General features: G+C 48.2%; 4 protein-coding genes and 1 long non-coding RNA gene across 10 annotated transcripts; 2 read left to right on the top strand and 3 right to left on the bottom strand.

Moving 5' to 3' along the window:
- Positions 1-13,353: 13,353 nt before the first annotated feature.
- Positions 13,354-15,030, bottom strand: LOC144180697 (uncharacterized). Its single transcript, XR_013324513.1, has 2 exons — positions 14,749-15,030; positions 13,354-13,794 (listed from the first exon to the last, which is right to left on the bottom strand). It is a non-coding gene; the product is annotated as an uncharacterized LOC144180697 (long non-coding RNA).
- A 6,917-nt stretch (positions 15,031-21,947) lies between these two features.
- On the top strand, positions 21,948-43,596 carry LOC144179560 (uncharacterized). Of its 2 annotated transcripts, XM_077707963.1 has the most exons (8): positions 21,948-22,356; positions 23,167-23,253; positions 23,582-23,786; positions 29,629-30,119; positions 31,350-31,642; positions 39,145-39,330; positions 40,503-41,333; positions 42,314-43,596. In XM_077707963.1, exons 3-8 carry the CDS (start codon positions 23,605-23,607, stop codon positions 42,695-42,697), a joined length of 2,367 nt encoding a protein of 788 aa, XP_077564089.1. In that variant the 5' UTR covers positions 21,948-22,356; positions 23,167-23,253; positions 23,582-23,604; the 3' UTR covers positions 42,698-43,596. The 2 variants fall into 2 exon arrangements, with proteins under 2 accessions (XP_077564089.1, XP_077564090.1); XM_077707964.1 differs by lacking the exon at positions 21,948-22,356 and having other exon boundaries at positions 23,117-23,253.
- Positions 31,614-53,963, bottom strand: LOC144179561 (uncharacterized). 2 transcript variants are annotated; one of them, XM_077707965.1, is made up of 5 exons: positions 53,763-53,963; positions 37,740-37,850; positions 36,781-36,814; positions 34,023-34,185; positions 31,614-33,029 (listed from the first exon to the last, which is right to left on the bottom strand). In XM_077707965.1, the coding sequence occupies exons 1-5, from the start codon at positions 53,799-53,801 to the stop codon at positions 32,981-32,983; spliced, it is 396 nt and encodes a 131-aa protein (XP_077564091.1). In that variant the 5' UTR covers positions 53,802-53,963; the 3' UTR covers positions 31,614-32,980. The 2 variants fall into 2 exon arrangements, 1 of the variants encoding a protein (XP_077564091.1); XR_013324283.1 differs by lacking the exons at positions 36,781-36,814; positions 53,763-53,963 and having other exon boundaries at positions 31,614-34,185; positions 37,740-38,179.
- A 26,981-nt stretch (positions 53,964-80,944) lies between these two features.
- LOC144179559 (testicular acid phosphatase homolog) lies at positions 80,945-97,175 on the bottom strand. 4 transcript variants are annotated; one of them, XM_077707961.1, is made up of 5 exons: positions 97,031-97,175; positions 96,043-96,147; positions 94,785-94,965; positions 89,037-89,372; positions 80,945-82,427 (listed from the first exon to the last, which is right to left on the bottom strand). In XM_077707961.1, the coding sequence occupies exons 4-5, from the start codon at positions 89,349-89,351 to the stop codon at positions 81,507-81,509; spliced, it is 1,236 nt and encodes a 411-aa protein (XP_077564087.1). In that variant the 5' UTR covers positions 89,352-89,372; positions 94,785-94,965; positions 96,043-96,147; positions 97,031-97,175; the 3' UTR covers positions 80,945-81,506. The 4 variants fall into 4 exon arrangements, with proteins under 4 accessions (XP_077564087.1, XP_077564088.1, XP_077564084.1 ...); XM_077707962.1 differs by lacking the exon at positions 94,785-94,965 and having other exon boundaries at positions 89,037-89,394; XM_077707958.1 differs by lacking the exon at positions 94,785-94,965.
- A 195-nt stretch (positions 97,176-97,370) lies between these two features.
- LOC144179558 (putative cyclin-dependent kinases regulatory subunit) lies at positions 97,371-115,279 on the top strand. The gene is made up of 4 exons (XM_077707957.1): positions 97,371-97,498; positions 97,767-97,893; positions 107,741-107,868; positions 115,035-115,279. Exons 2-4 carry the CDS (start codon positions 97,835-97,837, stop codon positions 115,073-115,075), a joined length of 228 nt encoding a protein of 75 aa, XP_077564083.1. The 5' UTR covers positions 97,371-97,498; positions 97,767-97,834; the 3' UTR covers positions 115,076-115,279.
- Positions 115,280-124,191: the final 8,912 nt, after the last annotated feature.

Genomic DNA, 124,191 nt, shown 5'->3' with positions numbered 1-124,191 from the left:
TTTGATCTACTGGTGACTGTCGGGTGTGCATAATTTTTACCTTGCATTCCCGTGTTACCCGGAAATCAATTCTCGGGCTAGGTTCGTGGCCAGGAGGTCCCGCGTGAGCAAATGTCCACAGTATTTTAATGTTTCTTTATGAAGGCCGTTGTCGTATGATGTTCATGTTCTGGGCGGAGGTTCTTCCTCTCATTATCTATGGCAGGCCTGTGTGAGTCAGTGATTACTGTGCCGTTACGGTTGTTTGAGACCTCTGAGTGATGCCTAATGCAATAGCCATTTCTCCGCTTGTGTAGAGTGCGGGAGTGTCACGCTCGTTGTGGAACTACAAATCGTTGCCTTTTTCCTCGCTTAATCTGCAGTGTCAGTGTACGTTGTCCCCTCTCGCCCTCAGCATTGCTGCTACAGCACCCGCGCTTTTGCTTCTTGCCGTGCTACATGCTGAATCGGATTCCCACTGTCTGAAAGGGGGGCGACATTTACCTCAAGTCTTATGGCTGGTGGGATCTTTTCACGATTGCAGCCAAAATCCGGAGTGTACAATCCAAGATGTGCAAGAGGGTTTGTTCTTGCAGCCACAGTGCCTTGCCGGAGACATTGACTGAACAGTAAGTTTCCACGAGTTCTGAAGCCGCATTGTGGATTCCTAGCTGACAAGATTTTCGGTGGACGTGAGAAACGCAATCGGAGGTTCCGCTTGTACGCCTGCCTTATCAGGGCGTCAACTTTATCTATTTCCCTTTAAGTGAGTGGTACGCATGGAATAGCGTACATAATACGATATCCCGAAGGCTACCACAAGCCTTAGCGTATCGGCTCTTTTGTTCCTCTGTTATTGGTAGCTTCACTTCGTATACTTTCCCTGTGATTTGACGTATAATGTGGGGATTAGAAATTTGTTCGATCCGTCGGTTGATAGGTCATGCCGAGTATTTTAATCTGTGGCGAGAGAATGATTCTGTCACCTTATATATGCATTTGTATGCTGCGGGATCAGGTGGAGATGTTCTTTAGCCAGGAAACACGGAGCAGTTCAGACTTCTGCGGCGCGCAAGAGAGGGCGCACCGTTAGCCGACGTGCAGACCGCATCTGCTGCTTGTAGTAGTCCCGTCTTGATTTCTCGTAACGAGGCTTTCCTGTCCATAACGTGATATCATATACAGAAAAGCCGTGACAACAAACTTCTATATATAATTTTCCGAGCTGATGGTAGGTCTGGTAGCGCAACATGAAAGGCAATCTTTCAGTACACGCCTCTGGAGGCCTCCCTGCACGATATCATTGCCCTCCAGGAAACCAATGCACCATTCTCTTACCTGGATACATTGCGTATACCCACAGAGGTGAAAACAGGAACCGATTTTCACACGCTCATCAGGAAATAACCACCGGGATACAGCATCCGCTTATCAACGGGAACAGATGGTAATTCTAAAAGCTCATCCCACGTAAAACCAAATCCACACCAGCCTATCTGTCCTCAACGTACAGTAATCCCTCGTTATAGCGAAGTTAGCGGGACGGCGAAAATTTCGTTATAAGCGGTATTTCGATATAAGCGACCCCTCGAGAAAAGCTAAAGTAGCTGAACTTTAATTGCGCCAGAACTACGCGGAATCAAGACACGATGTGTTCAGTGAAGCAAAGATTATTCAGGTGCAAAAAAGTCAGTGAGCTTTGGTTGTTTCATGTTCCGGCTGGACGCGAGCAATCCCTTCTCTATATTGACCAAGCAGTGACTGGCGTCCGAACGCCTCGCAGACTGCAGAGCGAATGAAGAGGAGAAGGCAGTGGCCACTTTTATAGGAAGGGGCGGAGGTTGTTGCGGGCGTCACGGAACGCTACGAGTTTTCGCTGGCAAGCGTCGCAAACTCTGTGGCTCGAGTCAGAGGTTCTTTTGTTGAGCTCAAAAGCGATTAACCGCTCACGAAAACTGACCGGTTTTGGGCAATTTTTTCCCGAAGTATGCAGCCGTGGAGTTGCAAAACAAGAGCTCTTGGGGCCCCCGCTGTCGACGACACTGCTAATTCTGTGCTTCGCGGGTCAGTGTTCGCGCCCGTCGCGTCCACGCCATTGACTAATGCCCATAAAAAATGTCTTAGAACAAAATTCAATCACCCTACCGCGCATTTGGACCGTTTGTCTAAAGTCAGATGGCGCGAATCGAGCATTACCGGCTCTAGAAAATCGCAAGGGAAACACCAGCTTGTTAACTCGCCATGTTGACCGCCTGACCCTCCGCTGGGTCGTGGCTTATTTAGCGGCTCTAGTCGCAGCCGCTCGGCGACGCCTCCGCTCGCCACTTTGCTCTAAGCGGGTCCAGCCCTGCGTGGGCTTCGATTAATGCGGCCTAAAATGCATGGGTTTCGGTTGGGACCAGAGGAAATTTCGAATAAAGCGATATTTCGAGTAAAGCGATTTCGTTATAGCGAGGGATTACTGTATGTTGTAGGCCAAATGCAGAAACCCTGCAATGAAGCATTTGATGCCACAAGAAATGTGTGCAGCAGACTGAGATTTTAACGCAGCACATTCGTTTTCGGTGTACAACAAGCACGGCACCAAACTCCACTTGGCAGTAGAAGAGGGGGGTGGAGCAACGAAAGGCCACGATTTCAAAAGCCCCATCACAGTTGACCTGTGCCTGAAGCCCCGCTTTTTTTGCCCCGTACTCATAAGCCCCTGAGACATTTGCCCCGTGCCGATTTCCCCGAGCCGAAAGACCCGCCCTTTAAGCGGCGCGCTGGTAACCTAAACCCACGGTATTACACGTTTTTTTTTCTTTGAAAATTTTCTGTGTGGCATATGAAATGATGTGTAAAGACGCAAGAAGAAAATTGAAGAAATGAGGGCTATGACCGAGGTTGCTGGCTCGTCTAGTGGTAAACATTTTTACCCTTTATGAGTTCGTACTTGAAACCATGTATGAAGAGCGCATCCTGTCTTTGTTGGGTCTGAATAACCTACATGACAACGCAGTTCGTTTGGTGCTGAATGCCGCGCTCACTCGACGAGGATGTAGCCCGGCCTATAGGCGGGCACCCCGCAAGACCTCGGAGTGTCGCTGTGCTTCGCCACGAACGCAGGAAAGACGAAGTTCACTGCACGGTTATCAGTGTCACTCCCCAGCAGCGGGCTAATCCACCACACTACGCATCCAAACAAGCGCTGCTAAGGGTTGACGGCAAGCTATCCCAGCGCTACAGCTCCCTTCCTTCTAAGCTCGGTTCGCTCACTCTACCTCTTTCTTGAGATTGTCGTCGAAAATTATCTTGCTATTTCTAAAGCGTTTAGGAATCAAAAAACGGCGTTTCCTCGTATCACCACGGTGAATGGTTCGGGGCAATAGGTGACCGTTAAAAAGCGAAAAGGCTCATGGGTACGTCGTCTGCTCCGGCACTTCCGTTTCGAGCTCTCGCCTGGCTTCCCGTACACCGGCGGCTTTCACGCGCGTGTGTGCGTGGTGTTTATTTGTCACAGAGTGCTTACCTTTCAGATGAGCCTCTAGAAGGATTCATCGTTGTTATTCATTGAATGTGCGATGCGTAAGCGTATTTTTTTTTTTTTCGGTGGAAACAGATAAACAACAAGCACACACGCGCGTGAAAGCCGCCGGCCTACGGGAGGCCAGGAGAGCTCTCCAACCGAAAGTGGCGGGGCTCCGCGGGAGCAGACAATGTACCCATGCATGAGCCTATGCGATTCCTACCGGTCGCCTATTGGCATCGGGCTTTCGGCTCGCGGGGATTATGGCACAGGGCTATTGCTCACGGGGCATTTGAGACACGGCAGCTAACGTCACGGGGCTTTTGCGAGTGGGCTTCCGTACGCGGAGCAATTGTTATACACCCAAAGAGGCGACCAGGATTGTTTTCTTTGTGTACTTTAGGTAGGAGATAGAAACGCACTGGCTTAGAATTTCAGGGTAGCATCGCTGCATGCATCGAATCGGTTATTTTTCCATCGCACAGCAAGGACTTTAGTGCATCCACAATTTTTAGCTTCAAAGCACAATGTTGGGTCGTCTGTGAGCTTGCGATAGAATGTCTCGTCAGCTAGCTGTCGCTGTACGTCGTTTAGATAGTCATTCTTGTTCATAATCACTACAGCACCACCTCTGTCTGCAGGTTTTATCACATGGGCAGTATCCTCACTCGGGCTCTTCAGCGCTTCACGCTCGCCCTTGGCGAGGTTGCCGCGGATGAGCAACGGTTTCTCGCGCTCTCTGACTATGTCTTTTTGCACGGCCGAAATGTAAAGATCCAAGTGCTTAGCCCGTTGCTCGTTCGGTGTCCACATTTTGTATGAAGGGGCAGGAAGTAATTTTTTGCTTTCAGTGGGACGCCCGCGAAAGTATTCCCGTAGGCGCAAGTTTCTCGCAGAGTTGTCGAGGTCCTGATATAGTTAGAATTCATTAACGTTTCCCGAGGAAGGACAGAAGTTTAGGCCCTTTGACAGTAATTTGATTTTCGCTGGAGACAGCTCCCCACTTCAGATGTTCACAACATTAGAACGCGGGTGTTTCCGCTCAGCGAAAGAGGCCTGCTAATTTGGGGCGTTTAACAATTTATAGCACTGAAGGCTGTTTTTTGAGTCGAATATAGTCTCCAGTCCCCTCCGGCCCTCCACCTCGGAAACCGCCGTCGGAGCTCTGACGTTCCTCTGTCTGTCTGTCTGTCTGTCTGTCTGTCTGTCTGTCTGTCTATCTGTGTGTGTGCGTGCGTGCGTGTGTGCGTGCGTGTGTGTGTGTGTGTGTGTGTGTGTGTGTGTGTGTGTGTGTGTGTGTGTGTGTGTGTGTGAGAGAGAGAGAGAGAGAGAGAGAGAACTTTTATTAAAGTACCTGCAGCTCGGTTCGATCCCCCTCGCACGGGGGGGGGGCGCTCTTTTCGCGACGCGGCCTTGACGTCTTCTCGACTTCTTGCACATTTCCCTCCACTTCAGCTCCGACCTCGCTACTTCCTTCGACCGGCCTCGCCTGCCCCTTCTTTGGGGCGGTAACCTCCCGTCGGTTTCACTCTGTCGTTGCCTTTCGAGGGCCGCCGAGATCTGCTGGACGGCCTTGGTCTGTTCTTCCTGGTTGTAGCTTCCCGCTGCGGCTTGGAGATGCAGAAGGACAATGGTCTCTGTCGACGCTTCGCGCGGGTTTTTGACACGGTCCCGGAGGATGTGAGCCACGGTGGCTCTGTCCTCCTGGCGCACTCGGCACAAGTCACTTTCGTACACGCTCGGACACACCTGCCTCATCAGCACCGGGGTGAGGAGCGACCCCGTCTGCAGTCGCCGGTATATCGCCGCTTCCTCCCGGGTCAGGCCCGGGTAGGGTGGCGGTACCTTTCGTCTACACAATCTGTACCACCTTACAATCTCGTTGTAGGTAGTCATGCTGTCCTTGGTCTCCAGATCCACCACCGCGACGGGCACTCCGCCACTTTACTGGTACTCCGCCGCGTCCACGTAAACTGCTCCTTTGTCTCTGGCGTGGAGGTAAACAAGCGCCTTGGCCCTCACCGTCCTTCGTTCCTTGTTGAACTCGGGGTTCATGTTTCTCGGTACCAGGCATCCCCGTAACCGTCTGTCTGTGGTATCCGGCAGGGGAACCTGTTCGTTCTCGGCTCACTCATCTCTCGGTGTCAGACCCAGGTCGTGCAGTATCTGTCCGCCCGTTCTCGTTTCCGATAGCCTTGAGATCTGGGCGGTCCTCTGCGCCTCCGCGATCTCTTCCAAAGTGTTGCGCCCCCCCCCCCCCCCCCTCCAGGCCAAGGAACTTCTCTCTGCTCGTGCAGTCAAGGAGTCCGAGCGCCTTGCGTATGAGCGCGTTGATCTTGTTTCGCTCGCGCTGCCTCCAAGTTGCGGAACGCCGCGACATAGGTCTCTTCCTTCATGCATGCCTTTCGGTTGACACTCTCCTGATGAGTCGTGTGGCCGCGGTGACATTAGCCGCGAGGCGGTTCACCGTCTCGCCGTTCATGCGCTTGCGCTCTATCAACATGCCGAGCACTCGGATCCTCTCGACCTCCGGGATCGTGCGGCCACCGCTCGTTCTGACCTTGATCTTCCCCTGTCAGCGTGTCTTCGTCCTTCCTCCTTTTTCCTGGTCATTTTCTTCAGTTAGATCGCCAGGAGTTCGTACTTGCTCGGGCAGCATACGAGTCCGGACCCGTCCAGTTGCTCGACGATGGCGTCCACTGCTTCTTGCAGCGTGCTCTCTAGATGGTGTGTCGGACCCCTGCCACTCGCGAGAGTCGCTCGGCCACCTCGATCATCACCAGGTTGAAGAACAGCGGCGAGATGACCGAGCCCCCGGAGGAGCTTCAGGTCACCGCGGGGTTGATCTCGGTGGTCCGCTCCGTCAGGAATTCTATGATTTACTCTTACGTTCTCTTCCCCATGTTCAATCGCGACACCTGGGCCAGGATCGCCGAGTGCCTCACTTTGTCGAAGGCGCTTTGCAGGTCCAGGTCCAGGATCCCCCGGTTTCCTCTCGTGTTGGCGTCGTGGTCCAGGATCTCGTTCTTCAGCCGTATCATGGCGTCCTGCGTCCCGAGCTTGTCCCGAAACCCGATAACGGTGTTCGGGTACAGCTCCGCTTCCTCAAGGTACCTCTTCCACCTGTTCATTAGCACGTGCTCTAGCGCCTTGCCCACGGACGACGTGAGCGAAATCGGTCGGAAATTCTCGATGTTGGGTCCCTGCCCGAAAAAAACCATTGGCGGACCTATTGGAATACCAACTGGTCGTCCAATTGTATTAGGCGCCCATTGGCGTTCCCATTGGCCGGTCAACTGGGCGACCTTTTGGACAGCCCATTAGAACGCCAATGGGTCTTCCCATTGGAGGCCCCATTGGACTTCCGATTGGCCGCCAACTTGTTGCACTTTTAGTTGGTTATATCCCATTGCCGCAGCTACTCCATCTGAGTTGCCGCTGCAGTGCGTTGGTTACCTGTATCACAAATAGAAAAACTCTTGGAATAGGTGAATACCTTTATTGCTCTGTTTGTACACAAGGCATGCAGACAGTTCGTCGTTTAAGCAATTTTTCACTGGCCATTGTCTATGCCGTGCTCCGCTCGCCGCAGGCTGGCTGGACCTTCACAAAGTGAGCGGCAAAAGAGAACAATAGGTTAAGTTTATAATAAACCACAGTTTCGCGCATTAAAACAGCAAGACACTGAAATGTTGAGTGGCGTGGGCTCACCTCTTCAACAACGTCCCATGCATGGCGAACTGCGCTGCGCGGCGATGTCGTGAACTCGTCAGTCGAAACATGAACAGCCCTGAAATATATTTAGGCAGACAAATAATTCATAATAATACCGCTCACGCTACGAGGAGTGAAAATGGCAAGGAAAAATGAACCAGCTAGGTTACTCACACAAACAGGGACTCTCTTCCTTCGGTGCGATGATTAGCGGCGCTCAAAGTGAAGATGCATCTTGAAAAACACTGCTATGGGTGTACGGCATCATCGTCGCCACGTCTCGCGCTCTTGCAGACCACCTTACATTTCCAATTCAATGTACAGTCAGAGAAGACTGCGTGTGCAATCGACCAACACGCCTACACCGCCAACACCACGTTGAATACCACATATCCACTGTACGTCTATGGACTGGATCGTGGTTGTAATTCGAAACAATTTGCTACTTGTGTCAGAAAGTTTTCTTTATTGTTTGCTTGTTATCATGTTTTTTGATAACTGTATTTTGAATTGCTGATTGTAATATTCAAAGTTAACTGCTTCATAAATATTGTCACGTAGCCAAAGACGCCGCAGGTGTCTTGATGGCAAAACAAGTTTATTGGAGCGAACTTGTGCTCCCCAAACAACTCAAAGAATACACAGGCGGCGAAATGGCAGTCAACAAAGTGACGCGCGCAGACTGGTGCCGGCTCCGCGGGAGTTTATCTTTGGGCGCGAGTGTTTCTGGAACCGTCGAGAGAGAGAAAGAGAAACTTTATTGCGTGTCCGGCAGAGTGAATTAGGCCGTGGGGGTCGGCCCCGGTCCCGGACGGGTCGAGCCCGTAATGGCTTGCCCCACCGCAGGTCCTACCCGTTGTCGGGTCAGGGCTTCCTCCACCTGCCGGACGGCCTGGAGTTGTGTGTTGTATCTGAGAAGGTGATGGCTTCTCACACTTTTGGTGGCAATTCTTGTGCTTCAGAGTGTGTTTGTAGGTGAGTGCAATCGTTGAGGATGTGCGCTGTCGTAGTGGGGGCAGTCTTGTAGATGATGCAACGGTCGGTGTTGTATAGCGTTGGGCAGATGTATCTGGCGAGCACGGGTGTCAGGATCGAGTCCGTCTGTAGCTGGCGGTATAGCACGCCTTCGCGGCGCGTTAGTTGCGGGTGTGGGGCAGGGAGTCGCTGCCTGTTGTGGCGGTACCGTCGATTTACATCCAGAACAATGAAGATTATTCTAGGCTGTTCACGCCACTCGGAACGCTCTCCCTATCAGAAGAGATAACACATGCGGCACAGAAAGAAAGAATGGAAGACGCGCTTCCCTTGGCGCAGAGATAATACAGACCGGCGCAGCCGGGCGGTAAAAGCAAAACATAAATAAACAAACCCAATGCATGTTTCGCGGCATTACCCCCCTCTGAGTGCATCGACCCGGTGCTAACATAAGCGACAGTCCGAACAAATAAAATAGAGCGCACAAAAGAAAGATAGCGAGAGAAAGAGAAAGGCGAATGCCGGTCATAAAAGATCAGATTCTCTTAACCGCCGCGATTCGCGATTGCTGCAGTTTGCCAGCACTCACACACTTTGTAAGTGCCCTTCGCTGCATTTGGATGAAGCTCGCAAACATCCCCCTCGCGAGGAGCACGATCAAATGCAGAGCATTTCCGGGGGCCACGACGTTAAGTAGTCTGCGTTACGTTAATTTTGTTGCACCTGTGGCAACTGCTGACGAGAGAGAGCGGCGATGAGTGCGTTCCAGCCTCGCCGACACCCGCCTTTATCACGCCACGATCGCGCCACGCGCGCGCGATGCTGACGTCACGATCACGCCACAGATGTTGTTGATCCCGCGACGCGCGCGCCCCCACCTGTTGGGCGCGAACCGACCGCGGAGAGAGCGCGCGATGCGAGCGGAGAGTAGGCGAGGAGGAGCGGGGCTGACGAGAGAGCGCGGCGATGAGTGCGTTCCAGCCTCGCCGACACCCGCCTTTATCACGCCACGATCGCGCCGAGAGGGCGCACCTGCGAGCGATGCGGACTACTACGGACGCCTAGAACGGGTGACATCGTGAGTTAAAGAAATGCTCTGCATTTAAAATAAAAGTCCGTCATCGTGCGCAGAAAGGCTTTAAGCGAACCACGTGGACGACTCCGGGCCGCGTGCGTTGTCGTGATGTCCCGGAATCACCATCGTCACCTCGTAGGTAAGTTGGCCAACACGTTGTAGAATCCGGCAGGGTCCGAAATACCGTCGTAGAAGCTCTCACTGAGTCCACATCGTCGGATGGGACTCCAAACCTACACACGATCCCCTGGACGGTATACTCGGCGTCTCGGCGTCGGAGTTTGTAGCGTCCGGCATCCAGCAGCTGCTGGTCGTTTGTGCGAATTCAAGCGAGCTGGCGGGCCTCCTCGAGCGGACGCATGGCGTCAAGCATAGTAGTCGGCCGTCTTCCATAGACAAGCTCGAACGGAGTAATTTTTGTAGTTTCCTGGATAGCCGTGTTGTACGCAAACATGACATACGGGAGGACTTCATCCGAAGTGTTATGTTCAGCGTTGACGTACATAGACGGCATTCCGTTAGTCCGTTCGTTTGGGGGGTGGTATACGCCGTCGTTCTTTTGTGATCCGTGTTTGTGTAGCGTAAGATTCCTTGCATAAGCTCCGCAGTGAAGGCCGTTGCGCTGTCCGTGATGAGGACTTCAGGGGCTCCATGTCGCAGCACAACTTGGTTTATGAAGAACTTGGCGACTTCTTGTGCAGTCCCCCTAGGAAGAGCGGCGGTCTCTGCGTAGCGCGTCATGTATTCTGTCGCCACGACAATCCACTTGTTCTGGGATCGTGACGTAGGGAACGGGCCCAGAAGGTCCATTCCGATCTGTTGGAAGGGTCTCGGTGGGACGGCGATCGGTTGCAGAAGTCCGGCGGGTCTCGTCGGCGGCGTTTTTTGTCGCTTGCATTCACGGCAGCTCCGGACGTAGTGGGACACATCGGTTGTAAGGAGGGGCCAGTAGTACTTCGCCTTGATTTTTTCCAATAGTGCGTGCTGTGCCGAGATGTCCGGACGACGGGTGGTCGTGGCACGCTTCCAAAATTTCGTCACGAAGGTCTGCAGGGATTACAAGAAGATAATTCGTTCTCGTTCCGGCGTTGAAATTTTTCTTCACGAGGACGGAGTTTTAGAGGCTGAATGCTGGTAAGTTTCGTTTGAAGGACCTAGGCACGGCGACATTGCGTCCTTCAGTAGTCGATCATGACGCGTAACGCGGGGTCGGCACGCTGCTGGGCGGCTAGGTCGCTCTCAGTCACGACTCCGAAGAATGCGCTGTCTGCATCGGAGTCTTGAGATGGTGGGTCGACGGGGGCGCGGGACAGGCATTCGGCGTCGGAGTGTTTCCTGCCGGATTTATAGACGATTGTAACGTCAAATCCCTGTATGTGCAAGCTCCATCGCCCAAGGCGGCCAGAGGGGTCCTTCAAATTGGCGAGCCAACACAGCGCATGATGGTCTGTCACAACCTTGAATGGTCTACCATACACGTGTGGGCGAAATTTTGATATGGCCCATATGATAGCCAGGCACTCTTTCTCGGAGGCAGAGTATTTTTTCTCCTCCTTCGACAGACCATGGCTGGCATAGGCGATTACCTTTTCGCAACCACTTTGCTTTTGGACGTGGACGGCACCCAAACCTATATCACTGGCGCCCGTGTGCATTTCCGTTTCGGCGTTTTCGTCGAAATGAGCGAGCACGGGCGGGCTTTGCAGGCGTTGTTGCAGCTCGCAGAAGGCTTCCTCTTCGGCACTTCCCCAGCTGAAAGGTGTGCTATCTTTCGTCAAGCGTGTGAGTGGTTTTGCATTGCGTGCGAAGGTTGCGACGAAGCGGCGGTAGTATGCGCACAGTCCGAGAAATCTTCGCACGCCCTTCTTGTCCTTCGGTCTTGGGAAGTTGGCTATGGCTGAAGTTTTCGCCGGGTCAGGCCGGACTCCCGCGGCGTTGACGACGTGGCCCAAAAACGTGAGTTCCTCGTACGCGAAGCGGCACTTTTCAGGCTTCAGCGCTAACCCCGACGTACGGATGGCCTCGAGTACAGACTCCAACCTTGCAAGGTGTTCGTCGAAAGTCCGGGCGAATATTGTCGAGGTATACGAGGCAGATGTGCCACGTCAGGCCAGCTAGCAGTGTCCATGACTCTTTGAAACGTTGCTGGCGCCGTGCATAGCCCACACGGCATCACAAGCTTGAACTCGGGCCGTCCGGGGTTATCAGTCTTCTCTCGATCTCTCCCGTCCACTTCAATTTGCCAGTAGCCTGTCTTCAGATCCATCGATGAGAAGTACTTCGCGTGGCACTGAGGTGGTCGAGGGCGTCGTCGATTCGTGGCAAGGGGTAAACATCAATTTTTGTGATCTTGTTCAATCGCCGGTAGTCAACGCGCAGAACCTCAGTGTGCCGTCTTTTTTCTTCACGAGTACGACCGGAGCAGCCCAGGGGCTTTTCCATGGCTGTGTAATGTCGTCGCAGAGCATGTCTTCGATTTGGGTCCGGATGGCTTCCCGCTCGTGTGAAGATACGCGGTACGGTGACTGTCGGGTAGGTCGGGCCGCATCTTCGGTAATAATTCGGTGCTTCGTTAGGGGTGTCCGACGTAATTTTGAGTTCTACGAAAAACACTCGCTGTAGCGTAGTAGCAAATCCAATAATCTGTCCCGGTTTTCTTGCGGCATCGCCGTGTTCACGTCGAAAGGATGAGGCAGCTTGAAAGCGTCTGTGCGTGCGCGTTCAAAGTTGGGGACCGCGATCACTTGACTTGTTTCTTGCGTTTCTTCGAGGAACGCAATAGACCCTATGCAAAATGCGCCCCGCCATCTCACGTCGACTCCGGTAACTAGGTCCGCCATTTTGGTACGGTCGTTTGAAACCGAAACCAATTAGCAAAACATAGAAGGCGGGCATTGACCGCTCTTGGTGATGGACTACAATGCCGGAGCATTGCTTCGTGCCGCAGAGCACGCAATGCAGAATTACCGGTTCAAATGGAGAAAAGCTACGTGAAGTTCCACGCTTTTGAACGAACTTTGTGACGCGAACTGTGTCGGCGCGAGCAACCTTTGTGACACGCTGGGCGCGGTGCGCTTGGAGCGAATATTTGTCGTTGGTTCGCTAAGCGCGGGGTTCCGTAGTCGCTGTCCGTATGAAAAATACAGCTGCGTTGGAGTTCTCTTGTCCAGCCTTTGTATTCTAAATGAAGCCTGAGCGTGCGCCGCTTATTCACGCGACTGACAGCGGCGCTCGACCGGGAAAACAGTACCAACCACACGTTGCCAAAATTAGGCTGTTTCTTTAGTCGTCCCTGTGGCTCTGCGCCCGCTTCATTTCATTGTTAAATGGTACCGCTTAGCCCCTACACGAGCCTTTATCTTACCTAGGGCTGTAAACAAACTTTTCTTGCCGCACTACGCCGTCGAAAATTTCCTCTGTGGTGGGCGCGCACGGTATGGGAGTGTGTTGTTGGTTTCTTTACGTTGCATTTAGCCGCGTGTCGTTTCAAAAGTGGCGAACGCTGTTTTATGATGATCTAACGGTGGAAAATTCGAGCTTTTGCACTTGGTTCCCGATTTTTCGGGCTGAAAGGTTTGTTGTTACGTCAAGTTAACTTGGTGCCCATTGTCATTCCAGCAACGATGTATTTACTGTCGAATATTTTGCGACTAAAATACACACTCAATCCTCTAGTTTGTCACATGCTGGATGCATGCCTCCGACGTAATGATAGTGGCCATTGGTGTAGGTAGCTGAGACAATTTTCAAGTTTTATTCAAAAAGAAAACGGCCACAGTTGCATCAGGCTGCCGCGCATCAGCTTGAGAGCTTTTGCGTTTTTTGTATCCACAGTGAAAAATCCCAGTAAATTAAACTACTTCGCTGATTTGTAGCGCGTGCAGTATAGCAAACTGTGGATATAAATGGAACAAAAAGAAGCATTCGCGCACCCCTGCATGTCGCGGTCTAGTAAACACGACGTTGCCCAGCCTCTGCGTGCTCCTAAATGCTTGCTGGTAGCTCATAGGTGACCCTTCAGGTGCCATGCCAGTCCTTGTTTCTGTCACTGGCGGGGGGGGGGGGGGGAGGAGGAGGAGGCCAGCACAACTGGGGCAAAAAACTCATTCCCAAGGCTACCAAGTTTTCTCCCAAGCGCCTGCACGGCACTTTGTTGCTGCTCGCGTTGCTCCTGTACTCGACGTGCATCGAACAGACGCATTGGCGAGGGAAGGGAGGGGCCATTTTATCGCGGGCTTCTCCAGTCAATGTTTTGGACACTCGCTGGCTTGATGCCCTGCTGTCTCGGACGTCCCCACTGTTGTGGCAGCTCAGTGCACGCAAGCTTTGGTGGCGCCTCTTAAAACCTTCGGCTTGCAAGAGGGCGAGTAGGTGCACAGCAGCCAGGATGTGACTCCATGCTCCACTGCAACCCGCCGGGCACTCGCACGATGCCTCCCCAATCGCCCCACTGTCCGTCTCAAAGGTGAGGCACACAACTTAGGGCCGGCCACTTTTCTTCTGGGAGCGAAAGCAGCTGCTGAGCACATGGATGAGGCCCAACCTGCAAGAACAGAGAGAGTATCAGTAAATAACACTCAGTGAAGAACAGGACTAGTCCGCTACAGTTTATGGTAAAGGGACAGAGCAAAAAGAAGTGGCCGCAAGGAACAGACTCAAAATGACCAGATTTTGTGTCTTCCTTAACACTGTTGCAAGGGCAATAATCTACACCTCAAACAGCAATGATGTCAAAATTGTTTGTCAAGTTCCAGCGTGCAAGTATCATGCATGCTTTGTTAATGCATTTTTCAAGAGAAGGAAGTTTAACATTTAAAAACCTCAGCGTGGGTAATGATACCAGTACCCACATAATCGTGTTCGTCATAACTTAAGCAAGCAATAATATGATTATCTGGAACTCACTTCCAGAATCTTTCGAGATAAACAGGTAAACATTCGGGCTATACCGATGACCCATCGAATTAAAAAAAAATCTTCTAGTTCAGTGAGTTCGAGCTAACGAGGTTTTACTGCATTATCTATTCGTGCACACCAAAAACATGCGCTTTAGAAACAAACACAACCACCCCACCGCCAAAAAAGGAGAAGAAAGACACACACACAGATTTTTGCGCAGAACATGCGCAGTAAATAATGAAAACACACAAAAAAAGAAAATTCAAGGCGTATGTGCGCTTTTGTAGTTGACTTCGCCGCAAAGCACGGTTGCTTTGCGGCAAACGGGCGGGCGGACGACCGTCACGGAAAACGGCCGCAACCTTTCCGTAAACATCTTCGCCAAAAATCATCCCGTAAATTCGATGTACAGCATTTGAAAATACCTAATCCACCCACTAGCGGTATGGTCTGGCGATTGTCGCTTTCCTCTTTCAGAGTTACTGCAACAGGGTCGCCGCTGCACCTTTGCATGGTAAACAACGGTGAACGAAGTGCCATACAAATGCTCATGCCGGTTAGCGCGCGTCAAGTAAAAAACAAAGAAGGATTTACTTACTGCGAGTCGCACGTGTTTGTCCGCACCGATGAAGGCGAGCAATGCGCCTCGGTGGCTAGGCGGCATGCCCTGCTCCGGTGCCGCTCGAATGGGTCTTTGGCGCGGCACCCCGAGTGGTATGAGTCTTCGGACACAGTCGGCAGCGCAGACAAGTCCTTCGTCCACAATCCGCGGTCGGGAGCCGGAAAACGCCGTCCAGTTTGAGCCATACCGCGTTACCGTCACCTGCTCTTCCACAGTAAACAATACGAGACTTCCCGATCGGCGCCCGTACCAATATGGCCGACGGTTTCGTTTACATCAGTGTTGCTAGATCACCAAGCAATTTCGCATAGGGTCTATTGCAGCGCCTTTGTTTAGATGCTGGTACTCCTCGGTGAACTTAGTGACCAAAACGTGGAATTTGCGTTGCTTAAAGCGCGCAATGCCTTTTGCGACGGAGACACCGCGGCTGAGAAGCAAACTTCGGTCCCTCTCTTCAATAGCGTCGATGCCAGGAGCAGCACCCTCACAGTAGGCGGTGATCATCAAGCTTGCGCGGAGTGGCAGGGTGACGTGATCGTCGGCGATCCCTTCAGCAGCATGGTGTTCGGGGCTCGGCTGCGGCGTCGTGGAGTGATCGGAGGAAAAAGTTATCGACTTGGTCTGCAGATCAATCATTGCGCCATTGTCCGTCAAAAAGTCCATTCCGAGAAATTACGTCGCGGGAGCAGTTAGGCAAAATGACGAACGCAGCAGGGTACGTGGGGAGAGAGAGAGAGAGAGAGAGAGAGAGAGAGAGAGAGAGAGAACCACTTTATTTTACGGCTGGGTCAGGGGGAGGAGGTGGCGGTGGCCCAGAGGGTCTCCGCGACCTGTTGGGCCCTGGAGACGAGGGTGGTCTGGGTCTCCAGGGTCGAGCTCCACAGGGCCTGCTCCCAGTGGGTGGGTGTGGGGAAAGGGGGAAAAGGGGAGCGCGGGCAGTCACAGAGAGAGTGTAGTTCAGAGTCCCGGGCGCCGCAGAGTAGGCAGAGTGGGGAGGGGAACAGGGAAGGGTGTGAGTGGGAGAGGGAGGCTCTGCAGGGGAAGGAGTGCGTTTGGAGGAGGCGCCAGGTTCTGGCCTCCTCCTGTGTGAGGCTGGGGTGCGGGGGGGGGGGGGGTGGGGATAGAGGCGACGGAGGAGGCGGTAATGTGTGATTTCCCGGTACGAGATGAGAATGTCCCGGGAGCTGGGAAGGCCGTGGTTGGTCTCCAACGAAGGGCCTGCTCGGGTGGTCATAGCTCGAGCTTCTCGGTTGGCCGCCTCGTTGGCACCTATTCCCGTATGGGCGGGGACCCACAACAAGACCACGAGGTGAGGAGGGGGTTTTCGGGGTAGAATTTGGAGGGCAATTTTAGATATCCGACCAGCTTGGAAATTTCTGATTGCGGATTGTGAATCTGACAGGATGGTGTCTGGACAGGGGTCTTGGGCTAGGGCGAGGGATATGGCCGCCTCCTCCGCCGCTGTGGCTGAACTCGTGAGGACAGTGAGGGAGTCCTGAGGTGTGCTATCCTCGGAGAGCGTTACTATGGAGAATGCAGCTCGGGAGGGGTAGCTAGCAGCGTCTACGTAGATGGTATGGGGTGAGGGGGGGTGCAGGCGTTGCAGGTTCACTGCGCGTGCAGCACGTCTGGCTGCATGTAATGTGGGGTGACAGTTGCGAGGTAGTGGCTTAATTCTTATGAGTTGGCGAAATTCTCTAGGGATGGGGACGGAGGATGGGGGGAGGATAGGGGTTGAGATGGAGAGTCGAGCGAGTATGGAACGCCCAGAGTGGGTGCGGGCCAGTCGTTGGATTTGGGCCGTGCGGTGGGCTTCGATGAGTTCAGACGTGGTGTTATGTACGCCAAGCTGAAGGAGGCCGTCGGTAGGGGCATTTGGTGGAAGCAAAAGAGCAGCCCTATAGACTTTGCAGAGAAGGCAGTCCGATTTGGCTTTCTCTGATACGGTGAGCCTGCAGTATGGGAGATGATACGTGAACCTGCTAATTACGAAAGCATGGAGCAGCCGAAGTCGCTCGGGCTCCGTGAGGCCGTGGTGCCGAGATGTAATACGTGTGAGGAGTCCTATGGTGTGAAGTGTGTGTGAGCGGAGTCGTTGAAAGGTGAGCCTATTGCCGCGGTTCCCTTGTATAGTGATGTGAAATATACGTATGGAGGAGACGATAGGCACTCGTGTGTTGTCAATCCAGACGGTGATGGGGGGCGCAGTGGGTGGGCGTGGGCGGGTGGGATGTAGGATGAGAAGTTCTGATTTGTGCGGTGAACATGATAGACCGATTGTGCGGGCGACTGTACTCACAGTTTCTGCTCCTAGCTGCAGCGTCTCTTCGATGTGAGCATCACTGCCACTGGTCATCCAGAGGGTGATGTCATCGGCGTATACAGAAGTGTGTAGGTTGGGGATAGTTAGTAGAGCGGTGGCCACAGGGATCATAGCGAGGTTAAACAGAAGGGGGGATATAACCGAACCCTGAGGTGTGCCGACTGGTGGTAGGGGGGAAGAGGTCTGAGGTAAGGGGCCCTAAACGAAGGGTTGCTGTGCGGTTACTGAGAAAGGAGGCGACATAGTAGTAAGTGCGAGATCCCAGGTTGAGGGAATTTAGAGACCGTAGGATGGGTGCGTGAGAGACGCTGTCGAATGCTTTGTGCAAGTCGAGGGCTAGAATAGCCGCACTGTCGCTCTTGGATGGGGAAAGAAGTAGGTCATCGTGCAGTTGAAGGTGGGTGTCCTGAGTGGAGAGGCCGGGGCGGAAGCCGGTGAAGTTGTGTGGGAGAAGGTCGTGATCTTCTAGGTAGGTTGTGAGGCGGCTTGTGATAACGTATTCAAGGAGTTTTCCTAGACACGAGGTGAGGGATATCGGACTGAGGTGTTCGATTTCGACGGGTTTATTGGGTTTCGGTATCAGGGAGATGTCGGCATGGCGCCAGGAATTGGGGAGGGTGCCAGATCGCCAGTGGTGGTTGAACAGGTTCAAGATGGTGTCGAGGGTGCATCCGTCTAGGTTACGTAGGAGTTTATTAGTTATGTTATCTGCTCCGGGGGCTGTTTGGCGCCGAAGTTCTGTGATTGCATGTTCGATCTCTGCGATGGTGATGTCGGCGTCGAGGGTGGTGTTAGGCAAGCCCGCGTATGTACCCGTAGGAGTACAGGTGGTTCTGAGGGGAGGGGGATGTATTGGGACCGGAGTTCGGAGATCAGCTGGGCTGCGGTACCAGGGTATGTGTGGATAAGGGAATGAATGCGGGATGATGTGTATTCTTTGGTAGTGGTGGGGTCGAGTAAATGTCGTAGTAGCGCTCACGTGCGTTTCATGGAGAGCCCACCGCGCATATCGTCGCATATTTTGTACCAGTGAGCTGGGGTGAGTGCTGCTGCGTGTTCTTGAATTTGTGTTTGGAGGTACGCAAGCTTGCGGCGCAGGACACGTCTGTGTTTGCGGGTGTGCCACCTACGCTCGATGCTACGATATGCTTCCAAAAGGTGCGTCATTCGGATGTCGGCAAGGGCAGGGGGTATTTCGGGGTCGACGGGGGTGTCATAAGAAGTCTTGACGCGGATTATTTTCGCGAGCCAACCGTTTAAGTCCGATTCAGAAAAGGTTTCGGGAGGTGGCAGTTCGGCGCATTCGGCGCGAAAGGCGTCCCAGTCCGTGACGTGGTGAGAGGTGATCGGAGATGATAGCCGATGAGAAAGCTGAAGTGTCGTTTGGATGATGTTGTGGTCGCTTCCCAAGTTGTTGGGGGTGGGTAGCCAGGTGGTGTGTGGGAGGTGGCTGGTGAGTGATAGGTCTGGGGTCGTGTCTCGTTGGGCGCTGTTGCCGATGCGGGTGGGGGTGGGGGGGTCGGTTTCGAGGGTGAGGCGGAGGGATTGGATTGCTTCCCAAAGTAGGCGCCCTTTGCGGGTGGTGTGGCTATATCCCCAGGCGGGGTGCGGTGCATTAAAGTCGCCTAGTATGAGGAGGGGGTTTTTGTTGGCGACGTGGAGGGCTGCTTTGAATAGGGGATGGAAGTTGTGCGAGTGTTCTTTGGGGGCGCTATAAATATTGAGGATGTACAGAATGGGCTGTGGGGGTTTGGGTGGATAAACGGCGATTAGCACATGTGGAATAGGAGACGTGGGAAGGGTGATGATAGCTGTGTGGAGGTTGCGGTGAACCAGAGTGGAGATAGATGGGAAATCGGGTGATTGAAATGATTGAAACCCAGGGAGTTTGACTTTAGTAGAAGGGCCTGTTTCTTGGAGCGCGATGACTACCGGAGGCGTGGGCAGGGTGGATAAGAGGGTCTGTAGGACTGCTCTTTTGTGGGCGAAGCCCCTGCAATTCCATTGCCAAATTTGGCAGGCTTCATATATCTTCTTCCAAGTCATCGTCGTCAGGGAGAGGGGCAAAGTGGGTGGGGTCAGAGATTGACGGGGCGAATTTGGAAGGTAGTAGTTCCTTCATGCATGTAAGGAGTTCCGTATGGAGGGAAGTAATTGAGTCTTGCATTTCTGTCTGGGTTGCTACGATGGTTTGGTGGAGGTTTAAGTACTCTTGTCGTTGTGTCTCAAAAGCTTGTGCTAGGTGGGGGGGATTTTGTCTGACTTGTCGTAACCCTCTTCTGGTGAAGGGGCTTTGCGTTTGACAGGTGGCGTTTGGGTGGGGACGGTGGTTGGGTCGAGGTTGGGCTCGTGGGGGTGGGGGGAGTGGAGGGGGTTGGGGTTGGCTGTGTTGCTGCTGGCGGAGTAGTGCGTTTTCTTGTCGAAGGCGACCTCTGCTCGAAGTGATTGGATTTCCTTGATGAGTGCTTCATATTGTGAGGGGATGGTGGGTGTGGTAGTTGTGTTTGCGAGAGGGAGGGTTGAGAGAGGGAGCAGACCCCGGGAGCTCACCTGAGTTGATGAGCAGCTGATGGTGGGTCCTGCTGTTGACGTGAGGACTTGGCTGTAGGTCTTCGACGAGTAGGAAGAAGCGAGAGGTGCCGTGCCGGATGCAGTTGGGGAGTTTTTGGCTCGGTCCGACTGGGAATTCCGGTATGGGGATGGTTTCTGGGTGCACCGCGGCTGGAACCTTTTGGCGCAGCCTGCTGTTCCTGTGCTGTGGCCTTCTCCGCAGAGAATGCATGACGGCTTGCAGGGGTGCTGTTCGGCCGGGTTGGTGGTGCCGCAAGTGGTGCAGCGTGGGGTAGGTGGCAGGTTTGGGCAAACGTCTCTCCTGTGTCCGGGGGTCCAGCAGTTAAAACATGCTTCAGACTTGCGTTTGAAGGGGTAGCAGCGGAGGAGGGCGGCTCTGTAGCGTACCCAGTAAGGAACCAGGGTGCCGTTGAAAAGTATTTGAACAAGGTGAGTGTTGTGCAGGCGTTTGACGTCGAGAATTTGCAGAGCCGGGTTGTAGTCCACAAGACTGCGTAGGATGGTGTCCGAGTCGTCAGAGGGCGGTACGTCAAAGAGCACGCCGACGGTGGTGTTGGCGGGGGGAGGTATATGGTTGGCCAGGGGATACGTGGCGTCTTGATAGCGCAGGGAGGAGAGGGCAAGGTATTTATGGGCTCTTTCTTCCGAAGGAGTGCTGAGTATGATGAAGTTGGAACGGTGGTGTATTCGCAGTTGGTCTTCCGGCGTACGGGGTACCTGCGCCTGTTCTTGGATTATATCAGCGAGGTATGGTGTAGATATGGTGTGGAGCGCCAGGCCTCCTTGAGGGCGGAGTATGATCTTGATGTCGTCTGCAGGAAGGGGCTCAGCTGGCTGCGGGGGCTTTGGGGTGGGTCGGCGTTTGCGGCGATGTGGCGGCGGTGCACCGCCGCTGGTGACGTTGGGGCTTTGCGTGGTGGGGGAGTTAGGGGTGGGGTGGCCTTGGTGCGCGAGCTGTTTCGGCGGATGCGTACCCAGCCCGGCTCGTCGAGGACGGCCGGGTCGATGGGCTGGCCTTCTACGACGCATTCCATAGCGGACGCCATCGCTGCGCTTGTCGGAGAGGCGAGCGAGCGCGCCAGGCAACGCGGGGCGATGCGGTGTTAGGCGAGCGCAGCTGACGTGGCAGACGCCGCCGCTGCTGGCGAGTCGGGGTCTTTCCAGGTAGCGTTAGGCTTAGCGTCCGGCGAAAACGTGGTCCCACAAGAATCGGGTCGAATCTTGGGCTTGGGTGATAGGGGCTCACCTTGAATGGTATGAGGCGAAAGCGGGCGTCTAGAAGAAGGTCGTGGGGCAGGATTTGGGCGGCTGGCACGCTGCGGTAGGCTCATAGAGCTTCCGAAGCAGGAGCGTAGCGAACCTGAGTCCACACAGGTCGGCCACCAGGGTACGTGGTGCCGTCTATGGTGACGCGCGATGTGTACGTTCCACTTGGCGTTACGAGATGAACTCCTGCTGTGCGTATGTGCGGACAGTCCCATCTTGTCGGAACTTTCCTTAGCTTAGACGCGAATGACCCGCTCATTACCGAGTCGATGAGGGCTCCCGTGTCGATGAGGGCGACGACGTCAAAGTTGTCGATTGACAACTGAACGTCGGACGCCGCTTTCCTCGAGTTTGGCGTGCGTCGGGGCGTCGTATTTGGATTGGTTGGTTGGTTGGAACCAAAAATCAGTGGCGCGTACCCACTCTGGGGGATTGGCCAAGTCAGATTGGGGAAACTGGTCAAGAATTCAAACTAAGGGTAAAATAGAGCTGTGGAGTGTGAGGGAAGTGATGTTCGCAATTTCGAGGGGAGAAAAACTATAACATACTGAAGTAAAAACAGATACTACACGTACCAGAGAAAGAAAGTACGAAGTGTCTTTTGTGCGTGTTGGCGGTCGGGAACTATGCGTCGTCATTGTTGTCGTCTTCTCAGCGGCAGGCTTGGTCATGTCGGGTACGCGTTCCTCCGTGCTCGTCCTGTGCCGTTTGCACTTAAAGGAGTACTGACACGAAATTTCAAAGCTGAGATAACTATGTAAAACGCTTCCTTTTTATCAGGAGATATCTCCCAGCAAGTTTCAACAGCAACCGTTCAGCGAAACATATTTAAAATCCATTTTAATCTTCGCCCGCACGAGAAAGCCCAGAGCGGGCCGACGTGACATCATCTGCTACGTGCCCCAAACTGCTGACGTCGGGGCTCCCGTGACGAAGCCGACGCGCTGGCTGTGGTTGGCGCGCGCTGCTCGGGCGTGTGTACACGTCATGGTTTTGGGACTGACGTCATGCTGCCCGGGCCGCTTATTTCTAAAATGCAGGGAGCCCAGCGCATAGCAACCATACCGACACAGGATTGGCTGGTTTCAGAGGAGCGACGCCGAAACGTCACACATAGCAACGCCGGCAGGTACCGTACTCTCGGCGTCAGGGACGTTGGAGCGGCCGCGGCTGCCCGATTCCGGAACTAAGCGAAAAGTGACTATTCGGGGAGCGAACCTGCCGCTGCGATATTTCTACTACTTCGCGGAAGCGGTGGAGCGCCGAGCGACGGCATCCTTTGAGTTTGCATGAGCGCGCGATTTAGACCGCACGTGAGCGTTCGAGTATCGAGGAGCGATATCGCCGCTAGTTACGTCTGGGGAAGTCATCGGAGTAGAGCCGTAGAGCCACCGTCGGAGTAGCGCCCAGTGCTGCAACGAAGGGTGAGTGCGCTCTCCTCACACTGCCATTTTGGCTTGCTGCTGAACTGTTATAATCACAGTGTGCTGATGAATTGTTTTCGTGAAATTTCTCTCGTCCTTGCGCGCACGGAAGGGGGCAGCGTAGTGTGGATGTCTGTAATGTAGATCAGATATTGCACGGCGTAAAACACTGGTTTCTTTGCGCGTGGTTACGAAGATGATCTCGAGTCAGCGCGAACGGATTATTAAGCTGAAATGCGATCTCAGCTTGTTCTGCTGTTTTCTGTACACGCACTCGTGAACTGGAGCTGTGCAGTGCCGGTGTCTTAATTAAAAAAAAAAAACGTGCATCGAGTTTTACAAGCCGGCTAATTTTTGGCACTAAGAAAGGCGGCTAATTTTAGGCACTAAGAAAACTCATTAAGAGGATCCTCTAATTTTGTTAGCTATGATGCCAACGTGACTACCCTGGAAGTCACTTTCAGCACAGCTTCCGACGTTGCAAGTCAGGCATCCTGCCAAGGAGACTTAAATTTTTCAATACATGAAACCACTTCATCTCATTTAATGCACCCTCCCGGCCCCTTTCTTAATTGAATTTGAGCCGCTGTGGTTCAATTGAAGCTTCAAGCTTGGCCTAAATAATGGCAAACCTGCAGGGAAGTTCTTGTTTTGATATTTGTTACACTTTTGAACGATCCAAGCAGTGCAATGTTTCTGCTCGACAAACATGCACTGTATAGGCGTGAATCTACATGTAACTTGTATTTTGGCGAGGTGATGCTTGCATTTTTCATGATGGATGCATTTTTTTGAACTCCTCTCCTGCAGGTGGTGCCCGTATCGGTGGGCAGAGAGAGGCCCTACGGATGATGAGCACCTAGTGCACGTGGTTCCTCAGGGCCCAGCTGGCACGAGGTGTGTGCGACTGGTTCCTGCGCTCCTTTTATGGGGCGTCCCTGTTTTGGCAGTACTTGTCAATGCCATCAAGCAACACAAAATATAGTGCCTTTGCAGACATAAGAGCATTGGATAAAAGTGCAGCCTCTCGCTGTGCTTGTGAATCACAAACATGGCAGCTATGCCGACGTCAGGGCAAGCTATCTGTGGTTCCTTGTGTTGTCCTATCTATACACATTTGAGCAGACATTTTAAACAAAGTTCTACCTGCCGGTATCACTGATAGTTGGGCGCTTTGTAATAAATATCTGTGCCTCAAAGCTGTTATGCTTGCATTCTTTTGCAGGCTTGCCACCATTTGCTGGCATAATGTCTACAGCGGAGCCACCAGAGTGCATCAGAGATGACGCAGCTTCATCCAGTGAGCTCGAAGTTTTGCGCGCCAACCTGCAAGATGAAGGCTCAGCTTGCCACTGGGTGGAGGAGTATGGCCTCCGGACAAACACATCATGGATTGTGGAGTCTGTGCAGTCAACAGCAAGGTGTCAAAAGTGAGAATTGTAATAACTAGCGGGATCACAATTCTGCTTCTTTGAAAGACCATAGTGCACATGCAGATGGGTGCCCCACATTTTTTGAGGAGTGTTGTGGTAATCGTCCAACTTGAAAACACCGCAGCTCTACATTTTGTGTTCCACCCCATTCCTCTCGAAAACACCATGACAAACAAAGTATATGTGCGGGTGATTGGGTCAGAATAACAGTGTTATCACGTTAGTGCACACTTCAAAACCAAGCTACACGTTGTTACATTGCGGTAGGACAAGTTCCCCAAACCAAGGTTAAAGGTGAAAAGATGTATTCACCTGTCAGCCATCAAAGAACTGAAGCAAAGCTACGTGCCACACACAGCTTTGTGTATGTGGCGGAGGAGGGTTGCACATACATTCGCAGGAGGAGGCTAGCTCAGTGCTATGCCTCACTGCCCTAGTGTCATCTTCTCATGACATGAGAGCCCCTTAAGAAAGAGAACTGCCAAACTTGTAAGAGCACCATAACCTGCAAGTTTGTTAGTTCCTTTAATTTGATATTGTTAGTCTTACAGCAAATATTTACACGAAGCAAATTTTCACACAAGCTTCTGCATTTGATGCTCATGGACAAGATCCAAGGAAAGGACGGAGGGTAGCTGTAGTCATACACCCAAACCTCCATATTAGCTCCTGTGGCTCGCTATGTCATCGTACCGTGACAGATGCCAAGGAGCTAGCTGTCGCTTTAGAAGCAGCAGAACATTTCTGGACGGGCCATTCACACCAATTTCCCATTTGCAAAAAAACTTGTAGACACTTTCTGACCAGACAAGTAAGCCACCACACACTTTGTGTACAGCCTCCCAAATTTTTAACAATATAGCGGGAGCGACGATCGATCGGCATGTTAGCGCCTTATCAGCAGCGAAATAGGCAAGAGTACGCACATGCGCATAGGGCTATTGGCTGTACGAGTACCGTCTGCTATGCTGTCTCCTTGAGAGTGGTACACTCCCTGCCACTGCATGTGAATAACTGTTCATGAGAAACCGTGGTTATTGGATGCACATGGGCATATCAAATGCGCGTGTGATTTTTTTTTTCCGGGTCATTTGCCCCCTCCTAGCGTGAGGAATGTCATGGAAAAGATAAATAAAAGTAGAACAGGACCAGTGTTATGGCTGGAATAGCCATAGGCTGCTTTGCAATATAATGTGATGAATAAGAAATCTGATAACAATAAAACACAGTGCTTAGCTACTTTTTGCGGTACCGAAACGACCTTGCAAGATAAGAAAAATCAGGGGGTGTGTTGTCTTGAGGAGAACAGCATAGCAGATGACACTCCCACAACAGATAGTTTTAGGCGCATGCGCGTACTCTCGCCTGTTTGGCCAGGGAACACCGTGATAAGGTGCTGACATGCCGATCAGTTGTCGCTCCTGCTATATTATTAAAAATTTGTGAGGCTGTACTCTTCCAGACTAAAGGCGGTGTACCCCAACAACCTCAGCATCCACCTAAGATACAACACAGGAGCCTGTGGGGCCCAGCACACTCGGGAATATACTGCAAACCAAGCACCTGATGATTAGGACCTTGAAGAACCCATGCCACTCCCCAGGGCAGCATATTACCGTGGTATCAGGAAAAGATACCCTGTGCCACACGAATCCCTCACGAGGGCAGAATCCACCAACTGGAGACAGCCGCAGACAAGTACGTTCTCAAACTTAAAGGAGCCATGAAGAGAAAATACAATTTCGTTTAATTTGAAAGAACTAGGATTCAGTATCTCACTCAGCTCCATTACAGCCTCGAAAGATGTTTTTTAACCAAAAAAAAAAAAGCAAGAAGTATTTAAAAACTTTCAAATTTGGCGCCACATTGACGTGTTATGAGCAAGAATGATGTCATGCGGGCCAACAATAAAACACAATTTTCAGTGTGTTAACTGCACTTTAGCATTCAAGTGATGCGGTCAAATGGAACTAGAGGCCCCATTACAGACGTCCAGTCATGTGTCATCACGACGGCTCAGTTAGGCGGCCGCCAATCGCACAAACAAGGTTCCGTGACGTCATAGAAAATTGGCTTGGGAAATTGGCTAGGGGGCCGCGACTGCTTCACACGTTTTCTTTCATATCTCCGTTATTCGTTCAAAGATTGCGATGATATTGGTATCATTGTTATTGGAACTAAGCAGTCTTTCTAATAAACCCAGCTTGTATTTTGTCTTCATGGCTCCTTTAAACACGCTGAGTACAATTTACCCTACACTATATGCCCACTGGGCCATCAGGAAAAATCCACACCGCATGGGAATGCCAAAGCACAATGGCTGTCCCCAAAATCGGAAACCCTAATGCGGAGCAATGGGTGGCACTGCTGGCCAGCAACTGCTGTGATGACCAGATCGGTCTGACCCAGCGGGCACATAAAGCAGTAGAGGCCGTTGGAGCCCTGAACCAGTTGTAAATGCCCGTGCTGACCCCATCGTGAGCTGCAGCACGTGGCACAGGAACCCAAGTGGGGTGCCACCCAACGACTAACAAAATATAAATAAACATTTTCCTAGTCCAGTCTGTTCAAATCAACTTTTTAACTGCAAAGCTGTAGTTACTGGCCTTAATTCCCATGTTGCAAAAAACTCCCAGAGTGCATACCCACTGAGAGAGATTGGCTGAAAGAGAGGGCCAAAAAAAAAAAAAAAAAATCTCCAGTGTTCATTCTATTTGTGGCAACACTTGCTCGAAATGACAGACACGTCATAGCGTACACCCCTCGTTCATTTGTCCTCGTGTTGTTGTGCACACAAGCTCAGTAAAAAGAGCCCTTGCACGTAGCAGTGTTTAAAAGACATGCGGCTTGGGAGAGACCACTGTGGCCACCGCATTTTGTAGAAGCCATTATGGATCACGAGAGACATTGCTACAAGTGTGCCCAGTCCTTCCCGAGACGACTTACAGATCCAACCGCTGACTCGAGTCGATGACAAAGAGCTGATGAAAGTCTACGATGCTGAGAATGACTTTTCATCCACCACTCGCCGCAAAGACAACAAAAACCTGTTCAATGCACATGGCGACAATTGCTAGCACCACGCCTATGCAAATAAGCAACAATACTGAAACTTAACCATGTGCCCGGCAATGCTCACCTAAAACAGCCTCGCCCTCCCAGTCTTGTGCATGAGTGCAAGCTTCCCTGGATTTATTTTTTTGTTTGTTTCCAGTCGTTTACTGAACTATAAAAACCAATCTGTGCCCTGTTACCCAACATTGTCGGCTGAAAGTGGTAGACCAGGGACACAAGACAAAATTTCTTAAGGCATTTAAAGGGGCCATGACGACAAAATTCAACTTTATTGAATTTGAAAAAGGGACCTTTAGTAACACAGCTCTATTCCAGCCATAAAAGATGCTTTTTAACATAAAAAAGGCGAGAAATATTGGAAAACTTTCAAATTTTGCACTAAAGTGACATAATATGAGTCATGTTGCCTGCACATTAGCATTCACATGGTACAACCAAACAGAACAACACGACCCACTACAAGCGGCCAGTCACATTTCTTGCCAGTGGCTGTGGTCGCTACCCACCGATCGCACAAACAAGATTCCACGATGTCGTAGAGACATGTCAGAAAGTTGCTCGGAAGTCGCCACTTCCTCGTCTTTTTTAACAGCGGAGCTGCTTAAGCTCGAGTTACCTCTGTGCCTGGTGGGGTTCGAAACTTGCCGCAGCAAAATGGAGAGAAGGAAAGTGCTACAGCCAGATGTGTGAGGGAAAGTGGCCAGGAGGCAAGGAGCCCGCGAGCAGGGGTTGGGAGTGCATGCCTCAATGCTTTTCGTCTTCTGAATCAAACCTGGGTCCCTCGTGCAATGAAATTGGAGCAGTGGGAGATACTGCTGTCTAGCTCCCTACCTTGTGATCAACTTCAGATGGCTGTGACGGCACACAGTTACCTGAAATAAGGAACCACCCCCCGTCAAACCTCGCTCAATAAAGAAGTCTTGTCTTTCTCTCTCTATCCGATTGCGCGCTATCATCACGTTCGTTTCGGGCACTTAGCATTTTCTTTGGGTTCAAGCACGGGCGTTGCCTGGCGTTTCACAATAATTAGTGCAGCAAAGTGGAGAGGAGGAAAATACTAAGCCAACAAGTGTGAGGGGAAGTGACGTGGAAGAAAGGAGCTGGCAAGCAGGTGCGGGGAATGCGTGTCACGGCACAGATGTTCGGGTGGGGGAGGCGTGCATCAGGATTGGCTGTGCCTAGCGACGACATAAGATCCCACATGCAGGTGCTCTCCAAGCTGAGGGATGCGGCATGCACTCAACGGCATCAGTGACCGTTACGATAAGCATACCTGTGAAAAGCCAAGTTAGAGCTAGTGAAGACTGCCAGCTCCACTGTTTCCTCAGCGTTTACATCTCAACTGCAAAGGTGGCACTAGCATTACTTTCAGACAAAGCAGTAGTTTTAATGAACAGAACTTGCTTTTTGTCTTCATGGCCCATTTATAATACCTTTTGTAAACTACCAGGAGAGCCCTTGTTAACAGCACATATTTCATAATAAACATTCACTGCACAAAAAGATGACAAGGAAGAAAGTAATCGACATGATACACCCACTTCGCCCAAACCTATACCTTATTAATACATTTTATGTCTGACACTGCAAGCAAAAAAAAGATTTTAAATGGGGTTACACCAGACACAACGTGATGAGCATTTTTTTTTATTCTGCAAAAGGCGAACTTTATTAAATTATCAGTAAGCCAAGAGATTTTGTAAAAATTGTTCGATATTTTAAAGGAGTAGACACTATTTTACGAGTCCGTCTTAACCCATAAAACTATATTTAATTAGTTAAGACGTGTTGCCACTGATGATCTACAGCTTCATTCATGGTATCAGTTTCTGCTTTGGCCGCTAAAAGCCCAGGAGCAGGATGCTGGGTGCTGTCGGGCACACCTAACTTCTTTGCGTCTTTGTCACTATTTTGATGCCTTGTCGTGTGCTTCAAAGGAATGAAGAGGCCACCTTTTGAGACCAGCTATACCTGTTTCCCCTTTATTTCAATTAAAAACTAGTCTCTGAATTGAGGCACTCTGAAACTGCCCAAAGGTGGGGGTGGTAAGGCTGAAGGGACCAAAAGATGCCACAAGCCCCCCTGAAATGTTGACTGTGTGGCTATTTTTGCAGTGAATGTGCTTGTTGGTTTCCTTCTTGACTAATATACATGCTGCTGAGAGGGAAAGGGGCAGACCGCTTTGAGTCTGACAAGCTGGAAGTTTTTTGCAAAATGCCTCTCTAAGCTAGTTTTATGTCACAGAACAGCTGGCCCAAGCTGTTTTCTGGCTGCTCAAAGCTGAGGCAATGATACTGCTTTAAATTGTTCCAAGCAACTTCTATGCCCATCACCGCAGGAAGGCATCTTGACATCTTCATAAAGTGCACCGCATTAATTTTTAGAAGTCATACTGCAGTGTCAGTACTGTACTGCTTTAATTTGTAGTGGTGCATCATCATCTGCTTGCAGCGCCACTATCCTCATCATGAACAGGACTGTGCTCCAGGGCCGGTCGCATGTCTACGCCGCTATCTAAGTTCCGGCCGGGCCTTACGCACCTGAATAAATGTAGGAGAGCCACACAGCGTAACCGAGTCCATGGCTCCCTTTCCTACAACACCGTTTCAAGCACAGGGGCACGCAGCTCAGAAATGACCCAGACACTCAAGGAACACACGCTACCAAAAGCTTTTCACTGGTGCAGTGGAGGCATGATTTGCCCCACATGCCTCCTCAGTTACACATGCTGCTGTAATCTTTTCTTCATTTTTTTTCTTTTCAGGATGGTGCTCCATAAAACATGGCGTTGTAAACAGAACGCACGAAAGAAGCCATCTGGCAGCAGCGGTGCCTCTTGCCCGGCTAAGATAGATATAAAAATAAAAAAAACGAACAGGCACACAAAAAAGAACGATGCTTTCTTGAGAAGGCCGAGCCCCCTGCCTGCAGTGATTAGGCTGTGGCACCAAGAGGGCCACAGCCATAGCACCACATCTGCCGATGCCCTGCGGCGTCTGGGTCCCGCCACCACGACCAAGGAGACATTCGTGGGCTACTTCGAAGACGCCATGTCCCCTGCGGAAGCCATCCGGCTCCACGAGAGCAAGCTCCTTGTGCAAGAGGGAGGCTTCACCCTGCTGGCCAATGCTGCTCTCAACCCCCTGCCAGCCGCAGTCTACTACTGGCACAGACTCTGGCGGCAGGAGAATTTTGGCAAGCAGGTGGACCCCCTGGACAAGCTGGCAGAGAAGATGCCAACATACGAAGAGCAAGGTGAGCATGCTGTGTTAACTTGTGCCACAGCTACGGAATGTGGCACTGGAGGAAAAAAAAAGAAGTTTTGTTCAACTCTGCTCAGCATAGCACATGTAGTTCCTGCTCGTGTTAACGGCAGCCATAGGCAGGCTGTGAGAACGCAGCCAAGGAGATTAGAGAACTTCGTTGCAAATGCAACATGGTATGTTACCACTATATTCAGAATTGCTTGGGTTTGGGCGAGTTGGTTTTCCATATCGACTTGAAATTTCAGCTTGAACAAAAAACGATAGGACTTAGGAAGGACTGTGTCCGTGTTTCCTTCCTAAGTCCTATCGTTTTTTGTTCAAGCTGAAATTTCAAGTCGACCACTATATTGTTTGTCAATGTGTTGAATCATAACCTGTTCGCTAATGTGCGCATAATTTGAACCGCCATTGCATTACTGCCTCCAGCATAACAAATGACTGAGGGGGAGAGATACAAACATGCACTTTCTTTATATGAAATAGCTGTACATACTAAGAAATAGCTCAACATACTAATCACATCGACAAAAATGATGCGGGAGAGTACTAACTGTCCCTATGCAACCCTGTTTGCTCCATAGCATTGGCAAAGGGTACACCAGGTCCCTCTAGGCCGATTCCAATTGCTGCATGGTCTAGCATGGTTTCTCAAAGTCGGTTCCGCAGGCTCCTCCTCGGGGTTCTGTGAGCCACCGATAAATTTTTCCTTGTTCCACGCTCGCCAAGTAACTTATATGGCGAACCCGAGGTGCAGTTGATCTAAGCAACCTCCATTACTCATGCCCAATTGTCAGTAAGCGCATCTCGGTGCATAACACAAATGTGCGAGCTGCGCAATAAATACCGCCAGCAGCTTGTAGGCAGCCAGACTCCGAAAGCGGGCCGCGTGGTTAAACTATTGCACTTCAATCTTGGCCTTATATTACCCCGATGCGGATTTCTCCTGTTTGGAGATAGGTGCAGCAAGCTTATGTGGTCGTGTAAAGTCAACATTCAAGAGCAATAAATTGGCGAGGGGGGGTGTTCCTTGGCACTTAGTGGAGCTTTGCAGGGTTCCCTCGGACCAACATGCCTGAGAACCCCTAGTCTACTGTATCTGTAGCAGGACTCCTTGGCAAGGGATTCATGCTTTTGGTGACTCCTATAACTGCATAAATCTTATTATTTAAAACTGCACGGTGTTATTACCTGCTCGTCATCTACTCTTATCTTTATGCAGGGATTGATGTCCGGCTGAACCGCACCAAGGATGGCGCCTCCTGGGCAGTCCTTGTTGCCACGCCAATTATGAGGCGGGCCCAGCAACTCCACGCAGCACGCGAACTGATTTTTGTTGACTCGACGTCATCCTGTGATGCGACACATGCCACAGTCACAGTTCTGCTGGCTGCAACGAGTGCTGGGGCAGTCCCCATAGCTGTCTTGCTCCACAACGCCCAGACAGCCGAGGCCTACGCCACAGCATTTGCACTCCTCAAGGAGGCCTACCCACTGTGCTTCGGCGGACTCAGCGTAAGTGACATGCACGTGTGGTGCTTTCACTGACAATGTCTTGTCATTTTCTTTTTGAAAGGGTTGTCAAATCTATGTCACAAGTCAATAAGCATGTGTTGCTGAACCTAATGGAAAGATTATAAAAACAATGCACAGGGAAAAGGACCAGTACAATCATGAGGGCATGGTGCAAAATTCTTTTCTTATTTTTTGAGCTTTCAACCAAAGCAGACATTTACTGCCAAGTTTGGTCAAAGGGCAACATTATTGGTCAGCCATTTTCTTCAAGTGCAAAAGACGATAAATTGAAATTGTTATTAAGGGAAAGAACCACCTGGAGGGACAGAAGTACATGTAATTTAAGTATGTGTCTTGACTGATATCTTGACACTGGAGGGTGCATAATTCTAACTTGACCAGGTGGCACGTGCTGGTAGGTCCAATTTTCTGCACAATATAGCAGTGACTCGCAAAGAAAAGCCAGTGCCAACATCTGTAATAAATGGGCGTCTGCCCTTATGTCTCCACTCGGGCACGACATGCAGCTTGACAGGCAAACACTAAGAAAACATGGACATGTAGGAGCACCACCTCACAACGGCTAGACAAACCCTGCGAATTGTTTCTTATAGTTTCCACGAAGTGGCGCTGCCAATCGGGTGACTGCCCAAGCCGGGAGCACATGCAAAATCTAGGAACAGGAGAGAGCAACAGGGATGTGGCTCTTTCGCCATTTTCGGCTTACACACGACAGGGAATGTTGGCCTGAGAGCATTCATATTTTTGCCGTCAAGAGCAGTGCCATGGTTACCAATGGTGCCACTTTCTGTAGCAGAGGTGGTGCTGAAATCGAGTGCATATTCTGACATGCCTGCATGCATGAAGCAGCGATGACTGCTTGATGCGCCCCAATTTGCAAAGATGTTCCTCACAGTAGTCTAGAAAGAGACTTGTTTTTTATTGCGCCATTTTGCCACAGGGCATGAAAGTAACGGAAGGTTAAAAAAAATTGGAAAGAAACTGGAGGCAAGTGGTTTTATGCACCACAGAATGCTGTATAGGCCAGTCGCAGCAAGATAGTCATACAGCAGCTTGTAAAGCTGACCATGCGTCCACTAATGAATATCGGGTGGACGGCCTGGGCGATTTCCTAGGGCTACCAAGTGCTGGGTTCGGGCTGATTGGAGTCCTGGGCATGTCCCCAGGGGGTGGTCCAATGTCGCTTCCGCAGCAGAAGTAGGGCGGTAGGGGCAAGTTGAATTAGTCACCACAAGGCTAGAAGTCCACGTTGCATGAACACCCAAGCAAATTCTCCAGAGCGTGACCACCTCACGGTGGGTTCAACCGCCAGGAAAGTCAGCCCCATGCAGAGGAAGACGGCCACACGTGGAGTGCCGAAGAGAGGCTGTTTTAAAGGGACAGACAACCAATTTTTGTAGAGTATATATTCTCTATCCCAAATGAAAGTGCATCACTTAAAGCACCTTAACGATAAACGGTTTTGCCGATAACGCCCTAGAACTTTTCAAATCGGAATTTTTTAGATCTACGAACCGTATGTGTCCTCCCAAAAATAATGCTGGCAACCATGACACACAGTAGCGTGGCAACATACTTTTGTCTGTATGCCAGATGAAAAGCGATATTTAAAAATTCGTCCCCAGTTAAAGAAAAGTGTGAATCGCAGGCTTCCTTATTCCTTTATGTGCTTTTTTTAATTCACCAGTCTATTTTGCACGAAGGTGCCATCTGCTGGGATGGACAATAGGTAGAATCTGGCTTCACGTTGTGGGGGTCAGAAGTTCGCTTCTCCCCAGGCTTGTCTTTTCTTTTTTTCTTCCGTTGGATTATTTGAAAACTGAAATTGAATACTTTGGCAGAAGAAAGTCCCTGACTCAGGCAGAATCATCAAAGCTTCTTCACTGGGTCTGTTTACTGAACGCTGCCATTGATTCTGAGCATGGATGCTCAGTTATCCACACTGAGAGGAACCCAGCGGCGGCGGGTAGCGTGTCTCAAAAATTTACAAAATAGTGTTTAAAAATACATATACAATTTTAACTATTACAAATACTTGTGTGAAAAGGTTTTCAATAAGTGAATAAACGTTTCAGCAGTTACAGTAGCAGCTAGGTTTTCAGGTCACGTGACGGGGACACATATTGTAGTGTCAAGTTTCGAGAACCGCCACCCTTCCGATTTCAGGAAGTTTGCTGCCAAATTAAAATTATTTCCGCCAATTTGTTTAGAAATTTCTTGTGGTTACCGGGCTATATCAAATGCTGGCTTTTATACGAGCTAGAGAGCATATGCACGACAAAAATCGGTTGTCCGCCCTTTAAGTAGAAGAGCATCCTGCAGTGACAGCTGCAGAAGCGGGAGCGGGTCCGTAGCTTACGGATTATGAGCAGCCAAGTTGGCCTCCAAGTGGGCAGGTGTGCTGCAACATGTCCAGAGGATGCAAACAGGGCACGGGAACGATTTCAGCATCCGGTGCACGTCGAATGTAATGCTCAATGTGCTGTGTACACGCCGCATCTCTCGAGTAGCCTGTGTTGAGTCTGTGTAGATGATCAGGCAAGACGGTGGGGCAACACAAAGACAAGGGCCTAGGGCTGAGCTCTCCTAAAACAAATGGAAGAGGTGCCTCCGTAACATAAGTGCATGTCTGGTTTACAGATGGCATAGCACGGCAAACTAGGCTCGTGTGGATGATACCATTGCCTTCACATGGGCCTAGAGGCCATGATGTGTCAATAGGGAGGGGTGGGTAGGTCTGATGCACTGGGCAAATACTTTTTATATGCCAGAAAGGCCGGTTGTGAGGGAATACAGTAGAACCCCGCTGTTACATTCCTCACTGTTGCATTTTCCTGGCTGTTACGTTGTGTGCCATCGGTCCCGGCATAGCTCCCATAGGATATAACATATTGCGAACCCCGCTGTAACGTCGCAACTGTGGGCCTGTTACCGTATAATGCGTCGCAACCTGACACTCCAAAGCGGCTTGGGCACCGCCATTTTGGCTTTTGATGAGTCTTGGCCAGGATTTGTTACTAAACAACCTACAAGAAGCTGCAAGCGAGTTGGAGAGGCAGTCACTAGATGGCCATCTGTCGAAAGTGCTATTATGATCATCACTGAGCTTACAACAGAAGTTTTACTTCGGAACGCCGGAAGTGCGTGATGTTAACGCCGCCGCACTGTTGTAATGGTGCCGTGCAGCGTTTTTAGATTGGGTCAGTTGGCAAAGAGCTTGGCCTTCCAGTACCGCGGCACGGGCCGATGCTGCTGCCGGTGCGGTACCGTTGAGATCGGTCTCGATGCATCGTCTGCTGCTCCTTCCTTGCCACTCTCGGCACTTTCTACACCACCCATACCGTCACTTGTGCCAGTCCTTCTACACCGCCTTTCTGCAAACTGCACTTTCTACACCACCCATACAGGCGGTCGGAACGGCTAGCACGTGGTACGGGGATTTCACGACGCTCGATTTTGTTGTCGACCTTCATGAGTAAGGTGACGACGAGCGAGTAGTACAATGATTTTGCGACGACTATCATGACTTGACGCCCGTCTTAATTGCTCTTGGCAACACTGAATGTGCACATGAAAAATGCAAAAAAACACCCCTACATTTGGTGGAACGGGCAGAAATGAAGTGGGCAACAATGGAGTTCCAGATAGGGGGTCATTTAAAGGAGTACTGGCACGAAATTTCAAAGCTGAGATAACTATGTAGAATGCTTCCTTTTTATCAGGAGATATCTCCCAGCAAGTTTCAACAGCAACCGTTCAGTGAAGCGTATTTAAAATCCATTTTAATCTTCGCCCGCACGAGAAAGCCCAGAGCGGACCGACATGACATCATCTGCTACTTGCCCCAAACTGCCGACGTTGGGGCTCCCGTGACGAAGCCGACGCACTGGCTGTGGTTGGCGCACGCTGCTCGGGCGTGTGTACACGTCATGATTTTGGTACTGACGTCATGCTGCCCGGGCCTGTGGGGACGGTGAAGACCTCGGCCGGTCTGAGTGCGCGCACACTACCAGAGCGGCAGTGATACGGCAAGAATGGTGACGTCACGTGATACCTCCTGTCATGGCGGCCGCTCGGCGTTCGTTTTGTCGAAACCGAAACTGACACGAATAAACGATGCCGTAAATGAATGTTTACACTGCGCTCGACCGTCTAATCTGTCATTCTATGATTAGTGGGCTGGTAGGCATGCATAGCAGCGAAAAAAACAACACAACAAAATTTCGTCTCAGTACTCCTTTAATGACGCCAGTAAGACGCCGACCCATTTTCGTGGCTTTCCTCACTCTTTCGTTTTCCCAGCTGTGACGTTTTCTTTTCCCGGTCCGGTGGAAAACGTAGTAATGGGGTTCCACTGTATTATGGTCAGGCTGAGGGCTCTATGTGGACAACCTAAGGTCACCAACTGCTGTTGTTTCAATACGCATGAACATTATGAACTAGGGCCTAACACTGAAAAGAGAGCTTTTGGCATTCTTTGAGGTGGAAAGCATCACGCAAAAATTGTGAGGAAGAAGTGGAAAGAAAGGAGTTCGCTTGATCACTAGCTTTAACAGAAAGGGTGAATGAGGTGAAAATGCCCTTAATATCATTTGGAAGGTGACAGCTGCAGCAAAAAAAGTGCCTAAACTAATTGGTGCGCCAACGAGCACCGACAACGAATGCTAGCACAGTATGATAAAACAACGTACAACTACGCTGACGAAAGCTATTTGGCATCAGCTGAAAGGCCCTTGGCAAATGGTTCAGCCACCACCTAATACCGGACAGGCATCCCAATGTGCCGTCGGCACAACAGTCAAGCTTCTATAGGTTCAAAGGCAACAAAAAGCTCCTGCAACTGAATGAGGACACCTGCACTATTCAGACCTTCCCAAGTAGACATTATACCGGGTCATGCTGCCAATATCCAGTATTTTACAATTCCACCTCATTGACTGCACCAACTGTTGTTGCCCACAAGGTGTCCCAATGGACGGACTAAACACTTTGCTGCACAGAGTGCAGCAAGGCTTAATGAAGGCACATGGCTAAGGCACAAGGCTGCTGCGTAACCGGGATTGCACTTGCATTGAACCAAACATTAAATACAAGGCACAGTGTTCACACTGGCTTACCTGGCTGTTGTAATAACCCCACAGGCATCATAGGCTGTAGGGGAACAATGTATGCGCATTCAGAAGGCAGTGTTGAAGATCACAAAGCAGAGACAGAGATTTTCATCCTTAAGTCACGTAGTGTGGGATCCACTATCCTAGCAGAAGGCTTCCCTCTTTAGTTGGCTGTACATGCTAGAGCAATCAAAGCAGCATTAGTGTGAAGAAACAAACACATGGCAGCATGGAAGCAACCGTTATCGAACGAAGGCAGCAGTTCCTTAGTCTCGAGCACTATCCGTGCTTTGCTCCTGTGTAAATGATGTCGCCATGAGTACTTAATCTTTTTTGAACTCACAAGCTAGAAATAACAGCGCTTTATCTTCTAAATACCAAACCCAGTCCACCAGCATTATTTCTTATCAAGAACACCCAACATAAGCTCAGCGTCCTCCTTTGGGCAGTATTTACACGTCTCAAACACGTCTATGGGCAGATATTGCGTGGCACCCTACCTTTGACTTCACTAAAAGAAAGCCTGGAAGCTTGGGTTATTCATGAATGCACTAATAACTCTACAAATAACCCACGCATGAATGCTTGGGTTATTCGTAGTAACAATGTGTCTCATTAGCGGCATGTTTGTCTGCTAGGTGATGAGGAAATTGCTTTTGAACTACTTGTTCTGAACAACACAATTACCCTTTTCGACCACTTGTTCTGAATAACGTTTTTGCATTTGTCGTAATAAAGTCTAGCGATGGAGCACTTGAGGGCTGCTAAACTGATGCCAGGCACGACCATAACTGAGATGATAACGTCACCTTAGGGAAAGAAATCAAGCACTACGCAATCACACCTCGCCACTGCTCTGCGTGCACTACAGCGATACTGCGGCAGGGTTATTACAAGCGTGCCACAGTATACCGTGGAGATAATCTTGACAAAATATAGTTCACAAGTTCATAATTAGTCCTTACCGACCGTCTGTCGCCGGCGTTCGCCGTGATATAATTGCCTGTGTGACCGTCCGTAAGGGCGCCGCCATCTTGGAACGCTTGACCTGGCTTGGCTGAAGCTCGTCTAGCGCACTGCGTTCCCACAACACGTTCACAGAAAATTTCTTTACATGTCTTTGCACGTGACGCCGGTTGTTTCCCCTAAAATAAACTTACATGGTTATTTTTGAATTAATGAAAAAACTGCCGTCGCAGGAGTTCTATTTGCAATGGCGGCGCCATCTATCCAGTGCTAGACCAAACAGTGCTGGTTACGTGTTTTGTTTTCGTGTGGATAGGTGGCGCCGCTTCCAGATGCGCGCACAGATTTATATGCTTAGCTTTTTTTTTATTACTGTGTTGTCTTGCAGAAGATATCAGCTCAAACGTTGCCGTTTTGTCTGAAAAATGCTTTCATATTTGAACGAGCCGACAACCCCCGAGGTGGGGGGAAGGAGGTTGAACGTCGGTCTGATTTCTGGAAGAACAAAGAAACTAATGGAAAACTAACCTCCATTCTACAAATTCCTGTGATTTATCCTTTGGTCACAGGGCGTTGTGGGAAGCTATGGTGGGAAGGGTAGAGGTGAAGGGCAGGAGATTGGAAAGGGGAAGTGAAGAGTAGGATAGGGAGTGGAAATGAGGAAGGGAAGTGGGAGGAGCAGGATGAAGTGGGAATAAGAGGGAAGGGGGGGGGGGGGCTTATTTGTTCGACAGGCAAGACTGAAATGCTGAGATACATGGCCAGTTTTTCTAATAACCTTTTGAGCTTGCAATTTTGGGAAATACGTTCGTGTACTGCAGCCTGACTGGCACCTCAGTAGCTGATATATTAATCTGTACTAAAACGTAAATGTTTGTAACTCTCCATGAGTTCTGTAAATGAATGGTGGTTTTCGAAAAGCTAATGGGAGCAGCACACTCTCCTGCTGTTTGGCACACAACTGCCTTTTGGACAAATTACCATAAAAATTTTAAGGAACATAACAAAAACCTATTTAGAGCAAATGAAATTGACCTAAGAAGGGAGCTTGAATTGCATTTTCATAAGCACATCATCATCATCATCACCATCATCACCAGCCTATCTACGCCCACTGCAGGGATAAAGGCCTCTCCCATTATTCTCCAATTACCTCGGTCCTGTGCCAACTGTGACCAATTTATCCCCGCAAACTTCTTGATTCATCTGCCCATCTAACTTTCTGCCGCCCCCTGCAGCGCTTGCCTTCTCATAAGCACAGGCACACCTTAAATGATAAGCGCACCACAAATGTTACGCTTGATTTTAAAATTTTACGCTTCGACAGCTGCACACGTAATCATGTGCATACAGTACATCACTTCATTTATATTATCATTGCTATTTTTGTTGCCCCATTTATAGGCCCCTGGAGCATTCATGACAGACAATTCTGCTGCTGAAAAAGCAGCTCTGAGGACCACCTGGCCCGAAGGAAGGCAGCTTCTGTGCCATTTTCATGTGGCACAGGCAGAATGGCGGTGGTTGACGGCTGCTCGAAACAATGTTGAGAAAGACCAAAGGAGAGCTTTGATGACGAAATTTCAGCAGGTTCGTGTTTCCCATGTATTTTCGTGGCAGTACCAATGCATGAGTGGCAATGACATGGCCATGTTACGGTCTTCCAGGTAACTAGGCACATTTATACAAATGACGAAAGCAGTGTACATTTTCATTGTACTACGGACTGGCTGTTAACATGCTGCTAAAATTTAGTCCGGGCAAGAACACTGATTTCATTACACTTTATGCATTTAAAATGACAAATTTTAAGTTTTTAAATTTACTTTGTAGATGTTAATGTTTGCATGTTTTTATGTATAAATGTTTATATTTGAAAGGACCTGAAAAAAGCTATAATGAGTATGCAGATGTTACACAAGAAAGAAGTCTGGCAGGAAATGAACATGGAACCATTGCCGTTGAACCTAGCCAAATTCATGAGAGTAGTATCAGCGTAATGGTTTAGATACAGGTCTTTGGCTTGCCTCAAAGGTTGAGTGCGAAACTTAGTTTTATGATTAGTAATCTTTTGCCCACTTGAGCCTACATGAACTCTCAATGTCCTAATGACACTACAGGCAATGGTTTTTAACATTTCGATTCAGACAGCATAGCATTTTTATCAAATTACCTAACAATGTAGGCGTAAATTTTATGGCGTCCACACATGCAGGAAAAAATGCAATGTGGAAAAAACCAGTTTATAAGGACAAAGCTTTTTGCGAAATCAAACATATATCACCACTTGCACCAAACCACAAATTCCTGCCTGGAAAGTTAGGGTTAAAGAGGTCAGAACAAACGCAAATATGTATCACCAAAGCAAGTGCATATTGCCACTTGTGTCAAAGCTATGTGTATCTGTGAATGTATGATGTAGTGCATGATTTAATGTGCGCTTGATAAGGCAAACAAGCACGTGGGGTTCGAAAACAAACGCCCTGATGTGCATGCTATTAGCAGGCCTGCCGTTCAAAATATGACTTACAGTAGAAGCTTAGACATCCCGTCGCTTAGATTTGTGTATTATGAATAGATTAGTTATCAATAAGCACCATCTTCAAAATCAGTATGGTCAAGATAAAGGTGTGTGTGTGTGTGTGCAGTCAATGCTCAAGGAACGTGAAATCCCTAGAAAATTTTCACCTAAATTCCGTTACGTCTGTGTGATGTGCTAGAATGCTTTGTGTTCTAATTTTTTATGCATTGACTTCTCTCAGATCATGTGTGCCACCAGCGTGGAGGGCCTCAACAAAGCCATCGAGGGCCTTCGGGGCAGCAGCCACGAGGGCTACAAGGCGCGTGTCGAGGCCTTCTTGCAGCAGCAGCAGGGGGAGTGGTTGTTGCTGTGCCGTGCAGACCTAACTACACGAGGCCACAACACCAACAACTTCGCAGAAGCCTCCATCAGGATTCTGAAAGACATCGTGTTGTCGCGGACGAAGGCGTTCAATGCTGTGGCACTTGTGGAGTCGGTTGGCCAAGTGATGGAGGAGTACTTCAAGAGCCGCATCCTGAAGCACGCCAACAACCGGGTCTCCACGCACCACCTGCTCTACCACAGCCTGCTGAAGAGGATGCCTGAAGAGGCTGCAGCGGACATTCGAGTGCTCGGAGACGGCTGCTTCTCCGTACCCAGCTCCAGTGGCAACGGCGAGTGGTACGAGGTGTGGGGCCACACAGGCCTGTGCACGTGCCCAGCTGGCAACTCAGGGGCATTCTGCAAGCACCAGGCCCTGGTGCACAAGCACTATGGAGGGCTTTTCCCGAATTGCCCTGCACTGACGGCCGAGGACAGACATGAGCTGGGGTGGCTTGCACTTGGCAGTGAGTGCCCGAGCATTGACTATTTCATGGCATCGGGTGACGAAGTGACGCCAAGCCAACGTGCTTCCTTGGCGAGGTGTCAGAATGGTGAGCCCGTGGCCTGTAGCAGCCAGGACTTTCCGCCAGAACCGGCGGCCAGTCCGTGCCAGGAGGAGCAACCGGAACAGGATGCTTTGTGTGATGCGCTGCCATCCACATCAGGTTCGCAGCAGCAAGACAGGAAGGTATGTGCGCCATTCCACAAACCAGTCTCATTTCACTAGGCATATTAAATTGTCCCCGCAATAAATAGCCTAAATTAATACACCAAAAAGGTAACTGCCACAAAATTTCCTAGCTCGAAAAACGCACTGAAGCGCAACAAAAGAACACAAACAAGACAAGCACTATCCCATATGTGCTGTTATGCTCTCAAGTATTTTCTATCAGTTATCAGGAAACCTATGTCCAATGTTGCGCTAGGTTGTGATACCACCCACGCACTCCTTGGTCTTTTTTTCGCGCTGTGTTGCTAATGGATTACCAACTAGCCGGAACCCTCGCACTTTTATTTATATTGAACACCATTCTGCTGAATTTGCCCCAAGTTCTTTTCATTTGCATGCAAATGTGAAACAAGTATGAATGAATTGCTAGGCAAACTGCAGCTTTCAAACCACTTGTTAATCTTTGAACGCACGTGCGTGCAGCTCTGGGCAGAATGTACATTTGTGAAAGGCTGTTGTGCAGTGTCATACTTTCAGAGCACAGTCAATAAAAATATGATGCAATGTAATAAATTTTTCTGCAGTCAAAAGCCACTGGCGCTATGCATTTATTGCATACCAGCCCAAAAACTAGATGGGACAACGAAAAAGAAGTCAAGAAGCCTGCTAAGTTGTATTGTGTCTTTGTGGTCCCGTCAAATCTTCCGGTGTTATGGAATGAAGGGTCCACTACTCGCATACCGATACCCCATTCCTCAATACAATGAATACGTATAGCAAGTGTCTATTAAATCCGAACACTATTGACGTGTGCTGTGATAGCATTTTTTGTACTGTAGCAAAATATTTATTTCTCCGATAAAATTAGTGTCCTGGTTATAAATTGCTGTCTTTGGAAGCAAGTATTGCTTTAAAACCCATCTAATTTTACTCAAGATCAGGTAATCCTCTCCCTTTTGCCACTTTTGTGAAAGTTTCTTATGAAACTGTTTGTGCAGGATGCAGATGACAACCTGGAAGCCCTCATTGCCGAGATGAGAAAAATTCACGAGGCTGAATGGCACAAAGACTCGTACAGAAAGCACCTGACAAGTGCAAGCATGCGCTTGCAAAGATTGTGTAAGCAGCAGCGTGGTGTAGGGGCCATCATGGCGATGAATTCGGCACTTGGCCTCGAATTGAGGCGTGGCCGTACTATAAAAGTGCAGCCCACAGCCCTGTCGAGGCGCCGTCCAGGGCTTACCAAGGGGTCCAAGAGAGTGCCGGCTGGGCGACCACCAAACAATGCAGCATTGAAGGCAGCCCGAAAGCGCCCTCATGTTCTTTGCCGCAGTGTTGGCGCAAATGTTCCCCATGCGAAGATGCACGGCCAGGGACATTAACTGTTTCCTTACTTCGTCTCCTCTCTGAAAACACAAGCCCCTTGACCACGCCTTCTCACCCCCCAGCATTTTCTGTTGTTTGTTTTGAGGTACTACTTCCTGTTTGTTGTTTGTTTGCGGGTGTGTGGTGCCGTGTTTTTTCGTTTTGCTGTGACAGTGCTTCAGTGCAGCGGGCAGACAGTCACGTAGACGTAGCCCTGTGTGAAGTCCCCCTTCCCAGATTTTTTCTGTTGTTCATTCTGGGGCGTGCGGTGCCGTGTTTTTTCGTTTTGCTGTGAAGTGCTTCAGTGCAGCAGGCAGACAGTCACGTAGACGTAGCCTTGTGTGAAGTTCTCCTCCCCAACTTCTTTCTGTTGTTCATTCTGGGGCGTGCGGTGCCGTGTTTTTTCGTTTTGCTGTGAAGTGCTTCAGTGCAGCAGGCAGACAGTCACGTAGACGTAGCCTTGTGTGAAGTTCTCCTCCCCAACTTCTTTCTGTTGTTCATTCTGGGGCGTGCGGTGCCGTGTTTTTTCATTTTGCTGTGAAGTGCTGCTTCAGTGCAGCAGGCAGACAGTCACGTAGACGTAGCCTTGTGTGAAGTTCTCCTCCCCAACTTCTTTCTGTTGTTCATTCTGTGGCGTGCGGTGCCGTGTTTTTTCGTTTTGCTGTGAAGTGCTTCAGTGCAGCAGGCAGACAGTCACGTAGACGTAGCCTTGTGTGAAGTTCTCCTCCCCAACTTCTTTCTGTTGTTCATTCTGGGGCGTGCGGTGCCGTGTTTTTTCGTTTTGCTGTGAAGTGCTTCAGTGCAGCGGGCAGACAGTCACGTAGACGTAGCCCTGTGTGAAGTTCTCCTCCCCAACTTCTTTCTGTTGTTCATTCTGGGGCGTGCGGTGCCGTGTTTTTTCGTTTTGCTGTGAAGTGCTTCAGTGCAGCGGGCAGACAGTCACGTAGACGTAGCCCTGTGTGAAGTCCCCTTCCCAGATTTTTTCTGTTGTTCATTCTGGGGCGTGCGGTGCCGTGTTTTTTCATTTTGCTGTGACAGTGCTTCAGTGCAGCGGGAAGACAGTCACGTAGACGTAGCCCTGTGTGAAGTTCTCCTCCCCAACTTCTTTCTGTTGTTCATTCTGGGGCGTGCGGTGCCGTGTTTTTTCGTTTTGCTGTGACAGTGCTTCAGTGCAGCGGGAAGACAGTCACGTAGACGTAGCCCTGTGTGAAGTCCCCTTCCCAGATTTTTTCTGTTGTTCATTCTGGGGCGTGCGGTGCCGTGTTTTTTCATTTTGCTGTGACAGTGCTTCAGTGCAGCGGGAAGACAGTCACGTAGACGTAGCCCTGTGTGAAGTTCTCCTCCCCAACTTCTTTCTGTTGTTCATTCTGGGGCGTGCGGTGCCGTGTTTTTTCGTTTTGCTGTGACAGTGCTTCAGTGCAGCGGGAAGACAGTCACGTAGACGTAGCCCTGTGTGAAGTTCTCCTCCCCAACTTCTTTCTGTTGTTCATTCTGGGGCGTGCGGTGCCGTGTTTTTTCGTTTTGCTGTGACAGTGCTTCAGTGCAGCGGGAAGACAGTCACGTAGACGTAGCCCTGTGTGAAGTCCCCTTCCCAGATTTTTTCTGTTGTTCATTCTGGGGCGTGCGGTGCCGTGTTTTTTCATTTTGCTGTGACAGTGCTTCAGTGCAGCGGGAAGACAGTCACGTAGACGTAGCCCTGTGTGAAGTTCTCCTCCCCAACTTCTTTCTGTTGTTCATTCTGGGGCGTGCGGTGCCGTGTTTTTTCGTTTTGCTGTGACAGTGCTTCAGTGCAGCGGGAAGACAGTCACGTAGACGTAGCCCTGTGTGAAGTTCTCCTCCCCAACTTCTTTCTGTTGTTCATTCTGGGGCGTGCGGTGCCGTGTTTTTTCGTTTTGCTGTGACAGTGCTTCAGTGCAGCGGGCAGACAGTCACGTAGACGTAGCCCTGTGTGAAGTCCCTTCCCAGATTTTTTCTGTTGTTCATTCTGGGGCGTGCGGTGCCGTGTTTTTTCGTTTTGCTGTGAAGTGCTTCAGTGCAGCGGGCAGACAGTCACGTAGACGTAGCCCTGTGTGAAGTCCCCTTCCCAGATTTTTTCTGTTGTTCATTCTGGGGCGTGCGGTGCCGTGTTTTTTCGTTTTGCTGTGAAGTGCTTCAGTGCAGCGGGCAGACAGTCACGTAGACGTAGCCCTGTGTGAAGTCCCCTTCCCAGATTTTTTCTGTTGTTCATTCTGGGGCGTGCGGTGCCGTGTTTTTTCGTTTTGCTGTGACAGTGCTTCAGTGCAGCGGGCAGACAGTCACGTAGACGTAGCCCTGTGTGAAGTTCTCCTCCCCAACTTCTTTCTGTTGTTCATTCTGGGGCGTGCGGTGCCGTGTTTTTTTGTTTTGCTGTGAAGTGCTGCTTCAGTGCAGCAGGCAGACAGTCACGTAGACGTAGCCTTGTGTGAAGTTCTCCTCCCCAACTTCTTTCTGTTGTTCATTCTGGGGCGTGCGGTGCCGTGTTTTTTCGTTTTGCTGTGACAGTGCTTCAGTGCAGCGGGAAGACAGTCACGTAGACGTAGCCCTGTGTGAAGTCCCCTTCCCAGATTTTTTCTGTTGTTCATTCTGGGGCGTGCGGTGCCGTGTTTTTTCATTTTGCTGTGACAGTGCTTCAGTGCAGCGGGAAGACAGTCACGTAGACGTAGCCCTGTGTGAAGTTCTCCTCCCCAACTTCTTTCTGTTGTTCATTCTGGGGCGTGCGGTGCCGTGTTTTTTCGTTTTGCTGTGACAGTGCTTCAGTGCAGCGGGAAGACAGTCACGTAGACGTAGCCCTGTGTGAAGTTCTCCTCCCCAACTTCTTTCTGTTGTTCATTCTGGGGCGTGCGGTGCCGTGTTTTTTCGTTTTGCTGTGAAGTGCTTCAGTGCAGCGGGCAGACAGTCACGTAGACGTAGCCCTGTGTGAAGTCCCCTTCCCAGATTTTTTCTGTTGTTCATTCTGGGGCGTGCGGTGCCGTGTTTTTTCATTTTGCTGTGACAGTGCTTCAGTGCAGCGGGAAGACAGTCACGTAGACGTAGCCCTGTGTGAAGTTCTCCTCCCCAACTTCTTTCTGTTGTTCATTCTGGGGCGTGCGGTGCCGTGTTTTTTCGTTTTGCTGTGAAGTGCTTCAGTGCAGCGGGCAGACAGTCACGTAGACGTAGCCCTGTGTGAAGTCCCCTTCCCAGATTTTTTCTGTTGTTCATTCTGGGGCGTGCGGTGCCGTGTTTTTTCATTTTGCTGTGACAGTGCTTCAGTGCAGCGGGAAGACAGTCACGTAGACGTAGCCCTGTGTGAAGTTCTCCTCCCCAACTTCTTTCTGTTGTTCATTCTGGGGCGTGCGGTGCCGTGTTTTTTCGTTTTGCTGTGACAGTGCTTCAGTGCAGCGGGAAGACAGTCACGTAGACGTAGCCCTGTGTGAAGTTCTCCTCCCCAACTTCTTTCTGTTGTTCATTCTGGGGCGTGCGGTGCCGTGTTTTTTCGTTTTGCTGTGACAGTGCTTCAGTGCAGCGGGCAGACAGTCACGTAGACGTAGCCCTGTGTGAAGTCCCCTTCCCAGATTTTTTCTGTTGTTCATTCTGGGGCGTGCGGTGCCGTGTTTTTTCATTTTGCTGTGAAGTGCTTCAGTGCAGCGGGCAGACAGTCACGTAGACGTAGCCCTGTGTGAAGTCCCCTTCCCAGATTTTTTCTGTTGTTCATTCTGGGGCGTGCGGTGCCGTGTTTTTTCATTTTGCTGTGACAGTGCTTCAGTGCAGCGGGAAGACAGTCACGTAGACGTAGCCCTGTGTGAAGTTCTCCTCCCCAACTTCTTTCTGTTGTTCATTCTGGGGCGTGCGGTGCCGTGTTTTTTCGTTTTGCTGTGACAGTGCTTCAGTGCAGCGGGCAGACAGTCACGTAGACGTAGCCCTGTGTGAAGTCCCCTTCCCAGATTTTTTCTGTTGTTCATTCTGGGGCGTGCGGTGCCGTGTTTTTTCATTTTGCTGTGAAGTGCTTCAGTGCAGCGGGCAGACAGTCACGTAGACGTAGCCCTGTGTGAAGTCCCCTTCCCAGATTTTTTCTGTTGTTCATTCTGGGGCGTGCGGTGCCGTGTTTTTTCATTTTGCTGTGACAGTGCTTCAGTGCAGCGGGAAGACAGTCACGTAGACGTAGCCCTGTGTGAAGTCCCCTTCCCAGATTTTTTCTGTTGTTCATTCTGGGGCGTGCGGTGCCGTGTTTTTTCATTTTGCTGTGACAGTGCTTCAGTGCAGCGGGCAGACAGTCACGTAGACGTAGCCCTGTGTGAAGTTCTCCTCCCCAACTTCTTTCTGTTGTTCATTCTGGGGCGTGCGGTGCCGTGTTTTTTCGTTTTGCTGTGACAGTGCTTCAGTGCAGCGGGCAGACAGTCACGTAGACGTAGCCCTGTGTGAAGTCCCCTTCCCAGATTTTTTCTGTTGTTCATTCTGGGGCGTGCGGTGCCGTGTTTTTTCATTTTGCTGTGACAGTGCTTCAGTGCAGCGGGAAGACAGTCACGTAGACGTAGCCCTGTGTGAAGTTCTCCTCCCCAACTTCTTTCTGTTGTTCATTCTGGGGCGTGCGGTGCCGTGTTTTTTCGTTTTGCTGTGACAGTGCTTCAGTGCAGCGGGCAGACAGTCACGTAGACGTAGCCCTGTGTGAAGTCCCCTTCCCAGATTTTTTCTGTTGTTCATTCTGGGGCGTGCGGTGCCGTGTTTTTTCGTTTTGCTGTGAAGTGCTTCAGTGCAGCGGGCAGACAGTCACGTAGACGTAGCCCTGTGTGAAGTCCCCTTCCCAGATTTTTTCTGTTGTTCATTCTGGGGCGTGCGGTGCCGTGTTTTTTCGTTTTGCTGTGACAGTGCTTCAGTGCAGCGGGCAGACAGTCACGTAGACGTAGCCCTGTGTGAAGTTCTCCTCCCCAACTTCTTTCTGTTGTTCATTCTGGGGCGTGCGGTGCCGTGTTTTTTCGTTTTGCTGTGAAGTGCTTCAGTGCAGCGGGCAGACAGTCACGTAGACGTAGCCCTGTGTGAAGTCCCTTCCCAGATTTTTTCTGTTGTTCATTCTGGGGCGTGCGGTGCCGTGTTTTTTTGTTTTGCTGTGAAGTGCTTCAGTGCAGCGGGCAGACAGTCACGTAGACGTAGCCCTGTGTGAAGTCCCCTTCCCAGATTTTTTCTGTTGTTCATTCTGGGGCGTGCGGTGCCGTGTTTTTTTGTTTTGCTGTGAAGTGCTGCTTCAGTGCAGCAGGCAGACAGTCACGTAGACGTAGCCTTGTGTGAAGTTCTCCTCCCCAACTTCTTTCTGTTGTTCATTCTGGGGCGTGCGGTGCCGTGTTTTTTCGTTTTGCAGTGACAGTGCTTCAGTGCAGCGGGCAGACAGTCACGTAGACGTAGCCCTGTGTGAAGTCCCTTCCCAGATTTTTTCTGTTGTTCATTCTGGGGCGTGCGGTGCCGTGTTTTTTCGTTTTGCTGTGAAGTGCTTCAGTGCAGCGGGCAGACAGTCACGTAGACGTAGCCCTGTGTGAAGTCCCCTTCCCAGATTTTTTCTGTTGTTCATTCTGGGGCGTGCGGTGCCGTGTTTTTTCGTTTTGCTGTGACAGTGCTTCAGTGCAGCGGGCAGACAGTCACGTAGACGTAGCCCTGTGTGAAGTTCTCCTCCCCAACTTCTTTCTGTTGTTCATTCTGGGGCGTGCGGTGCCGTGTTTTTTCGTTTTGCTGTGAAGTGCTTCAGTGCAGCGGGCAGACAGTCACGTAGACGTAGCCCTGTGTGAAGTCCCTTCCCAGATTTTTTCTGTTGTTCATTCTGGGGCGTGCGGTGCCGTGTTTTTTTGTTTTGCTGTGAAGTGCTTCAGTGCAGCGGGCAGACAGTCACGTAGACGTAGCCCTGTGTGAAGTCCCCTTCCCAGATTTTTTCTGTTGTTCATTCTGGGGCGTGCGGTGCCGTGTTTTTTTGTTTTGCTGTGAAGTGCTGCTTCAGTGCAGCAGGCAGACAGTCACGTAGACGTAGCCTTGTGTGAAGTTCTCCTCCCCAACTTCTTTCTGTTGTTCATTCTGGGGCGTGCGGTGCCGTGTTTTTTCGTTTTGCTGTGACAGTGCTTCAGTGCAGCGGGCAGACAGTCACGTAGACGTAGCCCTGTGTGAAGTCCCCTTCCCAGATTTTTTCTGTTGTTCATTCTGGGGCGTGCGGTGCCGTGTTTTTTCATTTTGCTGTGAAGTGCTGCTTCAGTGCAGCAGGCAGACAGTCACGTAGACGTAGCCTTGTGTGAAGTTCTCCTCCCCAACTTTTTTGTATTGTTCATTCTGGGCCGTGCAGTGCTGTGTTTTTTCGTTTTGCTGTGAAGTGCTGCTTCAGAGCAGCGGGCAGACAGTCATGTATATGTAGCTCTGTGCAAATTCCTCACCCTCAACTTTTTTCTGTTGTTCATTCTGGGACGTGTGGTGCTGTGTGTTTTTGTTTTGCTGTGGAGTGTTTCAGTGCAGTGGGCAGACAGTCACGTGGATGTATCCCTGAAAGTCAACCCCCTCCTTGTCTTTTTTCATAGTTGAAGGGAAGATTTATTCTTGGACTGAGAGGACTAGTCCCAAAACGTTACGATGGCCAAGAGTTGGTGTCCTTTTGTTGTAGGAGTGCGGATAGTGGCTCTTGTGTTGCGCATGGCCATTCATGGCGAATGCCCGACGCTGGTTATGTCTGTCAATTGTTTAAGTGGACATGGTGTTGGTGACAGTCTTTCTTGCAGTTGCCCACAAGAAAAAAAAAGCCATCCTCTAGCAACATGGCAGATGAGATGATAAAAGGGTCTATTTAAGGCTTCAGGTGATGGAAATAGACGTCATGGATGTTTTGGTGCTGGAGAGGTGGAGTAAAAGCCGAACCACATATTTGCGGGATATGTACATTTGACGACGCGGTAGAGGCCATGGTAATGCGAAAGCAGTTTACTGCTCAAGCCAGGAGAACTTGGTGGCAACCACAGCCTGATGAGTGAGCTTGGTAAATAGGTAAAATGAGGCGTGCTGCCATCGTGGTGTGGCTTCTGACACTCTTGATCTTGCTATCTTTGTTAATGATCAGGCCAGTTGATGAAATTGTCCTGAGTGCTTAGCAACATCAACAATAAGCGTTCACTTTGAGTGATCAGGGCAATGGTGTGCGGGGGCTTGCGTTTACACGAAGAAAAAAATGGAGATAGGCTGGTTGTAGCATGTGTGGCAGTGTCAGGATGGTATGCATTGGTGCTGTAAATGGTACAGCAAGCTTTGAAGAGAGCCTTGATAACTTTGAATGAAAAAACCCATTTTAGGTTACTAGGCTTTTTACGGGATGCTCTTTGTTGCACAGTTAATTGCCACGGAACAAAGGAGGCAGCTTTGCGCACAGTAGCAGCAGGCAGTCTCTGCATACCACATCAAGTAGTCGACAGCACACTGAAAATAGTAAAGGCTGCATAAGGCCAGTTCCGTCAAGGAGTAGAGATTTTTTGGCATCGGCATGGAACACAGAATGAACGTATTGACAAATTGAAATGTACGTGCCTCACCAGTAGAACTGCAAGTGTTGATATATTTTGTATGCCCCAGCATGGGCACAGTGCAGTTCTTTATGAAAATAGGCACATATTTGTGAGTCTAGATGCCACGGAATTAGACAAGCCATTTCCTGCCTTTGGTTCAATGCTTGTACTGGAGCAGCATTTCATCATGAATGGCGAAGTGTGATGATTTCTGGCATAGTGTCTAAGGTGCACCATATGCAAATAAGCTACACAGGAAGCTCAAGATGGAAGAAATCCATGAATCTTTCTTTTGCTCTGATAACATTTAGTATACAGTAATCCCTCAATAACACAATCTCAGCTATCTTGAAATATTGGTTAAGTCGAAACTTTTTCTCATCATAGGCGCTATGTATTTGCACCCCTTTATCTCAAAACTTTTTTTTGCAAGACCATGGATATCTCAAAATGTTGGCAGAGAGGACATGCAGCAAAGCCCACTACAGGCAGCTGATAAGGTCTCTGTTCGAACGCTTAGTTCCCCACTATGTGCCAAACAGTCGGGAATGGCGAATTCACAAGGAGGACGAGTTGTAGGAGGCCGATGTCCCCATGACCGGAATGCTGACAAATGCCTGCATCGTTGACGTAGCTGTGGCCAATGCAGCTTATCGTATGGATGATAAGGAGCCTCGAGAAGTGCCTATTATGGCACAAACAAAAAACATGCTGCACCTGCTTCGCATCAAGGTAGAATGTAGCGGTGGCAACCTTTGATTTATGCGCTGCATCGAACAGTTGAAGAACACCTTTCTAAGACCAGATGCGAAGGCGAAATGGGCGAGCATCACGCCATTCTTATGAAATCATAAAAATTTGTTTCCCTGCAAATTATTTTGCCTTTGTTAGCAGCACTAGCTCTTATATCAGTGACCTGGCCAGAAGTTTTCTGCATTTCGGTAACTCGAAACAAAATTTTCAGCGGATTTTATGACTTTCAGTTGACGAGTGATTACTGTATCTCGAGTGACGACATGTAGCAATCGGTGCTTGAGACTTCCTCATTGTCATGCAGCAGCAGAGAACGGTAAAGAGCGTCAGCATCATGGTGCCTACAGCCCGAGCAATAAATGGCTTGTATGTCATAGTCCTGTAGTTCTCAAAGCCTAACTTGCTAGGCAATCAAATGGATCTTTTAGCGGGGACAGCCAGAAAAGCACATGGTGGTCCATAACTACTTTGACAGAGCAGCTGTAACGGTATGGGCAGCAATTCGCACTCAACCAACCATGACCAGGCGTTCCCTTGTCATCATTTTGATATTAACCAAGTACAACTTGCATATGTGACTACATGCCCATTATATACTGCCTTGCGTACAACGAGAACTGCCCCCAAACCAACACCACTTGCACTGGAGTGAATTCCGGTTGGAGCACTATGGTTTAAATAGTGCAGGATTGGCAGGGATGAGAGGAGATGGCACAGTTTAGTAAATGCATCCTCACTAGCTGTTGACTACTTAGAGGGGCCGCTATCCTTGCTGAGGAGCTGGGTCAGAGACCCAATGAGATTCGTAGTTGATTACAGGGTGGGTGTCTTAAGTACGAGCAAATGTCAGTAAAGCTGCAAAAGGTAATCAACATTTTCTGCTTCTGGAATTCCATTACAACAGGCAATTTGGCAGGATCTGGTAAAACACCATATTTGGGGACAATGTGGTCAGCTTCTGGGCAGCAAAACAGCACTCTCTGAGATTTAGCTGGAGTCCTAAGGCCATCAGGCCTTTGTTTCCTCAGTCTTTTGAGTGAGCTATTAAAGATATCTCACTGTTATTAAGCTAATAATAGCATAGGCTTCTCATTTCTCATTGTGGCTTCAGGCCATCCCTTAATAAAGATTCTTCGTTACTTACTCATTCAGCTAATGTTATGCTTCTCACATGATGTTATTAAGCCTTCTCATTTCCCACCAGCTCTACCACCATAAGCCGTCACTGTCGAAATGTCACCTGCTCACAGAAATATTCCTACGATCTGTGCAGATGTCTTGGTAGCTTCGTAGAACACTTAGCAGAAAACCATGACAATATCTAATTGTCACCGAGTACACGGAGTGCCAGGGGCACTTGGTGTAAATTGAATACAAGGGTGCTGATTAAAATGAGATCGCCTTCACTTGATACGTATGTGTACAGCAGCTAATGCCACAACGAGGGTGTTTATCCCATGTTGCAAATATTCCAGCTTTAGTCATAATGGAAGAGGAGGAAGGGCTTTAGTCCTGATTGGAGGGAGAACAAGAGGGTTATCACAATATCTTCACATAAATGAAATCATTCTAACTTGCTCACTAACTCTTCGAGAAAATGTGCACATTTCTGTTCCGTGTGCTAAATGAAGTTGTCTCTGGCAGCAGTGCACTTCAAAATTATTTCCCCTCTAGCAGCATATCTTTGCTTGCGGGTGGTTGTATTACACTGCAGTTTGCAGTAATACAACCACCCTGTAGTGTGGTTGTATTACTGCAAATAAATCCCTGTAGCATGGTGTTTGGTACACATTTGTTTACTTAACTGATGCGGTTTGTTCTCTGTGTACTGTATTTTATGTGGCTCTGGCACATGAATAAAGAAAGTGCAACATTGATGCCGTACCAGTTTCTGTTCCTATCGTCGCCTACCAGCTGCTGTACCCTCACATTTTGAACATGTTGTACTCAGCTGCCAGCAAATCAAAAGGTATGTAAACTAAGGCGTTAATAATAAACAAAGTTGAACTTCTTCAAAGCACCCTATACGGCAAAATAACGGGCCATTTTGAGGTGGAGAAAATGGCTGAGGCCGCCGATTACTTTTCAACAGAGCTCCTGGAGAATCTTTACACGCCGAAAATTGAAGCTATCTGCCACAGTTCGTCTTTTCAAGTCATATATAAAAGTAGATCGTCCAGTATAAGAGCGAAGTTAGCTGCTGTAAAAATACCATTCCAAATTAATAGCTGTCAAGCCGTATAATTTAACAAATTTGCTTGCTGACCTTACGAAAAAAAAAAAAAAGACGAATACGCAGCAGCAACAAAACAACAGGATGCGGTCAACGGAGGGACCTGACCTCGTTGGGAGTTCCAAATTACAACCCGCCGCGGAGGCTCAGTGGCTAAGGCATTGCGCTGCTGAGCACGAGGTCGCGGGTTCGATTTCCGGCCGCGGAAAAAAAACGCCCATATGTACGAGATTTCGGCGCAAAAGATCCCCAGGTGGTCAAAATTAATCCGGAGCCCTCCACTACGGCGCGCCTCATCGCCTGCGTTGCGTTGGGGCGTCAAACCCTACAGCCAAATCAAATCAGTTCCAAATTACAGCTCCTTGCTGCATTCGCACGTCCATTGGGGCACCAACAAAATAAAGGAAATTATGTGCCGCACACCTGATGTACATACATAATGTGGAGATTTTATTTACGAAGTACGCCGACCCTTGGCCAGGAGAGTGCAGACATTGAAATGGTAATTATTAGTAACGTATGAACAAAAGTACAAGAAAGCCACTGAAGGGTCGCGAACGCGTCCGTGGTGCGGTAAAAACTCACTTTTCGGCGGTAAGGCATCGCGCACTTGCTCCTTAGCATTCACAGGCCCGCTCACCGCTGGCATATAAAGATTATTATTATTGTTATTTGCTCCTAGCATTGCCCGCACACACTCGTTTCCTTGGCGCTTACCTTACCCAAGCGCCCCTCTGGATTTGAACTCTTTTACCACGGTAGCTGGATGAGAGGCGCACCAGCGGCCGTGCTTTCACCTTCCCAAGCGTGCCCAAAGCGCTTGTGGCCCGCTCAGTGGTTCGAACTTCGCACAGGCGCTGCGCCGGTTGCGCCCATCTAGGGTAGCTGGTAACGAGAGTGTTCTCCTCATCGTTGCTACGTGTGACGACATGGCGTCGCTCCTGCTCACCAGCCAATCCTGTGTCGGTATGGTTGCTATGCGCTGGGCTCCCTGCATTTTAGAAATGGGTAAGTCTCGTGCCCCGCGCGGGGTACGAGATCTAGCCCCCTCGCGGTGGCTCCTGCCCCGCAGAAGTGACGTCAAACTAAACTAGTCACGTGACTTCCTGTGGCGTCACTTTTTTTTTTTTGCACATTTGAAGGAACGGTGTGTGTGTGCGCCATGCGGGATTCCGGCCTTGGCTCCAACCGCAAGCCTGCGCAACGTTACATCCTTATCGCCTAGCACAGCGGCTGCCTCGCGGCGCTTTTTTCTTGTTGGGAGGATTGTTTGCAGTTATTTATTGAGTATTTCTCGTGAACTTGCTGCTGCTAGTCTTGGTAAGCCTAACGCATCCTATTTTGGCAAGCTGCTTCGCCCCGCTTTTTTCCGTGCTCCTTTTGTTGCTGTTAAATATGTTGCTAGCTTCATATTGTCTTGCAGTTCGCGTGCCATCGGCTTTATGCTCCTGCATTCGTTGTCTACTTGTTCCGATCGCTGCTTGCATTCCGAGCCTTGTATTTTGATTCTGGCGTGAAACGTGTTACGTGCGGATCAGTTTTCCAGCGCTTTGCGCCGTGGCTAACGAGGTAGCTGACTGATGACGTGATAACGCGAGCGACGCAGTGTCAGCGGCGTCAGTGTGCACGAATCAAGTATGGTCAGGTAGCGCAGGGCATCGTCGAACGAAATCCGTCCTCGCATGTAGCCTGTTCTGCAATTTTTCTCGCGGGGCACTGCAAGAAACGTTACTACCCCGCGAAACGATCCGTGCACGCTGCATGCAGGGAGCGCAGCTCCACTTTAGTGGGTGGCCTGGTGAATGGGAGAGCCCAGCAGCCGCCCGTCCATGGGCAACATAGGTACTTAGCTATCGCTGAAACCAGCCGCTCACTGGCTGGCTTCCTGTGCAAGGAGGCTCAAGCTCCAAATGTGCAAGTTCGGGAGAAGTCAAGCCGATAAGATCGCCGTTTGTGCCAAGCTTGACACTTGTGTTAAATAGTGCTTTCAAGTTTGGTGTGCTCGAGGTAAACAAGTGGCTCTTGTTGTTCATCTATGTTTTTCGAATTTGTTGCTTCGAATAATACTATTGTGCTTTCATGATATGCAAGACTTCAAATGAGCTGCGAATTCTAAGCAATCTGTAGGCAGCCATTATTGAATGCACAGGAAACAACGTTTTGTCTACCTTAAAATTTTCTACATAGGGTATGTGGAACTGCCAGCTAGCAAGTTTAATGAAAGGTTGCTATCTGCTCAATTATAGTAAAGAGGTAGCAAGGGATAGATAGGATAGCCCTCCCTCCTCACCAGCTGATCGTCTGCCAGCGTCTCATAACTTCCTTCACAATTACCGCATGGATTTTATTTCCCTAACCTTTGCCCCACTGCCTTCTACCTTCTTCAACCCGGTTAGTCAACAAAACTTCATCCTGCATCTGTTCTGTTTATGTATTTTGGTACGCTAGTTTTTTGTTTACTCGTGTTTGGCTTGGAAGTCAACATAACCAACAACAATACTTTCATGCCCACTCAGTTGGATGGCCAGTAATGGTGAGAGCTTCTCTCGCAGGCTTACGGAGAATTCACGAATTCTGATTGACTGTGACATCAATGTACCCATCCGGAGCACCCTGTGGAATTCAACTCGACGTTAATACTTGTGTTCACAGCTGGTAATTGTCTGCTCTGTGTTTGGGGAAGGGGGGTGAACAGTAAAAGTTTCTAATTGCAAAGAGATATTTCATGTTATTTTGCTTTTTAACTCTGTGCTGTGTAAAAAACTGTTTCGTCAGGAGTAAAGGAGTAAAAGTTTATTGGCATAACTTCCATACAGCTGAGAGCCAGAGACAGCCAAAAGGCAGGAGCCCATACACCAGAGTGCTGGCCACCTCCTCAGCTGTACGTTAACAATATGAAGGACATGTGAAAACGATTATGGTAATCTATATACAGATGAGGGGAGTTATAGTTATATATACAGTAGTATATACATAGTTTACATAATATATACATAATATACAGTAGTAGTATATACGAGTAAGGGGAGGTGAAGTGGCCGCGCATCTCTGTACCGCACCAAGTCTTTGAATTCCCCGACACTTTGGGCCCTCCTAGCGTCGACTGGCTAATTGCTTAAGTGACTACACTTAGTCGTAAGGGCCATAATGCAGTGTCCCATATTTTGTTTGCAACGATGCATACCCAGCAGAGCCCAACTGCTAGAAAGCACATTCTCTGGTGGTGGTAATTAGCTTGAAGAAAAACAGGGCACTGAAACTATTTTTTAAGCTAGCCAGCCTAAAAAACAGGTTATGGAGCACATCTACGAGGGAATGGTTCTTGTACAGCTTGACATTATCCTCTCCCGAGAGTACTTAATACCTTGTGCAGGAACTGGAGCCGAGGACACCTATGTGGACGTGAATGTCTTTATTGGTGTTTGTGAATATTGCAGTACAGCTGAAAGCTGTATGTATTCTGGAAGGCTTCAACAATAAAACGACTCCAGTGAACGTACTTTTGCTTTGGTGTCAATGGGCAGCATGTGAGCATTGATAAGTGCTTCGCTGTTGACATTTTTGTTAGACAAAAACAGGCTTGATCAGGCACTGTAGCAAGTCTTCATGAAAAAACACAGGAAAGGAACTGGACAAAAAAAAGCTGCGAACACATGGACACTGTTCATCACAGCACCTTTCCTTGTACTTAAGTACTGTTATTGTCGCTGTATTTTTCCCCAAAATATAAACCAACTCGCCCAGATTCACACCTTCAGACAGAAAGCAAACATGGTGTTTGTCAATGACAAGTGATTCTATCAAAATTCCCTGGCTGTGAAAAAAGTCAGTGAGTAGCTCTACTTTCTCTGCACAGTCTGTGGTGTGAAGTTCCTTTTCCAAACAAAACGCAAGGGTTTCTTGGCACAATACACAGAAAAAATGCCAAATAAGCAAGTGATGCCTTCTAGCACTACACTGCAGTCCGGCAGGAAAGCCAAACAACCAAGTGATCTTTTTGCTTGAGTGCAAAGCTCTGCAGAGAAGCCAAGAAAGATTCCTTTTTTGTTGACACCAAAGCTCTGCTGGAAAGCCAAAACGTGTGGCTTCTGTCACTGCTGATTTGCTGTAAGACGGGCATGTGAATGTATTGCAGTAAGGCATTTGTTGTGTACATGTCCTTCACACCTAGATAAATATGAACCAGGCTGGCTGTGTAACAAAAAACGTCAAGTGAGGAACAACCAAATGTTTTATGTAAAATGTTAGAATACTGTTTGTTATAAATAGCAATTAATGTTCTAACATGGTTTTGACAGTAGTTAAGTGACCTGTTGGAAATCATAGGCTAAAACTAAACAGAAGCAATGTTTCATACAGCTGCAATCGTGTGAAATAGCAAAATAATGGTTTGGGCCCTAAATTCAGCAGGCATGTTCCAGGTGGGAATGTGTTTCTAGAGCACAACAATAATAAAGAGATGGGAAAAAAGGGTGAGCTGCGTTGAGTTACCCCCAAAGTATTGGTAGACAGTTAGAATGCTTACAAAAATTTATAAATAGTTTGGATACCCTGAAAGAATAGGGGAAACTTCACTTGCCCTGGTTTTAAGTTTATTAGTATTGAGCTTAATGTACCCCACACAACACCATTGAAGAATGTTACGCCTGCATGGACACAGCAGCGTTTAAGGTATAACACAGTTTTATTTGAGCAGAGGTAAATAAGAGAATATTCCATATTCAATCCATTTATACGTAAATTAGAAAAAGTATGGTTTTTGAAGTGAAGCTCGGAAGCATGCTAAATGAAAGGGACGAATGGCGAGTTGATGTTGTTACTAATCACAAATTTCAACTCAACCACCTTGCCGGAAACAAACCCCTTCCATGGAGGGAGTGTGTGTAATCGCAAGATTTTTAAAGAAAAGTTTGTGAATGCACTGTACACGTAGGCCAGAAGGTATTTCGACACCCCAGCCGAGGACTCGGAGTAATCAGCGGTCTTTTCTGCTGTTTTGATGATCAAGGGCTGTTTGTTCAGGAACCACCACCTTTTCTCCCTTTGGCCACCATCTTTTTCAGTCACTGCATTCATTTGCTTGCTGTGGGAGCTAGCAAACATGAGGATCACCTATAGGCAGGATTACCTCAGGCTCGCACAATTGCTGGAGAGGCTAAACAATGTTTTCAAGATCCCCAACTGTGAGCTTGCACTTTTTTTTTTTTGCGAAAAAAAACAAAGACATCTAGATAGGCCTTTGAGAGCTGTCTGAAATCACAAAAGTGAGTATTTTGTGCCCAAACTGGCCAGCTAACCTCACTAGTCAACCCACTCGTTGAATGCCTCGCATAAAAATCAAGAGACTCACTGCATGGGTTTATTGCATGGCATTGTGTGGGTGAGCTTCTGGTTTCCACCTATGAAGCCTGTTGGTTGTGTTAGTGTCCAGTCCTGCTGTCAAACTTCTTTTGAGACTTGCACTGCCCTGGAGTGTACCACCGTGGATTCCTTGGAATTTATGTTGGCCATGAAAAATCCTAGTAAATCGTTACAAGCCCCTGAAGCTGGCTGGCAAGTGGGCATTTGTTTAGGGGCACAGTAGGCAGGCTGTTACAGAGGCTACGAAGAAAAAATACAAGGTTCGTTCATTAAAAAGACTTCTTTGCTCAAAAAACAAATTACATCAATTTTATTGTAAACTTCAAATAAATAAGATAGTACAGAAAATGTGTAGAGCAGTGGAAGTTCCATACACACTCTCCAGCTATTTCTCTATGACATCACAGAATCTTGTTTGTGCAATTTACAGCCACCAACCTAACCCACCGCAAAAAAAGCATAACTGGGCAATTTCAGTGGGGCCTCCATTCCGTTTGATTGTATCACTTGAGTGCTAACGTACAGTTAACACACAGATAACTGCATTTACAGTGCACGTCCTAATGACGTCACTCGTGCCCATATTACATCAATGCAGTTTGAAATTGGGATGTTTTTCACCATTTCTTTTGGTTAAACTCGCACCATTACAGCCTTGACCTTTGCCTATCAATTACATTTGCAGTGTGCTCGCTGCTCATACCCATGGACACAAACCATCCGCTGAGGCTTTCACGTCCCAGGCACATCTTCAGATTCTCTTTGACGTTGACTATTGTGCCTGCGTAGAACCCATGGGTTTTCATATGCTGGAGACATGATGGTCGGCCAAGTGTTATACCCTTCCTGTTACCGTCTGTACAGCTTCTTCTCTGACCCTATCGGCTGGGTGTCCTGAATTAAGTCCCTTTGCATGAGGGGAATCAGTAAAATCTGGCCAACATAGCCACATATACAGAGACGTGAAGGTTATGCCAATGCAGCAGCTATGGCATGAAGCGCCTAGCTAGTGTACCTTTTGGAGGACCCAGTTCCTAATTTGTCATAGCATCATGTGTGTGCCAATGTGAGGAGCTGAATGCATGATGGAAACTACCCAGCCACAATCTGGGCCACGGGATACGAGACTGCCAATGTTCTCACTCTTTCACATCCTTTGTATCGCAGATGTATTTCTGCCACATTTTACTGTAGTGAAATGGCTCACCACTACAGCTACAATAATTTCTTCTGAAAAAATCTTTTCAAGCGCTGAATACCATGCATTTATGATGCAAGAAGCTCATGATCACCAGACTTTTTCGCGCACAAAACGTATTTCGGGTAAACAATTTTAAGCCACAATTCAATCCACTCGAAAATATATACAAAAAACGCGACAAACTGCCGATTTTCGGGTCTTTTTTGCTAATCTCCTTAAAGGGGAAACTACTGTGCTGGGTTGTACGCGGTACATGTGTGGGAACACCAATGATTACCTTTTCTAGCTATCCGTGGTTTGCACTTGTAATGCGCACATGCGACCAGTAAAATATCAGTGGCCGCGTCTAGCCTACGTCCTGAGCACTGTTCCGCGCTGCTGTCATTTTGAAAACACACCGCGATTTCAGGCCACCCATTTAAGCATTCTGAACTTGCCGTGGTGCAAACTGTTGATAGCAGATGCCGCCGCGCGGACATGCCGCAGCAGGCTGACATAATCACGCTCGGACGGTGTCTTCTTATGTGGGTTGTTCAAACGGGGCCACTCGGCTGCGCGATGTCGTAGATCTAACGCAGGTACCATCGGCATAGAGGCAGGTACCATCGGCAAAGGCTGGCTTGGTCCCCGCATACGGCAACGTTCTCGCACATTCTGATAGTGCTTCTAACTCTATCAACTCTGCTTCATCTACGTTGTCGACCCAAGAAATTCAGGCATTCAGGGCTTTCGGCACTTTCGGATACGCCATACCGCCAGCAGCGGCAGCATCGGCGGCTATATGACGTCACTATAACGTATTTATGACGTCACGCGGGGCAGGAGCCGTTGCGAGGGGGCTAAATCTCGTGCCCCGCGCGGGGTTCCAGACGCTGCCTTTAGAAATAAGCGCCCGGGCCTGTGGGGACGGCGAAGACCTCGGCCGGTCTGGGGGCGCGCGTGCGCTCGCTCGCGCGCGCTTCCAGAGAGGCAGCGATACGGCAAGAATGCAGGCGGGTAAAGCTGGCTCAAAAATGTGTCTAAACACGAATGACGCCATGATGCCACGCTGTAGTTGCCAGATCAGTAGTTCAAGATATGGCTTACAATTTTTCTTAAAAATGAAGCAGAAATTTAGGACCCTAAGCTAAAATTAGGCAACTTTTATGGCAATAACTGAGTTTCTTTACGAGTTTGTATGCTTTTTGTTAGTTTTCTTGGAGTATTTATGCTTGACGAACAAAAATAAATTAAATTATAAGCAAAAAGAAGACGTCGGGCTGAGGCGCCAAATTCAGTTTCGGTATATTGTGAGGAGCGTCAGTCGTGTGAGGCTAATTTACAAAGGTTCACTCTAACACGCCTTAGTGTCTGCTGTGTCACTTCGTTGCTTGCGAAGACACGCTTGCGAAGACTCCCGACGATACGGAATAAAGCCGCCGCCGCCTATCTTCAAGGACACCTTCTCTACATGCCCGTAGTGGCTGCTGCCGATTTGAACTCGCCGTCAGCCGGTCATATCAGGTTACGCGAAACATGTCTGGGCAGATCGGCTCCTTTTAATCGTATATGATTCGTAAATTAAAAACAAACAAATGTACGAACCATTTTACCATGCCTAGCGTATAACTAGGCTCTTGTTTACGGGTGCTGTTATACTTTCACTGAACGGTGTTTTACTTGAGTCAGAGATAAAACAACTGCCAACTAATAATAATAATGGTAACTTTATTTGCACGATAAGGTGGTTTTCTAGAGGAGGACAAGGCGAAGCCGAAAGGTAATCCCGAATGTAGGTGCAGAAATCTCCTGTATGGGTGTGTGCGATTGGTGCATGCTCCTTCGATCGCTGAAACACGCAATCTGAAATTTTCGAGAATATATTTGATGCTTTGCATGACACACTTCTTAAATTCGGCGGATCAGCGACGTTGTTTAATTACGTATACTTGCACCTCTGCTCTCATACGGCCCATGTATATACCTGCACAGAGGAGGTGGGGGAGGAGTAAACTTCGTTCATGTGAGATGGGCACCCGTGTGGTGGGGCGTTAAGAAAAATTATTCTGTCCTTCCCTGGGTGCCTTCGCCAATGAACGGAAACGGCCACTTCTGTTCACGCCCAATTATCAGGGCCACCCCGCCTGCAGGCGGTTTTGCCTGAAATGCCTGCGGGTTCGGCCGGAAATTTGTCTGTCAACAGAGACCGCCTAGGAAGCATGTTGAGGTAACACACATATGCGCTTTCTTGGGTCACGATGGGACCGTCATGTATTTTGTGCAAGGCGAAGTCGACGAAGGATATACGTCTCCCTTGAAAAGTAAATTAATTTGAGTGCACCTATAAATTGTTATTGCCGCTCATTAGTTCAATCACAGTGGTTAATTTTGAAACAGCTGCCAAACATAACTATAGCAGGTGAATCAGACTGCCTAGCATGAGACTATCAATCGCTAATATAGTGTATTCAGACACTTAACGTGCATTGCATATGGCAGTCATTAAGAAAGCCGACAATAAATTGAACTCTCAATTTTATTATTTGCGACGGTTACATCTGCACGTATCGGTTCAGCCAGGGCCATCTGGAGACGTTCTTCTGCTGTATACACTAGATAAAAGGAAGGAATGCGATATGCGAATGCGATACGCGATAGAACGAAGGAATTCGATATGTGTAGCACAGCCTTCTCATTTATGCCAACATCAAACCGGTGGCCACAAAGGTGCCACACCAGACCTTGCCGAATTTCCACGCTTCCATTCCAGCGTGCTCACAGCAACAAGGATGATGACGAAGTTGCATTACCGAAGCTGGGTTCCAGTAATGCTGTAGCTGATTATGAATGTTCTGGCTAATGCTCATTCAGATTGTGGTCATCAGCATTCTTATTTTCATCAAAAATAATGGGCCATCGCAATGCCATCAGTCCGTGTATCAGAAGCAAAAATAAACACATCGAAAGCAAGAGGGTCGTATGTACAAGCAATTCTTATCCAACAAATTTTATTTCACCACCAGTAATACCACCAGACCTCTAGGGAAGTTTGTGATGGTAAGAGCAAGGATAAGATGACCTAATGTGCGACTTCAAAGAAAGGAAGAAACTGTAGAAGAAAGCTAGGGAGGTTAACCAAGGAAAGAAGAAGAACTGTCCAGCTGGCTGTGCTACATGTGGAAATGGGAACAGTAAACTTGAAAGGAAAGGAAAGGACTGGCATAAAATAAAGGATAAAAAATTCGTGAGAAAAAAAAACATGGCGAGGAAATGGCCAGTACAAAGACAGCACCATGGGCGAAAAAAAGATAGGCATAAAAGAAGCAGGCAAACTAACAAAATGGGCAAACAAAGTATGCTGCATGCTGGTAACACGCCTACAGCACCTGTGACTGTTTTTCTCTCTTAATCACTGCAATCTGCTTCTTCAAGGCAAGAACTGATTTGGCTACTTCGGCTCTATCTTGTCTAAAACCACTGAGATATGTCTGATTTTCTGTGTACATAATGTAAATAGGGTACATAATTTCTAATTTTTTAAAATTTCTCCTGAAGTGTCTGCTCCTTCGTGGAAGCTTTCGTAACTAACTGCCTCGTAGAATTGCATTTGCTTTGTACATTTTTTGCTCTTTTTTGCTGCCTCTGCTTGTATTTGTTTATTTCGTTCTTCTCCTCTTTTCCAGTGCTTAGGTTTTTTATCATGAAATTGTTTTTTCTTCAAAAAGGTTTTTTGGCTTTTAACCCTGTCTGTTTATTGGCTTTAAACCTGTCATAGCTTTGCTGGAAATAGTTCCTCACACAATTTTCCTCTTTCTTTATTCTGGGAGAGGGGGCATGAGATTTTAAAAGGTAAAAAGCCCTGAAGCGACTAATGAACACTTGCACTACTTTCTTTGTAGTTGGAAGTACTGAAAGCTATAGTTCCACAAACCCAGAATGGAAATGCGCATTCTACATAATATCTTCTAGTCTCTGGTTTGATTTTGTCGAGATTTTGCTTAAGCTGCTATTAAATAGAATTATTGCGACATAATGTAACCTGACAACATTAATCATGTACCTTGTGCGGCGTCCCCAAGCATACAATCAATGACAAATCCTCTAGCGTACCTAGAAAAACAGAAAATCTCTTGAGAGAGTTTCTTGATGCACATAGCTTTGTAATATTAGGCTTGGGTATTTCACGGTTATTGAATCTAAGCTAATGCAAGGGCCACTACCTAAAAGCATTTCAACTGGAGAAAAAAGTTGACACACGTGCTGCAGGGGCCTCGTAGACAGGCACAGGAACAGGCACAGAAAGCATGTTTGTTTAGCATAAAGTGCAGTCACAAATACGATTACCATTTACATGCATTTCTTGGAAGCGTTGTCTAGTTCGAACTTCCATTCGCTAGAAAAGCAAGTAGTTGTAAAGAGCACCTCAATAGATTGCGAAAACAATCAGCTGATGCATACGGGGGGGGGGGGGGGGGAGGCGTGTGAAACATGTTAAAATAGCGCTGTACAGACGGGACAGCAAAGAAAAGACTACACAGGACTAGCGCTGCATATCAACTGAACTCTTTTAGCACACACAAAATGATATATACAGAAACAGCGCATGCGCGAATACAGGGGAAGCCACCAGGAAAAAAAATCAGGGGAAAAAAGCAATCAGGGGGAAATGATTTCGTTTTAAAGGAAGCAGGAAAATAAATTGACTGGGGATATTATTAAGCTCTCATGGGAGATTACCTGCATTTAACACAGTCCGGAAGCGGGAGTAGTTGGGGAAATAGGATAGGAGAAAGAAAAGTAAAGATTAAATAGGTGAGGAAAGAGTATTGAAGAGTAGCTCCACTGTGGTCGATTCCGTCGCACACAACACACCACGAACACTGTTGGCTGGCGTAATGCCGCGTCCGGGAGACGAGAAACCTCGAAGGGAACAGTGAAGCGCGGAGGCGAGCATGGTGCGACGAGGAGCGAAGTCTGCGGCGGTCCCGACCGCTTTGGAGACGGGTACTGGGGGGGGGGGGGGGGGGAGAGCTGGCACTCGAGCGCCCACACCAGCCGGAGCGAAAGCCAGGGGACGTCCAACGGCCCGCGCTTGCAACGGGCCGCCGAAATGAAGCCCCTCCGAAGCACAGGAGCACGAAAAAGCACGTCCGCTCAACTCCGAAGCGACGACCGAACTCCCCTGACGCACCCGCAAAAGCTACCTCTCCGAGCGTACGAAGTACCCGCTAATCTAGGCACTACCCTTCTCAGTTTCGGAGAATGCAAAACTGCATCTAACGCGGCAGCATGGCACAAAAGTTCGCTACCTACCACAGGAAAAACTTCACACAACGTTTCTGCACAGCAAAGTTTTCACGGCGCACTCACAGCAACGGTGGCTGCCATGATGGAATGCGTTGGTTACTAGGTGAATACCGACTGCTGCCGCCAACTCTAGTAGGCAAAAAGGCAGCGGGCAACGCTGTGAGGGTGGCATCATGTCAGCGCCCGGGTGTAGCACGGTTTCAATGCACGGCCTGGCCGGGCAGCTTTTGCTCTAGAGTCAGTAGTATTAACTCTATGCAACATGGAGGAAAGAAAAGTTTAGGAGGGAGCGTCACGTGACAATCGTGAAGCCTAGTCATAAAAAATAAAAAGGAAAGACTGATGGGAGGTGTTCTATTCACGTGACAGGCAAGCGGTAGTTCTTTGCGCCTCATGTGGCCCTTCGCCGACGCTGCGTGCGTGCGTGCGTCTATACGTTTGGTTGTCGGGCCGTATTCGAGTTTCGGCGACGAGCCGTTGCGCGCAGCTCTGCCTGCAACCCGAAACGCGCAGCGGCCTGATCGCGCGGGCAAAGTGGTCGGACGGGAGAGGCAGAAAACATCTTTGTTTACTGAGCTTTCGGACCCGTCGAAGTTCACGCCGCAGTCGGAGAGTTTTGTGCCGCCGCCGCCGCGTGCAGAAGTGGAAATGATCTTTTCACTTGCCGCTCAGGCAAAGTTGAAAAGATCAACCATTTCAGCCGTTTCTTTAACCATTTATTGGCAAGGCGCAGTCAGTCCACAATTCAGCAAGGTCTCTCCCAGGCGTAATCTAGCATTCGTTTTTTTTGTTTTTTTTTTTTCATATACGTATCGCATCGATCGAGCGGTCCTCAACGGACAAACAGCCGAAGTACTGCTTGCGGCGCGAGGTGGTCACACCCAACATAAGGGTACTGAACCCTTTGTTTTCCAGTGCACTGAAGTAGATAAAAACGTACCATCACGCCGGAGCGCCGGAAAGGCGAACGTATGCAAAGGCGCGCGCGAAACCAAAGCTAGTCTCACCACCTCCCCGCCAACACGACACTCGTTACGCGCGATAACTCAGCAGAATTCCAAACGCAATCGTCACAGCACACCTGGCAAACACCGCGCAGCTGTAGGCCGCTCCATGCTTGTGAATGTTTACGGCGGCGCGTTCGAGCGATCCAACGTCAGAAGTGAAATTCGGCTTGCAGCTCGTGAGGGTGCTTTGTAAGAAGGCGATCGAAATTTCGCCTTGCTTTGAACAGCGACAGCGGCAGTACTTCCACGATACGAAGCTTGGAGCGCAACGCTGGTGAACAATCTTGTACGGCGCCTTCGGCGACAGCGCTCGCCTCCATCTCCACCGGCAGCCAGCCGGAGCCACTAAATGCTACCGCGGGCCTGAGAGTAGTGCTTTTTCCATAATGCATTGCGCGGGAGGAGCCCGAGGAGAGGAGAATGCGGCGTCAGAGGAGGTTGGCTTGCCAAAGCTGTGCCGCCTGACGTCATGCTCCCTCCTAACATTTTCTTCCTCCATGCTATGCAAGAATGGTGACGCCATGTCATACATGCTGTCATGGCGGCCGCTCGGCGTTTTTTTGTCGAAACCGAAACTGGCACGAATAAACGACGCCGTAAATGAATGTTTACGCTGCGCTCGACCGTCTAATCTGTCATTCTATGATTAGTGGGCTGGTAGGCACGCATAGCAGCGAAAAAAACGTAACACAAAAATTTCGTGTCAGTACTCCTTTAAAGAGCGTGTCGAGGAAGAAATCGATCGGCTAACCAGGCAAGGCATCATCGAACCAATACAACACTCCGAATGGGCCACTCCCGTTGTCATCATTCTGAAGAAGGACGGGAGCATTCGTCTTAGTGGCGACTATCGAAGCAGTGTCAACGAGGCGTCGACAAAAGCTTCGTATCCGCTACCCACTGTAAGTGAGGTGCTGGCAAAGCTCGAAGGCGGGAAGATTTTCTCGACATTGGACCTGACCCAAGCCTACCAGCAGCTCAAGGTCACGGATGAAGCGGCCGCAATTTTGACGATTAATACTTCCAAGGGCCTGTACCGTGTCAAGAGGTTGCCGTTTGGCATCTAGGCTGCTCCTGGCATTTTCCAGCGATGTATGGAGACCACCCTGGCTGGAATCAAAGGCGTACCTGGATGACATAGTTACCGGTTCGACGCTGGAGGAGCACAATGAGCGCCTGGGTTTAGTACTTTCAAGACTACAGGCTCAGGGTCTACGAGCCAAAATGTCGAAGTGCCGTTTCGGGCTGCCGGAGGTTGTTTACCTTGGACATAGGATTGACGCCAAGGGGATTTCAGCGACGGACGAGAAGATTAAGACTATTAAGGAGTTACCGGAACCTACATCAAAGGCTACACACTGCAACCGTTTCTTGGCATTTCCTTTTATGACCGGTTCCTGGAGCATCGCGCCACCATTGCCAACGATCGAGCTCTACCAGTTACTCGCGAAGAATGTGCCTTGGAAATGGGAAGCCAAGCATTCCGCAGCTTTCAAACGGCTCAAAAAGCTTGTGCTGCAGAAGGCTGTGTTGGCTCAATACAATTAATCGAAACCTTTGATCCTCTCCTTCGCCGTATGGAGAGGATCAACGCCAATGGAGAAGATCAACGCCATGGCATTGGCGCAGTCCTTGCCCAAAAGGACAGTCAAGACCGGGAAGCCCCCATTGCTTTTGCGTCCAGAACTCTAGGGCCAGCCGAGAGGAACTATTCGTAACTGGACAGAGAAGGTCTTGGTGTCGTTTTTGGGGCCATTCACTTCCACCAGTACCTGGCAAGCCGGCACGTGATTATCTACACAGACCATCAGCCTCTATTTGGGCTTCTGAGTCCCGAGAAACCGGTACCGGCGGTTGTGTCCCCGCGCATGAAGTGCTGGTGCATGAAGCTTGCTGCGTACGACTATGAGCTGGCGTACCGGCCCGGCAAGTCCCATCAAAATTCTGACGTACTTAGTCGGCTGCCTCTGTCATCCACCGATGATGAACCATGGCCTCCCGCTGACGTGCTCATGATGGAAGCACTTCTGAATTCCCCACTATCTGCTCAAAAGATAGCGTCATTGACGCAGGAAGACCCGACGCTTCGTCAGGTCTACAATGTGGTCCAAAAGGGCAGGATCCGTGACGTCACTGCGGACACCTTCAAACCTTTTCGTAAAAGGACGCCGAGTTGTCGACACTGCGTGGTTGCCTGCTTTGGGGCTCACGGGTTGTGATACGAACGGTGGTTAGACCTGAAGTTTTGAAGCTTATCCATGTCGGTCACAGAGGTGTGGTAGCGATGAAGGCGGTCGCATGCAGTTACGTGTGGTGGCCTGCTATAGACCGAGAAATCGAGCGAACGGCGGTTGAATGTATTCAGTGCCAACAGTCCCGGAGAGACGACGCTAGAACTCCTTTGCCTACTTGGGAACACCCATCGCGCCCTCGGCAGACGCTACATTTGGACTTTGCTGGACCGCCCGAAGGCCGAATGTTCTTGGTCATCGTAGACGCGTACACCAAATGGTTGGAAGTGCGGTGCGTCCCAAACGCTACTTCGGCAACGGTCATTCTGGAGCTTCGTCGACTGTTTGCTACTTTCGGAATTCCGGAGAAGCTCGTCACTGACAACGGTACTGCGTTCGTTTCAGCCGAGATGACCACCTTTTGTCAGGGTAACGGGATTCGGAAAATCACAAGTGCTCCATACCATCCGGCACGGCCAAGCGGAACGCATGGTGTACGAACTTAAACTGGCGCTGGCGCGAGAGAAGAGTACGGACATCAACCTTCGCTTGGCCAGGTCCCTTTTTAAACAACACTCCACTGTTAGTTCGTCAACAGGGAAAAGCCCAGCACAACTGATGCTTGGTCGGGAGTTTCGGACAAATCTACAGCTGCTACTAGGCCCAACCCCCATCCAGAAAACCCCGAAACTTTGAAAAAGGATTGGCCGCCCCAGCAGCAAGTGTTCACAAGGAACTTCGGCAATGGGCCTGGGTGGATTCCTGGCGTTCTCCTCGAGAGGAAAGGCCTTCGCTCGTGGTTAGTCCAGACGTATACTGGACCGGTTCGCAGACACGTGAACCATTTACGCGTAAGCCCTCATTCCCACAGCCGTTTTTCACCCCGTCACCGTCTTCCGTCATGGGCGCCGTTTTTCCACCGATTTTTCGCCGAAAACGGGGCAACGGTGACGGGAGGCCGAGCTCTACGTTTCCGTCAGGTCAACGTGACGGGACCATGCCCCGCGCTAAACCAGCTAATCAGAAAACAAATTTTTACGGCTAAATTTCGCGAAAAGTGAGCACAAACCATTTACTTTTCAGATTAACAAAAAAATTGGGCCCATCTCCCCGCGAGGGGGACTCGAGTAAATGCATCGCATAGGGGGTGGGTGTATTGCGTTAACGTTTAGTGTTTGGGGAGTTGGTGGTAGTGAATGCGTTGTATCAGCAGCTTCTTGACGTAGTTTGAATGAATCAAGGATAGAAGGCGCGTTCGTAGCCTCCCATTCTGTGTCGGCTTTGTGGCGCAGTGGGTAGAGCACCATATACATTGCGTTCCGCCCGCAGGGTCGAGGGATCGAAACCAGGCGCCGGATAGTATTTTTTTATATAGTGTAGGGGGAGGGGTGCGGACTACGACTACGGACGTCAACGCGGGTGACATCGAGAGTTACTGAAATGCTCTGCATTTAAAACGCTCAATTCTGGGCTAAACTGATCACTAGGCAGACGACCCTGTAATCTGACGGAAAGCTCCCGTGTAGATCCAGTCTGAACACTTCTCCGTTCCGTCAACGTCGCTTTTTCTTGACGTGACGGTGCCGTGACGGAGAAGGTGACGGCTGTGTGAATGAGGGCTAAGGCGAATGGAGTACCCATGTCAGCCGTCTTCTTTACCGATGCCGTTAGCCCTGGACACATCGAATCCAGAGATAACCTGGAACGAGAGGCTTGATGCTGAAGATAGCACAACCGCTGGGAGCACTTCTGGAGAACAGCTATCGCCCGGCGAAGCAGCATGTCCTCAGCCAGCATTGCAACAGTGCACAAATCCACCGAGGAATAGACGTCGTCCTGCAAGATACAGAGACTCCAAGTCTCCAACTAGTATACGGGGGAGGAGTGCTACATATCGGTACGCTATGTACCGGGCTAGTGTGCACGTGCCCACGAATGGGAGAAGACGAAGACGAAGTCCCGGCGCGCCAGAGCGTGCAAAACCAACTGATCTAAATTATCCTTCCTAGGCGTGTCGTGAATTGATAAGAGTACCATTCATTTTTACAATCCTCTGTTGTTTGGCCGATCCCCTGATTGGGTATGCGCCATTAATTATCAGGATCAACAACAACAACAACAACAGAGCGTGCAGCTGACCCGACGCCATGTTTCAGCCGCAGCCGGCGGCTGGACTCTTTCTGGTTCCTGCAATAAACGGCATCGAGACTTGACAGACAGATACTCGTCGATCTCACGTGGTCGTTGGACAGGGAGAGGGCGAGGTGCGTCGACGGAGAAACCACGCAGTCCGAGTCTCGTATGGGCAGCGACGCTAGATGTGGTCGGCCTCTACGCAGTGGTAGCACAGAGGACGATTATCGGGAGTTCGCCATACGTCCGTCTTCCTCGGCGTCTGCATGGTTTCGGGCTGGGGGTCGGGCGGGCGACAATGGGCGGCGGTACGGCGGGGCCTCTTGACGACGTGTTGGAGCAGGGCGGGGTCGACGAACAGGTACGGAGTACGTGGCTCGCGAAATATTTCGGATGGCGTAGAAGTTCCCAACGCTTGTTGCACTTCTTCCCTAATCACGTCGCTAAGGGAAGCGACATGGGGCTGCGGCGGCGTAGGGAAAAGTTTCCGCACTCCTCTCTCACTATATACTGCACAGATGGTCTCGCGTAGGCTATCAGCCGGAATCCGCATGTTGTAGACGTAGTTCGCATCGGCCGCGCCAAAGTTGCGGTCATACTGCTTAGCACGCATTTGGAGGGCCTTCTCAATTGTGCTGGCTTTGGTCACGAATTCGGCGATGGTTTTGGGCAGGTTGCGGACAAGTCCAGCAAACAGCTCCTTCACACCGCGCATTAAGAAGCGTAACTTCTTTTCTTCCGTCATTTCGGGGTCCGCGAGGCGAAACAATCTCTTCATCTCCTCAACAAAAATCACGACCCCTTCGTTGGGGTGTTGAGTGCGCGTTTCCAGCAAAAGTGTGGCTCGTTCTTTCCGCACGACGGTGGTGAATGTTTTCAGGAACTAGCTTTTGAATTGAGTCCAGCTGTTTAAAGAGCTCTCGTGGTTCTCGAACCAAGTGCGAGCTGAATCTTCCAAGCAAAAAAAAACATACCGGAACGTTTCTTCGTCATCCCACCTATAGCCCCAGTTTCTCTAACCATTCTTCTGGGGCTTCTGCGGGGGCTCCTCGGAATGATGGCGGTTCCCGGGCTGCTGCAGGACGATGGGTGACGTTGCTTCTAGCACCATGGTGGTGGTTGCAGCGGTCGTTCTTTTGGGTCCGTCTGGCAGGAGACCAAACTCCGGTGGGAGACCTTGCAGTCAGCGGCTGGCTCTAGCTGGACTGGCTTGGCGGCTTCCAGAGGTCGTTGGGTGCATTAAGTGTGCGTACCAAAGACAACGCAGGTGTCTTGATGGCAAAACGTAACCCTAGAGAAAATGTAGCTGGTCCCTGCTGGTTTATGGCCAAATTCCCAGCTGGGCGCTGCTGGTCCCAGTTGGGACCAGCTGGGACCAGCAGCGCTCAGCTGGGAATTTGGCAATAAACCAGCTGGGACCAGCTACCCTTTTCTCTAGGATTAAGTTTATTGGAGCGAACTTGAGCTCCCCTATAGAATACACCTAGGCGGCGAAACAGCAGTCAACAAAGTGACGTGCGCAGACTGGTGCGCCGGCGAATCGAATGCCGCGGCGTCGGCTCCGCAGGAATTTATCTTTGGGCGCCAGTGTTTCTGGAACCGTCGAATTACATCCAGAACAAAGAAGATTATTCTGGGCTGTTTACGTTACTTCGGAGCGCTCTCCCTATCAGAAGAGATAACACATATATGCCATAGAAAGAAAGAATTCATGGAACACGCGCTTCCCTTGGCACACAAATAACACAGAGCGGCGCAGCCGGGCGGTAAAAGCAAAAAATAAATAAATAAACCCAATGCATGCTTCGCGGCAATATCAATATGTAAAGGTTGAAGTTTCGAACATTTCTGAAGGTTTCAAATGAAGGTTCAAACAGAGAATTAACTTTTAGCAAATAGTTGTGACGGTAAAAAGTTCAAGGGCTCATGGGTAAATTGTTTTCTCCCACGGAGTGCCGCCACTTCCGGTTCGGGAGCTCTCCTGGGGCGGTATTCTCGTAACTGTCCCTTTTGAAAACGTCCCTTTTGCGTCCCTTTCATCGTGACGTACTTCCGGTTAAGCAGTGGACGTGGGCAGCATGAAGCAAGGTTGGCAGTAGGTTTGCCGCGCTCGGGTTACGTCACTTCCGGTTGTTTGCTTTTAGCCAATCAGGGATCGCCAAAAGGGACACTTTTGAAAGGGACGCAAAAGGGACAAAACTCGAGAATACCGCCCCTGGTCTCCCCTGGCCTCCAGTTCGCCGTCTGCTTTCAGGCGCGCGTGTGCCTGTTGTTTATCTGTTTCCACCGGGAAAAAAAAAAAAAAAAACACTAGTTCATGCATCTGGAATTCTATAAATAACAACCATAGGCATTCCCGACCTCTTCCCACTGAAGGCCTAGCGGTCCGAACGCAGTGCAAAGAGGGATGGTTATAAAATTTTTATTTCAATGCGATGTAATTGCAACACATACAAAATATTTCTGAGCAGAAATTTTTACTTTATGTGTTACATTGGCAAAATATGGGCCAATTTGCCGCCCCCCTTCAGATGATTAGGAGGGGTGGCCCACCCTCCCCCCCCCCCCCCCCCCCCCCTTCTCCTGTGCGCACGCCTATGATAACAACGTATGACCCTACTAGGGGTTTATCTGACAGGTAAGTACCCTGTGACAAATAAACAACACGCATACATGCGCCTGAAAGCCGCCGGCCTACGCGAGGGCAGGAGAGGTCTCGAACCGGAAGTCGCGGGAGCAGACGACGTACCCGTGAGCCTTTGCGCTTTTTACCGGTCACTCCTGGTTGGAGCCAATGGGTCAAATTGAGTCAAGCGGCCATCCTATGCGAGCCAATGGGTCCAATTTGGATCGCTCCAATAGGTTCAATTAGACCCATTGTGCTTCCAATTTGGCTCATTGGGTTTGCATTTGGACCCATTGGGTTGCAAATTGGTCCAATTGGTTGGCCAATGGTTTTTTTCGGTTGGGGGGGGGGGGGGGATGAGGTACTGCCCGCAGCGACAATGAAGCTTTCAGTGGCAGAAAAGGGTGCACTGCACCGTATACATTAACTGCGGTTATTCTGCGTCAAGCAGAGTACCGAAGCTCTTTGCCACAGCTTTACCTCTCGTTGGTACAAAGACTGTACGCACGGTATTGCACAGGCCCGCGACTTTTGCACCAATTACCACAGTGCAGCAGCTACCTCGTCCTGACACGAAAAGTGAACGCCTCCTGCACAATGCCTATTCCCGAGTCTCCAAGTTATGACAAGTCTTAACAATATTAACCAATGTCGTTGCTTTCGCTCACATCTGTGCATGGTCTCTGATTTCTCAACGATTAAAAAAACCATGCAAGCTGTTCTTACAAGTGTAGTGTGACACTGACTTTAGCTGCGAATTTGGCTCAGAAAAAAAACAAAAGAAAAATCACAGATTATTTAAAATCCTGTCGTGAATGAGTGCTTACAACTGGCAAGTAAGCTGATACTGTTTGTGCATGGTACATATACATTTGTAATTCAACAATTTCAATAGAGCAGAGTGACGTGTCAATTTTAATGACTTCATCACACAAAGGTGTAGCTTTGTGTCCTTTTTTAACTGTGGGAGATGCACCACAAATAATGCCAGTAAAGAAAACCAGCAGATGCGTGCACTTTGTAGATGCATCTGATGAGTGAAGTTTTCAGGTGATTAAAGATCGAGAACACCGTGGAGTGATACCAACTTTTATTACAGGTAACACACTTTCACTCACAAACACAACTAGTATCCCTTACATTTCAAAACCATCACAGTAGCAAGGCACACACATATTGCGACGTATATTGCAATAAGAGTGCTCCCCAAAGCAGTTTAAAAATTTCGAACTCACGTGATAAGGCACGTGATAAGGCTCACAATGCTTAGGATAATTACGAGAACGGCGATAAAGTTTCATATGTTATTTCGATGACATAAATTGCACCTTGCAATCACTGGTTACAAGACAGTGCAGAGAACATTCCAGTTCAAAAAATAACCAGTAGTTGCACCTAGTGGACCATATCTTCAAATATTGCTCACGAGATATGTCGCTGCATTCTAAACAGCCAGTTTATCCCAAACTGCACGCTACCACCACATGCAGTATGTCAAGTTCAGCTCGTCGAACTCTGTTAGCCAAACTTTTGACCTGCTCACGTTAGGCCCGTGGAAGCAGAAGGCTTTGTTCTCCTAGCATGTACATTATTGCGGCCTTTTGCATTGGCGCACATTTATTACAAGGCACATATACATAACAGTGACTGATGCTATGCACTTGAACTTTGATTTAACAATATCACCGGGACCCACGAATCTTACCGCTTACTTGGGACCCCCATAAAGTCCAGGCAACTGCAGGAAAATCCAAATTTGTTTGTCCACCTGAAAAATTCGTAAACTGGTTTTCCTAAAATTGGTGTTCAGCTGTAACCAGCCCGTTTGGAAAGCTTCAAAATCTGCACAGAATCACACAAAACTGTTGTCACAATTCAGGCATAGCAGCAGATGTCACGCCCCCCTAGCAATCGATTCAAACGATCTCAACACTGCAGGGATGTTTATTGCACTGACCCATGGACACCGTGCATTACCTTTGGGTATCCTGTGAGGAACAGCTTGAGGTACATGAGGAACACTTTGGGTTCCCGTGAGGAACCCAAAGTGCTCCACCACAAATTTTTTTCGAGTTTATGCCGACTGTTGCGAATCCTAGACAACTGTCCCAAGCCTCAACACTCTGGCATGTGGGATCGTGTTTTAAGAGGGCAGACCAGTGAAAAAAATGGTCTCACATTTACGGCCATTGTCGTCATAAAAACTAACATCTGCATTCACGTCACTAAATTCAGATGTAGGTGTGCAAGCATGCAGCACCGGGCTGTTGCTGAGTGAGTGAGATCATCGCAACAGTTAGTTTCAAATGAGGCACTTGACCGTGTGGCACCATTTAAGCCCATATAAATACAAAAAGCAAATAGCAAATTTGTGTAATTACGTGCTATTCAATGAGTTTCCCTTCCAAGTGTGACATGTCCTACTACTCCATTTCTGTTGCTGATGCAAGTATTCCCTTCAATTTTGAGATCTCAGCCTTAAATTTCAGCCATGTTTTCCAGTCAGCTGGAAAAGATGGCTGTTTTCCAGCTCTGGTCCCATGGCTGATCCCACGGCTGTTTTCCAGCACTGCAATCAGTACCCCTGACGATGCGTGTCTGTGGCCCCTTCCTGAGCATAAGTGACAGCCATGCCACGGCAGCCAGGGACGGCTCGTGCAATGGGAAATCACTCGTGTGCTTAGCAACGCCCTCATGTTGAGCCGAACCCTCCACACAAGAGCTGGCTCACTTTTTCTACATGTCTCACAATCTCTGCTGCTGACCTCTTCTCCCTCTGCCTCCAAGATTGAAACTTCCGGTTTCAATGTACGGGTCAGTGTAAGTAAGCGGCTGTGACGTAAGCCACCCAGGCGTGTTTACTGGAATATAATCTCACCTGCAAACTAAAGCCTTCCAGACTGGTTTGGAAGTGCTTCCACTATCTTTTGATTGATTGATTGTGTGGTTTAACGCGCCGACGCAACGCAGGCGATGAGGCGCGCCGTAGTGGAGGGCTCCGGATTAATTTTGGCCACCCGGGGATCTTTAACGTGCGCCGAAATCTCGTACACACGGGCGTTTTTGCTTTTCGCCTCCATCAGAAAAGCGGCCGCCGCGGCCGGGAATCGAACCCACGACCTCGTGCTCAGCAGCGCAACGCCTTAGCCACAGAGCCACCGCGGCGGGTCGCTTCCACTATCTTGGACTTTATTTGTAACACACATTCCTTTCCTCAACAACGCAAGCCAGTTTCCCCAACCCAGTGAAGGTGAGGTCTACTGTTTAGGCTTGCTCACCTCAACCTCACCTCCCCCTACGCAAAAGAGTGAACCACTTGTATTTGAAGCAACGTGCAGAAACAAGCAAGGAAAAGAGGGTGAAAAGAGCAAAGCACTGCATATGCAACAGAGCAAATGCTTCATCCAGGTGTTTTTGTCGTTTCGTTTGTTGAGCTTGCTTTCGCGCCTGGTTTCAAATGATGTTAAACAAACTTGCCAAACTTCAAAATTTCCCAACGAATTTTATTAAATTGCACATCAACTGAGAGCTTTTATGCATGTGAAACAGGCACCCAATTACTTTGCCGTGGGTACTATTAAACGTAATTGGTAAGCCCTGGAACCCCACCAAGCAGACTCGCAGACATTGTTAAAAACATGTGCCCCATCCTGTGATGCATAGCTATAATTGCCGTAACAGACAGTCACAGCTTAAAAGAAAGCAGTGATCTTTGAGCTCACCTTGACCTCATTCAGTTTCAGAGCCAAATGTACAGCCTCGTTCCCTAAGCAGGCTGGTGTCTCTTCATCCCCTCATTGGGTGGCACTTAAGGCTGAGGTCAACCCCACAGTCACCATCCAAGTTGGCCACATGCTTCCTCTGGAGAAGAAAGCTGTGGCACGTGAGACAAATGCTACGGGCTTTTTGCAAACAGTCAGTGAGTTTGGAAAGTGGCAACATTAAAATGATGAAAGTAGCCATTCTCGGTTTCACAAAATGCGACAAGTGACGCTTGGGCTTGCCTTGGATAGAGTGGGCGCTGTGCAAACATTTTCTGCCGCCTTTAACGGCATCAACATGACACAGTCTACTCACAGCTGTGTGAAGACCTATAGAACCCCAGGTAGCAGTGACTGGCGTAGTGCATGGTGTGTTGGCATGCCAGCTTTACTCTGGTCAAAGTGATCAACCATAGCATTGGCGCTCTTCGGCCATCATTGCCCTTGCACCATAAAATAAACAGATATCGTATTTTCACAGATATAACCCGCCCCTGCATATAATCCGCACCCCCCCTTTCAGCCCACCGGGGTAGAAAAATGAAATCCTCACGTATTGCCCGCACATTTGATACAGGAAAGGCTGCACCAAAGCTCAAGCAACACATCACATACTGTGTAGGCAAAATAAGCGTGTATTTAGCAAGTGGAATACACTGACTGCAGTGCGAAAGTCACTATTCACTAATAAAACGAAGTTTAAGTTAGAGTGCGCTCGTCCTTTTTTTCCTTCCTTGTCCTTGTATGTTTTGCCCAGGGTGTCGAACCGGAATTTTTTCGGGTTCGGTTCGGGTTAGGGTTCAAGCGTTTCGGGTTCGGTTCGGGTTCAGTTCCGGAGCACCATTCCGTTCCGGTTCGAACTGGTTCAAAAAGGTTCAAACGGGTTCGAAGAAAAAAAGCAGGCGCGTTTTTTTCTGTTAATTTTTTGTGCTCGTGTTTTGCTTCCTTATCAAGTCGGCATAAAAACAAAGTCACAATGAAGGTTTCTTTGTCCAAATATTTTGTCTTCGCCAAACTAAAGCGACCCTGCAACACTTTTTTCAACTTTTTTCTAAATCTTGAGTGCTTGCAGAAAGTAGTCAACCAACACATTAGAGTATGGGGGTCGCAATGTGCCCCAGCCAAAAGTTCCTGCTCTCTCCTCGTCAGATAACATAGAAACTTGCTCAAAATATTTTTCTCTCCTTCCCCGTCTTCGCGTTCTTCGACCGCTGAATGACGTCATTACAGCGGTGTAGCGGCTGTTTGCCGGCTTTCCTTAAGTTGCAGAATAGAACGCATTTGATAGCCACAAAAAAAAGCTACAAAAGCGAAGCAGAAACGGAAGGTGTATCCACAGCGACGAGCAAATCACGCAGTGTTGCTCTGTGCTGGCAATAGCTATAGTTTTCGCAATGCTTCCAGATGCGAAGAGGAGTGAAAGCGTTTATCGAAAGTGTTGATTTATTTATTTATTTATTTATTTATTTATTTATTTATTTATTTATTTATTTATTTAATTATTTATATTGTTGGGTTTCATGCGCTGACGCAACACCGACGACGCGGCGCCCCATAGTGGAGGGCTCCGGATTAATTTTGACCACCTGGGGATTTTTACGTGCGCTGCAATTTCGGACACACGGAGGTTTTCGCTTTTCGCTTCCATCAGAAAAGCGGCCCCCGCGGCCGGGAATCTAAACCGCGTCTGTGCGCTCAGCAGCGCAACGTCTTAGCCACTGAGTTACCGCGGCGAGTTTATCTAAAGTGTTGAAGAGCTCCTTTAACTGTACCTGCAAAATGTTTTCTATGGTAATGTGACGAGTATGTGGCGCCGCCTGCCAAGCGTGGCAGGTGGCATCTAGAGAAATTTCCTTCTGCTCATCTTTTATCTGCTAACAGAGCTGTTAGAAAGAAAGAATGGCTATAAAGACTCATTGGACGGCGTGTATAAGACGGCATTGGATAGGGAACCACCGGAGATACGAACTTGCTAATGGCCCTTCAGCGACCAGTGACAGTGATTGGGCTCTAGGAAAGATGATAGCCAAGTGAAGTCACAAGCAGCAGTAATGATCACCTGGAGAGAGAGAGAGAGAGAGAGAGAGAGAGAGAGAGAGAGAGAGAGAGAGAGAGAGAGAGAGAGAGAGAGAGAGAGAGAGAGAGAGAGAGAGTTAAGTTTAATTCAATCGAGCCAAAGTTTCAGAGAGGCGTCCTCATTCGAGGGGGCCGAATCGACAGCCGTTTCCATCAAGAGCAACTGATCTTCCAGGCCGGAGCTGGCCATGGCTGTCTCCCAATTCTCTATGGAAACGTGGAGGGTTGGATGGATCTACGGCACACTTGTCGCAGCCGCCTACTATGTGTATGAGGTTCCCACGCTCTCAACAGAAGCAACGAAATGGAGAGAGTTGTGTCCCGTCAAAGAGGTGAAGTCTGGTGTTGTGTAGTAAGGTGTATGCCCACAGGGTTCGGAGTAATCTTTCCTGGTTAATCGGCAGCGATTTGTGCGGGGAGGAATACGTTCTATGGAAGAGGTCATAGGGCTGAGTAACGGCCTGGTCTGTGACTGCAGGATGCATGCACTCGGGCCGGGCTTCATCAGCGCCGGCTAAGCGAGTCAAATCTCGAACCACGAGGTTGGTGATCTTGTTTGCCGGGGATGCCAGTATGAGCTGGTGCCCATACAATCGCGACTGGTCTCGTTGGTGGTCTAGGATTGATCATCGGAAGTGTTGTAACATGCAATCGACCATTGGCAAAGTTGGGCCACACCTGCTAAGAGTCTGTTATGAGAGTTTTGGCGACGCTTTGGCTAAGCGCACGTGCTATCGCCGCTTCCTCAGCTTAGAGGGGGCTGTGTTCGGGGGTTGAGATGCTATACCTGTGGGAGGCTGCAGAACAGTAACACAAAACAAGAAAACGTATTGAAGAATGCTATCGGGCGTCTCTTGCATCAAACCAGTGGATCGTTCCTCCCTTTCTTTCTTGCAGTTTAGTTTCTTTCCAGCTGTTTCCCCTCATATATACACACGTTTTGAAAACCCTTTGATGAATATAAAATATGCATTAGGCAATTAGTTATTAACTTTAGTGCGAGATGTCAATTTTATTATAGCAACAACATAATAGCGCAATACGGGCATAAAGAAAGACCTTTTATCGCATTCAGGCGGTCGTCACATAACTTTGCGGATACTTTGTGCGTGAAAAATTTTCTGATTGGTCGAGAAGGAGAACGCTGCAAAATTTCCAAATGCCAATGACCCCAAAAGATATCATGTTTGGTCTGACCATCGAATCCGCCTTAACTGACCCGCTAATTCCTTTAATCCAAATTAATCAACACACTAGTCCCACTAATTCACATTAGATCATTCACTCACCTAACTAAATCACCCCAGTCTACCCGCTAACCCGCACAAATCGACTTCAATCCGTGAGCCTCTTAAGTTTATGGTTGAGCAGATTCAAGATAACATGACAATTCTATCAAATATACTTTAAAAGTGGAAATTAGGATTGCCCATTTTTTATATCTCTTGTTCTCCTATAGCAGTAACCAAAGGACACAATGGCACTGTATACAAGAAAAAGTGACGTTAATTTTGAGAACTGCGAGTGTTTGTGTCTCAGTGCTGTTTGTATATAACTGCTCCATGAAGGCCTTCACAAGCGGACAGGGATGCATGCGAATCAACAACACATTGAAAACTTTACACGATTGTAAACACCATGTAGATAGAAACCATGAAGAATATTCCATAACATATTGCCTCGTAATATGGGTTATAACTTAAGTTATGCTAAATGTAAAAGATAATTGGGAGAGATGGGCAGTACCTAACGCAAACTGATAGTAAATACGAACAACTGTACATTAAATTGAGGGCAATAATTAGAAGAGAACATGATGGGCCTTGGGAACTGCAGACTACGCAAAATATTTCATGGTTCTGTCTGGCGAGTGGCAAAATATCTTCAGACGCAAGGTGGGGTACCGAAATGGAAAACTGGAAATCACATTTTCGAGGCCCCGGAACCGGTTCGGAACGGTTCCTTCGATTTGTTCCGGTTCGGGTTCAGTTCCAAAATGGCGAAAAAAATACGGTTCCGGTTCAGTTCCGGTTCCGGGAAAAAATTCGGGTTCAGTTCCGGTTTTCGGTTCGGTTCCGGTTCCGGTTCGACACCCTGGTTTTGCCCAATCACTGCCATGGAAGGCTTAGTCAGTGTTACTGTGGAGGAGCTTCACGGCACAACGTGCATTGCCGTGAAGCTGTGCTAAAGAAAAAACACCGCGTCTTATCCGCACCCCTGTATTGCCGGGGAAATTTTCGCATTTTTGGTGCGGATTATACGCGCAAAAGTACGGTACTACTACTACTACTCTGGCTGGAAACAAGGCCATAAGTCAGCCATGGAGGAAAAACATTCATAATGGAAAAGCGGAAGCACTACACGGAACTACCGTATCCTTATTGCTCAACTCTGCAGCACGTGTTTCACATTGGCTTTGCAATTAAAAGTGGCAAAGAAAAGTGCCAACAAATTGTCCCTAAAGTGCGCGAAACGTTTCCACCGTGCCACGAATTCAAAGATAAAATAAAAATACTGGTACTATACAGTACTGCTTGCAAAAAATGCAATTGCCCGGTAGGTACTACAGGGCTCAACACCATCATAGCGTGACAAAGTTCAGACACAATTACAAATGCAGATAATGCAAAAGCCACGTACTCAAAACCTACAAGAGGGGCTGATTTTCCCCCCACTCACACTCTTCCCTTGGCACCGGCTTAAACCTGTCACGTAGGAACTCGTCAAACTGCTCCAGGGGACAGGGCGCATCGCAGCCCTCGACTGCAACACTCGACAGGTTGTCGCCCACCTTGTAGAACACACTGACATACAACCGCCCCGGAGCTGTCATTGCCGATGCCGTAGAGCGCAGCGTGAAGATCTCGAGGATCACCGCGGCCCCATACGGCGGCTTCTTTGAAACTGTGGCATTCAGGCCAAAGAGGGCACCGGCAACCGTGACGTCATGGTACGAAAACAGCGCCACCTTGGTGCCCACTCTCCTGTCGTCTTTGCCTTGAAACAGAGACGGGCCGGCACTCTCCTCGGCGTTAACCCCCGCCACAACGTCTTTCAACAAAGCGCCGGCCATGTTGTCCATCTGGGAGCGCCCGATCTGCAGCAGCAGCTGTTCGTGCGCCCAGAGAAGCTGCGGGAGGTGCGGCGACGCCCAGTCTGGCACCGGCAAGTTGTACTCAATTGCCACGGAGATGGCATCCAAAATGCGCGACACCTCAATAGTACGAGAGAAGCTGGCTTGCTCTTCCAGGCCGACCTTTTTGGCGACGTAGGCAAAGACGTCAGCCACGGTGTTCAAGCCTCCCGCCGTTGCCGGGGGAGTCTGCTGGGAGGCATCGTCGGGGCAGGGTGCGTCGACGCTGGAGAGCTCCTGGAGTGCCTTCCGGTAGCGCGGCATGCAGAGCGCGGCGTACTTGTCCACGCCGGTTGGCATGCGGGTGATGTCCACCGGCTGCCAGTCCTGGTTGGGCTTCCACTGGGCCTCTTCGGAGTGGGCCGGGTACAGGCCGTAGAGAACCAGAGCGGCGCTGTCAAAGCAGCGGGGCATGGGGCTGCTGCGGGCAGTCACCTGCGGCGGGGGGGGGGGGGAAACAAGACAGCAAAGTCAAGGGCAGCAAAAGACAGCGCTCCGCGTGTGCGCCAGGGAAAAAACCCAAAGTAACAATATGTCACAAGCTTAAAAAAATTACTCTTCAATGCTCCACAAAATCAGCATGTTTAAAGCTATGGTTACCACAGCTTTAATGCAATAAAAAAAAGGCCTCCTTTATTTGTCATTCTGGTATGCTTAAAACTGGTCCAAAACAGCTTCATATTTTATCATCCCATTAAATTTGTACTGTAAGAGCAGTTTTGCACTCCTCATAACTGCTCTGGGCAGGCAAGTAAAAGATACAAAAAAACAGTGGTTGATTCAACTATATAGGTATCAGTGAAACACGAAAGTGAAATGTGCAGCGAAATCTGCAGCTGAGCATGATTTTTGGGTCGGCGGCTGTCTTTGGGCGTGCTTGGCAAGCAACGTCCTGCTGGTGGTTGCTTTGGCAAAGGTGTACTGGCGCCATTTCCGTGACGGACATGGCGTCAGTGAAATCTTGGGGTATTGCGGCCTAAACCACTTTCGTGTTAAAATACAAAGCCCGAAAACGAACAACCCTAAATATAACGTACTCTTTAGAACTAAAGGTTGCTTCCCTGCAAGAAGACCCTGTGTGCAAGGGTGCAGCCTTTACAGGCCGCTTGCTTCGTTGTACTGGCGTCACTTACGTGACGGATTTGACGTCAGCAAAATCTTCGTGCATCCGAGAATAAAACACTTTCGTGTTAAAATACCAGGACACCGAAGTATATTGGCAGCAGAAAGCAATAAGGGCGAAGAGTGGGAAAACCATGTGACAAGGGCTGGATTCCAATGGAACCCAGTTTAGCTATGGAACTGCTGCTCCAGTGTTTTTTGTAAGTGCTTCTGTAAACAGACTATGTGCTATTGTAAAGTTTAAATGGTGCTATTCTACCTCCGTTACACACGTCTTATCTACTCTGTCAAGTAGCGGCTTTTCCTGCCTACGTGAGGCTGCTCCAGCAGCTTTTAGCTCGAGAGCCATTCAGTTACTTTTGGGAGAAAATAAAGTGAACTGACCAAGGTAGCGTCGCACTTTACAGGATTACAGTGGGCGCACAGATGGGCTGGCAGCGAAGGGAGATTACTTGTGAGAGCATCTTGAACAGCAGTGTGGGAGACTCGGACCCGAGGGAAAGAAGAAAGACACTGCACTCACAACTAGGTTTGGCTGCACAACGCCGCCTGTATAAACATTGCCTAACGCGTGAGCGAAAAATGGCCACACAGCCACTCTCCTGTTGCTCTCTCTTACCCTTCCCCGCTCCGTAGCCTTCCAGCCTGCTTTTGTGTCCGCCAGCCAGCGCCACTTCTCCGAAACTATGCAAAATAGTGGAAAGTTTGTTTAGCGTTCGCGAGGCAGCACTCCTACGCCTTCTTGTTTTTCACCATGCCTGTCTGTCTTGGTCTGTCACTGATAAAACTTCCTTTGTCACGAAGCAAAATCTCTTGCGCTGCCGCAGGCTGATGCTGGCTTTGCGCGCTTATCTACTCGGATCACAGGCCCTGAAATTTTCTGAGTGGGGCATCCCACCTCTATCCCCTCCGCATTTAGGTATTGTTTTGGCCCCGCTGTTCGCACTCCGCATCGGTGCGCACTCCTAAAATTGAACTCTGTACTGTAGAAGCGCCCGGACAGCGTGGTGGGATCCCAGCTGATTATCCTTTTGTTTCCTATAATTTTCTGAAGTTTACAGGCACGTGATATTATTGGAAAGTAATCGTAGAAGTGAGTGCCTGAACAAAAAAACGTGCATGCAATTTTTTCTTCTCTAAATACTCCAGAAAGAAAAATATCAGTAAAATAATGGCTGCCCCATCCGAAAATATCGTTTTTCTGTTAGCTATATGTCTACCCGACAATCAGTATGTTCTTACACTATTTCAGTCCGCCTCCGTCTTTATCTTTGGAAAAATGCAGCAAGTATGAAGCGAGCGACACATTGAACGAGATCCCCAGTGCGCCACAGAACTAGCGCCCCGTCGTGGCTAAGATGTAAGCAGAATGGCCCTTGAAGCCCAACAGGCAAGCTGACAGACACACGTCGTAGAAGTGGGTGCAGCGTTCGCGACTCGCGGGCAGTGACGTAAGGCGAGATGTCCGCCGGCAGGCGCCACATAGCGGATCAGTGCCTGAACTAAGCGTCCCTACCCTTCCCATTGAAAAGCGTGCGACGCGTCAGGCAATGTTAATACAGGCGGCGTTGGGCTGCAGCACTAACGTCTGTGTTGTGGTTTCAATGAAATTAGTTGTCAGTACAGCTTTGTCCTGCGGTCTTGTTGCCCTCGTTTCTGTGTCTGCTATACTGCCGTTCAAGATGCTTAACCGATACCAGAGTCCTTCAATGCCTTTGTGGTCATGAAACTTCACCGTCACGCTATGGAAGAGCTTCGTATGCTGCCCAGGGAGGCCGCGTTGCGGCGCTGGTGTTGATCGGAGGGCAGCCAAGGGCGTGGTAAGAGTGCGTTTGGCAGGGAACGGACCACGGAGTAACATAAAACAGACGCTCGCTGCCTTATCAGCAGTGCGCTCTCGCTTTACGTGTCGTGGGCCGCTAAAATGGACTTATCATTTTGTGAGTGGCGAAAAAATTTGGTGCGAACAGGCATGCTGCTACTGCGTTCCTGCCTGCCGGTCTGGCTACAGAGCAGCGGCGGCCGCCCGATGCCCTCCGATCTGCGGTTGCACCCCTCGCGGTAGCCTTTGTCCCCGTACAGAACTTGGCCGGGAGTTTCATGACCACAGAAGCATTGAAGGACTCTGCCGATACCAACGTGCCCAAATAAGTAAAATAAAATAAATAAATAAATAAATGTCGGTCCTTCTGCTTGTGAAAGCACAGCCTGCCCCGATCTTCTGCTTCTCTTCTTACATCCCAGTTTGTGCCCTTGTGCTTTCTAAAGCACAAGTCGCACCAGTAGAAGCAGCAGCCAAAGAGGCACGCTTGGCTGCCCCAACAAGTGAGAGTCACATAAAATAAAATTGCTGGAACTAGCTAGCGCTAACACCGAGTGTGGCTTCTAGCTTAGCCGCACTCTTAGAAGTATGCACAAAAGGACGCTCACAGTTAGTTTTATGATACTGCAGAACACCACTTATACGCTCTTCACAATTATATTTTCCTGGCTATAATGTTCTCGTAGCGCGGTCCCACTAGAATGTACATAGAAAACCATGTATTACAATACCACTTTATGTGTCGTCATACCGCAACAGTCCTGCTTTATATGTTGCGATTATAAGGCAGACATAATGCGAAAATATACCGAATGTGCTAAAAGTACCTGAAAAAAATTAAGAAGCACTGGACTGTGTAGTCCCCAACTAGCGCTGTTGGTGCACCCCCAACACAACGCCTGTAAGCATCATTATCACTGTCACCGTCACAGTTGTCGCTACCCTATTCGTATGGGAACACGCGCTTGTGACTGCGCCCGTACACACTGTTGCATGTGCTTTCTGCTAGGGAGCTTCGTACGTTTCAGACCTCGTTTGCCTTTGCCACGGTCATTGGTGGCATCAAGTTAATGGAAAGCCCTCTTAAAAAGCTTTACGTTCTACGGGTAGTCAGCAAGGAATCAACACGAGAAGAAATGCGTATCTCAAAAGAGTTTGGACTGCCACTGTCAACTCCGAAGTCAATTGCAGAAACCAATTGAACTGGCTGTTCTACAATGGTACGTGAGCCAGTTGGTGATGAGGGCGCCAAGTGTGAATCAGAGATGTTTTTAAGTCTTGAAAATGCCAAGTAAATTTATTTTGTGTTTTAACCATGGTTTATGTATTTTTTATAATTTTTATGTCTGTGTGGTACTTTTGCAGTGTTCAGGTTTTTATATTTCACGGCCACTAGATATTTTTTCCATTGTCATGTGAGAAACGTATGAGTGGGGTTCTACTGTAGTCAGAGTCGAAACAAAACTAAGCGAAGCTAGCATGGTGCAACGCTATGACTAGTGTGCGATTGGTTTAAGGGGGGGACACCGGTCTTGTGGACCAAAAATTTGCCAAAAAAACAGTTTTTCCTATCAATTTCATTTGTGGTCTACAAGTCCCAAAAAATGTATACGCAAAATATTATAGGTAGCTGTAACATAAGTGTTTACGAAGCTGTCCCCCTTTGAAGTTGCCTAAATGAACATTTCTGCCTATGTTTCCAAACATCATGCCTTGTTTTCTCAGAAGCATTTTTTTTTCCGACAAGGTAAACCATCGGGTACAATATCTCGGGATGTACTGATTAGATTTGCATCACTCTTGCTCCATTCGAAAGCTTCAACTGAGCAGTGCAACGAAACCACAGAAATATAGAATCCCTTTTCACTAGCACAAGATTTTTATGCCGTCCATTTTACGGAAAAATTCCCAATTTACGACCTGACATTTAAAAAAGTTGGCGAAGCTTGCACGAAGTCGCGCAAGGCTTGAACCCCAGTGAAGCTGGAGGATTTCTTTCTCTGTAAGCACTGCAAGACCCCCCCCCGCATTGCAGTAGGTTTGAAATTGTTATGTACACGTTCCATCGTCGCGTTTCACTGTGGTGGTAGCAGTCATCGTCATATCCATCCATGTCGTCTTCTTCCTCGTGCATGACTGGCGGGCGTGGATCGTTTTGTCTGCAGGCTTTCGCAATTCTCCCAATGTGGAATGCATCAGTGCGTGCTAGAACATGCAACAGGCTTCGTGAACTGGGTGTCTGTAGCGCGAGCTGTCTTGTGCTCCCCCTTTGAGGTGTGGATGCACGTGAACTGTTTGCTCGGTATTTTTTAAAGACTATATTCTTTCTTGGGCTACTTAAACCCAGAAATTTTGGTCTGTCTGTATGTCTGTCTGTCTGTCTGTGACTCGATTCAGCCACCCGGCCAAAGTAAAACAATGCCTGCGCAATAGTCTTATAAAGTCACAGCTAAATCTACCCGTCTAGGTCCGGTGTAATGTTCATGCTTGTCAACATTGTTGAAGAACAACATGACATTACGCAAATATAAGGCAATAAATTAATAAAGAAATGACATTTGCAGTGTTCTTTTATAAAAAGTCATACGTGCTTGATTTTTGCGAAATTAAATACTTAAAATTAAAAACTGCAGAAAAAAAATTCACTCCGCCGTCACCTGCTGTTGCCCGCGCCACTATAGCTTCTGGCGCCATTTAAACAAATCAACCGGCAACAGTTACGAAAGGTTCCACTAGATAGTTTCCACGCTCTGCTTGCAACGCATGTGGAGTAGGGAAACGCAATTCTATAAACGCTGAAGTAGGGCGCCTCGATTAACCCGCATCTTTGCTGTATGGCAGCGTTGGCATCGAGACAACCGGCCTGGAGCAGTGGAACGCAGGAAATTTAAATGATTTAAGCAAACCTTTGGCGTCTTTATCTTGGGAGGAGCGCGACGCAAGAGGAACAACATGAGAGGTGAGCGGGAAAGTGAAGGCAGGCATTTACTTGGCAAAAGTCGATAAAGACTATCGTCTTTTGTCGACATTTGCAACGAAAGGAGCAGATACGCGGCCAATTTTTTGTGAGCACCTCGCGTAAGGCAGGACGGAACTGGGCGCTCCTCGTAAAATGTGCGCTCACGTGTGTGGTAAACGGTATAAGTAACTATGACCAAGGGTTTCCTGATGATGCCACACACATTACAGCCAGCAACAGCTCCACTGTTAATAAGTTTACAGTGTTTCCAGAAACAATGCTACAATTACTTCTGTGGGATAGTTGCCCTCCCTGGCCCTTTCAGAGAACAGAGGGATAAAAAGTATTTGACTATTTCATAGGTAGATAATGAAAAAATTGTCCGAAATGAAACGGCATGACATTTTCCACAACTTTAATTTTACACCACATGGACGAAAACTGCCTGCATATTTGTGCTCAGGATGTTAAAATACGCTTGATGGTTAAATATCAAGCACATAGGTTAAAAAATAAAAATATCCTCAAGGCCAGTGTCCCCCCTTAAATGCCAATGCTGAAACACATTTGCTTTTTGTTTGACTTCTCTGCTGTGTTTGCTATGCCCTTATTCGCTGGCTACACACTGGCCACCTGCTTCCCTGTCAGCACTTCCACTTCCATGGTCCCTTAATTGTAATAGTTTGAAAATTTATTTGCGAACATTGTTGCTTTGTGTAAGGGACACTGAAGCAAGCAACGCAGAAACTAAGAAGCAGTGTCAGGCGTATCAGGAGGGTGTGACCATCGAGACATTTTTCTATCCTGAAGTTGAGAGTTTGACGAGAGCCCGTCTGGTCTGGAGACATGTTGCAATAAAACAGAGACATCACGTCATCACGGAAGATCAGAGAACATCACGGAGGGATACACTGGGAAATCGTATGACATCACGATCGAGACCCAACACACGAATCGCAAGGTTGCCGACAGCGCACACTCGACACAGAAAACTTATGTCGAAAATTATTCAAACTTTTCGACTAGCGCTACTTGATTCGAAGCTGACTCGAGCATCGCGCTATTTGCTTTGACATTACAAAATTCCGAATAATTGACGCGCCCCTACGTGCACCCCGGCCACCCAAGACGCACCACCCACCTCCCGCACATCGTAGCTGAGGAAGTGGCCGTAGCGGGCCCGCAGCCAAGTGCCCAAGGCCCACATGGTCTGGCGGCCACGCTTGGTCAGCCGTCCGCGGCCCAGGGGCCAGTGGTAGTCTCGGTTCGGGTCTCCTGGGAACGACGACAGGGCCGCGCGGTCGCCATGTCGGAACAGCACCGCCACGTGCACCAGCTGCCGTTCATCACCGGTGACCGGACCGCATGCCGCTGTCTCTTCCGCACCAGCCAGCACAGGCAGCACACTTCCCAGAAGCAGCAGGGCGAGCCAGGGCACCATGTTTCGACGTGGCATACGAGTTCCACCGATTCTTCACTTAAAACAGAGTGAGCAAGGCCTGCAGTTGGAGACTGATCGTTTCTAGAGGTGGCGCTAAGCGACGCCGACATTGAAACGAGAAAAACTTCCCTCGGGGAACGTGACGCACGCAAAAAGATTGTGCACACTGAATCAAGAACATGAGCAAGACGTGGGTACCGCAACCCCACTGAATGACTGAGGTCTGCAGTGTTTTTAAAACGGCCATGAAGACACAATGAAAGTTTGGTTCATTCGAAAGACTGCCTTGTCAAAACAACACTCGCAACACTTTCAATGCAAACTTCAATAAAAAAATTTGTGGAAGCTTGCACTCATGTGCAAGACTTGCATGGCAAAGCTGTTGTACGTAACCATTGCCGCTCACATAGTTAAGTTTCGGTATCATTGTTTGCATAGTTGCAGTGCTAACATTGGCGGATCCAGAGGGGGGGTCCGGATGTCCTGACCCCTCCCTTCATTCTTTTTTATTTATACCCCCAGGAAGATGACCCCTCAGGTCGTACAAAAGGTCTAGTTGATGATTCTTTTCTATTTTTTTTTTAATTTTTGCTTTTCCAAAATGTAGGTGAATAAACAAGGCTACTCCTCCTCCTCTTCCTCATCATCATCACCGACAGAAGCTGACACCTCTACCAGAAAAAACCTGGAACTGCTCCTGCGTGCTAATAATTGTGATTATACGGATCCAAGAGGTCGTCGTCCTCTTTGCGGCGAGTGCTGGATGCAAAGTCATCCTCAGCATTGTAGACTTCCACCAGCTCTCCATCACTGACTCGAGGCAGCGGTGGCGGAATCTGCAAGTCGTCTCAGGAAGGATTGCCACACCCGTGGCCCTGTCTCCAATTATCCATAATGGCTTCCAGAGAATGTGGCGCCCGCTGTGACCTCTCCCAAGCAGGATGTGATTTCATCTCGGGCATTAGCGCTGGAGATTTTCGTTTACATGCGCAGTAGCGCTTGACGACAACGCTACAGGTGTTTTTTTTCTTTTCTTTTGCTAAAAGCACTGCCCGAGCCGGCAACAAGGCATGCCATCATGACCGCTCCTCAGGGCTTTTGCCAGTTCTTTTGTTTTTGATAAAGCCACACTTGGCGGTCGCCGCGGGGCACGCACTCACGAGTGCTCGGCATTTTCTTTCTAGTTTTGCCTGCACCGCCAAACTTGCTAGCAAACCAAGTACGGTGTGCAGTCCTGAGTGGTATGGCTGCGCCATCTAGGAAGGCAGACAGTGACCAAAGTAACAAAAGACAGATTATTTCCGGAAGCGGCAGCCTCAGACAACATGCCAACTGTTGCTTTAGGTACCTGCCCACAGCATGTCACTACTGATGTCACGAAACATATGATGAAGTAGGAGAATTGAAATTATGGCTTACATTGTTTAATTTTTCAGTGAGAGAACATCGTTTGCTGCCGGACATGTGCTGCGGGTACAACAAAACACTAAATGTTTCGAAGATGACAAACTTGTATTTTGCATTCAGTGTCCATTTAAAGCGGCCCTGCAGCACTTACCATTGACTACTAGGAATGTATTTTGATGTAAAGTCTATTGTCCCTGAAATCTCCTCCCGCAATAATTATGAAAATCCGTTCGCTATCACCGAAACTACGCGTGATGAGGATTAACGCATAATCCTTCCCTCTCAACTCGACCGTGCTCTCTCCCGGAGAGGGGAGCGGCTCGCAGCGTTCTCTTCCGCAGCCTTCGATATACGTATCACAGGCCGGGAAGTTTCCTCCTTTTCTTCGCAACGTGAAGGGGTCTATTTTCTAGGGTTGCCACCTACCCGGTTTTTTAATCAGCGGGCCGGTTGCCGGTCCATACTTTAAACCGACCGTCATTGGCCGGTTTTCTGGCTCTCGTGCCGTGATTATGTCTGTTTTGGCGTTTTATAAGCATCAATTCAACAACTAAGACGACAGACATGTGTCGACAAGATGCGCAAAGACACTCGAGCAGAGAAAATACGCGGGCGAGCGCGCTGCCTGAGATGGAGGGGGACCTAAGGGAGGAACAAAACTACGAAATGATGCCACCGCGGTCAGCAATTGCGATTACTTTGCAGTGAAGCACATACAGAGCAATAACCAAGCTCTCAATCACTTTCAGTACTAACGATATGTTGATTTCTCCCCAAGAAAACGCTACAAATGTCAAAAACATGGCGTCTTTTTCTCAACACAAATTAAACATTCTATATACCACGCCCCTCCCCCCTCCGAAGGGCCGGTTTTTTTTTTCGGGGAAAGGTGGCAACCGTACTATTTCCGGTCTGGTGCCACAAAAAAGCAGGCATAGCTGCCTGCTCGCAAGCGCGCGCTCGGGCTGGTGGGGCGTTTTTGAAGCAATAAACGTTTGCTGTCGAGTGGTCTGGTTGAAGGGGGAGTATTCAGCTCATCACTCAAACATGGCGCACACTTAAAACACACACACACACAAAAAGGCAAAACTGTGCGTACTGGGTCCGGCATAGAAGAGGTTCGTACACTGCGCCGGCAACGGCGGATCGTCACAGGAAATGCGAGAAATTAGCCGCGAAGTTGACCAATGACAGAAAATCGGACAGCCTCAATGACGTCGTTTAGACCATGCCAGGGGTGCATAATGAGGAGAACTGAAGAAAGCGCGGTTGGTTTTTCCACGTCTTACGCACCGATTTGCACGCTAATCGCTTCACGTGCACGTGTAATATTTGGCTCGGGTATTCCTGGCAGTGTAAGCTAAACGTTGCGCAGGTTTACTTGCACTGCTCAAACAGTGTTGCAGGGTCCCTTTAAGTGCCCATGATTACGTCCTGCAAAGCCCAAGATGGCAGCCATGGCTTTTTCTTACGCGTAGGAAGTGTGGTAAGCACATGCTCCAATACTGATGCAGCTAGGAGTGTAGTGCATTGCAGCCCAAACGTTCAGCTTACCGAGTCAAGCCTGCGAGAAAGAGAGCCCAGTGCAAGCGCCAGCGATTGGCCAGAGCAACACCGATCGAAAATTACTCCTCCTCCTTCAAATTCAATTTTATTTTTCTGGAAATACAGACAGTGTGGCCCTGGATGCCTGCTTCATCAAAGAGCTGCAATAAAGCTGCAAAGCCACTATACAAGGCAGCAGTCAAATGCTGCCCCATACTTGACTGAAGATAATGGCAAAAAAGAAAAGGCCCAACCCACTAGGCAAAATCAAAGGAAAACATGCATACACTGTTTGAAAACTCATACTTGAAAGCAAGGCTGAGGCTTATCATGCAAATTTAATTAGGGGAAGCTCAATGGGCTACTATAACTAGTGGGTATTACTAAATTTGCGTGCAGCTTGGTTACAATTAGGAGGAAAAATTCTTCAGGGTACTTAAGCCTGCTGACGCCCTTTGAAGGCAAATGCAGTAGGGCCTCTTCTGACGATACTCATCCATGACTCCTTCCCTGCTACACTGTGTTGGCACTTCCTTCTCAGCTTCCGTTTCTTTGCCTTTTCGTGTGAATTACTTTGACTGACAACACCTTACACCACATCCCCCCCCCACGACAATCAGAGTTCTCCGTGGCTGGCTCTACTTGCGTGTCATCACGTTAGCTTGTCGCGCGGCATGCACGTGTTTTCCTTTCTTCTAACATGCAGAGACAGCGCAATGGGCTTCTACTGGGGATGATCGGTTCAATTCCCAAATGAACTCAAATGTGTTTTTTATCCGCTTTTCACGGCGGCGGCCATTTTCTTGACCGGACAATGGCGACTTTGAAAATGACACAATTCGCAAAATGGGGCACTTAAGGGTTATCACCTTAAACAAGAAAGAGCGGGGCATTTTTGAGGCTGGAAATAGTTTGGCTCACTTTCGGAGATGGTGCCATTGCCGTAGCTTTGCAGCAGAAAAAAAAAAAACAAGGGCGGGACAAACGTTTCTACAACAATGGCTTTCGTGGAAGCACTAAGGCATTCGCTGTGAGGTAAAGCCATGCTCAGAGAGATGCAAATGGAAGCAGCAACAGGGAGTGTGCAGTTTGAAAGCATGAAGATCCGGCTGTGGTCGTAAGCTTACAAATTACAATAAATAGGTTGGTTTCTCTGCATCGTGCATGCGTCTTCCGCGGCGTTTATAATGAAAATTCATGCGGCACGTAACACTCAGCCGTATTTTAATTGTAAGAGAACTAATTGATGGCTGCAACATCTCACCCCTTTTTTGGAAAAAATATGATTGTTTTTAAACAAAGTAGCGCCATTTGTTTGAAGATAAGCTGTCAAAAAGTCGAAATACCTACGTCAGTACAAGATATAAAAGCAATGCATGTGGGATTTTTGCACTGCAAATAAATGCTGTTCAATAAAACAAAGTCGTTTTAACGGGGCTCACAACAGCAACATCAGAGAACAATAAAAAATAAACGGAGTTTATGATTATTCTAATATTTGGAGGCCCTGCGTACCCCGTAAAAAGGAAGAGGTAGTCTTAAATCGTTCACGGGCATTTCCTGGCGGGCTTGCAGCGAAACCCGTGTACATTGTGAATGTATTCACGGAAAAGCAGACGGAAGGCACAGAGGTTGAGTCTTCCTTTCGCGCATGAGGCGATACTGCTTGACCTCGTACGCGGAGCAAGAAAACGTGCTCGCTCCGTGATATCGGGGTGGGACGAACTGGCACCAGCGGAAACGAACTGTCAGGGGCGAGGAGCAGGACGCATTCTGGGAATGTTTGGCGATAATTCAAGCCATGAAATTTGAAAATCGTCGTCAGGTTCGTTTCCCTGCCACAGCGGCCGCTTTTCCGATAAAGGCGAAAAGCGAAAACGCCCGTGTGTTCGAGGTTCCGGAAACGTGAAAGATCCCCAGGTAGTCAAAATTAATCCCGATCCCTCCACTACGACGCGCCTCATAGCCTGTCTGGCGTCGGTGGGTTGAACCGCACAATTAATCAATCGAAAATCACCGCCAGTTCGTTCGCAGTTCTCGATGCTTCGCACCCGCCTGATACACATTGGAGCCCGCGTATTTAAGGTAATTATACTTGCTTTGAAGTCAATGCTCTAGCACGTAGCGCAGCGTACAGACCGCACTACACCCAAACAATCGATCCTGTGAGACGCAGCACCGTACTCGCAAAACCACGGTGGTCCGATTTCAAGAATACAAACAAAACGGCTTCTCTCCAATGCTGTGAACAGCTAATAAATTTGTGCTTTCTAGCTGAAACACAAATTCACTGGAAAAAAACAATGTGGAAACGTGAAAACGTGCGCACGAAATGCTCCACCTGGTTCTGGCTATGCTGGGAAGTCAATATCGCTTGACCCCTTCCTCCGTACGCGTAGTCAACAGTTCAGTCCTTCAGTCTATTCCTAGCCCGGTGCGATAGAATTACTGCCGTATGTTTTAGTTAATATAAAAGTTAAAAATTGCGTATTCTACATTTCATCCGGTGCCGCCAGTCAGGAGCACAACCGAAACACGAGCACGCTGGCGAGCGGTGGCCGACTCAGTATTTTTCTTTCTCCCCGATGGCGGCGCTGGGTGTCGCGGCTCAGTGTCGCCCTCTGTTCACTGCACGGCGCCTATGGTTTCATCGACGTCCGCACCACTGCTTCACAAGCTGTGAGAAAAATGAAAGGCAGCAGAAAGCTTTGGCCCCCATCCCAACTTCCCTCAAAAATAGACCTTTGGCACGGACATAACTGCTGGCATAAGAATGCGGGAAAAAAAATTCACTCGCAGTTACCCATTATTCCGAGCTCACAACAACAAAAAAACATAAATGATCACTTCAGCTACTGCCAAGAGGCATTTTCTTGTCACTGGTAATTGCCCTCCTCAATGTATGCACGAGCCACATCAAATAAATACATTGATACAAAATACAAAAAAAAAAAAATAAACTCCATCAAACACAGCCCTTATGTTTCCTTATATTCTCACGACAAGAAGAAAACAAAGAGGACAAAGCTGGGTGGGTGGTGCGTGGCTTGGCTTAGTGCTGTGACAGCCCACATCTTGCGCATGTAGTTCAGCTTGTCTTTGTTTTTTGCTGGTTTTGAATACAACATATATATATATATATATTTCGCTACTTACTACATCACAACGGTTACTGTACGTTCCAATTTGACATGCATAGATGAACATCTACGATATTTTGCAGTAGTTACACCGGTACTTCTTAGTCACCCTTCTTAATAAGTGACCGGTAAAAAGCACAAATGCTCATGGGTGCGTCGTCTGCTCTTGCCACTTCCGGTTCGAGATCTCGCCTGGCCTCCCGTACGCCGACGGCTTTTACGCGCGCGTGTGCGTGTTGTTTATTCGTCACAAAGTGCTTACCTTTCAGTAGGATTCATAGTTGTTACTCATTGAATGTGCGATGCATGAGCGCTTTTTTTTTTTTCGCTGGAAAAAGATAAATAAACAGCACAAGCTCGCGTGAAAGCCGCCGGCCTACGGGAGGCCAGGAGAGCTTCGAACCGGAAGTGGCGGAACTCCGAGGGAGCAGACAATGCACCCATGAGCCTTTGCGCTTTTTACCGATCACCTATTACAGGCAGTGACTCACGGTACGTCGAGTTTTTTGCTTCTCTTATCGATTAGGTATAAAACAACGATACGTGCAACAGTCCTCCCGGAGAAATTCGCCATGCACATGTGTACTTCTACGAACAAGTGTGCGACATCTCACCTGGTTTCATACTTGTCCCCACGATATTTTCCCACGCATGGATACGTCCCGTGAATCCCGGAGTCTCACGGCAGATGATGCATGTACAGTGGTGTGCTTCTGCGCCTGCACCAAAAAAAAGACGAGGTGTGAAACAAGTGCCGAGGAGCTGTGCTTCTAAAATGGCTTAACAGATTTGCAGCCAAGCATACTGATAACAAACATGTCCACATATCACTTGTTGCACTGCGAACATTGCTTCATGGTCATGCTTCTTTCGTTATAAGAGAGCGAGCCTTGATAGCAATTTTTTCCTAGCATCGCTAAGGAGCTGTGGTTTATAGAGGCTTCTTAAATGGCGCTTGTACAACCCTCATTCTACCGGCTTTGTGTTTTAGCTTCCACTTGTCCAGAAATAAATTAGTCCTCGAAAATTTAGCCTTGAACTGCTTACACGTCAGAATAAAGGCTACGTCTAGCGTTCCGTCCACACGGAACGATAAGGAATGCTAAAGTTCCGTCCAGGCGGAACCCGAAGGAAAGTGTCTAGTTCCATCTAGACGGAAACGTAACTCGCGGTGAGGGGGGTCCTTCTCGATGCGTCCACTCATTGACCAGCCGGAGTCACTGTTAAATATAAATCATTATTAATAATTACACGTGATCGGACTAACTAGCTGTGACTTCGTCCGGCCGGAAGTACAAGTCGCTACACCACGCCCGCTTCACAATACGCAGCGAGAGCAGTCTGCCGTGATTTTTACCCAACCGGGCAAACCGCTTCGCTCACTGGCTAGCCAGAGTCGTAAATTGTTAATCGCTATTATTTATTGCAGATGGTCGTACGTTGACGTTTTGATGGCTACGTCGGCCTTGGCTTTAGTGAGCAGCAGCGGTGCGGCCGGTACATACAGACAAGGATCCGCACGGACAGTGGTTTGAAGAACCATAGACTACGGCCATTCATTCGCACAAGCATTGCAAGAATGAACTTTTAAACTGCGCCTACCATCCCACGCATGCAGTTAATGGTTTGAACGCATCACAGGTCGAACCTCGCACACAACTTTTACAACCAACGGAAAACGACACGCCAGCAGTGTTGTTGAAGTAACGATACGGCAGCGCTTCTTCCTGCTTTTCCCTTCATACGATTTCGGCTGTGCTTTGACTTGGCTTGGTTTGTCGTTATGTTGCGTGCTAAACATAAAAACGTATTTTTTTATCCAAGGCTGTTTAGTGTAAAATATATTTCTAACTTAAAAAAATGTTATTGTGTGTTTATTTTGTTTTACTTAACTATAAATAAATACGAAGCAGAGTTACCGGATACACGAAGTACTTAAGGAGAGACAAAGCAGCCAAAGCTGGTCAAAGTCAAGCGGTCAAGTCAAGGCATCGTAATCATACAGGGCAATTCAAAAAGCTGTTATCCTTCGGGCTGCATTTTTCCGGCGTTCCCACAAAAAATACGAAGGTAATTGAACAATCATGTTTTAACATATGCTCGCGGTGATCGAAAGCGATCGCCTGCGGCTTTGGAGAAACCTGAAAGGAGTCGTAAAGAAGTGCATGTGAAACATATGGTCGCGTAAAAAAAACGGTGCTTGCGATTGTGCATTAATATTTTTTCGAAGCGTAAGCTTCTATTTTGCCATCCGAAATTATAACGCTGCTATTAATAGCGCAACATTTTCTTGTTTCTGGCTGGGTAATCTGAACGTGTGTACCGGTCCCAACGGCAGATCGAAAACCTGCGCTCCGCTGTATCGACCTTCACCGAACGAGCGACCACCTGTTCCGCCCTTCAGGGATGCCGGAAACTGCCATCCATTACACGGACAAGTACTATGACGACAAGTACGAATACAGGTGAGGAATGATATCTTGACCGCACCCGCACGTGACGTTGGGATCTTGAAGCTGGACGAGTAGCACAAGGTTTAGATGATTGTGGATGCTCGCTGCGTTGGCTCCGTACTTCTGATCGCATGAACCCTTGAACTTGAGTACTGAACGCCGACGAAGCAGTCTTTGTGCTCGCTTTCCCGAACTTCGCGGGTTCTCGCACGCCTAGACTGTCAGTGCAATTTCTAAGCGCTTTCCCGCGTTAGAGAGGTGTAATCGGCCAAGTTCATTTGCTAGAGCGCTCCGGCGCAACCAATGCTGCCGACATAAAGGCCACTGTAATGCCAACATTGGTGCTGCTGGTATTGTGATAAGAGAGAGATAGAGATTGCAGTTTAATGATGCTGACGAGGTTTGTCCAGTAGATAGCCTAACATGCTATGTCAGATGGACAATAATAATAAAAAATGACACCGACACGAGGTCTGGGGACAGTGTTCTGTAGTTCTGGGTAAAAATAAAAGAAGTGGTAAAACGCACTGGAGAAATGTTTGCTTTTAATTTGAGCACTGTTCAGAAAGCTGCGGAGCGACCACACGCGATCATGGTACGTTCAGCGCTGGCATAGCAGTCATGCTGAACACAACCCCGAAATGTCCACTAGGATGCCACGTAGAGTTTGAGAATGGAAAGGTGATGAACACGGTCCTGTAGCACATGTCGCATCAGTGATCGGCAGTGTTAAGTGTAGAGGACGCCACCTGTGGATTGGAGTAACTGGGAGGGGGCGCCTCCACTCTGTATAAAGGCATTGGTGTGGATTAAATGGGGCTTTTTGCTGTTCGTGAACTGCGCGTTGGTGGGTCACTCTTCGCCGACTTCGCGCCCACATTCGGCCCGTCTAGCAGCGTCCGCGCTATCCGGCGCGTCTCTACATTAAGGAATGTGAACTAGGCCTGAACTGCGAAGGAAGCTCGGGAAGGCCTACGTCGCATGTGAAGCCATCTTTCACATGACCAGGGTGTGATTGCCTTGAATTTTTCCGGCCTGCCTCGTGGTCTGCCTAGAGAAATCGCAGATGGGGGAGGGTGGCAGACAAGTTGTTCTTCGCGGCGCTGGAGACTTGCAGGTTCGCCTTCAAGTTGAGAAAGCGCAGGATCTTGTGGTGCCTGGCGATCATGCCGACGCCCCTGTCGCCCATCGCTGTGTAGCACATCAGCTTGGCTTGTGCAAGTTGCGCAGGCGCTGTGCGATAAATGAGATCCCTTTGTTGTTGGCATTAGCATCGTCCTCGGGCTAATAATAAATAAGTAAGGATAATAAATAAGGATGCTGGCAAAGCCCATTGGTAATCGCGGCTGCGGTTTCTGCCGTCCGTTTTATTTTGTTGACACTTGGGGATAGTTCGTTGCTGGCATCACAAGACTGAAGTAGTCTCCCATAAACAGCTTTTAGGATGACAGACGCCTACTTCCGTCAAAATTTTGGGGGTACCAAAAAAAGTGAACTCGCGAAAACTTTATGGGGAAGTTTTGTGAAGTTTTTGAGATTTACACATCTAGAACTATTTCCGCAATGGTAACAATGCTTTTCCACAAGGCAGTGGCTGACATTACGTCCGGTGAACATCCTGTGTGCATCTTTCTTCGTGCCGGTCTTGTTTGCACCAGTGAAATGTGTTCAAGTAACCAAGTAGCCCAACTTTCTGTTAAGTATTAATTGCTAATTATAATTACAGACGATAGGACATAACTCTAGTAATGGCTGCATCTGGACATAACTTTGTTAATGTTTACAGTTACGTCCAGACTTCTTGTCCGCTTGAAAACTCACAGTGAGAGCAGTCTGTCCTGATTTTTACCGAACTATCCAAACCGCCTTTGATCACTGTCTGAATAGTCGCAGTAACAATGAATTACTATAGATATATGTATACAGATTACCAGGCGTCATAGAGTTTCATACTAATATATACTAGAGGGAAATCTGGCGCCACCGTCTAGGGAAGCCGCGCTTCAGTTAGCGTTTCGTCATGTACCTGACAGGCACGTTCCACTTGTCCTTGGCATGGCTCGTGAACAGGCTGAGTTGGCTGCGGCTGCAAAAAAGCAGCAATATTACCGTAAAAGATTATTTAAATTTGTTTTGTTTCTATAAAAATGAAGCCCCAAAAGATTTATTTGCCAGTGATTATTTAGAAGCTTCGTGCAGGATTAAAAAGAAAAAAATGTTGCTTTTTTTTTTGTTGATTTTGGCGTTCAGACAAGAAAGAAACCATGTGGCTAACCAAGCGAAGTTGGCGAGGAACGTCGCTAGCTGCAATGGCGCTGCCCACGACGGGCTGCAATTGCAGCACCACATTTTCCTCTGGTATATCATCATCATCATCATCACCACCAGCCTATCTACACCCACTGCAGGGGAAAGGCCTCTCCCATTATTCTCCAATTACCCCGGTCCTGTGCTACCTGCGACCAATTTGTCCCCGCAAACTTCTTGATCTCATCTGCCGACCTTTCTGCCGCCCCCTGCAACGCTTGCCTTCTCTTGGGATCCACTCTGTTACCCTTAATGACCAACAGTTATCTTGCCTTCGCATTACATGCCCTGCCCACTTTCATTTCTTCTTCTTAATTTCTACTAATATGTCCTTAACACGTGTTTGTTCCCTGACCCACTCCGCTCTCTTCTTGTCCCTTAATGTTGTACCTATCATTTTCCGCTCCATTGCCCTCTAAGTCGTTCTCAATTTAAAGGGACCCTGCAACACTTACCATCGACTACTCGGAATGTACTTTAAGGTAAAGTCTATTGTCCCAGCAATGTCCTCCCGCAAGAATTATGAAAATCCGTTCACTATCACCGAAACTACGCGCGATCAAAAGTCGCGCATAAATGTTCCCTCTCAACTCAACCGCGGACAACGCGACAAAAGCTGCGCGCTCGCTCCCGGACAGGGGGGCGGCGCGCGGCGTTCTGTTCGGCGGCCTTCGATATATCACAGGCCTGGGAGTTTAGTCCTTTTCCCCACAACGCGGAAGGGTCTATTTCCGGTCTGGTGCCATAAAAAAAGCAGGCACGGTGGCCTGCTCGCAAGCAAGCGCTCAGGCTGGTAGGGCGTTTTTGGAGCAATAAACGTTTGTTGTCGAGTGTGCTTGTTGAAAGTGGGATATTTAGTTCGTCACTGAAACTCCGTGCGCACTGAAAACAAAAGAAACACCAAAAGCATGCGGACAGGTTCAGACATAGAAGAGGTTCATACACAGTGCCGATGACGGCTGATCGTCACAGGAAATGCCAGAATTTAGCCGCGAAGTTGACCAGCAACAGCCATGGCCCGATTGACGTCGCAGAGGCCATGCCAGGGGTGCATAATGAGGAGAATTGAAGAGAGAGCGGTTGGTTTTTCCGCGTCTTTCACGGCGATTTGCGCGTTTACCACTTCACGAGCACATGTAATATTTGGCTCGTGTGTTCCTGGAAGTCTAATCTAAACGTCGCGCAGGTTTACTTGCACTGCACGAAGAGTGTTGCAGGGTCCCTTTAAGTTGAACCCTCTTAGTGAGCCTCCAAGTTTCTGCCCCGTAGGTGAGTACCGGTAAGATGCAGCTGTCATACACTTTCTTCTTCAGGGACAATGGTAGGCTGCTATTCATTATCTGAGAATGTCTGCTGTATGCACTCCACCCCATTCTGATCCTTCTAATTACCTCTGCCTCATGGTTGGGATCCGGGGTCACAACTTGGCCTAAGTAGATATATTTGCTTACCGCTCCCACTGCCTCGCCACCTATCTCAAACCGCTGTGCTCTCCCGAGGATATTGATCATTACTTTAGTTTTCTGCATATTAATTTTCAGGCCTATGGAAAGCATGCTTTGCAATTCGTCCCCTGAGTTACTTAGCAAGGCAACGTCATCAGCAAATCTGAGGTCACTGAGGTATTCTCCATTATTTATTTATTTATTTATTCATTTACCCTAAAGGCCCTTACGGGTGTTACATAGGGGTCACAATGAAAAAAAAGAACACATTGCAACATTAAAAACAGCAACACCCCAAAAAATGCGAATACAAATACATTCATGTCGAAATGCATAGTTTAAAAAAAAGGGTACACAAAAGGTGAACAATAGTTATCCAATTCCTAAAATGCGAGGGTTAAAAAATGACACAGGTATAAAATAACAAAACATCGAACATTGAACCAATCTAAGAGGTTCAAAAATGACACAAACACTGAAAAATGATTTATACATTGAGGAATAACTGTAACTCTTTGATAAATGAGTCGTGATTACTGAGGGTGACGATGTTACCTGGGAGCTGATTCCAGTGACGAATAGCAAGTAAGAGTGGCGAAAAGAAAAATAGGTTGGTACGCGCGAATATTGGTCGAACTTTGAATGCATGAACTAAACGGGAAAAAACGCGACCAGCGGGCCTTATGTGCGAGGCAGCGAAAGAAGACTGGCTGTGGTATAGCCTATGAAAAACCGATAAAAGACTATAAAGCCGGCGTTGTTGTAGAGGTGGTAAGTTCAGGGATTGTTTCATTTCTGTTATACTTGATGTTCGTGAGTAGTTCCTGAGAATGAATCGGGCAGCTTTATTTTGGAGTGCCTCAAGTTTATTTACGAGATACGACTGATGGGGGTTCCAGATTAGCGCTGCATATTCAATCTTTGATCGAACAAGTGTTTGGTAGGCCAGAAGCTTTGTGGATGTGTTAGCTGAATGCAGATTGCACCTAATGAATCCGAGTGATTTGGAAGCTTTGCTGGTTATTGTATCGATATGGTGATTCCAGGTTAGATCAGACGTTATGTGGACCCCCAAGTATTTTACCATGGTTACGGTTTGTACAGGCATACTATTGAGAAAATAGTGACGGGGCTCAGACGCGCTAGTTTTGGTAAATGTTATGGCGTTAGTTTTGGGCACATTTACTTCCATCTGCCAATCCCTACACCATTTTGTCAGTTAATTAAGGTCTGCTTGCAAGGATAAGAAATCTTTGGGGTTTTTAATTTGCTTATAAATGACGCAGTCATCTGCAAATAATCGGATAGTAGAAGAGATATTAGTGTTAATGTCATTGATATATATTAAAAATAGGATAGGACCCAAGACTGAGCCCTGTGGAACACCGGAAGTTACTTGAGCTAAAGAAGAGGAATGATCATTAATGGGTACTGACTGAAACCGATGGGTTAGGAAGTTCTTAATCCACCTGTTAACCTTAGTGTTGATATTAAGAGCAGAAAGTTTTTCCATTAGACGGATGTGAGGGACCTTGTCGAAGGCCTTGGCGAAATCTATGAATATAGCATCTATTTGTGAGGACGAATGTACTGCATTATGGAGATCAGTCATTAATTCGAATAACTGAGTTTCACAAGAACGGCCTCTCAAAAAACCATGTTGATTAGAAAAAAAGAAGCTCTGTTTTGTTAGGTAGCTCATACGGCAGACGATATTATGTGTTCTAGAAGTTTGCAAACTATGCTGGTTAAGGAAATCGGTCTGTAGTTAAGAGGCACAGATGGGTCGCCTGACTTGAAGATGGGGATAACACGGGCAATTCTCCAAGCAAACGTTACGCATCCTGTGTCTATCGATTGCTGAAATAAAGCAGCTAAGATCGGGGATATGACCACTTTAGTCATTTTTAGTAGTTTGGTGCATATTTCATTGGGGCCTGGTGCAGAGTTGGTCGGGAGTCTATCAGTGGCTGCAGCAATACCCTCCTGAGTGATAAGCAAGTCATCCATTGCTGAATCTAATGACTGTATATTAAGAGTGGCTGGTAATGGGCTTTCATTTGTAAACACAGAACAAAAAACAGAATTGAATTCCTCTGCAGCATCTGATGAGGAAAGGCCTGTACCATTTTTAGACAATGATATGGACGATGATGATGAGTACCTTGGATTTATCACTTTCCAAAATTTTCTCGTGTTGGTCTGTAGTAGGTTTGTTATATCGTTGTTGAAAAATTTTTCCTTGTCTGCCTCGATTTCTGCTTTGCACAGTTTAGAGTGTTCTTTGTAGCGCTTCCAGTCATCAGCTGAATCAGATCGTCTGGCCTTGGAATAAAGTCGCTTTTTCTTATTGATGCAGCGTTTAACGCCGGTCGTAAACCACGCGCTTTGCGTCGATGACGTGATACTGATTCTTGGAACGTATTTTTCTTTCAGTTCCAGAAGCTTATCGCGAACAATCTGCCAGTTTTCATTTACATTTCTGAGAGCAAAGGAAGTGAAGAACTGCGCGGAAAATGATAACAATTCGGTTTCTATCATGGCGCGGTTCGCGCGGCTGTAATCAAAAATTGTTTTCGTTTTATTCTCGGTTTTGGAGCGTTCTAATGTTACCTCACAATGCACTACGTTGTGATCGCTGATGTTATCTAAAACATGTACGAGCATATTGCTTGGTTCTGTGGTCAGCACAAGATCTAAAATTCTGTCGACACGTGTAGGCAATCTGACCATTTGACTCAAACAAAGGCAGACAACACATCGAGAAATTCTTGACATTCATGCCTTTTTGTGCTGCCATGTGGTATGCCTGACCGCCAATCAATCCCTGGGTAATTGAAGTCTCCAGCAAGAATTATTGGGTATTTTGGGTACCTGTTTTGTATAAAGCACAGCGATTTGTTTAAGTGCTCAATAAATTCGGGGGGAAAATCTGGCGGACGGTAGCAGACCCCGACAGCACAACGCACAGAGGCAGAGAACCTTTACTCCTACCTGTTCCCAATCCAATGTTCTGAATACTCCTTGTAAACATGCTGTGAACATCCTCTGGTATATATCAGTATGAAACTCTATGCCAGGTGTAACTCTGGTGATGGCCAGTCCTAGATGTAACTACCGTATTTGCACGATTATAAAGCGCCCTCGATTGTAATGCACAGTAGAATTCAACACCCAGAAACCACAAAAACATCTTGGTACCGACTCTACCGCCCACACGAAGTGAAGCCTTTACCAGATGCCTCAGATGCACACATCGGCACATGTTATGGGTAGCAAAAACCCGTCCGTGGTCCCTTTGTTTTAGCTAATCGCGAACACACGACTCCGGGATGCACAGGACGCTGCTCAGTTCCCTTCCGTTTCTGCCAAAATGATTGCTTTGCGTTTAAACAAAGCCTCCGCCATTCATTGATCCTCTTTGTTTCGAATTCCGAGATAAGGTTTTGGTTTTGACGTTTTGCAGTTTCGAGTCAGATTGTAACACGCAGGTATTTTTGAACGCCTACTTTCACTTTAAAGGTGCACTTAAGAATTGTGCAAATACGGTATAGCAGTGATTAGAGTTATGCCTGGATGCGACGCCAGACACTCCCTTTCAGCAGTAAGGTACAGTAAACCCTCGTTAACTTGAACTCGCATATCTTGAAATCTCGGTTAAGTCAAAACTTTTTTTTGCCGTGCATAGGTGCTATATATTTGCCCCCTCTTATTCGAAACGTTTTTCGGAGGGGACAGCGGATATCTCGAAATCTTGACCGGGAAGGCAGAAGGAAAAGTCCACTCCCAACAGGAAACGAGGGCTCCGTGCGAACGCTTAGCTCGTACTATAATGCCGAACGCGGTCGTGAAGGGCAAATTTCAAATTCCCGCGGATGCAGCCGTTTCCTATCCGCCCTGTCAACCAACTGTGGGAGTGATCACGTGTGCGACTTATGCGCTGTGGGGTGGCGTGTGCAGCGTGCACCGTCAGTACGCAACCTAGCCCTTGCATGCGCGAGCTGGTATTCTTTGTTTTCCCCGCGATCTGCGCGCGACACATCTTGAGTTCAGTTTTGCTGAGTAGTGAGTGGGCTGTGCAACGGACGCTTCCGAATATCGACCAAGATGTCCTGCCCAAAGCAGTGCAAATCTCTGACGTTGGAGAGAAAAGTCGCGTTAATCAGGGAATTTTTTTTTTCCCTGCGAATTCTTGTGCCCTTACTACGGTAGCTCTCTCGTGCAGTGGAGCTTTTCCTGGCAGCACTGGCTTATCTTTTACAGTGACCTGGGCAAACATTTTTGGCGTTTTGCTTAACTCGAAATACCGCTTAGCTCGAAATTTTTCCCGGTGTTTACTACTTCGAGTTAACGAGGGATTACTGTATTACCTTTTGCTTTTCTGGGTGTGCGTGTGCACGCGTCCATGCATGCATTATCTCCTCGAACACTTTTCACAACTTTCGGTGCCCTGCAGATGAATGCAGTGCTGGCGCCCTATGTGGCAGCCACGTGACGCCATGTCACAGTGCACTGTTTTTCCAGAAACCTTAATGTCCACACTTACGAAAGCAGTTCCCCACATGTACCTACCTGTGTTAATGCTGCAAAGTCTGCCTGGGAAGTTCCTGTTGCCATGGATAAGTAATCCTAATGACGAAGCTGAAGCACTGAATCTTGAATAATAAAAAGAAAAGAATAACACTACTAGTGCAGGAATTTTTTTTGGTTTTTACAGCAGACTATCAATCAGTATTGAGACGTTGCTGCACTCTAACACTTTGTTTCTCCGACACCCGCCGTTCACGCAGTGGCGTAGTGACCTAAGCCACCAGTGTGTGTTTGAGTCCTAGCCAAAACGAATGCACTTCTGACCTGCCACGGTGGCTCACGGGTTAAGGTGTTGAGCTGCCAAGGATGTGGGTTCGATCCCAGCTGCGGTGGTAGCTTTACAGATGGAGACGGAAAACGAAAGCTCCCGTGTCGACATTTCAGCGCCCATTTCAGCGCCGACAAAGTAAAATTTTGTTTCATACGAAAGATTTGGTATTTTATAATGCCCCCACCACTAGTCCAGCAGGGGACAATGCTTTATTCACTGAGAAATGGATCAATTTAAGTTAAAATTTTGATTCTCCCACCAAATCGTGTATTTCGTGACGTCTGCAGTAATGTAAACAGGACAGGTCTTCAAGTGAATGTTAGTGCATTGTCTAGTCCACAGTGGACTGCGGAGCACCTTGTTTACTACCAGTTCTCTTAGATGGCGCCACCATACTGCGTAGGACCGGTGTCTGCCCACTCTTTTTTTCTGGCTGTAGTTCACCTGGCTTGTTTTTGTTACAGTTGAAAGTAACCGTTTTGTGAAACATTGGGTATGGTCGATAAGCAGGGTCACGTAAGGCCGTGTCACTTACACCAATCGGCCAGTGTTGTGTGAGACAACCCCAAAGTGCCGGACTGCTGTGCAGCTGTAATAAATAGTGCGCACAGTACCAACAGCAGTACACACTGGTGCTTCCATGTTTCTGTGTACTTTTGTAACTTCTGTTGTCTACCCCACCATTCTTACTGCTATAAAGTGAATATGCAGTACATTTAAGTGCAAATAGCTTGTTGGCAAGCTTAAAACCCCCGTTTCATTTGCACTAGATTTTGCTGGCCGCAGCCAATCTCACAGCTGCCCAATATTTGTCATAGGTTCTATTGCAGGAAAGGAGCTAGTGGGTTCCATGGCCATTCTCGTTCCTCTTAATCACACAGCTTATTTGAGTGAAGTTTGCAATAAAAATTGTTGTCTGTGCTATTCTAACGAGGCAATCTTTTGAATCCACCAAGCTTGCGTTTTATCTGCATGGCCCCTTGAAAGATCCCCAGGTGTTCGAAGTTATTTCCGGAGCCTTCCACTATGGCGTGCCTCGTGCCCAAGCATAGCTTCAGCACATTAAGCCCCCAAAATTTGAATTTTGAAATTTGAGAGTGCACTTTTGATGCACTTTTCTGTGCTTCGAGGAATCCCGAGTGGCCTGAATCTTGACGTAGTAGCTTCTTCTCCCTGTTCGCTGCCCGCATGGCCAGTACTGGCACTGTTTGGAGGGGCCGTGGTGTCACGTGAGCTCCGCGTGCAGGCACGTGATCCTTCCGCCGGAGATGGCGCAGTCGGTGCCCAAGAACCACCTGATGTCGGAGAGCGAGTGGCGCAACCTGGGCGTGCAGCAGTCCCTCGGCTGGGAGCACTACATGGTCCACTCGCCCGGTCAGTCACCACTGGGCCATGCCCCTTACGTGCGAGCACTTTTCATGGTTCAGAGAGAACATGTTGTCATGAGTAAAATGAAATGAATAGGTTTAAGGGGGGACATGGCTCTTGAAACTGTTTCTTTTAATTTTTAAGTAAACTCTGTGAAACTTGTCAGTCTTGCTGCTTTTTCCCCGCTGATTTCAAATATGGCTATAGTTTTTTGGTTGGTCAATTAGTTCCCGAGATAATTAGAGGTAATTATCCATTTCTGCAGGAATAAGGCAAAACTGTGTGGGTCATAAAACTGTAATCTTTACATTTTCCAACACTGTGAACCCTATCAGTCTTTACATTTTCAACACTATGGACAATCAGTTTTTTGATGCGTCGCTTGGAACTGATTTTACAGCTCATTAAACTTCAGTGTTTGAAATGGGCACTCAAAATGGTTCCTTGTCACGGGTGCCACCAAAGTTTAATGTGCACAGAGTATGCAAACATAGATATGAAAAAAAAAAAGACGATGATCTGGGGTGTTTTCTGTTCACATACAAGTGCTAGATTTCAAAAATAGTTTTTGTAAAATGTTTTATTTGGAAAGGAAGCAATGTTGGCTTAACAGGGAGAGCAGGGGAAACAGTAAAAAAAAATGTGCAAAATAACATGATCAGATGAAAAAACTTGGCACGCATTTTCATAAACAAATGAGAGTTCGCCACTTTTCTTTCAGTTTCTTTCTTTTTCTGCTTTAGGAACAGGCTTTTCGACCAGTTGCAGTCCTTGCAGATACAGTTAAAACCCGCTTTTACAAGGTCAATGAAGATTGCCAGAGTCTTTGTAAAGGCAGGAGTTTTGGGCGATCGGGCAGTGGGAAAAATACATTTAAAGGACAAATTTCTTTCCTTGTTTCGCCCTTGCAGTTCATAGACATGTGATTCTGCAACAGAGGTGGCAAAATTACTTGTAAAAAGTAATTAAATTACATTACTAATTACTTTCCTAGAATTTTCTAACATGTAATTAAATTACTATAGAAATTACAGGTGGCCAAAAGTAATAACATTACATTTCTACAGTCGAATCCCGCTACAACGAAATTGACGGGACGTTCAAAAAATTTCGTTGAAGCGAAAATTCGTTGAGGCGAAATCTGCCCCAACACACCGTGGAGGGGCAAGAAAAATAGCCCCGGATATTTCCGCTTAATTGGCAGCATAATACAATGTTTACAAAAAGGAGTGGCGCGCAGTAACGTTGTGTTTATTCAGATAACAAACATACCAATGGTTATCTGCTTTTTTTTGCCAGCACGCTAAGAGCGCGATACTGAGAAGGAGGGAAGAGGTGAAGAAATGAAGAAATGCAGGCTTTCAAAGCGTATTGCTTTACAACAAGGCGTTTGCACCGAGCTGACTACTTGAAGATAGTTGCTGGGCGGTTGGAAGCCCCCCCTCTCGCTTGCGGCAGGAACGGCGCCGTTATCTTATCTTCTGACTAGGCACGGCAGCAACTGACCTTGGCAGGCAAGCCGCGCGCTCGCATTTATCGCGACCGCGCGCTGGCGACTAAGGCAGGATGGCACGGGTTCAAGACTAAACACGAAAACATTATTTTTGCTTTTGACTTTGAAGAATTGTAGTCACAACACGTACATGACGGCGCTGTGCCAGCAGCAGAGCACATTCGCGCGATTTCAACTGGATACGGATTGGCTATAGCTCAGGCTTGGCGAACCTAGCTTGCCCCTCATGTAAAGACGGCCCGCCGCATCGTCATCACCATCAAACAATGGCGTTCACATATGAGTTTGTTTTCGTTTTGGGTGGCAGTGTGGGCGCACCGCGCATGTTTTCGGTGAAACTAACGTCATGAATGTATAAAAAGTTACAGATAGCTGGCGCTATGCTTATTTTATTGTAAAATAATTGTTCAAACCCCGAGAAAATCATCAAAAATTTCGCTGAAGCGAAAGCAAGCCAGACAAATGGTTCGTTGTGGTGGGGACTTTGTTGCATTGACTTCTATGGCTAGCTGACGGGGAATTGGAAATATTTCGTTGAAGCGGACTTCGTTGTAGCGGGATTAGACTGTATTACTTTTCAAAAGTACTGAAATTACTTCGAAATTACTTTGAAATGCAGGAAAAAGGAACGAAGAGGCACGATAAAGCAGGCAGAGCTCTCATCGAAGCGTTGTTTTCTTCGCGTTCGTAGAGTTCCGATGCCCAGAGACTCTTTGGGAATTGGAACGCTACCCGGTCAACTTTTCTTGGTCAACTTGTTATGCTGTAAGAGAAGCGGACAGGGTATATCGTAGTCAAAAGTAATTGGGAAAGTAATGAGCAATTTCCGTGAAATTACTGGCCTGAAGTCATTTATTAGGTTACTAAATTACCAACACTGAAAAGTAATTCATTACATTACTCATTACAGCAGAAAGTAATTTAATTACTGTAATTTTATTACTGCCATGTCTGTTCTGCACCTCTAGTAGTATGTGATACTCCTCGGTTGCACCATCAAAGTAGTAAGCCCACTGTTTCCTTGGTGGATGGTAACCGTCACCCTTTTTCCTTGGGTCTTGCCTGTCTCACTGATGGGAAATGGCCTCACGACGAGGTTGTGTTCCTATTTTTGGTGCAATTTCTTCTAAAGAACTTACAGTGAAATCAAAGTATTGATTGTCAATTCAGCTTGTAAGGTCGATTTCGAGAATACATTAAACCCTACAGATAGCAAAAAGGCAGCGAGGGAAATCTGAATATGTATGATAAATTGCATTTCGTTTCCATTTTAGCCAGCATGAGTTTGTGCATGCTTGGGCTCAGTTCGATGATGATGATGATGATGATGATGATTGCTATTGGTTTCCCCTTTGTAGCGGGGTGATGACATGTCATCTTACCGAAAAGGACGAGGTTTATGGGTGTTGCACTTTTTCTGCATGGCTTTGTTGCCGTGCAGGAAAGCCAACCTAAGGGGAAACATTCCTTCCTTTATTATTGGTAAAAAGCTGACTACCTGCATACATGTGTCAAAGCAAAATTGCGAGTGGATTGACGCAAGGACCTGGTTGCCCTAGCTCACATCAGAAATTTTGTTTCGAATTTTTTTTTTTCAAAATGTGAGAAGCACTTAAGTATTGTGTGTGAATGTTGTAGTATTACAAAATATATGGGATTTTTTTCCATTACAACACAAGCTGGTATGCTTATGAGAACTTCTGATGATTCAAACTTCCGTTAAATCAAACAAAATCCTGGGGTGCCTTCGAGTTTAGATTGTTGCGAGTCTAGCGTATTATTTCTCTCATTTCTTATTAATAGACCGTCGGCACATAACAAAAATGTAGCTGCTACGCAGCATAAAAGTAGTATTTGTCTTGCTAGTGTTTAACCCCACCATGGTTGAACTGCATGCGTGCTGGTTCAGCGAAAGCGCTAGGACAGCACATGATTGACGCGTTCTGTGTTGAAAGAGAAAGGGGAGTGCGACGATTATATTTTTGGGCATTGACATCTTGTTTTCCTTCATTAGTCATGCTTGCTGCAATCTTTGTTCACACGTGCCCAAGAGTGGCCCTTGATTCCTACGCTTTGTATGCTGCACTGCATCAGGACTTGCTGTTGGGTTAGCCCATTATTCACTTACCCACTGTAGTTTCCTACAGTTTACTTGCATTGTTAACCGCATGAGGCGTCTGCCTTTTGTAAGGTGATTGATGAAGGCATTGCGTTCAACTCAGGTGCAAGCAAAGGGCCTATTTCAACCTGCACTGAAGGCATTGATTCTTTGTTCCTCTTCATCTTCAAGGTGCTCCCTTTCAACGGACAGTTTTTTACCTTTGCATGGCGCTTGTTCTGGTACGACGGGAGATAAAGACGTCACGAGGCACGTTGATGTTTTCTCGGTTCTTTGGAGCGCAACAGCATGTGGCGTTGACGACAGATGAATTTTGTTCTATTTTTGCACGTGTGTGTGTATGTGTGGAAGAAATACTCGTAACAAGGGTGAGAGTTCTGCCCTTTTGCCAATTTCCAAAATCAGGAGAAAAAAAGAAAGCAAAAATGTACTTGACCATTCGAGATCTCCAAAGGGCTTGAAGAGGGAGACGCCAGATGTGTCAGTCCTAAGTTGCCTTCTCATTGCCTTCCACAAGCACTGTGTGCTTACGAAGGCAATGAAGCACTTGTACTGCAGTTATCTATCTATAACTTGTAACTATCTATTTATCTATCTCTCTAAAAAAAAAAAGTGCAGCTGTCATTGATCGTTGTACTATTTCGCAGTCTCCTGCCTCCGGGCGGAATTTTTTTGCCTCGCATATTTGTAGTAGTTGCTCCCGTGAAACCACTTTTATGATTGACTGCCACTCCACTTCCTGTTCTTGGAAACAATCGAATTCACTTGGAAACAATTGAAGGTGTTTCATTCTCAGTGAGAGGTTCTTCTGTGTTGATCCTCCTTCTGTCCCAGCAATTCTTTACGCCTGCTTCTTGCTGCCTTTGCTGTGTTGGCATGCAGCTTGGGCTCCTGCACATAGCTGATGCAAATAGAATTTTTTTTCTTCTCCTCGAGCTTGTTGGTGTGCTCACATAGAGGCATGCCACAGTTGTGACAGGGTAATCTGTATTGGCAGCAGAAATGGGGAAAGCGACAAATTTTTTGGCAGTGTTGTCTGGGATGTTTAAGAGCATTTGTTATTACCGATTCCTCGAATGTCAGCAACAAAGCTCTAGGCATGCGGGTTTTCGGTGAAGTCCTGGAACTTTGGTCTGTCGTCCTGTCACCAACAGAAGTAAGGCGTTCAGGGAAACAGCGACCGTTTGGGCTAGCCGCCATGATGCCATAGACGCAGGCATCGCGCGAGGCAGCGTTGAGTGTAGAGCAAAGGCAGTGGTGACTTGGTTGCAAAAAATCTGCAGAAATTCAGAGATTTGTCTACTACTGCGTAGCATTCTTATGCCGCTTGTCTAGATTGTAAGCTTTTTACAGCCAAATCTTTTGGTTTTTCTAAATTCTATCTGACCCGCTATCTCCAGTTACGCTATTATAACAATTATAGGTGGAACTTTTGCGAAATCTGCGTGATTGTGGATATGCAGGGCATTAGACAATAGTGGCTGTGGGGGCACGTGGCATTAAAAAACTGGCGCAGCTTCCACTATTGGTGCAAGGCTGGAGAAACAGCAGAGCTGGTGGCCCCTCGTCGAAGACCTGGCTGTTGCAGCTCACATGTATTTCTGAACTTGCCGCTGAAAGTTCCCCATGACTGGCATGCCTGGATCGTTTTGTCCCTAGGGTTCCACATCTCTCCCAAAGTGGACTGCGTCAGCGCGTGCTAGAACCCGTGGCAACTGGCTTTGCGAACTCGGTGCCTGTAGCGCATACCTGCCAACACTTCCGAATTTTCCGTAAAATGTAGGAATTTCGACCCGTCTTACAATTTTACAAATCTCGCCTTAAATTTTACGGAAAATATCTTGATTTTCGAAAAAAATGGGAACTGCTAAAACGACACCTTGCACCGCCACGAGAGAGCAATATGTACTCTTGTCATCCAACCTGTCGTTCATTTCAGAAGCTGCGTGCAGCACTGTAGAGGCTACATTGTTGTCACCAACCCGTTGCCCACTGAGCATGCCTAACTCACCATGAAGGAGACATTGAAGTCTCTTTTGTGAAGTTGAGCGGACATTTCTGTGTCCCCCTAGGCAGGTGAAACCGCAATGCTTGGGTGCCTTTCCTTCACCACGAGTTAGGCGCCCTCAGTGGGCAGACTTCTGACAGCAATGCCAGCCTCAACAGGGCTGCACACAGCTTCTGAAATGAACTATAGAAACGTTGTGACTTCTTTCGTCTTCTCAGCGTGGGCTACACATCCATATCCAGAACTCGCTACCACCTCAGCAAGCCTGTTTATAGCACAATGTTGACGGGCCAGTTCGGACTTCTGTGTTCGCGTCGCTTTTTGTATGACTGCCGCATCCGTTGCAGTACAGCCTGTGGTACGACCGCGGTAGTTGCTTCGCAGTGCAATGGCAGGCTCAAAGCTGCGACAGTGCGACCTAGTGCTTTTGAAATCGTGCACGTTGGAATTCCCATGCCTTGTGCTGTCGAAGAAAGGAGAGAAATTTGGATTTTGCGCCACGTGTGCCTGGGATGCGAACCTGCCGCATGGTGGCAGGTCTGACATCAAGGTCCGCATTGCTTGGAAAAAGCATCAGGGATACTTGCGAGCCGCAGACAACCAGCCAAGCCTCACAGGTTTTGTGTGCAGTGATAGTGATTCATGCTAAACACCTCTTCGCGGCGTTTTTAGTTGAACACAACGTCCCGCTAAGTGTCAGCAATGATGCTCAGCGGAGTCATTGCTCATTTCTCTTCAAGACTGACGGTTTTCATATATGGGTGTGAAAACGCGAGAGCGTTTGTCACAGAACGTTGATCCTTTTAAACTTTGGCATGGCTTTCGAGGTGTTTCCCGTGTTCATTTCCTTTCTGTGGAGGGCTGGCACAATAACGTGTGGTGGAGCCTATGAGCTAAACTGCCACCAACGGGCAATGCCCATGGAAGGAGCAAAAATAGGTGTTCGTGTAACCATTCCCTCCCTGGGATGCCTTGGCTGGCAGTCATGCCTCCTTCACCAGTGGGGACTGGCTTCCTGTGTCCGGACCTTTCAGGCAGGCCATAAGGGGGAGGAGGGGCCGAGGGTGAGCCTCACTTCAGGTGGCTGGGTAAATGGCACGAGGGAGGGTGCCATGCTTGTAGGAGAAATGGGAGGGGCTAGGTAGGAGAACGCCTACTTTGTGAGCTGTTGTAGTGTTGCGGCGACCCAAGCAGGCTTTCTTAGGCAGCCTCTTCCCTTCTCTAAGCAAAAGTGACTCTGTTAAGGGGTTGAGCTCCTCATGTGGCTGTGGCTTCAGTCTCAGCTTAAGCTGCGCTTGCTGTACACCAATCCCGCAGCACATACACATGGCTCTTTCCAAATGAATATCCCCTCAGTGTAGCTCTGAGGCGACGTCTTTATTTCTCTTTTCAACTTGACCTTGTCTGATTGCGCACACAGTCCCTGTTTTCTCCGCGACGATTCTTTTCCTGTATGTTGAAGATCTCTCACTTGTGAGCCATGCTTGTTGCCAGCCTGATCTGATTGGTGCATCTTGTCCTCCGCTGTGCAGAGCCCCACGTACTTCTCTTCCGGAGGACCAAGGCAGCCTAGCCCCTCCTCCTCCACCAGCCTGGTCCCTGGCTGCACCCGAAGGCTGCGTGAACGGATAGAGTGGACACACTGCGGGCAGCTCTGTGTCCTCCCCGTTGCCTGCCTTGAAGCATCGTGTGTATTGCCATTATACCAGGTGCACAGACCAATGCCCTGCCAATGATTAGGCCAGTTCGATGTAATTAAAGCAAAAATTCCAGTGGACGCTTCTTTTTTTGCTGTGCGGTTGCCGCTGCCAACTTGTGTTGGTGCTGTGAGCTGTCTTCGGACAGGCTGTGCCAAAAGCACTTTATTAATGTATTCGGGGCTGCACTTTTACCACTTTTGGTGGTGGGTTTCCAATGCTCAGTGCCCCCTGACGTGACATGCGTGATGATGTCGATGGCACTATCCTATTGAGCTAAAGGAGGCCACCGTTCGGCCTCTGCAGGTTCGTGCTAGAGTACTGGGTACTGGTGGTAACGACCTGGGTTCTAGCCCGGGCAAGCGTAACCATTCTTTTGATGCGTAGCATTCTTTGCTGAGTACCCCCACAGCCAGGACTGTGTAATGCCCTGCATTTCCACAATAATGCAGATTTCGCGAAAGTTCCAAATTTAGTCCTTATACTACAGTAAAAGCTAATCAATTCTAACTTGGTTCATTGGAACTTCCGGTTAATTCGAACTCACACCCCGGTCCCGGCCCAGCTCTGTGTATTTTTCAATGGGGGAAAACTCCCGATAATTTGAACGTGTCAGTAACCAGAACGAACGGTTAATTCGAACTATGATCCCCTTGTTTCCATTGCTCCTGGCAGAAGTCGGTCCAGAGTGATGACAATGTGTTGCAGATCCAAGCCAAGCCAAATTTACTAGAGATGCAAAACAATGAAACAGAAAAGAAAAAAAAAAAACGCGTGGCGTGCGCGAGTTTGAATTCGAGTTCGAGTTCAAATTAACGAGCTTTTACTGTAACAATGTAAATGGAGGTAATTGGTGGGAGGAAATTTTGAAGAAAAAAAAAAGAAAAAGAAAAATATTTAAAATTACGGAAAATGGTGAACCGTGTAACCCTGCATTTCTGCAATAATGCAGATTTTGCGAAAGTATCGCTTCTAGTCATTATAATAGCGTAAATGGAGATAATTGGTTGGACAGGATTTAGAAAAATAAAAAAAAAGTTTGTCTGGAAAAAACTCACACTCAGGACGAACGGCGTAAGAACGCTATGTATTAGTAGGTAATTCCCTGAATTTCTGCAGTGTTTTTAATTTTTTTTTTTTCAGAAATATTTCAAGATCAATGCTACGCATTGTTTGCGTTAGCAATAGGGATTTGGTGTCCTTTCGGTTGATTTATCTTCGGGGCAGAGCCGACTACCAGGTTTAATTAACATTCTGCATCGTGCAAAGTGGCATCACACGTTTCGTGTGGGAGGCACTGTGCAGCAAAGCATTTGGAAACATGCCTTTTGGTGGGGCAGTCTGAGATGGCTAGGAAAAGACGGCACATGCGGTCTGCTCGCACACGCCCAGTCCAAAATGGCCCAACAGTTGCCTTCACGTCTCCTGCTTGTTCTACCCCCGCGCTTTTGGGGGGAAAAACAACACGTCCACAGGGACCACTGGGATGTTCTGATCAAGTTCGTATGTCGAGGCAGCGGGTGCAATGAACTCTTAAAATTTTTAGCGAGGCTCGCTTGACACTGGCCCACAAATGTTGTTGCGTGAAAAAACTTTCACATCTCCCTTTAACAGCCAGATGAGTTCCGAATGGAATATCCCAGGGTTCTACAAGCTGGCAGCAGATCCAATTCGCCAGCACGGGCGTGTACATTTTCATTCGTAAAGCACATTACCCCCCCCCCGGCCGCTTTTATTTGGTGGCCGATCAACTGAGTGGATCGACTGGTGGGTCTGAATGGGAAAGCCTCTCTTCCAGCGACATTCTGACACTGTATGACACGTGTGTGACACTGGATGGACACGCTATGTCTAGATGCCGGCCCTGCTTGTACCATCACTTTTAAGGGGACCCTGAAGTAGTCATCACCACTGCTTAATTAGCTGGCCAGACATTAAAGTCTGCAATGTGTTGCCCACATCTCAAGTTTTTCGCGCTGATTTGATGCATTTTGCAGCAAGAAAAAAAGCATTCATAAACGCAGCTTCCCCGATTGATTTGCTGACGTCGACTGTGACGGCACACTGGCAAGTCCACCGGACCTGACTTAGCACAATGCTCGCGCATCTTATAGGCCAACCGCACTCAAAATTTCAACCTCTAGAAAACCTTATATTTATGTATTCTGCTGAAAAAGAAAGCAACATGCAAAATACAGCAGCCGAAATACGCACGTGGACGACGCAAGCGGTCAGCAAGAATCGGCGATTTTGAAACCGAAACCGAGGAGAGCGCGACCATTGCAGTGACGTTGCAGCCGTCCAGCGAGCGGCCGGACGGTCAGCAGCTCGGGAGCAAGTCTGCGCGCAAGCTCTACGCGTACGGGTCGGCAAATGGGTGAAGCATGCGCAGCAGAGCTCGACCGGTTCTCCAGCTGCGTGGCTGGCCAGAGGAAGAAGCCCCCGTCGGCTGGAATGTCGCAGGCGCACCATGGCTGTTTACATGATCCGCCGGCAGGTGCAGCGTGGTCTGCGGAGATTTTTTTAAATGCTTCTGATTGATTAACGAGGCATTTCACGGAGCTACCACTTGTGCCCCAGCTGATTTGGGGGTACTTACTACTACGCATTAAAAATAAATTTGGTCGAGGTGAAATTTGAGAGCAGTTGGGCCTATGTGTGCAAACTCTACAATCAAAAAGGTGATATTGGAGTAATACAGTTAAACCTCGATATAACGAAGTTGTACTTGGGGGTGCAAATTTCGTTAAATTGAGAATTTCGTAAAATCGAGGTTTTGATTTTAGTTCATTTAACCAATTATTGATATTTCAAAACCTTGCCCATCGCTCAGAAACAACTGCTATGTAGTTACCTCTCCACTTAAAGCGAAATTTGTTCTAAAACTGGCCGCCAAAATTGTGTGAATTAAGAATTTCAACACTTGGGCAGTGGAATTCGGATAGCCGACGGTAGTTCATGTGTCATCGTAAAACCGGTGCTTTTTCCGCAACACCTCCTTAAATATGATAGCAGACTAGGTTTACACTTTTTCTTTTTTTCATTTTGGTCACTACTAAACGCCGCTGTTAGTCAACTGAACCCGTGTCCATGCCCCATGAACTTTACCCCGGCGAGGTGCTAGTTCGAAGTTCCGCCTCTTTTCATTTGCTCAGTGGTAGGCTTAGGCGTGACAGGCCAACAGCGGAAGGTTGCTATGAAACTTTCGAAAGACTTTTTTAATGTACAAAGGCTCTGCAGTATGGGCAGGTGATGCAACCACAATGCTCGAGATAAAGCCATGATTGTGAGTTGAGCGGAGTATACGCAGACCGCTTCACTGTGTGGAGCAGCGCTTACGTGCTCCCGCTAAAGCGGAAAGCTTACATTAAATATCTTTCGGCCAAATTCGATTTCTTTTATTCCCACTGAGCCCTAAAGAAACTAATTTCTCCGCATCGCAGCTGTCTAATGAACAAGGGTGAAACGGAGATGACCACATTCAAAGAGAGCAATTTATTGCCACCAGCACTCGATGTTTAAGCCGTAGTGAAGAAGTCCGTAAGCAGTGCTTGGCGTTTCTTGACCTCGTATGCTGACAGCGCTAACAAGGCTTGCTCTTAAACCTTCACGTGCGCCTGAGTGCCTCCGGTGGCCGTCGGTTTCACCGACACTTCCTCAGGCTCTTGTTCGGAACACTTTTCTTTCCCTTGGAGTGCTCATGCTGCTTACAAGACTCACCTATTGATGCATGAACAAAATATTAATGTGGTTATCAGCGAGCACAACCTAGAGCAGTAGCACCGTCAGCAAGGACGCGTAGAAAAAATGCTTGAAGTAGGTTTCGGCAGCCTAAGCATAGAGGGCGCTGGCGTAGGCAACGACGGAGACATCAAAATGGTGGCCGCACTGATAAACCGTCCGTGACCGCTAGTGGTTTGAGCAGCTTCTTTCATCGCTTTTAATTGTTGTCAACCGCAGATTTCACCGCTTTTCTTTCATTCTAGCTTTTAAGAGTTAATGCGAGTACTGAATGTTTTCAATGTAGGCTCTGAGAGGCAAAATAAAACGTTCTTTGACTGGAATTTAGTTCTTCTTTTCTTGCTGTGACTTCGTTAAATCGGAAGCACCGCACGAAATTACTTCTTAAAATCGAGATAAAAATACATGCGTTTAGCAAAATTTTGATAGAAAACTTGAAAAAATTCATTATATCACGAATTTTGTTAAATCGAGGTTCAACTGTATAAAGAGGAGCGCCAACTGTGGCCCAGAAAAAAATCATGTGCGTGGGGTGGTAATGTCCACACTGCTGGACGCCCTGCTTTCACTTTGCTCTCCCTTTTTCGCACCCCTCTTGTCCTTGTGCCTTTGTACATTGTCCTTGTCCTTGTACATTGCTCTCCCCTTGCTCACTGTCCCCAGTGGCTTGTTTCCTTTCCTCACGACATCTATCTTCTAACATGTCAAACTGTACACGCTATCACGAGACACGCGCGGAATCTAAATCATGGTGTGCTGCGGCAATGAGCGGTGGGGTGCTCGCACACCACCACATATGTAACAATCGCTTATTTTTTATCAGCGAACGTTTAGTCAAAAATAATCATGACGAGCTGAAAGATATCAATCTAACCCAGCAGATCTGAGATGGAATCGTACGAGGACGATTTCTGAAAAAACCAAACAAGAAATGAGCCAGACTAATATTGCGCAATACCGTATTTACCCGATTCTAACGCGCACTTTTTTTCCGAAAAAATAGGCCGAAAAATCGCATGCGCGTTAGAATCGGATACAAAACCGAAACTGCCGAAACAGCAGAAATTTCGTCCCACCCATCGCCATCGCCATCTCAGGATGGCGCCAAAGCTTTTAGCAACGTTTTTTCGGACACAGCAAACCTAGGCGCCTAGGCTTTTCTATCGAAGTTCACAAAAATCGTCAAATCGTTTCACTTGCGTGCTTGATAACAGAAATGACAGCAGCGGCTCCCACGCGTTCAAAACGAGCGGTCGGCTGAAGCGTGCACCTTTGGAGAAGCTCTCGGGATGGGCGTGCGAGGCGTGGGCCACGATCCCATAGACCATGGTTGAACGTTCGTTCAGAAGTGTGGCATCGCGAACGCGCTTGAAGACACCGAGGCCGAGATTTTGTGGTCAGCGGAGAGCGACGAGGAGTGAGATGAGTGAGATTACTTCGGGAAATTAATCACCCATTTCTCTCGCATTCGTTTGTCTGGGTCACAAAGTCCCGCGCGCGTTACAATCGGAGGTGCAAGTTTTTTCCTTTTTTTGCCAGGAAAATTGGGTGCACGTTAGAATCGGGGGCGCGTTAGAATCGGGTAAATACGGTACAATGTGCACTGTAGCCTTATTCAGCTTACGGTAAAACAATGAAGCGCGAAAACCGGTCTTTTTCTGCACGCCTGCTATCCTGTCACGTGCTTAACAATTTATGCTTCTGCACACAAAGAACGTTAACGACAGTCGTCCGCAATCTATAGGCGTGCGGCAATGGTGGATACATTTCCACACAAGAAGTTTACTGCTGCCGTTTCGAAATGCACGTGGAAGGGCGCTGTCGGCGCGATTATGCAACCCAACAATTCCAAACGCTATCTTTATTTTAACCCATGCCGTAACTTAGGTTCCGATGTTCACTATCACTGTGCAGTCATGTAATCTTGTCGGTGTCGCCAGCAGATAACACCGTACACATCGCTGAGCAATGTGTTCTGATGACTCGGTTTGTGAAAATAACGTTGTTCTAGAATAAAGAGCCGAGGCGGATACTGACCTATATTCCATCATGAGAAGTGCTTTCGTGTTTTTTTTTAAAATAAATTGAATTTAAGTGCTCACATGTTGGAGAGGGAGGTGGAGGGGGGGGCAAGTGAAGTGGAGCCGTGGTTGTTTTGGTTCTCTCAAACAGTCTGAACTAACCGATGAAAGGAGGAGCTGTTCATGCAAATCAAATAGTTAAAGCGATTTGAAACTTGTGTTGCCTTCTGAAGAACCTAGCCTCAATCATCATTTTTCAAGCAGCACTCCGCATTTTACATGCGTTCTACAGCAAGGAGCAAGCTGCTTTCGACTGTTTGGATGTAGTTCTCAGGAGCGCAGTGCACTATGCAGTGGTGTGGTATGCAGTACACATAAGGCAATGCCTGTTGTCGTATTCACTTCCAAAAGAGAAAAAAAGAAGCTCGGGGCTACATCTCTTCGCACGACACGAGCAGGGATACTGAAGCAATTCAGCATGTCAGCTGACCGGTTAGCATTCATACCAAGTTTGAGCCAGTAAGTTTAGTTTACAAATGGGGAAAAAGTAGAGGGCACTTTTAAGCTCACTTTTGTCAGATCTAGTTGGCGTCGGTGGGCTTTTGTGATAAACGTAGAACACAATTGAATTTGTATTCACCAACTTACAAGACGTACTCCCATTCGTGGCATGCAGTGCGGAAAAGGCAGCGCTTCTCCAGTGGCCAGGTGTCTGTGTGTGGCCTCTATATTTTGTTTTCCCGCCCTGCAAATCAATCCTTGCGGTATCTTTGCTGTACGACAACTTCATTTCATGAGGTAACGGTTACCCAGGAGTGCTGTCAGACATGCTCATCAACCCGTGCATAGTAGGCCCGCAACAGATGCAAAGCTGCGCCAAAACAACCGTCACTGAAGCAGACAACAAAGCCTGCGGAATCCATGCCTGCCGGGCTGAGCAGGCACCGGCATGCCAGGAACACTGGTTTACAGTTCCCATTCGCCGCTGCATCATCTACACTGCTCTGCGAGTGAGGGACATTCAGGGCCCATCAGAGAGTGAAGTCGGCGCTCCTGTTTATCTTACTGCGTAATATGAACCATGAAATGGGTTAAAATGAGAATTTTGAAGTCTGAGCTAGCACGAAAACACGTTCCAATCCAGTGTGACATCATTACTGTACACTAAACATAAACACCGTTTTGCACATGCAAAACGGTGCTGATGTTTGTTTTTCAACTTCTCATCATTTCAAGCCTTCATCTTCCCCTTAACTTTGGTCTTTGTTATACCTGTCTGACAATGTGGTCCTTAGAAGTCGTCGTACAGAGCCCTGAAGGTCCTTGAAAACTGAAAACGCTTGAATTTTCCCCGTAAAAGCCAGCATGATCCCGCAACGGACCCAAAGCTGTGCCAGAACAGGCCCGAAACAACCGTCGCTGAAGCAGATGACAAAGCTGGCCGAATGTTGCTGTCAAAGTATTACGGAAGACAACGATAGAGTGAATGTACCGGCTGTGACACATTCACACTACAGCGGTTGCCCAGTGAACATAACCACCGAGAATGCCATCTTTCGCTGCTTTGAAATTGCGCCCATCGGCCTACGTCATCCGGCTCCCCAGTGCTCACCTAATGAAGTCCAATGGTCACCCGTGCAACTGATCCCCTTTTTGGGAACAGTTTGAACAGCTCGTGCACAATGGCATCATGGAACATGAGAAGCTCACGTCCCCGTGGTCAGTCTTAAAGAGGAGACACCAAATGCTGAGCAACTTCGTGCGCTAATGAAAGGTCACACCTTTTGTAGCTCTCTCGAGCTCTGTTTGATGGTTGATGATGCCATGTTTGCCGAGAAATAGATAATTAAAGCTGGCATTTATCTCTGCCTTATACTTTTCTGCCACGTTTGAGAGCATGTCGCACAGTGCTCCGAGTGGGCTTTACTCGATCGTCATGGCCTTCGTGGGAGCCTGTCCATGTGGACTTTCCCTTTTCTCTCAAGGACCGGAAGCCAATCAGAAAGTTCTTTTTTTTTTTTTTTTTGAAGCCTTGGTATGGTGGTGTCCAGGCAAAGGCAGCCACCTAGCCCCAACCCTCGAGAAACTGTCTGTGAGGTGTGCAAAGTGGACACCATGCGGTGGACCAGCCATGAAGTTTGCACGTAGCCAGTATCGGCTATACTATCAGAACCAGGATATATATATAGATATGTTCTAACGAGGAATAGGCGCCACAACAGATTTACAAGCTCATACGCCCAGTCTGAGTCAACCAGTACCGTCACCCGCCTTCACGAACCATCGACAGCATTGGCCTTGAGGAAGAAGAGGTAGAAGGTGAGACCACTCGTATCAGCGACCTCACTTGACTCCCTGCCAACAAACCCCTTATAGCCAATCAGAATGGGAAATGAGGGGCTCGTTGAATTGAGACAGAAAAAAGGGTTGGCAGTCAAGAATGCCAAGGGAAGCAAAGGGGAGAATGCAGCAGGTCATTTTATTATTATAGAAACAATTTTCAGAAAGAAAGAACGAGCAGAAAAAATGCCCGCCAGGTGGGATCCGAACCCACGACCTCCGGAATACGCGTCTGATGCGATGACCACTACGCTACCGGTGGGGCTGTTTTCCCCTCCACTTTCTCGGGTATTTATGTTAAGGTATTTGTTTCCTGCACTTGGGGGTGGTAGCCAGTGTGTGTGTGTGCGTGTATATATATATATATATATAAATAATATAAGTGAGGGTGGACGCACGTATGAAAACGATGGTGGAACTAACGTTTCGACCGGGGTCCGGTCTTTGTCAGAGTAAAATAATTTTTACGATTAAAAACTCACGATTAAAAACAAAAACTGTTTTGTTGCCATTCGACTGGAGGACCAGTCTTCATCGGAGTTCTCAAATATTTCTTCTGGCTCCTGGAGAACTTTTGTCTACTGCTTATAATATAGTCCGGAAGCATAAAAAAAACTCACACAGTGCACGAGAAAATAACGCAAGTAGAGACAAAGACATGAGAAAAACAAAAAATAGAGGTTTACTGACGTTGCAGGAAGAGGACTTCTCTGAAGAAAGGAAGCCCTCTTCCTAAAACGTCAGTAAACCTTTATTTTTTGTTTTTTTCGTGTCTGTATCTTTACTTACGTTATATATCTATCAATGAACTGAATAGGCTTGCCCCTGAAACTGTCGCTATTAATGACTACCATCTTTTTCATAAAAATTTCCCCGCATTTCCCCGAGGG

Source organism: Haemaphysalis longicornis, unplaced genomic scaffold, assembly GCF_048455015.1.
Source record: "Haemaphysalis longicornis isolate Haplotype H1 unplaced genomic scaffold, Haemaphysalis longicornis Haplotype H1 scaffold_4, whole genome shotgun sequence".
Lineage (NCBI taxonomy): Eukaryota > Metazoa > Arthropoda > Arachnida > Ixodida > Ixodidae > Haemaphysalis > Haemaphysalis longicornis.
The sequence above is the reverse complement of the archived record's forward strand: the minus strand, read 5'-3'. Positions and strand labels throughout refer to the sequence as shown.

Excerpts from the sequence above, each read along its gene's own strand:
- LOC144179558 (XM_077707957.1), top strand. The coding sequence starts at position 97,835 with ATGCCGGAAACTGCCATCCATTACACGGACAAGTACTATGACGACAAG. Across the intron at positions 97,894-107,740 it reads GACGACAAGTACGAATACAG|GCACGTGATCCTTCCGCCGG; the intron begins GTGAGGAATGAT and ends CTCCGCGTGCAG. Across the intron at positions 107,869-115,034 it reads CTACATGGTCCACTCGCCCG|AGCCCCACGTACTTCTCTTC; the intron begins GTCAGTCACCAC and ends TCCGCTGTGCAG.
- LOC144179559 (XM_077707961.1), bottom strand. The coding sequence starts at position 89,351 with ATGCCACGTCGAAACATGGTGCCCTGGCTCGCCCTGCTGCTTCTGGGA. Across the intron at positions 82,428-89,036 it reads TCAGCTACGATGTGCGGGAG|GTGACTGCCCGCAGCAGCCC; the intron begins GTGGGTGGTGCG and ends CCCCCGCCGCAG.
- LOC144179560 (XM_077707963.1), top strand. The coding sequence starts at position 23,605 with ATGTCTACAGCGGAGCCACCAGAGTGCATCAGAGATGACGCAGCTTCA. Across the intron at positions 23,787-29,628 it reads TCAACAGCAAGGTGTCAAAA|GATGGTGCTCCATAAAACAT; the intron begins GTGAGAATTGTA and ends TTTTCTTTTCAG. Across the intron at positions 39,331-40,502 it reads TGATGACGAAATTTCAGCAG|ATCATGTGTGCCACCAGCGT; the intron begins GTTCGTGTTTCC and ends GACTTCTCTCAG.
- LOC144179561 (XM_077707965.1), bottom strand. The coding sequence starts at position 53,801 with ATGCTAAGGAGCAAGTGCGCGATGCCTTACCGCCGAAAA. Across the intron at positions 34,186-36,780 it reads GGGGTTATTACAACAGCCAG|ACTCAACACAGGCTACTCGA; the intron begins GTAAGCCAGTGT and ends TCATCTACACAG. Across the intron at positions 33,030-34,022 it reads AACTTGGCTGCTCATAATCC|CCTCTCTTCGGCACTCCACG; the intron begins GTAAGCTACGGA and ends CCTTTAAAACAG.